This window comes from Vidua chalybeata, chromosome 4, assembly GCF_026979565.1.
Source record: "Vidua chalybeata isolate OUT-0048 chromosome 4, bVidCha1 merged haplotype, whole genome shotgun sequence".
NCBI lineage: Eukaryota > Metazoa > Chordata > Aves > Passeriformes > Viduidae > Vidua > Vidua chalybeata.
The window spans coordinates 4,885,681-5,029,859 of record NC_071533.1 but is presented as its reverse complement, the minus strand read 5'-3'; the positions used below and the strand labels follow the sequence as shown (position 1 = coordinate 5,029,859).

The 144,179-nt window shown below is 39.6% G+C and overlaps 3 protein-coding genes across 7 annotated transcripts; 1 reads left to right on the top strand and 2 right to left on the bottom strand.

Moving 5' to 3' along the window:
• Positions 1 to 10,426: 10,426 nt before the first annotated feature.
• Positions 10,427 to 32,349, bottom strand: SMARCA5 (SWI/SNF related, matrix associated, actin dependent regulator of chromatin, subfamily a, member 5). Of its 2 annotated transcripts, XM_053940635.1 has the most exons (24): positions 32,043 to 32,349; positions 29,644 to 29,718; positions 27,240 to 27,406; positions 26,206 to 26,306; positions 25,455 to 25,555; positions 24,497 to 24,676; positions 23,986 to 24,141; positions 23,752 to 23,883; positions 23,412 to 23,480; positions 22,950 to 23,059; positions 21,895 to 22,121; positions 20,291 to 20,412; positions 20,050 to 20,202; positions 18,715 to 18,851; positions 18,117 to 18,261; positions 17,613 to 17,732; positions 17,272 to 17,382; positions 16,615 to 16,728; positions 15,912 to 16,034; positions 14,534 to 14,666; positions 13,454 to 13,572; positions 12,164 to 12,376; positions 11,628 to 11,738; positions 10,427 to 10,721 (listed from the first exon to the last, which is right to left on the bottom strand). In XM_053940635.1, the coding sequence occupies exons 1-24, from the start codon at positions 32,175 to 32,177 to the stop codon at positions 10,656 to 10,658; spliced, it is 3,120 nt and encodes a 1,039-aa protein (XP_053796610.1). In that variant the 5' UTR covers positions 32,178 to 32,349; the 3' UTR covers positions 10,427 to 10,655. The 2 variants fall into 2 exon arrangements, with proteins under 2 accessions (XP_053796610.1, XP_053796609.1); XM_053940634.1 differs by lacking the exon at positions 12,164 to 12,376 and having other exon boundaries at positions 32,043 to 32,271.
• Positions 32,350 to 41,942: 9,593 nt separating this feature from the next.
• On the bottom strand, positions 41,943 to 138,821 carry GAB1 (GRB2 associated binding protein 1). 4 transcript variants are annotated; one of them, XM_053941291.1, is made up of 11 exons: positions 138,211 to 138,821; positions 82,107 to 82,401; positions 71,441 to 71,654; positions 63,911 to 64,512; positions 61,942 to 62,027; positions 61,432 to 61,735; positions 49,448 to 49,537; positions 47,619 to 47,712; positions 47,157 to 47,280; positions 44,074 to 44,196; positions 41,943 to 43,865 (listed from the first exon to the last, which is right to left on the bottom strand). In XM_053941291.1, exons 1-11 carry the CDS (start codon positions 138,280 to 138,282, stop codon positions 43,707 to 43,709), a joined length of 2,163 nt encoding a protein of 720 aa, XP_053797266.1. In that variant the 5' UTR covers positions 138,283 to 138,821; the 3' UTR covers positions 41,943 to 43,706. The 4 variants fall into 4 exon arrangements, with proteins under 4 accessions (XP_053797266.1, XP_053797265.1, XP_053797267.1 ...); XM_053941290.1 differs by having other exon boundaries at positions 41,943 to 43,862; positions 138,211 to 138,382; XM_053941292.1 differs by having other exon boundaries at positions 61,432 to 61,642; positions 138,211 to 138,382.
• LOC128786831 (translation initiation factor IF-2-like) lies at positions 138,281 to 139,708 on the top strand. Its single transcript, XM_053940493.1, has 2 exons — positions 138,281 to 139,176; positions 139,594 to 139,708. The coding sequence occupies exons 1-2, from the start codon at positions 138,281 to 138,283 to the stop codon at positions 139,706 to 139,708; spliced, it is 1,011 nt and encodes a 336-aa protein (XP_053796468.1).
• Positions 139,709 to 144,179: the final 4,471 nt, after the last annotated feature.

Genomic DNA, 144,179 nt, shown 5'->3' with positions numbered 1-144,179 from the left:
CCACAGACCCAAGATGGAAAAAATTGCTTTTTGAATGGATCCAGGGGTCAGCTGCTGCTGCTGGCTGAGAGCTGCTCAGCCTGGTGCCACAGAGCAAGATGCTGAGGCTGTGGGAAGTTAAAAAGAGTAATCAAAAGGCAGTGTCTTGCCACACTGACATAAAATTCTTTTATATCTAGTTTGCTCTCCCTCATCTCTTGGTTATTGTTGCAAGCAAGTTATCAAAACACTGAATCTTCCTGTCTTCATTTCAAAGTATTAAGCTTCTTAAAAGCAGCTATTCCATTTCTTTCCTAGAAAAATATTTCTGGGTTTTATTCTAGTTACTTTTCAGCCTGAGAATTTTTTTTTCAAGCTACAGCTGACTCACTACCTATAAAACTGCCACTGTACTGGCATAAGGCTGCAAATCCAGGGAGTACCTCTTGCTATCTACAGGAAAGAAAAATACAAAGGTAAAAGCATCCCATTCTATCTCCCTATGAGAATGCACAGAAAAATATTACCTAAGCACTTCTTGAACCTGACATTCTCAGCTCAAGAAGTGGATGCTTGACATGACATTGCTACAGTGAGAATGTCTGCTCAACACCCTTTGCAAGCAAAGCAATTGCAAGAAGTAAAACTTAGAACAAAGTAATGAGGAAAATTCAAAGAACTGAAACTTGCATTGAGACCTGTTTGCTGCTATTGTCTGTAAATAATCCAGACAGGCCTCTGGTCTCAAGTGAGAAAAAACAATCTGTGACCAGGATTTCAGTGCTGCTTTCTGAGAGACTGGCAGAGGAGGAGAGAAAGCAACAGATGGAGCCAGTGACTTGGGGAGATTTAAGCCTCTTATTTGCAAGCAGGATTACAGATTGAGAGGGGCCACACTTCTCTCCTTCCCTCCTAGAGAGTCTAGCATACAAACAGTATTTCAAAGCATTAAAAGCCCTGTGGTTTTTCTGAAGGATACACATGCAGGGATTATTACAGGGAAATATTGCACAGCTGAAAAGTAGTTGCATTTTACACTTCACACTGAGAAACGATTAAACCTCTCCATCTGCAAACAATGCCCCAGAGGTAGCAATTCTCTATTGAATTCAGTGTTGTGAACAGGCTGACTGCTAATACTTTTTCACTGACCTGACATTTGGAATTTTAGGTACCCACCCAAATCAGGTTCATTTCTGGATAGCAGCTGCTTTATTTGTTGGGCACATAGGATTCCCTCATGGACACACTCTGGCCAAGATGGAGCCCTGTTCTTCTCCAAAGAGGGCAAACAATGAGAACTAAGACTAATAAATGTCCTGCTACTTGACTGCAACACTGAACCAAAACCTCCTCTCCTCTTTTGATGAAGTAATTTCCTTCTTAATGTCTCTTAAACTTCCATGCTCCCTTCAAAACTTGGAGAGTCAAGAAGCCTCTGAACAGTAAGTTTAAGGTGGGACGGGCACCATGTGCTTGCTTGTTTACACAGATCCCTGAAAAGCCAACAGACCACCAGGTGTTCATTAGTAGGAGACTAAAACCTGTTTTTCCAGAGCAGGATGGAACAGTGGTGCATCACAGTACAATGCTAATAACATGTTTAGGCTTTCACTTGGATCCTCAAACTCGCTGTGTAAGAAATAAGCAATGCAAACCCTGCAGACTGTGAAGTAATGGATGGATATATTTTACAGCCATGAGGGTGGGAAGAGAAAAAGGCACTGTTCAATTAGACTGACCTAATTTCATTTCTGAAAGTGCCATCCTTTTCAGACTGTCTTCCTTCAGAGAATGATCCTGCATTGCCAAGGCCATGCTCTCTAGTTGAATCTCTCAATTGAATTAGCACTTTCAAAGCCAATTTCAGTACAGCCAGTGCCAGACCTGTGTGTGAAATTTTTCAAATTAATTTAAAACAGCCACCTCTCATCAGTCAAGAAACCAGTTAAACCAATGAGACTGTGAGGATCATCAAGACTAATTTAAAAAGTTAATTTTTGAGTTCTGAGCAACTTTCCATCTTCTCTGTTACTGTTTGAAAGTTACAGGTTGCAACTAGAAACTTGGCCTAAATCATCCTTGCAAAATAAACAAAGAATATCCCATCAGCTTTCTTTTATCCACAGGAGAGAGCAGCCACACAGTGCTGAGAGATAATTCACTGCATAAGTAAAAAGTGGTGATGGTAATTGAATCTTCCAACTCTCACTTCCACGTTGCCACCACAAAACCAACCTCAAACCACAGCGTGTGATGACAAATAACCTGCTGCAGTTCATTTCCCTGCTTCCAGAGCTTCCTCATTACTATTCCAAAAAGCTAAAATAGGCCTGGACCCATAATTAGCAGTTTCCTCTCTTCCCCTGCATATACACAAGATATAATTGATTACTTGCAAGCCATCAAGAGCTATTCCAGTGCCTACATGCCCACAACCCAAAGGTACCTTCATCTTCATCTCTTGTGGCTGTTGTGTTTCCTTTCTCGTGTGTGTATCGCTCGATTCCATTCTCCTAAGCCTGACTTTTCTTCTAGCCATCTCAGCACTTTCCCCTTAAGTTCAGACCTATGTAGAGGACTGGTCTGTTCTTTCTGCCTTCTGACAGGCCTTTTGTCCCCTTTTATAAAGGTACTGCTTCCCACTTTTTTACTGTGCCCTCCTTTCTTCAATAGCTCTTCCTACTCCAGGGAGGTGTGTGAGTTGGCATTACAAGGTGTTTGACCAACTTAGAATGCAAAACATGTTCTGTGATGCTGTAAGACTGGGATTCAGGTTCCAGGCTACCTTGGCTCCATTCATATTCTTATGAATAAACTCAGTTTTCTTCTATAGATCTGCACTCCATGACCCATAAACAGAGCCAAGATGCTTGGCCGTAGCTTACATGCCTGTACATGGACACCTAAGTTTACTTGCCTTAAAATACAACCTGAGTGTCTTAGGCAATCTCTAAGAGAGATTTCTCATGACACAAGTGGGAAATAATCCCTAAATGCATTTAATTACATAGAAGGGGCTTCACAGAGATCAGCTCTTGGCCTACAGTTTTCAAACACCAAAAAATCCCAAGGAGCACAGAACTAAATAGCTATAAACTTGAAAATAGGTTAAAAAAAAATGAACTCTCACCTCTGGCAAAAGATTGGGCAATTAGGTGGCTTTCTAAACTAAAAATTATACTGTAAAAACAAATTAATTTCAAGATATTCCATGGCCCATACACCACACAGACTAGATTGCCTTTTTTCCAACGCTACAGTGCATGAAGAACTCATTTCACCCCTGAAACACTTTTCCTTGTATTCCCCTCTTCAAAACCCTTCAGTGCAGCAACAATTGCCTTCACCTGCTTCTGTAATGCCCTTTTAAACAGAGTCTCTTTCTAGCCCTATTCCCTCCCTGTCTTGAAATATGCCCTGCCTGCTCTGGGAAAGGCTTTGCTGAACCAAGCTTTCTCTTGGTTCTTGCTGCAGCACAACTGTCTGTGCAAACTTCTCTTCTTCCTATTCCCCATTAGGAAGCTTCATAAGTTCTCTCATCTGATCTTCATGGCCACACAGCAGGTTGAAGAGAAGAACACTTTGCATGCTGGCAAATTATCTATAAACACCCAGCTTTCTAGCATGCTTGCTTGCAGCATGACTCAAACCCCAGAACTCTTACACAGCAAGAAAACAGCCTTAAGAACAGGATTTATATCTGACAGACATTTTCTTAGGCTTTAATTTCTTCAGAACTTCTTTTTTTTGAACACAGCAAGTAAAATAAGCCTCAACATAGCAAGTAAAATAAGCCTCAACATCAAAAAGAGTTTAGCACACAGGACTAATTTGGTTTGTGTTCGCTGCAGCATTAGCAGCGATAATGCCAGTTAACAGCCACACCGCTCTTCTAAGTCTCTTTGATAAACTAATCCTTTACCTCTTTACCTCCTTTATTTTCTTAATGCTTCTTCTGTTCTTAAAACTTCTTAGGAAAGGAGGATGCATGAATCAGGAGATGCTAGAAGAGTGTTAAGTGTTTGATGATAACAGGCAAACTAAAGAATGTTTCTACTTTTCCATGTCAGACAGGGTAACCAAATTGTTTTTTCACCATAAACATTGAGTATGGACCTTCAAGAAATACCTTAATTCTAGGGATACATTTGTGCTACTTATAGAAGTATTAAACTTAAGTATTAACATTTCTGCAAAGACAAACCAAAAAAACAAAACTGGACAAGACAAACTGGAAAGCCTTCTGAGTGTACCTTGTCACAGTCAGCCCAGAGGAACTTAGATATTAATTCAGTTACCTGCAACACCAAATGCACTGCAATTACAAAAAACTGACATTCACTATAGGGTCAACAAAAGCTAAAAAAATGAACTATTCTCACTATCATACTCTCCAAGGGGAGCCCAGTGACCAGGAGTGTTCCTCAGCAGTCAGGGGATGTTAAATACCCAGGACATGGACAGTGGGATTGAAGGCACCCTTAGCAAGTTTGCTGATGACACCAAGTGCAATGGGCCCTCTCAAGGGAAGGGATGCCATCCAGAGGAACCCTAACAGCCTTCAGAGGTGGGGCTGTACAAACATCATGAAGTTCAACAAGGCTGAGTGCAAGGTCCTGCATGTGTGTTAGGGCATTCCCTGTAATTTTGTGACCTTTCTGTTCATAGATCCAGTATGTTTTCCCATACAAAATATTCCTGCTTCCTCTGTTATCTCCCCATCTCCATTTTTGCACATGCAGGGCTATGCCATGCTACAAGCTCACTTCTGTGAGTCTTCTCTTTTGCTCTAGGCTAAACACCCTGCTGAATGGACAAAGCTCATTTCATCCTTCCTCTACCTGAGCAATACAAAAGTTAATAGAGTAGCAAAAAAAAAAAAAAACCCAAAACCCCAAAACCTGCTGGTGATTTCTAACACGTGGATACCCATCAATTGCCTGTCTGATTTGATAAAACCTTTTCAGCAAATGCCATCACTGAATGCAACTCTAAATCATCAATGCTTACTGCAAAAAATTCTACACTATTCTCTCTCTTGACAGATATTATTATCCATCTGCCTTGGGGCTAAAATTTCCATCTAACAGTATCTGTAGCCTGAAAGGATTATTTTTGGTCTCTGCCTTCCCCTTCACTTGCCTGAAGGGAAGAAGCTAAAGTCCTGTATGCACATAATTAGATGTATTTCTACTCTTTAAACATTGCAGGGGCACTTTCTGTCAGATTTTAATGAGATTTGTTCAAAGAAAGGCAGCAACATCAGAATTGTTTAGTCTGACATGCAAAGTATGGGTCCTAAGTACCGAGTTGGGTCATCATTTCTCTCAATTACGCTCTGGTAGTTTGCTTTAGATAGACCATTCACATTTATGTCACAGAAGCTCAGTTGGGTAGCCTTACTCCTCTACCCTTCCTAAAAATTACCCTGCAGTCTCAAGGTTGGATTACCCAGTTGCACCTATTGTAATCTCATGACTTCATGGCAGTTACAGCTGTGAACTTCTACATCCTGATTTACCATTTCAAAACTAAAAATACAAAAGTTACCTTCTGAGACAGAAGAAAACAAACTATGTCAAAGAGGGAACCATATAACCATTTGACATATAACTACTCCTCACTTTCAGCCGACATTTTTACAGAGGATCATGGTTTTCATTATCACTGTTTTGCCTCAAGAGAAATCTAGATGCTAAAAGAAATTATAGCCTTAACCAAAACCATCAGGCATCAACCACTTGTATCTCTGCTAAAATGCTTTTTTCTCTGAAGTGCATCCGGGAAGCTGCCTATAATTGGAAACATTAGAGGAACCACACAGAAGCAAATGCAGCTTGAGTGTCAGACAACCATTTTCATGCAAAATGTACTAAAAGCCTGCAGCTAAGAGCTGAATACTTAGAGGCTTAGCCATTTAGAAAAAAAAAATGCAAGCATATCTGCACCTTTCATCCATCTCTTTACAATGCGGAAATGAATGCCTCTCATCAAGACATGTAAGACATCTTTCAGCAGACTAACTAACATTTTAATAAAATGACCTCTCCCCCTCAACAAAAATTCATGTTCCCCCCAAACATGATAGCAGACCATCACATAACCCAGAATATGTTGGGCTTGGTGTTAACTACTAAGTTCACCGGGAGAAGCAAGCAAAAGGAAGATTTTATCTAACAAGATATTCAAATGTTTTGAAATAAAACCATTTCTCTTCGGTGATCATAGGAAAGCTCACCTACATCCCATGACTGTTTCCAGAAGTTATGTTTCATCATAACTAAAGGCAGTTTACCCCCAGTCACCTTTCTACAGAGGTCTTCTTGCTTCAGCTACAGGAAGCATTGCAGGCTCTCATCCCCATGTGGGACCACCTGGATCTCTGCACAGCTAGCTGTAAGCAGTCCAGGAGTGTATCAAGGACAAACCAACCAGAGGAGAAGCACGTGCCACAATGTTTTCTCATCCCCAATGTTCAAAGGGGACATTGTGAACCACTTGTTCATGCAATTAAACTGATGCAAGCTATCCTCAGGCAATGCCTTCTTGGTCTCCATGAGCTCATCCAGTGTGACACGAAACCATTGGAGCAGGTGTCCTCACTCGTGGTCACTATTTAATGTAACAAATGTACTGACATAATTTTTGGAGCTTGCTTCAGAAAATTGGATACCACCTCCAAATCTGAATATGTCTGGGGATTTCTCTCACAAAAAGGGTGCTGAGACAGACTTTTGCTGGCCTTGCTTTCCCCAGGCAGAACATCATCTGCACCACCAACAGTGGGGTTAGATGATTTTCTTCCCATGGAAAGGTACTCTTACCTACTTTCAGGAGCTCACATCCCAAATTTGGATACCATCTCCAGAATTGAATGCACTAGAGATTGCTCCTGTACTAAATGTGACAGGAAAGAAAGCTGGTGCTGGCTGTGTACCTCCCCTGGGCAGCACATATCTGCACCACCCACACTGGGCCGGGTTCTTTCCTTCTGTCCTGCCACCACTGCCAGGAGCCCTCCTCCAGAATTTGGATACCACCTCAAAAATGATCTCATGAAAGAGCATGACAGCTAATTTTTCTGAATTTTGGGAGTAGGATCCTGAAAATTATGGCAGTCCTTTTGTTTTGTCAAGGCAAACTCCTATCCCCAGTCTTGGTGGTGAAAATGAAAGAGTGCCCAGGGGAGGAAAAGGCCTGCAACAGCTTTCTATCCCAGCACATTTTGTGTGGAAACAATCCTCCAACATATTCCGTTTTGAAGGTGATATCCCAGTTTGGCTCAAGTGGAGCATTCTATGTTGGATCTTGGGCCTGCAAGAGTCAAATAGGTTATGGTGCTTAAACATGAGCAGGAAAGTGCATAGCACCAGTTTTGGTGATGCAGTTCGAGTGGCGTGACTTAAATGGGGAGCCTTCAACAACTTTCTCACCAGGCACATGAGTGAGGTGCAAATTAAGGGCTGTAAATAGAAGGTCAAAGTCAGCAAAAGCCTTTTGTCCTGGCCCATTTTGTTTGTCAGTAATATCTAGACATTTTCAACCTTGGATCTGCACTTAGTCTTGGTTAGAGAGAAATTGGTACATTTAATTCTTTTGCAAGTACACAGCGTCATCTGGTGGAGCTGAACGGGGACAGTGAGAAGGTTAACTACATCAGGTTCTTTTTTTTTTTTTTTTTAGTCTAAAACTCAGCTGTCCTGTCAAGAACTTTATTTTACTTGCTGTAATGTTATCGGGCTGGTAGTTGCTTAGATGTGGTTATGGGGTGCCCTCTAGTGAAGAGAAGATAGAACTTGCTTGAAAAGAACTGCATTGTAAGAGCCATTTTAAGGATGAATTGTAACAGAATTGTAACAGAAAATAAGACTAAAACCCACGATAAACCAGTAGTGGTAGTCATGGAACACACTGTATTCACATACAAAAATAAATACACTTAAAGTCAGGCAATTCCTCTCCTGAGAGTTTTTGATAACAGCTTGGTTACAACTTGATTTAATAATTTTAGATTGACTGGCATAATGTGAAAGGTATTAATCTGCATTACCAGGATCTGAAGTCTATGGGTGGATCCAGTTCAGAATCTCTGTGACTCCTTCAGCTGCAACACTGAGGTGTTCCTCTGCCCTTGGCAGTGCCCAAGTACAGCCAGACCACCAGAAATAGGGATGGATGTCTGGTATGGGTGCCTGGCTGACTCACCTGGAGTCAAGATCCTGGTACACAAAGCACACATGGAATGGTAGCAGGTGTTTTTAGATCCTGAGGGCTTTTTTTCATAGGAAAAAAACTAAGGAATTAGACTTGATTTTCTTGCAACTTAAAAAACAGTGATTGGTGTCTATATGAAACGAAAAGAACCATGCCTCCTGCTTTAAATCAGATTAATTCAATTTCCCCTAGTCTCTTTCGGGTCTCCTGGAGTGGAGTTTTTGCCTAAATTAGACGTGTGTTTTGTTAGATAAATGCAATACCCTCTCTACATTCACACTAAGGAGAAATAAGTTGTCCTAGAACATATTTTATCTGTTCCACTTTAGCAGTCTGCCTTAAGGAAAGATTAATCCTTTCTCCAAGTGCCTCTTGGAGGCACTGTTGACTTAAGATGTATTTCACAGCAGACTTTGGACCTCTGTCCAGATGAATCTGATACTTGGTGTTCTCTAGTCTATAGTAACTGTGCATGAGAGGAGTTCTGGTTTGTTGGGGCTTTCTATGTGTTAGGGGCTATTTTTTAAGTTGGCAGACAGTGTTTTCTCAAATTTTAATGAGGACTCCAGCCAGAGGGACAGGAGGCTCTCACAGGTAAGGCTGTAATTGCAGTTGGGTGCAAGGAGAGTACGGCATATGGTCCGTGTGAATTAAAACTGCATTGTAAAGACACACTGGAAGAAGAATATGGCAATGCTCCAAGTCCTTTCAAACATTCTTAAACAGATTCCAGCCCTTCAGAATAGTAATGATGACTGCTTTCCCATATTGTACAATAATAGCCTATTTGTTTGCTTGACAATAACATCAAAATACAGGCAAATACTTATGAAAAGGCAGCTTTTTTTTCCCAGATGACAATCAGAAAACACTTAAATAATCTACAAGCACAATATTTTGCTTGTTTTACTTACATATTGAAAGCAAACTGATTTTCTCTAACTTGTAGGACACCACTTGGGAGAACAAGGTTTAGTTCCTTTCAGTTACTGCATGTGGACACTTGACAATCATTACAAATGGAATTCTGCTTCATCTGTTTTATCCCATGTTTTTCCCACTATGTAATAAATCTTTCCCTTCTGTTTGCTCTTAAAGTTTTTATTTAGACTAATTTAAAACAAGTGCTCATGGTTTCTTTTGGGGTTTTTTGATAATATTTGGTTTGGGGGGTTTGGTGAAAATGGATGCTTTTAAAGGAAAGCTTCAGCATTAAAGCATTTTTCTTTAGGGTATGCTACGTTTAAGCAGTTAAACTGATTTCTTCAAGGGCTGCCAGGACAATTCAACGTGTGACATGCTGTGGCCTGGCTGTTAACACTGCTACACATTATCATGTTGGACTTGTTCAAGAGCAAGTGTGGTTACTCACCCTGTTCTCAGCAGGTTTGCAAACCAGTCACAGACAAACAAGAAACTGTGCTGCATCTGGGACTCCCCAGCAAAACTGACTTTTCATAATTTCTGTTTACACAAAGCTGCTGCCTTTTAGATTTGTGCTCTTACCAGGCCAAAACTGAGCAGAGCTTATGAGCATTTGTCCGTTTTGGTTTGTTTGTTTTCTTCATAGATTCCAAAATTATGCTACATTAGATGATGGCATCTCAGTCAGCAGATGCCAGGTACAGCACCAGGAAGGGACAATGTAGGGATCACTCACGCATGGCACTGTTTGACTGGCTCAGGGCAGAGTGAGAGTTGTGAACTACAGCTGTGCACAGCTGGAGTCGGGACCAGTTCCTTTCACTCCAGTCACAACCATCTCTGCATTTACCACACCTGAGTGTGTGAGAGAAGGGGTTGTTTCCCAAACTGTCACTTTTCCTTGTTCTGACTTCGTGGTTGTTTGCCAACAGACCCAATTCTGCCATGCTTAGGTCATTCTAATGAAGTGCAGACTTCAGCATGACTCGCCAAGCTTTCTTCTGGCACAGATTTTAAGCAAAAAGTGTTAACGGTTTTGTTCCAATCATTATTCTAAAAGTAAATAGCCTTCCCACAAATTTCAAGGAATTGAATATATTGGTACAGAAAGTTCAGTAAAGGTAAAGTTAGAGGCACAAAACTTCCAGAAATAGAGTTTGAGTGGTGGCTTGTCCCAAGAAAACACTGCTAAACAGTTCTGTTTATCATAATATTCACAACAACCTAAGATGAAACAAACTGGGGGATGACTAAACAAATATGTATTGAAGTGGAAACATTAATGAAAAAGAGGTAACAAGAAGCCTTATTAATAAATGAAGACAATTTATTACTTCAAGTGTTAATGGTAAAAAAAATTCAGCACAGCTGTTGCATTTAAAAAAGTGAAACTACAATTAAGTACTATGTTCTAGTTCAATAAACAGATGAACCCAATGTTCTTTAAAACAGTTAAGCATTATACAGTACATCTTATGAAGACCCGTAAATTAAAGAACTACTTCTTAAATTTAGAGATTAAAAAAATTCTGCATTCACAGCTTTAGCTTCTTTTTTCTCCCACGCCCATCAGGAGTGCCATCCATTTTGCGCTTCTGTGCCTGCAAGGTAAGATTTTATAGTAAGTTGTTGTCATACAGAAAGGTTGTAAGCAAGCAATGTGTTTCAAAACAAAGTAGATGGACAACACTGACACCCTGGCAGCTTTAAAACGTGATAAATTGCAAATGTGGCATATTGTAAATATGCACATCTTTGCTGTTGTTTTTCATTCTCCAAATCTGGAAAAGCACGATTTCACAGAGGTAAAAAGTGTATAAAAACAAGTAAGGATATTATAAAGCTTCCTATTATGAAAAGGTATTTCTAAATACCCATTTAAATATTCTGTGAACACGTCTAGGAAACTTAATAATCCATCACTTACTGATCACTTACATCACCTTATTGATTTCTGTACATCTGCCAAGTAAGTTGTGCTTCTAAGTTTTTGCTACAACAGCTCTAGGCAACAACCTGAAGAACTGGAGTTAAGAAAATGCGTAAAGGTGGTATTTTATTTACAAAATAGGCCTGCATATTAGCAATACTTTGAATTTAGTCAGCAAAGAGCGCTGTCAAGCATATGTGCTGTTTTCCCAAATCTAGCTCTAGAGGCCCATTTGTAAATAGATCCGTGGATGATTTAGCAGATTATATAAATCAAAATGCCAAATACAACCCTGATGTACTTACCAGGGTAAATCTATACAGTGTACCAACCCAGTGATCCAAAACGTAACAAGATTATCTGCTCCAAAGCATGTGAACTACACTTAAGAACCTTTTTTCCTTTATTTGACATCCTTAACTGGACTAGCTGAACACTGACATGAACTTCAGGCAGCTTTTAACATTGCTCTCTAAGTTGTTGGTTTCAAATAACTTTAGATATTACTTGTCCTAGACACTTGGAAAAATGCTGTTTTCAAGTGAGGTTTTTCACAGAAATGCCTTTTAAATCTTACCGAAGATGGTTTTGGTCCACGTTTCTTCTTTTCTGCCTTTTCCTTTTCTTCCAGTTCCATGTTTTCTCTTTCAATGAGAGTGATTAAAGTATTACACCTCCTTTGCAGCTCCTGCATTACACAACATTCAATCAGTACCTTACGCAGCCACTTAATGTAAAAATCCTCTTAGAATATTAAAAATGCTGGTGAATAGGTGTTTCACTGGATCTTTTCAGAGCAACAAAGAATTAAATGTTTCATGATACTTACTGGTTGGCTTCACAGGGATGGATTTGATTGCAGATGTTTGCTTTGTAAAACACATTTATATTTAACTCAAATTGGAAAAGGGTACCTTAGAATTTTGAACTACTCCTCCCATTTGCCATGGCTGCATTTGACACCCATACAGTTGTCAGAAAGTTACGAAGAGGTAAAGCCTTGCTCCCATGCACCTACCTCAGTATTTCAGCAGCAATCAAATTAACTTAATATTGTGACAGGTATTCATGAACAAAAAAGAGATATAGATATATATACATATATATGTATACCATTGCAGTTCTGGACTTGAGAAACCAGTCAAATCTGAATTGCGGCGAGTTTCGGATACATTGTCTTAATTCATCATAGACATTTTCTTTATCAAATCCTAGTTTGTGAAGCATACAGATTAGGAAGCGATCCTCCTCTTCAGTGTAATTCTTCCCTTTATTAGTACCATAGGATATTCTTAGTTGGTGGAAAGGGGCTTTATATCTCCCAATCTGAACAAAACAAATAAGACCACAAAAATCTAAGAAATAGGTCAGAATTAGCATGGAAGTCTTTTGTATAAAAGCAATAAATCATATGAGGACAGAAACCTAGATCCTTAAGGATCTCCCATGCTAAGTCTTCACAAGAAAGTGATTGTAGGTTCAGGACAGTGCATTTATTAAAGCTATCTAAACTGGCAAATTCTGGTTTAGACAATAGAGAGCTTTGTAATCTTTTGACTAATGGCAGATTTTCACTACACTTAGAAACAGGCAAGACTGATCAGGATTCAAATGGCAATGATCCTTTTTAACACAAATCCTCAGGAACTGGTAAAGGCAGAGTAAGAGTAAAAAGGTACATGAGAGTTAGCACATGGTTTGGCTGCCTTCTGGTTTATTGAGTCTGACACTTCTTCCCTAGAAGACAACTAACTCAGCAAACCTGAACTGGGGAGAAAATTCTGATAAAGTGTCTTAATTAACTCTTCACTACCAAATACTACTTGGTGAAACACAGACAAGAACAAAAGCCTCCTCTGTTGGATTAGTTTTTTTTAAGTGCTCTCTCATCTCATGTTTCTAGCTCCCTCTCTCTTCCACTATCTCTACCTATCGCCTGCTACCTCTCTCCATTTCTCTCCACCTGTCTTCCTCTGTTTCTCTCTCCCCATCTACCTCTCTCCCCCCACTTCTCTCTCTGATTCCATCCCTCTCTCTCCATTTTTCTCTCTCGCTGACTCCCTCCCTCTCTCTCCATTTCTCTCTCTATCCCTCTCTCTCCTTATTTCAGCTACATGTGTCCAAAAGGAACTGTGCTCCTCCCCAGAGCCTGTACTATGTGGAGTTTGTTACACAGCACTCTGAACTGCGTGCTGTAATACAGAAGGACTGTTACAAACACGAGGGTAGACCATAGCTAAGGCTGTCATCACAGCACTTCCATGAGATGGAAAAGCCATAGGAAGAAATTGCTGAAATTTATGCAAAGATGTCATCATACATCAGCAGCACTGTCCAGACAGGAGTTCTGCATCTCCTCCAGAAGGCACCAGGAAAAAAAAGCAAGAAACTGAGCAAACTCACCTTTGTATCGAGAGCCTTTTTTATGCTGATTCGTCTCTGAATTCTGGCTTCTCCTCTTTCAATCTGAGCCATGATCTTCTCTATGTCTTGGAGTTCATTGCATCTTTCCCAGAACACAGCTAAGAAAAGAACAATTGGTTAGTTTCTTACCAGGCATTGTAAAAGTCAGAGAGTTAACCTTAAAAAAGGATTTTAGCTGTTCCTTCCCTTTACCAGAGCTTACTGCTGTGTAACAATAGACATGCCTTTAGCTGGTAAGAAACCTTTCCTTCTGGCTACCATGTGCTGCAGTATTACAAATGCTATTTTGAAGAGGGTAGATATAGGAATCTTCAGTTTAAGTGAGGTACTATACAAGCCAGAAAGATTTTCTGTCAGTCTCCTCAAAGGAAAAAAAGCTTCTTCAAATGGAAACAGATGTAACAGAATACAGTTTTATCAAGAGAAGCAAGAGGGCAACTGAGTGCCCGAAGACAAGCAAGTGCCTAAAAGACAATTAGGTGTTTAAATAAGGGTTTTTTTAAGAAGAATTTTTCACATTTTCAACCTGCTCTATACCTTTAGAAATGTAGTGCCAGGACTTTGTAGCTACAGTGGAGAAAAGTTCTAAGACATGAGAGGTAAGTAGCCAAGTGGACTCAGGTTACAAAAACCAGCGGTCACTGATGTTCAGCCATGATGTATTTACTGTGTTCTGCTCTCAAGGAGGAAGTAAAGGTTAACTTCTTGTTAATGAATACAAGGAAAAGGGAAATCTCCCCAGCTAAGCAGTGTTTCTCAGCATTTCCTTTAACAAAAATTAACAAGAACTGAAGACAGTGCTACCCAGTTAGGTTCAGGATATAGTGAAGTGGCTCAGCAGGAGTTTATGTGTGCCTTTTAGTACAGCCTTAGGCAGGCAGTAATGATGGTAAAAGACAGATCAGGCTGATCTAAAATCCATCAGTATAATTCTACTCCACAAATCTTAAACAGCAGTGTAAGAAATTCTCAGCAGTAAGATGTTACCATGTTCTCAGGCAGCTCAAATGAGCCAAGCAGAGTTAGATACTCTCAGAGCTGAGTAAAGAATTAAGTTACCTGAATACTCAATGACTTCCTCTGGGGTTTTTCCTTCGACTTCTCGTGCTATATTTTCAATGTCATCACGGCCCCACTTCTCATTGGCTTTGATGAACTGGTTGAAATCTCTCTTATTCCAGTTAGTGAAGCCCTGTACAGCAATCAAGAGGAAACATTGCACAGAGGTACAGGATTTGTCCATCTCCAAATTTGATTAAACAGGTTTCTTGAAATTGCCTGTAACACTTCCATCATTCCACAGCGTTAAACCTTCTCTTTCTCTGCAGTTTAATTTGGTAAAACTGTTTTTATACTGCAGTCACTGTAGTCTCTCCATTTAAATACTGAAAAATGACTAGTACTAGTTCTTTAGTTACCTAGTAATTTCTGATAAGTTTTCAGCTGAAAAATAAATCCCTCCTCCTAATAGTCTCTCTGTGGGGTTGCTTTCTAAGAAAAAAAAATGCTTAAGTGAAGCAAGCAGTGCAATGGCTTTTGTTTTGTCAAAAAGGCCCCCCGGGTGCTTCACAGACACCCTCAGCCATTGCACCTGGTCACTAAAAAGGACTAAAGAAGGACTCAGAAGGACTAAAGCCATCTTGTGATGGTGATGCTCAGCAGGGACACAAGTAGCACTGCTGAAGTCATGAGCCAAAAGAGGTTCATTTCATATTACCAGTGACTTTTACAAGTAGTGGGAAGTAGCAAGTTCTGCCAGCCATGTTGTGATTTAGCCACAGCTTACTGGACTGTACTGATTCCTGACCTCTGTGATTCTGGTGTCTCCACAGTGAGCTGTTCCAGCTCATTACTACGCAAGCAAGAAATCCTGTCCTGTAATTCCGATTCCCTGCCAAAATACAACGTGTAAATACAATATCCAAATAAGGCATATCAGGCATTCACCTGTTTGAAATTATTTAAATATACACGCTTCCTAATTATATACCTGTTCAGCTCACACCCTCTTTTAGTGAGGGGAACTAACTACCCATTACCAGATGTAGTTTAGGAAAACTGACCATTCAGACTCCAAGATTCACTTCCATATGGGTGTGAGGCAGAAGATGTGCATTAAATAATGTGGAATGCAGCACACCCAGCTCTGCAGCCATTCTGCAAGGTCCCATGGAAAGACATCACAGTCTATAGTCAATGCCAGACTAGGATTCAGGAGAATCCAAGTGCTCTAACTTGGTGCAAGTTCCTCAAAGATATCCTATGACATAGGCTTATGACAAACCTAATGCTAGAAACTCTTTTCAGTCAGAACCAAAATTTGGAGATGTGTTAACTATGGCACATGCCAACCAGTGACCAAGAAATGTTCCCGTAACGCTGTGAAACACAAAACAAGCTTTGGCTGATTTCAGTCTCACTGAAGACCCAACAATACCTGGGTTAGAAGTTTCTCTTTTTCTTCTAGTTCTTCATCATTAAGAGGTTCAGCCTCATCAATCTTAAGTTGCTCTTCCTTTTGTGCTTGGGCTGCATTTGGGAGATCAGGATTACGAGGTACCTGAAAGGTTTTGCACTTTGTAAAACTGAACTAATTTTTCACAGATAACCTTTCTGTTAATATAACCTAATAATTTCTACAGCTGAACATGATTTTATTCCATTTAAATTACTGTGAAAGGCTGGAAAAGTACATATTCTCCTACTGTTGCATTAAACTGTTCCATTGTGGGAATTTAGAGGCTCACACAGAAGGGACTGGGCCTTAAAGATCACCTCTTTTCCAACCCCCTGCCATGGGCAGGGACACCTTCTACTTAGACAAGGCTGCTCAAAGCCTTGTCCAGCCTGGCCCTGAACACTTCCAAGGATGGGTCCTCCACAGCTTCTCTGGGCAAATTGTGCCAGTGCCTCACCACACTCACAGTGAAGAATTCCTTTCCAATATCCAACCTTAACCTGCCCTCTGTCAGTTCAAAGCCATTCCCTTGTAAAAAGTTCCTTTTCAGCTTTCCTGTAAGCCCCCTTTAGGTACTGAAAGGCTGCAATCAGGTTGCTCCAGAGCCTTTTCTTCTCCAGACCAAACAACTCCAACTCTCAGAGATGCTCCATCCCTCTGGTCAAGGAAATTCTTCACTTACCTTGTAACCAATTGTTTTCCTATAGTAGAGAATCTCCTTTTCCAATAGTTCAAACAGGCGAGGAGGAAAGAACTGGAAGTCCTGTACATTTGGCTGTTTTGGAGGCCGTGGAGCCTGAAACACAAAGTTTGCATTTGCTCCCTTTCACATCCAGAAGCTGCTTTCTTGTAAGAAGTGATTTAAGTTTATGAGCAAACAAAAACCATTACTGTTACAAAAATGACTGTCTTAACTTGGGGAAAAAAGTCACACCATGCAAGACACACCAACCACCACAAAGAATTCTAAAAGTAAAAGAGCAGTGAGAGAAGGGAAAGAGAGGTCTTTTGGGAGGAGGAGGAGGTGGCTGGTGAAAAAATCACATGTGTTTAAAGCATCAATCTTCCACAGGAAAATTTACAGCTGCTTAAATAAGAACCAGAAAAAACTTGATCTTACCCTCCCTAACATCTTACAAGTGTCATACTGTTCTTATTTTTTCCTCACAGAAGTTTGTCTCAAGTCCTTTGGAAATTTTTTTCTAAATTTAAATAATCTCTCCACTTTATAAAAGTGAACAGAGCAGTTTTTATGACTAAAGACCTACTTGTTGCTTACAGCTTTAGCCATTTACCATGCATATTTAAAAAATTTATTTCTTTTGATTAATCAACTCACCTTGGGTGCTTTTGGTTCACTGACTCGAAGAGCCTCTCTGAAGTAAGCATCCACAGCATAATTGGCTTTTCTTTCTCTTTTAGGTGGTTCAATCCACTCTGTAAATGCCAACTATAAAAACAAAACCCACCACCCCCAAAAACAAAAATTAAGTCTTGCAAGATCATCAGACCAGCTACATGTTTTAAATAAAATTAGATCTACTTCATTATAAGTGTTATAAGTGTTTTTATTTAAACTATTTTCATAGATGACACTGTATTTTACCCAGTATCTCCTAAATAAGTATGATTAAAACATGCAATTCAGTGCATTCCTCCAAAAGAAACTTAAAACATTACCTTCTGTTTTTCTCTGTAGTCTTCCCCTTCAAAATTATACACGCTAGATTCAGTATCCATAGTAAAATTCCTAAGGGAGCTTTCACCCATCTTTGAAAGCTTTTCGTTCATTTCCGCAGTCTTGGACAGGGGATACAAAAAAGAACAGTAGCCATTTGGATGGTACTTCATTATTTAACATCTCATTCCCAGATAGAACGGGAGCCATTTTGGAAGACATGTCATTATTAAACATCTCATTCCAGAAAGGAGCCACTCTGAAAGGTACTTCATTTTAAAACATCCCGTTGCCAGAAAGAAGAGGAGCCATTCTAGAAGGTACTTGACTATAAAACATCTTATTGACAACATCAGAAAAAACAAACATGATTGAGTAACACAAAAACCCTCTACAGCAAAACCCCTTTTCTCTCCAGCTTGGAACCAAGTTACCATCCAGAGACTCACTATCTTGCCATCACATTTAAATGTACAGGTGGGCTTCCCCTTTTCAAACCTTCTCACCTTCTTTGCCCCTCTTTCCAAAATGTGATCAATATCTTCATCTGTAATCTCACTATCCTTTGAGGCAAACACGTGTGTCGCTCCATGCCTGATCATTTGCAGCATTTCATCCTTTCCAAGTTTGTTCAGGTTTTGATCCACCAATCTTCCTAAAGATAAAAACGCTTGAGGATAGCAACTCACTAAGGAGTTTGTTTATCTAATGGAAGGAGCAATACAGGATTTTTCTCCCCCTTATATTTCCACATACAAGCTATATATTACTGATTCCAAGCAAGTCAACTAAGGTTACCTTACTTTTCTCCATCTATTAGAAAAAGGAAAGGCATTCATTTCCCCAGTTTAAATAAGAAACTGAATGCTTTAAAAAACCAAATCTGACTATAACCCACTAGGGCGGTAAGCAAAAAGTTAGTGAGTAAATGCCTACTCCTACAGTAAAACAACTTTTCAAGTGGATGAGGCCTTTGCACACTCTCTTCAGCATTCAGATGAGGCAAAAGCAACATTCCTACTGGCTCTTACTGGCTGATTCCACCATGGTTTACAATGGGAGAAGAAGGGAATTTCATCCTAGATACGAAGTGCCTTCATATACTTGCCTTGCTGGATGACTATGGAATCCAGGCGGAGTTTCATTTCTGCACGTTCCACTATCCTTTCCTCCACGGTATTGTCTGTAATAAACCTGAACACCCGGACAGTCTTGGTCTGGCCAATTCTGTGTGCTCGATCCTGCCCAAAACAGTAACAAAAAATTCAGCACTTGCCTTCCAGTATGACTATATACTTAAGATTTTCATTATTTCCAGCACATGAATTTACAAAACAGAACAGCACAGGTTACTTAAATGTTTAAGTAACTATCCATGGCTACCCAAGATATTACATTTTTATCTACATTGCAAGTTTGGGGTTTTTTTTTCAGTAACATTGACAGTGAGTCTGTCTCTATGTGTCATAGCTAAAAAACAGCAGGTTTTTGGGTTTTCCGTTAAATCACACAGGGGAGAAGACTTGGATGCTTCTGACCTTAAGCAACCTTCTGCAGAATCAAAGCATGAAGAAATCATCTCTGTGCTGACCAAAAGCTGCCTTTCTCCAAACCCTTCAGTAGTGCCATGAATAGTTCAAGAAAAATACAATACCCTGCCCTCTCCTGACTAGTGAAACATGAACCATTGTGAAAATCAGTGTTCTCAACATACAACCTGTAGTGATAGCTGGTTCTGCCTCACTTGAGCTATTAGACACCAGTTCCATCATTCTTTTGAAATAATTTTTGCTAGAGTACTTGAGACCCCACAGGTTAACTGAAATAATTAAAGACATTTCCTCTGAAAGGCCTCATTTGTCAAAAAAAAAAAAAAAAACACTGGCAGTTTTTAAGTAGCTTTGCTTTCTTAGGTAGTCACTAATGTCCTTGACATGTATCCAGGATGGAGACTCATCCAAATCTTCTTTAAAAAAACCCCTAAAGACAGTTGCTAAAATGAGATCCTTCCATTACCATCACCACAAAAGCAGTTTTTGAAAAGTTTAAATCAACTTTATCATATTTTCAAGATCACAGGAAAAACAGTGCAAACACATTCACCTCCACTTCCCACAACAGTAAAGCTTTAAAGCTTTATAGTTTCGGGATTAACAACGTAGATTTAGTTCATTTTTACTTACTCAAGTAGGCTATTTGCATTAAGAGGTGTAGCATACACCCAGCATTTCCCACTGCATAAAACACTGTATAACCCAAATGTGACCAAGGACTAACGGCTCCACAAAGTGGAAGCTGCACTTGAACAGAAAATTGATCTTACAAATCCTACTCCTGTGCTAAAATGGGAAAATACCAATTTATTTTGGAAGTACACATTTCTAGCAAAGTTCAGTGAGAAAAAGAAAAGAAAAACAAAATTTCCATCTGGAATCTTACCATAGCCTGGAGGTCTACTTGTGGATTCCAGTCTGAATCATAGAGAATTACAACATCAGCAGTAGCCAGATTGATTCCAAGACCTCCTGCTCGTGTACTCAACATGAACACAAATTTTGAGCTGTCAGGATCATTGAATGCATTAATGGAAGCCTAAATAAATGAAAAGAAAGTGTCAGTTAAATAAAATGTTTTACAAGTAGTATTTTTACATAAATACAATCCTTAAAATTGTAAATACCTGCCGCTCATTGTGAGGAGTTTGTCCATCCAGTCTGCAATATTCATAATTCCTCCACATACAGTAATCTTCCAAGATATCTAGAACTCTTGTCATCTGACTGAAGATTAGAACCCTTGAGCCTGTTTGGGTAAAAAGATTTCTTATGCTTTCACCAAAATTTTAGATTAAACAAACTCTCCAGTCTGCACTACCAGAAAAGGAAGGAGGGCAATTCCACATACTAAGAAGAAAAGTAGTTCGAATTTCAGACCCCAAACTACAATGCAGGGCTGCAGCTGCTGCTGGCACAGCAGCATCCATGCCATGGGACACATTTGTCTTACTCTGATATGTCACTGTGTAATTAATGGCTGGCTTTTCCCTTTCATTTTGTGTTGTACTCCTTAAGAAAAAGTTCCCAGACACAGCAGAGTAAGATGGTAACACAAATATAAAAACATCATCAAGTATAAAAATAAAATTTTGAAGTATTTGTTTGGTTTGGATTTGAGATCTCCAGAAATAAAGTGAATTCTTTTTAAGTACTTGTCAGTTTACTTACCTGCCAAGAACAACTTAAAAAAAAAAAAAAAAAAGTAAATATTCAGTACTTTATGCATACACACTCAACCAATTCCAGCCTATTGGAGAAATTTAAGTAAAACACAGGATGTAACAAAGTTTCTACTTCCCTTTTGTCCTTTGGACTCAAGGGTTAATACTGAACTCTCTTGTTTAAGATGATAATTTGATTTGAGACCAGGCCAGTATTAATTACAACACCTCATAAATAAACCTCCTAACAGGAAGAAATCAAGATCAAAAAAGCACAGTAACCACTGAATTGTTTGGTTTTTAGTCTTGAGTTATACAGCCACAGCTGCTTGGATGCTAGCTATATACAAAGTACAGCTTATTTTTATACTACAGAAGGCTGAGGTTTGGACGTGGTTTTGTTTTTCTTCAAAGTGTCCCCACTCACAAACTTAAGTCCAACTTCTTTAGCAAAGTTACTACTGTAAGCATACTCAAAAAATAGTGAGTTAAAAATTTATTCCAGTGTCAAAAACTCTGTGGCAAGTGAGTTTTACGGTAATCCAATTCAAAGCTTTGCCCCTACTATCAAAGAACTTTAAAACAACTCAAGAGTTCCTCCATGTCTGAGTGTTTATATAATACAAAGAAAATCCTCAGGTGCTGTTCAAAATCACATCTAGCAAGAAAGACCAAATTTCACACAGGATTTGACTTGACCTCTGTATGAGGACTCTGAATCTGAAATGGTCCTTCATGGCAAATCAAAGGTGTGGCTAAAATACTACATAACTTTATTTAAAATAGCTAATAAGACTAAGAAAGAAAACTTAAAGCCCCAGTCAAATGATGTTTTTATGGTCTCAACTCTCAACTTAGGATGAAAAAATTTTGGGATGAAAAAATGGGGGGGAAAAAAAAATCAAACCACTTCAGCACAAAAAGCCATAATGGGACTATTGATCCAAGCTGGTATCATACTAGAAACCAACAATAATCCTGGCTAAAGTCTGCTGGTTTTTGCTCAGAATACACAAAAACATCACTGAACCAAAAAACTCTCAAAAGCCCAGAAAGGAGATGCATACCTTGCTCTTTCAACTTAGGTAGCAATTTGTCCAGAACTACCATTTTGCCACTGTTAGTGACCAAATGCATGTCTGTTGTGTAAGGTGGGCCAGGCTCTGCTCCATCAAAGAGGTATGGGTGATTGCAGCATTTTCGCAGCTGCATCAGGATGTTCAGCAGTCTCATCTTGTCCAGCTTCCCAGCTGAGTTCAGGATATCTATATCCTTCATCAGGATTCGGGTATACCTACAGCAAGGAAAGAAAAAAAACCCCTTCTGTTCACTCTAAAATGAAGTCTAAAATGAAGCTGAGAGATGATTCACAAGCTGCATCTTTTGCTGGTGCAGAGAGAGGAGGAGGAAAGGTTTGAATGGGTGTAAACCAGGAAAAGACTGTGGAAGACAGAACCTGTCCTCAGCATCATGGCAGCCATGGGACATGGTTTGGGTGTCATTCTTTTGCCTCTGGGCAAGTCAGAAATGTAGCACAGAGTCACGGAATCGACTGGGTTGGAAGAGAACTCTGAAATCATCAGTTCCAACCTTAAGCTAAATACCACCAAGCACTGGGTGCCACGTCCAGCTTTTTCTTAAATAACTCCAGAGATGGTGAATCCACCACCTGTCTGAGCAGTCTATTCCAATGCTTGACAACCCTTTCCATTAAGAGATTCCTCCTGACGTCTGACCTGAACCTCTCCTGGTGTAGTTTGAGGTCATTTCCTCTTGTCCTGTTGCCTGGAAGAAGAGGCCAACCCCACTTGGCTGCACCCTCCCATCCAGGAATTGTGCAGAGCCAAAAGGTTCCTCCTGAGCCTCCTTTTCTTTAAGCAAGAAGTTAACCAAGTCTTCTTAAGTCTTTAAGCAACAGTAATCGTCAAAAGCTCACCCTACCCTTCATTTAATCAGGTAAATCTCCCTGAAATGCATGGTTCTGTCATAGCAGTGTCACAAAGAAATAGGTATAAATTGGGAGTACACCACAGAAATCAAGTTCCACATAACCTTCAAGTCAGAGACAGCACATTCCTTCTGAGCCTTAACCACAGCCCAGTTGAGCACATGCATTAATTACCATTCTCGCTGCATTTTGCTGAGGCCCACATAAATTTTAACTTCCTTCTTTGGAGGCAAGCTTTTCTCCACATCAGCCTTGATGCGACGGAGAAGGAACGGTCGTAGCACCTGAAAGAAGTTCATCATTAAATGCATTTTGGAAACTGAAACACTGATCAGGTCAATGGACAAGTCAAAGAACAGATATTCTCTATAACAGATACAAGACCTATTATTAGACAATCTGAGAAAAAAAAAGCAACCTATATGGAGAAATTATTTGCTTTATTTGAAAGACTCGAAGATTAGGTCAAAATCATCTTTCACATCATTCTATGTCCTTTGACTTAATTTTGCTTGACTGAAAATTTGTGGAATAATCTCTCTCATCCGAATAGTCTATCATAAGAAGCATTAGAAGAACTGTTTGGGATTTAACTTAGGTAAACATAACACTTGTACAAAAGGCAAAAGGACTCACCATATGAAGGCGCTCCACCAGTTTTTGATCCCCTAGACAGTTGTTGGTATCAAACCACGAATCAAAATCCTGTATCAACAAAATCATCGGTTTATAAGAGGCTTCCTTTCAAGGTGCAATAGCATCACAATGGTGAACAAATAGAACTCTCATATAGCCAGGAAGTAAAAGAACAAATTACCCTATTTGGCCTATTTTACAAAAAGTGTTAAAACACAAATATTTCTAACTCAATCTATCACTTATAAGTAACTGACACCACTACCTAAACATATCCAGGTCTATTTTCAAATCAGGAAAACCAGCAAAATGAATTTGATTAGCAGAAATGAATACTTACTTCAGCTGAGTTAAAGACATCTGGCAAAAGGAAGTTGAGAAGTGCCCAGAGTTCATGTAAATTGTTCTGAAGTGGAGTTCCAGTTAATAGCAGCCGGTTGGTAGTCTTGAATTCCCTCACAATTTCTGATAACTGAAGGACATTGAGACATGACCAAATAGAAAACATTACTAGTCCCCACACCACCACCTAAATAACCCACACAGATCTCTTTTTCAGTGTAAAATAAATTACCTTTGATTTTTCATTTTTAATCCTGTGGGCCTCATCTATAACAAGGTATCTCCAGTTGAACTTTTTGAAAACTGACTTCTCTTTGATAAGCATTTCATATGATGTTACACAGACATCCCATTCTCCAGGCAGCAACACATCTCTCACAAAGGCAGCCTAGATAACAAGGTGACAGCTGGTTACTGAAGCTTTGTCAAACTTAAAGCAAAAAGAACACAGCAGCACTGTTATAATTTTCCTATTTTAAGTCTCATGAAGGCCGTGTCCTGCCTTCATACAGGAGACTAAATCTTTGAAAAAGAAATTATGAACATAAAGTGATGAAGCACTATCTGGGCAACACACACATGAATTCTAAGCTGGTTATACTCCAAGTAGGCAGCATTGTAAGTCTTAAACCACTACAAATCCAAGTAACATCCCTCCCCAGGAAGGAAAGGGAAAGGACAGCAAGATCACATGCTGGATTTACACAGGAACACACAGGAAAAACTACCATAGCCCAACTTACTCGCTGGTCTTTGTCACCAATCAAACAAACTGCTCGAAGTGTTGGCACCCATCTCTTGAATTCATTCATCCAGTTCTGCAGAGTGGACTTAGGAACTAACACCATGTGAGGTCCAGGAATGTTTCTGTAGTGTTTCATATAGCCAAGAAGAGAAATTGTTTGCAGTGTCTTCCCAAGACCCTGTAAGACACAGTAATGCGTTAGAAAAAAGAAAACCTCTCAGAAAACCTTTAAGAAAACCCAAGAGTGAGCTCTGAGCACAGCGTGGAAGGCACAGAAGCCCGAATGAATGAGGGAGATACAAAAAGGGCATCAAAGTTGTTGTTTAGAAAAGCTTGCAGGGCTTCCCATGTTTCATTATAACAAAGTAGCAAGAGTATAATTTTGGAACCTTGGATTATGAAGTGAGAATTTTGCCTTACCTTTCAAGTAAGACAAGTTGTTAAAAGTACAAGGAAACATTATTTCCTGAAACTTTATTTTGTAGACTATGGTGTACTCAGGTTATTTAGAGGTCAAACTTTAAAAACTGGACTTAGGTATTCTCTTAAACTTGACATAAAGTGAATAAATTAAGATCCCTTAGGAATATAACACTCTCCTCACAAGGGCAGCTGAAGAATACCATAACAAAACACCTGCAATTTAGAGAGAATGAAAACAGAGGACATTCATTCTGTGGAACAACTCCCCTCCACCAACTTCATGTTCCTAAAGGCTGACAGATTCCCTTTCCATATGTCTATTTTCGAAACCTGGCTGCACTATTTATTTAAATTAAAATACCTTTGATACTTTTAAAATTAATGACTTTAAACACAGTAGGAAAATAAGACTGGCAAACTATATATTGCATTTTGTGTTATTAAAACTCCCATATATATACACACTGCTGGACTAAAATGGCATTGTATTGCATGTGTTCTTAAGTGATCCTGAACACAGGTTCTGTGCATACCATTTCATCTGCCAGGATGCCGTTGATGCCATTTTCATACAGAGAAATAAGCCAGTTCAGTCCTCGGATCTGGTAATCACGCAGCTTTCCCCATTTCACATCTAAAAGACATCAAAGAATAGACTAAAAGATACACAAAAACTTCAGAAAGAATTTCACCACCTGTTGACTGCTAACTGACAGTGATTACCAAAGCTACAGAACAAAAAAATCAAGTAATAAATTCATGTAATAAATTCAAGGACAATGCAGAGTGGAGACAGCAACATATTAATTTTGTTTCTGCAAGTTGCTGCAACAGCTTTGTTTTCTGCAAGAACCCAAAGCACACAGAAATTCTAAATCCATCGTCACTGTCAAAATCAGAACACAGTCAAACATTAAAACAACAGAATACTGAATACCATTAAATGAATTGGAAGCTGTTAGGTGTTTTATATCAGAATATAGGTTACGTATGTAAAAATGATAAGATGACAGACTTAAAAACTCTATCCTATTAACTGAAACATAGCAACTGGATTTCTAAGGGACAAGACTCACTGGACCATCCTTCTAGCCAGACTGAAAATAAGCAGTTCCTCAATAATACATATTGTACCATTAGCTCAGTGCTGGATTTTTTCCTCCTTCTCCTGTCCCACGACATTATTTCACTATCCTTAGGGAGTATGTAAATCAAGTTTATTTTAAACATTTTGAAGAAAAAGAACAGGGGTGAAAAAAAAGAAAAAAAAGGAAGGAAACATACATGATGGAGATTCTTCAAATCGAGTGCAGACATTTGTTGTCTTGGAGCTTTCTGTTAACAGCTCCTCATCCTCTTCCTGCTCTGTTCTACGGTGCCGATAGCTGGAAAAGTCCAAGAAAGTAGTAAGTTTGTGGACAAACTGAAAAGACATCAAGTTGCTGCAAAATTAAATTTATTGTATTGTTGCCCTGTTCTTTAAAAAGTTTTAAAGTTCTTTTAAAGGTTTTCTATGCCTTCTGATGTTTACACATTTCTACTGGAGTTTCTCATGCACTGTTCATGTAAATAATGATTGTTTTGCATTCTTCTTTGTAGGAGAAGAGAATTGATGGACTGTTGGTTGGACCAGTGTGGTTGGAGAGGTGGCAATTTCATCCTCCAATCCACTGTCACTTTTAGAATTCTATATAGTGCAAGGTCAGAAATAAAACTTCCTTTTTCTTCTTTTGGATCTTAAGAGTGAGTGCAGGAGTTATTTCCGTGTCGTAGTGCAACAATGTATTTTAATGTATATATTGCAATACAGAACGCCAACACAAAAAGAAATTTCTAGCAACATTCTTCTCTAGAATTCATGTTCAGCAGGCTCAAATATCAGCCCAAAGCGACTGGAAAGGGATTAATGTGTGCATCAGTACTGGCCTTTTAACTACAAGACAGGGAACAACACCACATTTAAGTTCTGCTGCACCTGCCAAACACTGCAGCCACATCAGCTGCAATGAAGGCAATCCAAATTTCTAGACTTACAATTTTCAAGCTGCCTGCAAGGTGTTGCATAGCAATGTTCTCCATTAGCTCTTACAATTTAGAGCCATGACTGCCTTACTTTTCTGCCCCTTCTTTTCTTCATGCTGGAAAGCATCAACACAAATCTCCTGTAACTCCTTGAATTCTTAAGCAATCCTCAACTTACAGGTGGGCAGTTGAAAAAAAAGGCGTACACACACAGACACAGGACAAAAGCGTAGCAAGTTCAACTTCCACTTTTAAAGTACAATAAAATCTTATTTATAGTATGTCTCATCACTCACTCGCCAGCTGACAGTAAATTCTGTTTCTCATCCTTCTTTATTCGTGGACGTCCAGGTTTCATTTTTAAAGGTGAAGTTGGAGTTTTCTGAGCAGCCGGCTGAATGAAATGAGCAAAGAGCTCAGTCTGCTTCAATAGATACTCAAATCTGTTTGCTCTGTCTGTTTGCTGGTGACAAAGGAAAATTAAATGGAACAAGTGTGAGACATTCGAGTATGTATTAATTCAAAAGAAAAAGCAAACAAATATTTTTTCAATATAGATTCACATTACTTTACACGCATCACTACAACACCAAAGAAGAGATGAGTAACATCAATATACTTGCTGCTGACAGATTCAACACTCTTTTGTGGGGCCAAGGCTCATCTTTGCTATGCAGCAAGATCAAAGCTGTGAGACAGACCTGTGGCCAAGACTAAAATCTGACTTTGGCACAAAGATTGCACAAGCCTCATTAGATGAGGCCAGACTCCCTTTAACAACTTTCTCCAATCAAAAGTAATAGTCCCACTCCTAGAAATTTTCCCCTATGCATCACACACAGGATTCTTCATTCTACTAATTCATTTTAACAAAACTGGCAACAATTGCTCCCTACTGCACTGGTGACCTGCCTACTTAGTGAGATACAGCACCTCCCTGTGCTGTCAGATAAGCAATAGTGTTGGCATCAAAGGGGGCAGTGAAGACAGAACAGCTCATAGCCACAAACCAGAACATCTGTTTCAGCAGCAGAGACCTTAGATATGCTCAGCCTAACTCATCAGGCTGCCTCCTTTGATAGGAGTTGCTGGTTCTACTCTGCAAGAAAAATTACAGCAGACAATATTAGTATCTGAAAGGTTCAGCTCCGTTGAGACACATTCCATTTGGAATCAACACACCCTGCCAAGGCCACACCAAAACTTTGAACAGACAAACAAGCCAAAACCAGCTTCAGTAACTACTAAGGCTAACAGTAACCACTCTGACATTCTGCCATCTGGTAGCATAACCTTGTATTTAGCAACTTGCAGCAAAGCTACAGGAACTCCATTTTCTCAGTAAAAAGGAACATATGTTCCAGGCTTCTGCAAGAGCAATGGCAGCTCTGTGTTTTCCTCCTTAGTGTGAGCAGATCCTGCACTATGGAAGAGACAGGAAGACAAAGTATTGGAGAATAAAGAGTCCACAAAAGCGATCTCGATGTACCACAGAGGACTCAGACTCACTCTAAGGGTATTTTAAGCTTGAATGACACAGCTACAATCCACATCCACAAAGTTGAAGTTTTCATGTCTACTCTTCATAGGTTTTGTTTCTTTACTTTGTAGGAGTTTCTGAGGTTTAAACTAGGTAAGATCTCACTACCATCCAAATTGCTGACCCTTATTTATAAGTTTTTTTTTAACTGGCTGTACAAAAGAGAAGTCAAGTGATGCAGACTACATTATAGAAGGTTCCTCATTCTAAGATTTAAGTAAGGAATCTTCTGCAAGCTTTGTCCCTGCACACACATCCCCACACTTGCTTTCACTGCACTTGAAGATGTTCTTTTAAGGGACTAAAAAACATTATCTATGTCTTTTAGACAGCACACAGAAAAGAACAGGCTGTACTCTGCAACCCTGAGCTATCCTTATACCAACAGAGACGCTCTTCCCATTTTCTTTTTCAATGCATCTCTAAAACGCAATTGCCCTTGTTATTGTGTCTGTCTAGAGACTAAAGGAGACAATTCCAAGTTCACATCCTTCAGTGTGCCACAAAGTAGCACAAAGAAATATGCAGAAGACGACAGGGTTATTTTCAGTGGAAAGAAGAAATAACAGAGGAAGCAGCAAATTATAAAAATCAGTTTCACTTTCCTATGAAGAAATTTCACATGGAGTCACAGACATCAGAATTACAAACAGGAAGAAAGGCAAACAGGGAGCAACTGAGAAAGAAACTGCAATGAGATGGTGAGGAGTGGACAACTCCAGCTCTTACATTTTATATATAAAAACTATGGGGAAAAAAAAAACAAGGAAAATAACAAATTTTCTCCTTTCTACCCTGTGAAGCACAGAATCAGCATCCATCTTCAAAAACCGGAAGACTCTAATTAAAGCTTCATAAAGAGATTCCTAGAGAATCTTTCCAGTTCTGACTGAGAAGCTAAATGCTCAACTCTTTATAATTCCCCTTGCCTAGAGGATAGACTGCTCTACAGGTAACTTTAAAATGCTGGAAAGGAGAATGGCCCCACAAGTGTTCTTCTGAATGTTTTTTGTTTCAAGTTACTTAAATATTTTTAATACCTAGACAAATGGTTATAAATCCATTTAAGATATTTCAAACAAGCAAACAGAAAACTCAAATCTATTTTAAATAAGTGCTTAAGTACTGAATAGCTGCACACAGTGCCAAATATTACATACCATTTTCTCTTCATATGTAGGATCTGTTTCCTGGATTTCTTTTTGCTTTGCCGGAGATGCATCATCAAAAGACTCCTGAGAATTAAGAAGAAATAATTCTGAAAAAGGGAAGATACCCATCTAAAGGAGAACAAGCTTGTTTCACATTGTATCAAAGCAGCAAAAGTTGGCTGTAGCACCTGATGTGGACAGATAGTAGTCAGCTCTGTATTATTTCCTATACAATTACCTGGAGATGAATCGAAGGTCCCTGCCACGGGGTGAGGGACAGAGCTGGGTCTCTGTAATCTGATTTAGCTCCATCATTAAAGCATCACATCAGTGTGAATGAGGGAGACAGCTGTGGTCCAGGAGATCAGCATGCCACTTCTAGGGTGCTGAGCCAACCCCTCCTGAAGCTGGCTCTGATACGGACTGTGAAAGCACCCGCTCTGAAGTAATTTCAAGGTTTTTGCCAGATTACCCCAATCCCTCATCACTCTGTATTAAAAGAACAAATCTAAACAAGAATCCACACTGCACTTTTGTCCTGAAAGCTGAGGAGGAGTTTAGGAAACTATATTTTTCTCCTACGTAGTTTAATAAATTAAATAATGTTTATCACCCATGGTACTACTAACAACAGAAAAACCAGCTGGCTAGGAGAGGGCAGTCCTCCCTCATGCCCTTCCTGCCAAATCCTTAATATACTACCTTCAATTACTCTTTTGGATCAGGGCTTTTTTATCCTTGTCTTTTCTGCCATTAGGTTAATTCTTTCCACATCATCTCCCCATATGCATTTTCATCTTCTGTTGTTAAAACTAAAAGCAGTGAGGTGATCCTTCCCTGATAAACAACGCTAAGGTAACATATAACAAAATAACTCTTGAAAGGGTGAGAAAATGAAACAAATGCGATGCTTTTGAGTGTTTTTACCATTTATTTAACTGAGTTAAGTAAGTATGGGGCTAAATTCAATTTTACTGGCCAATGCAGAACAAAGGAATAGGAAAAGTAAGAAACAAATGAAACAAAGGCTGGCAAGAAACAGGATGTTCGTCAGTGGGTACTTCCTCACAAGCCTCTGGCAGGTGAGGCATGTGGAAACAGAAAAATCCTAACACAAATCTTTAATTCACTAGTCGGAATATAAAGAATTGAGCATAAGAAGTTATGGCTAAAGCTCTCCTGAAGTCATAAGCAAATCCTCTTACTCATCCATCACTGGACTGAGCCAACACCCAGTAAGCATAAGCAGAAGACCACTGGAACTTCTGTTCGCAATTCCCCTTCCTCCCACAATGCCTAACCTGGAAAGCACAGCAGCAGAGCGGCACGGCCATCCGAGCTCATCATCTGCTGCACAGATGACAGAACCCTGCAATTTAGCTGGAGACCAGGGAAAACAGTCCTTCAGATGCTCACGGCTGCAAGGCATTCCAACTCAAACTTCACTGTACGCCAGGAAATCCCTTCCCAAGGTAAAAAAGGAACGGAATTGGCAGCACAGGGAGCCCTCGCACACGGGCGCCTCGAGAGCACACGTTTCTCAGCCTGCACACGCTAAACTCCAGCCTGGAATTGCCCTATTTCTGCAGGTTCGAGCAAGATTTATTTCCCACAGTGCTTTGGCTACTTGTTCATCCGAAAAACACGGCATTTGCAAATTTATTTAGAACAAGTAGGTTGAACAGCCCAGCGTGACTCAGAGTACAAAATACCCAGCGCTGAAAGCAGGACCGACCAGTTTCCTGCTATCATTAAAGAAACAATGCTGCGATAGAATTAGCATCTCCAGGCAATCAGTTCCAACCCCTTGGAATTTCTGGGATATGGGCACCTGTTGCCAAAACAACCCCTCTCACAACCCTCACACCGTCTTCCTCCCCCTCAAAAGAAAAAAAAAAAAGAAAAAGAAAAAACAGAAAAAAGTTTTGAAGCACTTCAGCAGACAAACATCGCTCATGCGTTTTAGACGCCGGGCTGGCTCGCCGCTGGAGCAGGAAGCGCAGAGGCTGGGCAGGGTCTCGGGGAAGCGGGAGCAGACCGAAAGCCTGCGGGTGCGCGGGGGGCTCCCGCTGCCCCGCTCAGAAATCAAATGTAAGCGGCCGTGACGCGGCCGCGGCGCCTTCTTCCCCGTGTCCCGGCGGCAGGATGAGCGCGACCACCTGCGCGGCGAGGAGGGGGCGCGGAGGGATGGGACACCCCATCCCTCCATGGGAGCCCCACCGCGCCGGGCCGCGCTCACGGCGGCAGGGAGCGTAGAAGGGAAGGCGGCGGGAGCGGAGCGCGGCCCGGCCTTGCCAGGTGCGGCCCTGCGGCCGCTCCTCCATTGTCTCCCGCGGCCCCACGCGGCCCGGGGTGTCCCACCTGCCGCCGGGGGAGCGGGGGGACCCCGCCGGGCCAAACCGACTCACCTCCATCTTCATGTCGCCCCCGGCCAGGCCGGCGGCGCAGGGTGGCCCCGTCCCCGCGGCCTCGCCGGCGTTGGCGCCCGGTGGCAGCGGCGGCGCGGGCGGCTCGTCCGGCTGCGGCGGCTGCCCGGCGGACATGATCCCCGCCGTGCGGAAGCGGCGCTCCGCCGAGGCTCGGGCTGGCGTCCGGCGGGCTGCGCTCTGCGGACAGGCGAGGCCGGCAGCCGGGATCCCGGCGGAGGAGGAGGAGGAGGAGGAGGAGGAGGAGGAGGTAGAGGCGGCGGCCTGCGGTTCTCGGTTCTCGGAGCGCGGCCGGCGGAGGGAGGGAGGGAGCGAGCGAGGCCCGGCCCGGCCCGTCCCGGCGGGAGCCGCCAAGCAGCGCGCGAGCCGCCCCGCGAGCCCGCGCTCGCGAGACTTCCTCCCCCCCCCCCCCCCCCCCCCTCCCCGCGCGGCGGCGAAGCGGGCGCGGGGGCGAGCAGCGCGCGCCGCCGCCGGCGGGGGCGCTGCGGGGCCCGCCCGGGCCTGCGGTTTAGAGCCGTGCGGGCAACATAAGGTCAAATCTGGGCAGGCAACCGGGTTTCGTACCCTTGTGTAAGGTCACAGCATACCCCGAGAGTTGGAAGGGACCCACGAGGATCGTCGAGTCCGACTTCTGGCCGTGCACAGGGCGTGCCCAAGAGTCGTACCCTGTGCCTGTCGGCGTGGTCCAAATGCTTCTTGAGCTCGGTGACCACTTTCCTGGGGAGCCCGTTCCAGTGCAGGCTCAGCCTCCCTCTTTTTTTCCCGACATCCAACCTAAACTTCCCCAACACAAGTTCAGGCCGTTCCCAGGGGGTCCTGTCGCTGCCACCACAGAGAAGAGCTCAGTGCCTACCCCTCCTCTTCCCCTCAATCTGTAACTGCAATGGGGTCTCCCCTTAGTCTCCTACAGGCTGAAGTGACCTCAATTGCTCCTTACACGGCTTCGCCCTCAAGGCCCTTCAGCATCTTCACAGCCCTCCAGGAAAGGCTCAGGAATCACCTGAGGAGGTGAAGCCACGCTCTGGCCGGAGCCCAGCAGCAGCCGTCCCCTCCCCGTGAGGTGACAGCAGTGTGATACACAGTAAATTACTGAAGAGGCAGCTTCAGGTTGCTGCATGGGCTCCTCATCTCTCACCAGCTCTGGGTAGAGGGACTAGAACATTCACGGGAAGGGTGTCACACAGAGCCACCCTCTCAAGTCCCCCGCTCTCACTTGCTCAGGCTGATGGAACCAGACCAAGTTTGTTGGTACAGAAGTAGTTTTGTAACCACCTGAATACAACAACAACTGTCTGCTCCCAGCTTGAGGCATCGTGGGCTGCAGCACCCTGCTTTAGGATGTGATTGAGCACATCTACACCTGCAATGCCTTTTGCTCATGGGAGGAGGGCACCTCTTCACTGATAACCTGCCAGGTGCCACCTACCAGAGCGTGCATCCCAGAACCCTGGAGTGCATGGAACAGGATGAAACTGAACAGGAAAATCTGCTTAAGAGCACTGCTATTGCACTCCAGGTGTTAACAGAGGCTGTCCAAAGGGGCAGACCTGAGCTAGTCAGAAGCAAAAGTCCCCTGACTGGTTCACAGCGTGGACAGTCATGTTCTCCACATCATCTGAATTGCTCTACACATCTTCTCCTGCAGATTTGTCACACCTGTAGGTATTCCAGCACTATTCACAAGTGTTGTCAGTGTAGATGCAGCCACTGAGTACACTCCATAGGTTTGTGAAGTTGCATCTTCCACATCCTGAGAAGCCATTGTAACCCGGAATGTAGCAGCAAAACAGACCATCTTCATGATGATTATTACAACCTTCATTCCATTGTCTTTTATTACAGACATCCTTTAATGTTTTTTAAGTTAAAAATATTAGCTTTGACATTTCCAAAAGATGGTGTCACTTTTTTTCTGCCAGAACTACTCAGAAGAATAAATTCCCAGAAAATATCAATTTTCCTAGAATAGGATTTCTCAGCTAATCACAAATTTACTGACATATTTTTCCCACGCCATGTTGTCATCTCTTATCAGAGATGAAAACTCTGTCCCTGAGCTTTGCTAAATGCTTTTCTCTTCATTCAGGGACACAGCTTGAACTTTTAAAATACATGTGGCAGCAAATTACAAATGAAAATCACTGTGTTATTTTAGCCAGCTCTACTCTTCCAGCATAGTCTTGTGTCCACCTGCTGTGCCTCAGCTCCTGCCCCCTCTCCCAGAGCTGCTCCAGATAATGCAGTGCTCTCTGTGTGGTGAGGAGTGTAGGTCATGGTGGGAAGGGAGCTACACTCCCCCTTTCCCATTTTTCATCTTTTGCCTCCCCTGCAAAGCACACAAACAAAACCACATGTGGAGAATCACTGGTGAAGGAAAATGGGCCCTTTGGAGGAAGTCAGGTGTTTGGGAACAGTGGTGAGGATATTTCAGCATCTTTGACACCATCTCTTAGACTAAAACTGACAGGTAGGATCTGGTTTGATGGGAAAAGGAGAAAAGCACAACCTCCACCCAAATCTCATTGATCCTTGGCCATCTAGCAAAATAAAACAGCACCATGCCAGGGTGTGGGGGTGTTGAGATATTTGTGTGCTTGGTATCAGAAAAGGTGAACGTTCACCTCTATTTCAACAGGCAAAATAATTGAAAAAAAAAAAAATCTTGCCAAAAGTTAAAAGACAAAAGGCTCTAAATTTCTTTTTGAATTTTGTGAAGTCCTGAAAGCAGAGCAGAAGAATATGCAAAAAAAACCCAGAAAACCAAAATTGAAACAAAACCCCACCCAACAACAACAACCAAACCAGCCCCCTCCAAAGAAACACCCCAACCAAAGCAGGAAAGAGGACTTTCCAAGTTAACATGAAAATGTTCATGAACACACAAAACCATAACAGTCCATACAGAGTCCAGATATGAAGACCTTAAATTGAAAGCAACCAATGGCATAAAGAATTTCATAACAGAGGTTACTGAACCTACTGAACCAGAGGGTGCTGAACACCTACATAATAGTCAAAAACACAATAAAGCAAGAAATCCCCTCTCAGCCAGTACCCAACAGTAGAGACAACTAATTATTAACATGCTTATGAAGTTAGTAAAGAACAGTTTAATTACAGATTTTTGTCAAATCTCTCGGGTGACACATCTTTCAATTTTGTTGCTTAGTTGTGCAATCATAACTTTAATTAATATTCTTTAGATAGCTCCTTGTTAAACAAAAAATTGAAACACCACAAGTAAAAGCAACTTTGATACTATTAGCTGTGCAGCAATTATGCTAATAGGCATTGCTGAACATGTATCAAAACTGTAAAACTTCCCAAAATCTGGGAAACAAGAGGAGTGAAATAGAGTTTGTTGTTGCTCCATGAGACATTCATTTGGTTTCAAGAAGGTAAGAGAGGGATGAGAACTTGGTTTGTGTTCAGATCTCAGGGGGGGGGGATTGTAATTTTTTTAGTTTACAATGCCAAAGCAAGATACTACCCACGTGAGATGAGATACTGCCAGTTTTTCTACTTCCTCACAAGGCTCATGTTGAGCTGGACTATCCCATCAAGAGTAAATACAATTAGACTTATTTCAAAGCCATCACTTTTCTTCTAGCCTCAGATTAACAGTGCTGCAGGCAAGAGGTGGTGTACACACACACAGTCAAAGAAGCCATCAAAATCATGCTACATCTGTTAAAAAAAACAAAAAAAACCAAAAAAAACCCCCCAAAACAAAACAAAAACCCCAAAACACTCTGCCCATCAGCAAAGGTTGCTGTCATCAGCTTCGTCATAACTGTCAACACATTGATTTCCAGTATTAAAAAAATCCATCCCCCACCAAAATAAACCAAACACATGCAAACAATACCATATATTAATTTCAGTAGATTCCTTAATGCAATGGAAACTTTTTAGAGTTTAACATATGTAGCTGTATAAATGTCATCCTTGTGCTCTTTACATTTTGAGTACTGTGAAAATGACGTTGAGATTGTTCAAATTACAGTGTAGCCATCCTGGTAAAATTAAACTTTTCACAAAAAATAAACAGCCCAGACTTCATCTGCTGTGCTTAAACAAACTATAAGCCTGCTGTGTGTCTACCTTCAAAAAGTAAACTACAAAAATAATGACATGTGAAGACCAAAAGTTCTTCCAATTGTGCCCAACCACAAACCACTGAATATTTGGTAACAGCAACATGGCATGCAGATAGCATATCAGACTCTGCTTGTGTCCAGTTTAAAACAATCCCTTTGATCAATAAAATTTACCCATGCAAAAAAAGATGACCCCATATGGAGTCAAATGCTGATACTCATTACAGAAATCCTCGAAGAATGGAGATTCGGTAACAAGCAGCACTCTCACAGAAAAAAAAAACCAGAATTAATAAAATGCTTTTAGATTTTATTTCTTTGCTGCTATGACTGAAAAGCTCAACCAAAAGGCACACATATATATTTTTTCAATATGTAAAATACATTTTTGCATAAAAAATAATGCATACACAGATCATTCCCTTTTCAAAACTCCAGTTTCTCCTCCCTCTCAGCAACCAGGTTCTGCCCTGGCCCTGTTTCCTTTCATGAAGTTCACTCCTCACCTTACAGTACTGCAACCAGAGCAAGACAGGGCAAGAAAATACTTTTTTGGAAAACTTACCTCCACATACTGGCACAGCAGTTAAGCCACCTGACTTACAGAATCACAGAATTAACTAGGTTGGAAAAGACCTTTGAGAACATCGAGATTTCCTCCTGCTGCTGTTATCCTTAGAGCAAAAAGGGACTTTAAGAAGTTGGATATAGACCTTCAGTGAAAGATAGGGATAAATATGAAGAAGAGGTTTTTTTAAGCAAGACACAATACTTTAGTTTTTCTGTTTTAAAACTACATGGACAATTTTATTCCTTCAGTAACAGTTCTAGTTGGATTCCACATATACACAAGTATCTATCTGCCTCTACACCCAAATTTCATACATTGATGCCTCTGCCATGGCATCTTAATCTGATTTTCATGATTTTCTTGCCTTTCTCATGCTGCTATGTTTCTCCTCAGTTGTCATGTGGGCCAATTTCCCCCACAGTGTTTAGATACTTGAATACTCATTAAAGAATTCAAAAAACACCTTGACACTTAACATTGATAAATATCTACTTACCTGTGACTATAGGTATCAGAATACATAGGACATACAGGGCCTTCCAACACAGCTTTTATTGCAAAAATGGTGGACCCTCATGTGTGCTGTGCACTGTGGTTGTTTTCTGCCACGTATATTTCCTGAGCTTTTGGTTTTAGACATGAATATGCTTTTTGTTTTAGCCTATACTCACTGCTTTGGAGTTCCTGCTTGCTATACATTGTCTGAATTCCTTTCTGCAGAAGTGATTATTCTGAATCACAACAGAGATTTGCTACATTTAAAAAAAACCCTTCCGCTTGCTTGCAAAAAACAGAGCAGCTTTTATAAAAGTAATTGGTTTTCAACCCTCCTTTAATTAAAGAGAATAGTTGGGGGGAAATTCATGTCAGAAAGACACAGGAAATCAAAGACTTCACCAAAGAACTAAGTGTCCTGGAGAAAATGTAACAGCATTTATTCAGATCATTATGCTGCTGGGAGATAAAAACTACTAAGAGGAAAGTCTGACATTGTGTGTGCAGAATGGATAATTGTAAATAATTTAATTAAAAAAAAATTTTTTTTTTTTTTTTTTTTTTTAAAGCAGAATACCATTCCATTTACAGAACAATAACTGCTTGCTTAATTTCAAGTTTCCATCCTTATACACAATGCACCTACTAAAGGAAAAATCTCAAGATCTTAGAACTATCCATTGGAAATTTATCCTTAAACTTAAAATGTTGTTGGGAGCCAACGTTTTCTGATTCTTGATCCCACACTTTAAAGACAGCCCTTCTCCTGGTATACCAAATGCTGTACAAAAAATACAGACCACAGATACCAAAAAACTGGGGTGAACAACAGTATTCATAGTGAGATACAGCACAGCTCCCAAAGGGTGGTACTGAGAATACTAGCATCACTATCCTAAATATTATCCTATTCATTTTACACAGAGGAAACAAATCCACCAACCCTCTCGAAGACTAAATTTTTGCTTCAACTCTTGATATTGTTTTTAAGCAAACCACCTTTTCAGAGCTTGTTGGTGCTTCCCTGGTACTGGCCGCATGATCTGTGTCCCAGCTTCTGAACTGAGCACTGGAACTGGGGGCAGCTGCACCACATGGTGTATGAGGAGATCAGAGGCTAAATCCTGGTTCTAAGTGGCTCCTTTACTTTTTTCCTTCTTTTTATAAAGTTCAAGGGCCAAGTTTATTTTGTGCTTCCTCATATTGGGCTGTCAGTGAGTAGAACTAAAGGCAAAAATGTCTTAAGAATCATCACTTCTTTCATTTATGGAGGAAAAAAACTATAGTTATAACACAAGGTGTGTTTTTCAAATTCAATTCCTGAACATATTTATGTAATTGAGTAGAAATTAAATTTTGAAAAAGTTCTTGGAACTTTCACTTACTTAAAGAGGACAGCGGTGCCTTGAATATTAAATTCTGCTCCTCAAAAGAACCTAAAAGGATTTGTGTACCTGGGGAATTTGAGTACTGTTACCTTTTTAAATGCTGCTCTATGCCTAACTGGAGATTAGGGACCTTAACTCTGAATGCTATTTGTTTCCAACATTTGGGTTTCAATTATGATTAATTAAAAAAAAAATTAAAGATACACACCATGATTTATAGGTATTACTATGAAGATCACCTCAGCAGAGGGTTGAATCACTGTTTTGATGCAATTAACTCCAGACTCTGAGGTACACCAGCAGGCCAGTCTGAGGCATCCCCAAACTCCCAGGCCTGCATCCTTCACCTCTTAACACAAAATAGAAAGAAAAAAACCTTAAACCTTCAGCTAGTCTGCATAGTTTATAATTGTGCAAAAAACAGCACGAGTGCACAGAAGCAAGTAGTGATTCTTTCCTCTAAAGTATATTCCCTAAAAAGCACATAAAAATATGAAAACGTACATATTTTAAAGTCTGGTAGGGAATCAGGGAAAATAAGGCATATTTATATTTTCCTCCTCTTCTGGCCTTCTGATTAAAACAATCAAGCTATCTGGGTACCTTGTGCAAGCCCCACACACACATTAAACCCAGGACCTCAAACAGCATTTATTAAAATCTTATTAGGATTGGCCTTTCTGAAAATGTGATACACATTTTCTTTTTATTTCACTGCAGATACAGTTTTCCAGGAAAAGGCTTGACAATGATGAGAGATCCTGGGAGAATTTTCAAGAGCAAATCATGATCATTACTATAAGTGCTGGCTTTATAATTGCAGGAAAACTTTGAGAGTCTCCATTTTGCCAACTTGGTGCTTTATGTTCTAAACTGTACAGGATTTTATTCTATTTCATTTTAGGATATATTAAAGTTAAACATTTTGTGTGTGTGCACAGCAGATTACACAACTGTCCACTTCAGCTAACCTGCTTCTTATAAAAAAGCTGGAGAAAACAGATCATCCCTTTCAAATGAAACATGGAAATTTTCTACACCATCTAGAAAGAAAATCACTGGCACCAGAACAGTCTAGTTCTGTTTACTTAACAACAAGATGGCAAAAACTTTTCAACTGGTCATGCATCCAGTACCTGTTCTCCTCCCACTTTTGCTACTGAAAATTAGCATTAGGGCTGTGGAACCATAAACATATTCTGGAAAACCTAAAACGACAAAGATATTGTTCATAACCCTCTCAACACCTTTTGTTTGTATCCCACTCTGCACCTTGTCAGGCTGAGAGCTGAACTCAAAATGTTTGTTCACTTAGGGCAAAATCCAGAAACCTCATTGCTTGGGATTTGGTTTCATCTACACCCAATCAACACAATGTTGTTATGGGACACTTATTACACTAATTGCTAGACAAGCACCTTTTTTGTGGTCGTGGCCATATTAGTATCCCCAAGAAATAAAACAAACAACAAGAAATTAACATTTAAGAAGCAGTTCGGTGCAATACACAGAGATCAAGAGCAGATCTAGGAAATATGGAGGATGATCTCGAAATTTAAGTTCACCTGTGGATAGTGCTGAGCTTCTTAAGAACTACAGGAATAAAATATTTCAACAGATGAAGTGGCACTACTGCTGTCCAAATTGCACACTGATATTGTGTGGTAGTATCTTCTCCTTGAGCAAATAAACATCCATTCACTTTTCATGGCACAAACCTCTACAGCTAAGGAGGGAATGGAACTTCTGTCCAGGGCTGCTAAGTTTCCAAAGTACTTTTGCAAGAGTACTACACATATATATACACATACACACACACACATAAAAACTTACTGCTGCAGTAATAGCTAAACTTAAATTTCACTGTGATAAAAATCTTGCTTGGCTTATAGTGCACTGTAAAAGCTACAGAGGTGCCCATCACTCCCTAATTAGCTACAAGAAGCAATAAATTCTAAATTACTTAATCAAAACAGCCATACTGTAATTTGTCTGCACTCCCTAGGTGTGGCACTATGTCACAACTGTCACACACAAATGGGTTATTATTTTTTTAAATAAATACAAATATCAGTAAAGAAAAAAGACTAATGACCACATTTTCACCTTTTTCCATGCCACATGACAAAGTTCTAGTGGAACAGAGCAGCTGTGTTTGCACCTGTACTTCATGAGGTAATAGTGATTATATCACAGTGTGTAAAAGTGTGGCTATTGGTACTGAGCAGATAAAGAAATGTTCAGATCACACCATGGAATGATACCAAATCACCTCTCAAGTCAATCTTAGTGTACAAGGCACCAAGTTTTCTTTTGATTTTCAAGAGCAAGAGATGTTGTGTATTTGTAAAAGACATATTGCACATATATATTTGCAATTTATAATGACACATACAGCAATGAAAACTGTATCTGCAACTGGTAACATCGAGTTTGAGTGAAACAAGAGAAAACTTACCTATTTGAAAAAAGAACACTTGAGAAGCAGCATTGACAAGCTACTTCTGCACCACTATCTACTTGAGTTTCCACCAGCTTGCCTCCAACTACAGTGTCCTCAGTAACTGGAAGTGACACAGGGCTAATATCAGTTCCACTTGCTTTCTATCACCTACAACTTCAGGAGCCACGTTTTCAATTTTATATTCACATCCTTAGACCATCCAAGGGCTCAGACAGATCTGCACCGTGAAGCCCCTGTAGCTTCACTGGTGAATATCAAAAGTTAACATCACACCTGAAGCATCAAATGTTAATATCACACCTCTGATTCTGAACATACCATGGACAGCATGTAAGTATAGAAAATAAGTATGGTAAATGTAATACTGGAATATGGGGGAGAAAACTGCTTAGAAATCTAATTAAAGAGAAACTGTAGACTGCTACTTAGAAAATGTTACACTGTCTGTACAGTGTGGAAACTCCTGTTTTCCTTAACAAAAGAAAGGGGAAAAGCCCAGAAATTAAGAGTGGATTCTCAATCATAATAACAAATAATGTTGTGAATCCTGCCAAATTTTAAATGAAGAAAGAATAAGTGCAATCTGTAAATCAAGGACTTATATCAGCAAACTTAGAGCAAACTCATCTTCTATCACTAGCTCAGCAAGAGAGGACGGCTTAGGAAACGGATTTTTTCCTGGCTCCCAGAAGAGTGGGAATTCACATTATTTGGCTTCTTGTTGCAGGGTTTAAATCAGAGATCTAAATAAAAATTGTTCTAGCTGTACATCTACAATTCTGAAAAAATATGGTTGGTATCCAGGCACCTTCCCAGACACGCTGACATCCATTTGCTGCTTTACAGGACAGAGTTTACACACCGAAACAGAACAACTTGATTTATTTAAAATTCACCTCAAAATGCACTGTGTTTAGTTTCTTTTTTAAAATGAACATTCAAAGCATCAAAACATTACTTATTTAAAAAGAACCTTTGTTAAGAATAAGATAATTTACATACTGTAGATTGTGGCTGTGAGGGGAGAGAAACAACCTATGGTAGATTAGGCACAGTACGAAGGCCAACATGCCAGAAAACAATGCAGCTTTAAGCTCAGCTTTTAAATGATCTGGACAAAAAACAAAACAAAAAAAAAAAAAAAAAACAAAACAACCCAATTGGGCAAGAAAATGAAACCAACCACTTAATTGAGGACATTTGCATAAAACAAAAGTGTTAGTAAGTTTTCTATCTAGACCTAACTCATTCATGTATTTAAAGAATTCTATCTTCTTCCAAATAACAAAAAAATGTTTCTAAACCAAGGCAGATTATTATTTGGAACTGGCATAGTAAAATAAAGGATCACAGTATACAGAGTTTAAAATCCTGTACCAGGAAAGAGCAACAAGTGGTTTACAAGGGGATCATTTAGGTATATTATCTAATTTTTAAAAACAGAGATATAAAATATCAGTTGCATAGGGATTTAAATATAAGGCCAAGCAAGAGATTAAAGTAAAATAGAGCTCATAAGAAGGGCACTATGGTGTTAAAACATAGTATTTCCATTTGAATTAATTTCTAATTTAAAATCACAGTATTTTGCTAGCACTACAAAAAGTGAATGTCAAACTGTCCCATTAATCTTGTACTGAAAACTGACATTAGAACTTCTAAACAGTACAAAACTAAAGCTCATTGTCTAAACCTGATCAGTGTATTAGCACAACAGTGCTTGGTACGTACCTGATTTATATACTCTACCTTCTGTAAATAATATAAAGGTTATTTCTTGTTAATAAGTGTGAGATCACAATATTACTGCATGCTATCAGTGGTTTGCAGGCTTACTTGACATTTAATTATTCAGTCTTTGAAAGTGTAAGATCCCACCCTGCAGAATCTTCACCCATTGAACACAGAACACTGTCATTAATAAAATACAATAGAAGTTCCACCACTAACAACTAACATATAAGCCAGGATTTTAGGTCTAAACCCAGTACAGTTCATTATTATTAACTCACAGCAATTTTTTGTTAGGAAGGTAACCTGTAGACTTCCAATTAATCTTGTATGTATTAAATATAAACAAGTGTGTAACTAATGGTTGTCTCTTGGCATTTCAAGTATATTATTCAATTGTGAAAGTATTTCTGCAAAATCAATTTTGAGTTGTTAAAATGAAGTTCAAATATTAATTTCCATATCTACATGTAGCTTAATTAACCTAAAATTGTGAGGAATAGTAGTGTAAGGAAAAAAGAATTCTCCAGATGAATTAGACATTAAGGTACACTAACTGTGAATACCTGAACCAACATTTTAACTGAAAAAGTGCATAAACACTGTAATAACCACAAATGTGTTAACTACAGAACAAAAGATTTTCTGAAAGCTAAGTGATATTATTTTACAAGTTATTTACAGGCTGGGATTTTTCCAGACACCACAGAGCCAATTCATGATCTTAAAGTTCCTTTGATATACTCCAAGTGTCTTTTGGCTTCCAACCTATTTGGTGAGGAACTGATTCCCACCCCAGGGAATCAGGTACTGTACAGCTGAACAACACTGCCATTGTGGTTCTGTGATTCTTCAAAAATTCACTTCTTTCCATTCTTCAGAGACAAAGCAGTGTTTTCACTTCACACTTTTCGTGGGTGTCTCGGACTCCGTAGACTGTCTGCCATCAGTCCATGCCTCCCGCGTGCTCTTCAGGGCCAGCGTTTTCTGCTGGTCCACCACAACGTAATCAACCCTCTCATCTGCCACGCTGCTGCCTGAGCCACTGTTCTTCTTCTGGGAACAGTAAGAAACGAGTTCAAGTAAATTAACAACAAAAAAGCAAGGAGGCGTCTCAAAGAGACACAGAACAAGCACTGGTTTCTCTGAAAGGTCCAACACTGTCTCTCCACTAATCATCTGAGAAATGACCATTAAGAGATCTTGCTGAAGGCAATTTTTGAACTCCTGATGGCAGAACAGCAAGAGCTGAACATCTGCTTACCTTACGAGGTGGCGTAGACTTTCCCGAATCTAGGTCCAGATCTAAATATTCCACTTGTTTATCTCCTTTAGGTTTTACCATAGGGCTGCTTCCTCCATCGAGGCTATTGCTTCCAAACAAATTCTGAAATAATAATATAAACAACTTCATATACAAATGTACAAGCTAGTGGTCCACATTATCAAGTATGCATACTATAAACTGCCAAAATGTAAAAGGTTAAGGAAATTACTGAGACTCTTGCAATCACTTAAATCATGCAGATTTAATTGACCCTGTATGGCAAGGGACTACATTCTATGTCAAAAATGGGACAGAATCAAAACCCAGTGGGAGGAAAAAACCCGAAAACCACCCTCCCAAATTTAAGGCTGCCACCAAACCCATCTGTGCTTTCCACTTAATGTCCCCTTCATACCATGAAATAAGAACAGATCATGTTTTGTTCTTTTTAAATGTAGTTATTATATCTCAAATTTAGCATTACTTAAGCACAAACTTTTCTATTTCCCTCAATTGTTGTTAAATACCTGCAATAAGTTCTGCTTTACAGTAGTAGGAAAGCTAAAAATGAAACTTTTACATTTCATTCAAAAGTCATCATGATTAAGGTGAAAATCAAAGAGTAATGTTCAATTGACAAGATTAATATATTAATACTTTGGAAAATATGTGTAGGGCTGCCTGAAATGAAGTTGCATTGTATATACCTAAATTTCAATTAGCCCAGACTTTTACAACCTCACCTCCTCTGTCCTCTCCCAGCCTGATCCCTCCCTCTTAACAGGTGTTATAGGAACAGTACAATAGAAGGACTCTTCTCTAAAAGATAAAGAAAAAACAGGAAGACAGAGGGCAGCAGTCAGCAAAAAATGAAGAGGAAGGCAGAAGGAAAGACAGAAGGGTAAGGCTGAGAGCAACTTGAAAGAAAAAGCAGAATATTGCTGATTTTATTAAATAAAACATAAGTATGACACGTTCAAACAAGATACTTCAAAGCTGATGACAGAAAAAGATTAAGAAATATGGACTCCTTGCTAAGATAGAGTTGGAACAAGTAAAAATTTTCAAAAAGTCAAATTTGAAAATGAAGTCTGTGAGATATCTGGAAATGTTCTGGTTCTTTAGGAAATAAAATATTTTATGGGCTAAAGCCAAATGGGCTGGGCTTTTAAAATTGAAGTTATCCATTGTATCTCTACTGTCCAACTCACTTAACATTAAGTGGTAACAAGAACAAACACAAACAAATGATATGAAGTTCATTTTTGTTGCTCAAATTCCCAGAACAAATTTCTGTGTATTAAAGATACAAAAATCAGATTCTGTATCAATGTTTCCAGCATAAATTAAAAAAGCTGTTACTCATTAAACAAAAAAATAATCTCTTATTTCAAACAAACTAGGCAGGCAGAACATATGCATTAGAAAACAGATACTTTAAATACACGCAAATGAAACAGAAAGGAAATTTGTAGAATAACCTCAAAATAGGACCGGTGCAAGCAAACAGAAGATATTAATGAGCTGGAGCATTAATTGTACCATCTTGGTATGGAAGTTAAGCCCCTGGAACAGCCTTAAGAATCAACAGAAACACCTGGGTTGAGCTGTGATTCCATGCAGGGAGAACTTTGGGCACGGGTGGGGCTAATGTCTGGTGTAACATGGGATGCCTCTTGCACCTGTGAAATGGGACATCACCCACTACTTACCCTCATCTCCCTTGCAAGAGAGGAGCTAAGATTTAACATCAGCAGTTCCCCTGTGCTCGGTGCTTTTCCCCTGGGAAGCACAACAGGCACGGCACAAGGCACAGCCTGGGGCACGTGGCAGGCTCTGGAGCCTGCACCCCACCAGCTCCCACAGGGAATGGCACGAGGGGGACCTGGGATGTGGCATCCAGAGGCAGCAGTGGTGAGCTGCGGGGCAGGGACACTGGAGGAGACTGGGAGGGGATCCAGAGCAGCAGGGGACAGGAAAGTGAACAGCGTTGCGAGAGGAGAGTCCAAGGGCAGTGAGATGGGCCAGCACATGCCATATAAGAAGGCAGACACAGAAACAGAACAAAAAAGGTGCTAGACAGACCCTCCCCAAAGAAGGTCGTACATAAATGATTTAAAGATGAAAAATACTGCTGTATTCCCTACTAAGAACCCAAACATATTGAGTGCACTGAACTGACTTGGATGGGGCTTTGAACAACCCAGTCTAGTAGACTGTCCCTGCCCATGGCACGGGAGGTTGGAACAAGATGATCTTTAAGATCCCTTTCAACCCAAACTGTTCCATGATTCTACACTAGATGAAAAGCTGAGCTCAAGATACAGGTTTCCTCCAGTGTTTTATGCATATTCTAAACCACATTTTAGTTTAGGCCTGGGTCTACTGCTTTTGTCTTCCTTAAAACTACTACTATTGGGTCTTTTTCTCTCTCTCCTTCCCCTCACCAAAGAAAAACCACAGTGTGCATCATTAACTTTTCCTAACTGGCTGCACTCCATGCTGAATATTTGAAGCTTCGTTATCTGAGAAAATTCTCCCCCAAAGGGGAAAAAATACACACACTCAATACACAAAGACTCCTTCTACCTTCTTCTTTGAAAGATGCCTAATAAAATACACATGGTTCAGTTTTCATAGAATGTATACAACAAGTATCAATCGTTTTTTTCCCCTGTTCCTTCTACATTTCCTGGAAGATGTCCTTTTAATACAATTTAAGCATGTCTCAGAGGTCCTAGGACAGTTTACTTCCCTTCATGTCATAATACTGAACTGGTGCATAGCCCAAGGACAAGAAATTACAAAGAGGGGACAGATTCTAGGAAAGAGGTGGAAAAAAAGTCATGTTGCATACTGTTTTATATAATAGATATGTATATCAACCATTTTCTTTGTGCTCTTAAGTTCTTCAGTGAAATCCTACCAAAATTACAGCTTTGCTGTGGAGATTTTTTTATGATTCTGTTGATTCTGTAGAAGTATAAAGGGAGTGATGCTGAGTGAAGGATGTGTGTTTGCATGATTTAAAAGTAAGGACTGCACAGGAAGAGAGTAGTTAAGACGTAGATTTTACATACTGGGTCTTCAGTGGACTGATTTGGGTTCATGGATACATAATTCTCTTCACTGTCGTGCGAGTCACTGCTGGAAGTTGTGCTATGAACTGAATCCGGTCTGGGTGACACGGGAAACCTGGAGGAGCTAATTACCAGGAATTATTTTACAAACAATACATCTGCAATATCTTAAACCTCCTGGTAAACAACAAAAAGAAGCATATTAGAGCTGAAATTTTCATTCAAGTTTACTAGTGTCACATTTTTTGGTTATACACAGTCCCTTTTATTTAATATCACGAAACAAAATTTCACACGGACACACTTTATTTCAATGCACAGATACACACACAGACTCACACTCTTTCAAGGGAAACTTCAAGCAACAAACAAGCTAAAAATAAGATACAGATGTACACACATTTATTAACACTCCAGTCACCAAACTGATTAATCTGAATGAGGAAAAGCCAAGGAACTTACTCTCGTGCAAAGCTTCTGGTGATAGGAGATCTAACTGGAGCTTGTAATTCTTCCCATTCAGGCAGAGGTTTTATTTCTAGTGGAGCTGGTTTTGCTATGTAAGAAACAGACAATTGTAAAGCACAGAACTTTCCTAAACAACTTAAATTTAATAGCTTTTCATAGCCTAAATACAGAAAAAAACCTCTATCTTTCAAATAGTAAATACTAGTAAGGAAAGGGAGACACTTCAATTTTCAGAAAGACATGATATATTAACTTACGTTTTTAATCTTTTCAGGTAATGAGAGGAAATATCAATTAAAATATTAAAATATAAAATTAAAAAACCCCACTGCAACTTCATAATTTTGCAGCATATACTTGTAGGTAGCAATTCTGTTTTGAAAAGAGATTTTGAAAGTGGCAACATCACGTTCTGTCCTCATTCTGCCTTGATGACTTGTTGAGCTGGCAAGCCCAGGGAAGGGCTGATGGGCTGTTTCAGCAGAGCCAGCTCTGGGGACTTTTCTTGGCTCAGGGCCAGCTGTTAATATGCAAACTCTGCCCTCGTGGAATACGTGTGCCCTTACTGGTGAGGTTTCATAGCTCCACGAGTGGGCAGAACCTGCAGCTAAGACTAAGTCTGCAAAAGTGAGAAATGAGCCAACAGCAGGAGGAGCCTGGCTCGCTTCAGAGCTCATCCACAGTCGAGCAGAGCAATGTGCCACTCATGACAGATAACGCTGTTCTCAAAAAAAGTGCCATCTTAAAATTCCATTTTCAGAACAGAACCATGAGTAGGCTATTAGCAAGAAACACTTTATTCCTCCCTCCAGCTTATATGTCTCACCTCTCCTAAACATTAGAAAAAAAACCAAAGTATAAAAAGGCTTGTGGGGAAAAAAAAAATCACAGAGTCAAACTGCTGTCAACTTTATCCTCCCTAAAGCTGTTTTTAGAAAACAAAATGCGATATCATCATAAAAACAGCCCTTTCTCTCCTTGTGCCCACTGTCACCATGAGTTTTCTGCCTCTTGGCAGGTTCACTAAGATCAAGTGTCAGGCACGTAATGACAGAACTGAAAGTGACATAGGCAAGATGATACTAAAGCACGACTGACACAAAAATTGATCAGCTTGGCTCAGGTCCTCTGTAAAGGTCTGAGACTACCTGGCAGGAATGAACAGTGGGTGAGGTACTGCTGCAGCAGACAGAGCCAGGACTTCGTCCAAACTCCACCAAGAACAGCAGAAGTACTTCATTCTGTTGCAATGGACTTCAAAACCCAAAGGTAATCGGTGCTATTTCTCTGAGATTTTTAATGTTCATTATTTTCTCTACTTCTTGTGACTGTGTAAGGCACCAACTCAGCATCTTCAATAAAGCCCATCAAATTAATTGCAATCCTTTTTAAGGTGCATAAATAGATGACTGTACTAGTGTATGATCAGAAGATCAATATTTTGCTTCATTTCAAGAGACCTAAGTGAATTGGGATTTCAAGTTATTGCCTAACAAAAGTTTCAAGTAACTTACAAGTTATTATGTACAATTTACAAGTTATTATATACTTGCTAAATAAACAGACAAAATACGAACAGCTACAACTGAAGAGATCAGAACATTCACGTTAATATCAAAGAAAGGTTTCCATGCACTGTTCAAGCCAGAAAATCTTTAATTCCTTATACAGGAAACTAGTTGCTTGGCATGGAAAATGCATCCATGACCTTAGACTATAGCAGAAAAGAATATGCCAGAGTTATTCTAAAATTACAATTTTCTTAATTTTTGCTTCACTTATTTTTATAAAGCTCCATATACATACAGTGCTAAAGTACATACCCTTTCTTCTTGTAGTAAAGTCACCTATGGTTTGTGAATCAGTTCGCTCTAAACCATGTGGTTTAGGTCTTAAAATTTTAGGACTTTGACCTAATTGGCAAAAAGAAGACTCTCTTAATAATATTCTATTTGTAAGTGGAAAACTGGAATTTTATAAATAAACATCACAACCCCCTGCAGAAAGGTTAATGCCACAAGCATAAGCAAGTTGCTGAAGGAGATTTTACAGTCTAGCTGGGGCTCACGCTAAGGGGCTTAAGCACCAAACCAGAAACAAAGAAAACACTGCATGCAAGTAATAAATGTATTGGAGGCAAATGTAAAAGCTGTACAAAAAGGCTAAAAAGTGCATCAACAAATATTGTAACTGATCATTACTACTAATTGGGTTGATTAAAAAAAAGAAAATACATATTTGAGGTATATTTAGTATGAAAGGAAAACAGTCATGTTTCAGATACAAGTTGAAGTACCCTCAGAGAAATTAAATCCTCCTTAGTCACAAAATTTCCTTGACTCTTGGGAGTCTCCATTCCTATGGTGCTCTTGGGAGGTCTTCTACCCAATGTGTATCTCCCATTTGAGAAGCCCCAAGTATCTTTTTTAAGAGTGTATTTGATAAACGTGTTCCCCAGAGGTCTCCATCTGTGCGTACCAAACCCCACCACTCCGACCCTGCAGACACAGTAGGATTTTCTTCCCAAGTTTCCAGCCTTCATACTGCCCCCCCACCAAGGCACAATCCACAGAAATGACCCTAAAATGAAAATATCAATCATCTCCCTACAGCCAGTAACACACATCCCCTTCCAAAACAAGGATGCTCTTTAGCCAACTTGACCAAACTGTGCAAGTGTTCCAGGTCATGCTGTCTATTTTAAATAAACATGGATCAATAATGTGTAATAGCCCTGAGCTTTCATTAAAAGCCTATCTGACAAAGTGTTAATATTAAAAAAGGCAATTCCCTTCAAGTGGTACACCAAGAAGCCATATGAATAAACCAAATGAAAAGTTTAAGTCTGGTTATGTTAGAAAGCTGCCTTACAGCACAAAATGGAAAAGGACTGGTACAGACTCAGGTGTGGTACTCCCAGCAATGGGTGAGAATGCTTTGTAAAGAATAAACTTGGCAACAAACACCAGAAGTTTGCAAATCTCTACCCCAAGGGTTTTGCATATGAAGTGCTCTATTACTGTTATCACTGAAGTATTGGGAATAATCAAGTAACAACAAGTAAGGTAAACACAGAGGTTTTGTACTGTATCTTAACTTCTACACAGTGCTTCTGAGAGACCATGCAGGTAAGCTAAAATTTATTTATTCATTAGTAGTGCTGCATAGCAACTTCCTTAAAAAGAAAAGGACATGAAATTATTTTTACACAGACAGTTCTTTCCCAATTTCAAAATCAGATGCTCCCTTAAATGGCTCAGTGTGCTGATGAAATGGGTGAACAGTTGAGCAATGCTGACCAAAGACACAGACTGTGAAGTAGAACATGAAGTATTTCTGACTAGAGCCAAGTCAAAAGCACAAGCCAGCATGTTGGTGTACTCAATTCTGAGCTGATCCAATATTCTTAAGTCCTTGCCTATAACTCTCTGATAAAAGCCTGCCTATTTAAAAAGACCAGGATCTTCAAACTGATGGAACAAAAGGAGAAGTTCAAATCCAAACACTTTCTGTTAATGACAATTCGATGCTGAATACCATTACCTGATCATAATAATTTTGTATTTCAGAGTTTTATAATCTGATTTAAAAGAAATCTGGCCCAATACAACTCAAGTTAATATGTACTGACATAGAAGAACAGATTGTAAGCACAGACAGAAAACTAGCAGAGGTAACAGAGTTAATTAAATTATTTAAGCAGCATGCACTTAATAACCTCTGCTCTTATAACCAAACAGATTGAAGTGCCTGAAACCCATAATACAGAGCTAAGCTCAAGGAACTCAATGCTGTAATTCATTATTTCTCCTGTTAATGATGCTACATGGTCTAGCACAACCAACTTTCTGAACTGGGATTAGCCCCATTTGTAAAACGTGGATATTATGTAACTGCCTGCTTCACACTTAATTTAGTACTTACCAACCACTCAGATTTCCAGAAGAGTTATATAAATGAGTACAGGTCCCTTTAATACTTCTACATGGGACAAGAACACACAAAACTCACTTGAGTTTTCATCTTTTGCTGCTGGAAGACTGTTCAATTGCAATAAATTTGGTGGCAAACCAGCTTGCTGCTACCAACCAGCCAGGATAATGCAATTCTTCACATTTAATGTGTCACAGAGAATTAAAATATTTGTGCAGAGTGTTTTCTTTTTCCTCCCTACAAAACAAAAAACCCAAAGGCCTAATCTCTGTTGAGCAGCTTATACTGTGCAACAGGAAAGACCTGACACCAGGCAAAGGAAAAGAGGAGGGCGGGATCAAAATCACAAATCTGAGGTTACCTATTTGTGTAACTGCAGAATTCTTTCACCCCGTTTTTGCTCATTTACAAAGATAAAGTGACATGAGCCAGGGCACTGAAAGCCCTTAACAATATCCCTTACTGCTTTCAAAAGACAATTTTCCCCAGGAGCACATCCCTGTATCTCTGAAAAGCAACAAACTGATTAAAATGTGGAGGGGAAAGTGTTTCCCACCTGTACAGCAGGCTGGGCTCCCACACCTATTCTATAAAAAAAAAAAAACTCACTGGAGTGTGACAGGGCTGTTCTTCAAATCAGTATAGTGACAGTAGGGCTCTATGGAGAGCCTGGCTCCATACAGCATTCCAACACCAGCAGTACTGAGGAACACATTTCCTGTGGTTCCCACAGCCCAGATTTACCTCATCTCAGGAAAAATAATACTTTTAACTTACACACCTATTGTGGGAAAGATAAATCTGGTTAAAGGAAAAAAAAAAAGTTTCATTTATGCAATTTCATTTTTTTTCTAACTGAAAAGGAAATAAATGTTGCAACACCACTGGATGCAAACCTACACAGGGAAAAACAAAAACCAAAACCAAATAAATTATGTCAAGTGAAACCAACCAAACAAGAAGTGAAAATTAGATGTTTTTACTGTTCTATCAAGTCACCACCTGTGAAATGCAAAATGCTACAGCCAGGAGACAGAAGCTCAGCTTCTGCAGGTTCTATCAGACTGTACAAGGGCACTCTGAGCTGAAAAATCACTAATGAAGTCTATTTTTCTAACAAATGGCTGCTTGTACAAACTGCCAGGCAGAGCAGGAGATTATGGCTGTGGCACTGGAGCGCACTCAGATGCACGAATTCTGCTCCTGACATTTGAGGCATGTCAATGCTGCCTTTGTCTACCAAGTCACCAGGAGAAGAGCCCGTTTGACACGTTTGAGTTTGTTTCAAACAATGGTTTAAACTGAAAAATCCTTCTTGGTTTTTGCATTGGCTCTTGTTGTTTTCCATAGAACACTTGGTATATAATATTGGGGGAGAGGAAGCTGTCCCACTGCAGTAAATTCCTGCATCAGTGTAGCTGGGTCCTAATATTTTTGGTTTTGAGGACATAATGCTGAAGAGATTTATTTGTTCTCAGACTATTGCCTTGAAACACCAGAACTAAACATGATTTCTATTAAGGACACTTCTTTCCTGACTGGATGCTTGCTCCATGGCTTGCTGGCAAGGGATTTCACATCAGGAAATTGCAAATATCCTCACAAAAGAGGCCAAACTCTTCCATTTAAATATCAGCTATTTAGGGCTTAAAATTTGAAGGTAAATATACTAATGTACCATAAAATTTGAGAAATGCATTATTTATTTCCTGGCCAACAGGACTTATAATCCTTATGAGACAAGGAGATCATTTGTAGGAATGCTAGAGCAGTGCTGTGCTTGGGATAGGAGGGGGAGAGCAAAACGAGAAACCAGCCACATAAGTGCTCTGCATCCACACAAAAGTACTTTCAGAGAGAAATAACTAACCACAGTTCCTTGTTTCTATCAACAAAATACATATTTTGTTTGTATTTTTGTAATTAGACGAAGCTGAAACTTGCAGAGGTCCAAGAATTCCCATACTCAGAATCACTGTAGATTTTTCCTCGAAAAACAAGGCTGAAATTCACTGTCTTGCTCCCAAAGAATTTATTATTTGGTTTTTAATTCTGCAGAGTAAATTCCTGCTTTTTTTCTCTTCCTCTTCCTCACCCAAGTGAACCCTGATTCCCAAGTACATGGTCATCAACATAGAGCTCTACAAATATCCTGATTTTGCTTTTTCATCTCTGTTTTTGTAAGACTGTTTCCTGCCAAGATACTTGTAATTAGAAACATGTATTTAGTTATACAACATTCAAATGGATTTCCGTACTAGTATCCACCAACAAATAGGAATATCAATAATTATCAATTTGTGCTGATTGGGGATAAGATATGGGTGCTGATAACTATGGTCTCTTTAGGACAATAAAAACACATTGAAATCAACTTATTCTTCAATGTTATGAAATACAAAAAGCAGTCACATAAAGAGCTGCTCTCCAGTCTTCTCAGACATCTTTATCCCCTCAAAATAACTTTTTACAGCAAACTGGTACTTTGAATGCTACAGGAATGAAGAATGAATTGGAAAAAAATAAGTCCAACTGGATCAGACAGGTAACGTTCACTGGTATTTCTAAAATATTTGGCAAATGCTATAAAACTAGTCAAGGAATGGCAAATGTCATAAAACTACTCAGTGAATACCAAAATCATCAAAATACTATTTGACTACTCTAATTTGAGTAACTCTACATGTCTGTATTTTAAAAGCCCCCAAAGCATGACGAATTGCAAAAAATTCAATAACAAAGACTGTTTTAAAACCAAAGTACAGTGTTCTGGAGTGTTTATGGATGAGAAGTTTAATGCTGCACTAAGATTCGCAAAGACCAAAAGACTTCAAAAACAAAACACAGAAAAAAACCCAAAATTTAAATTATTCACCAGAAAACTAAAGATTAACATTAAGCCTATTACAAAGTAGTGGAATTGCATGACGATATGTGCATTAAAAACTATGTTTTGAAAAAAGTGATAAGGGCACAGCAAAGAAGAGAAAAAAATTATGAAGAGAATTAAAAATAGGGCATTATTATCCACATTCTCTTGTTCCTGCTCTACCTCATGTCTTTGGAGTTTAAAATTATCTAAAAAAAAAATCCCTAAATTTAATCACCCCCAGCACCAGTATTTGAGTAAGTACTGCAGTTTGTCTTTAGAAAACTGGCATATTTAATTTATTTACAATCATTGTGTCCAGTAAAGCGCAGCTTCCTCTGCAGCTGTGATGCAGCCATCCAAATGAAATCTTTATTGAAATTATTTGTTGTTTCAAAGTTTTAGAAGACAAATCACAGCTGCAAGTTTAGGACTGGTACAACACAGCAAGGAGTTATTCAAATCCATTAAGTGAAAACTAGACTTGTACAAGTAATTTAGTATAGGCATGGAGGAAGTCTAATTTTCAGCTAAATGGGAGCTTGTGGAAGATCAAAGAAGAAAAAAAAATCAATAAATTTGTACACAACTTGCTTTACAAACTCTGAGGAAGCACCAAAACATCCCCCAAAAGCCTAGTTTTTTTTAAATTCCTAAATGGAATGAACAAGGGGTGTATTCTCTCTCCAAGAGAGAATAGAAGATAAAATGCATGGATTTCTTAAAGGCACAATGAACAATACTTCTGTTCAGAAAAGTCATCACAAAAGTAACAGTTTCCTTTTCAACAGATTTTTAGTTCAGTTCTTGCTGCAGAGAGAAATCACCATTCTCATATTTTCAATGCCTACTTGTCCTAAAGCCTCAGAACATAACTGAACCTTCATTAAAGAACATGCAAGACAGTGATGATAGTGTAGAATAATTGATCAACAGTAGAATCAACACTGAAATGTTGCCAGTTCTTAATTATTATTATTTTTAAAGAATTGCCAGTTCCCATCATCACAAATGCTGTTAGTGTTTCTCTGAAGTTTTATTTAAGGATGGCGTGGTGCTCCTGCTGTATCAGGACATGTTCACAGTGTCCAACTTAAATATTTATATGTTTGAGTGCCTAACAAGGAAAACTGTTCATCAGGCTTTTTATAGCTACCTTCATGATTAATGAGGGTTCTTAATTTACTTAACAACTACCTACTTTGCCTGGGATTTGTAGAGCACCATGCTACACTGCAACAATGGAAGATTATTCCAGTCATCACAGTGGGTCCTATGGGAACCAGAATGTGGCAGGTGCTTCCTGCTACAGGAATGCTCTGTACCCAATTACCTTTTGCAAATGGGCCTGGGCTCTTTTATAAAGAAAACTGGAATTTTCTGTGAAGTTTATCCATTTGGGAGATGCTTATGAGGAGTGGTGGCAAAGATACAGCCACATGTTTAGGAACAATCCATGTATTTGTGGTTTAACCACACAGATTATGTCTTTTAACATCTTAAATGAGAAAAAAAAAAAACTATGACAAAAGCAACCAGATAAATTTTTAAACATTTAAAAAAATGATTAAAGAATTAAACATTTTAAATCACAATTTCCACCTCCACGAGAATTTTCTTGCTCTCTCTTGGTTTCTTTTGTTTGTTTTCTTGTTTTCAAGCTGCAACTGGGTATTTTCTTGGCATCAAAATAAATGTGTACATCACGCACTGTCTCTAAATCCAAGTTTACCACATGCTGGGCTGAAAATTACCAGGGCCAAGCAGCAGTCTCTTTTAAAGGCCAACATGTGGACTTAAGTTGTAGGAAGCCTCTCAGATTAAATGCTGATATATTTATGTTGAAATATAAGCCACCAAAACAAACAAACAAACAAACAAACCCCCACCAAGAAGCAAAAAAAAAAAAAAAAGACCTCAAGCACCACACTAACTATTGGTTATTTTTGTTACCAGCAAAACAATCTGTACTTCCCAATCCAAAACTAGGACTTAAAATATTGTTCAAAATAATCTTGAATGCAAATATTAACAATATTTGGACAAATAGAGTTTCTATTCAAGACAAATGAAGCAAAGTCCAGTACCATGTTGTAAGCTGAGAATTCTAAATTCTCTATTGTCTCTATCAGCAATTTGCTGACTGATCCTGAGGGCATTGTTCCATCTCAGCTCCCCATGACCTGGAACTAGGATCTGAGCTAAATGGAACTCTCTCAGAAAATGCTTTTAAGTATTATTGATCAAAAACTTTACAAAAATGACATTTATATTCATTCATTCATATACTATAGTCAAATGAATAAGATTTAACTTTTGACTTTCATTTTATCATGGCCATTGTTACTTCAGCCATATGCCTACTGTTCATATATTTCTTTTCAGAATCTCAAAAAGCCCACTTTGGTAGAAATGTGCTATAACACAGAAAAAAGAAGCTACCAAATGTATGCTGGGCATCAAGCTGAGATTTTGAGGAAGTAAATTCCACCATCACCAACTCCATTGCTGACTTTACACTTTGATTCAGATATTGAAAACTGCATTTTAATCAGTCAAGATGACAAGCACATCTTTCTTAAGAGATTTCAGCCTTACAGATGGGATGATGTTACACAGCTATAAGGACTTGTTCTGGACAGCTCCTAAACTGTTAATTAAGAAAAAAAAAGTCTGTTTTTGTAGTTGTTTGGTCTTAAAGTCTTGTTTTAAGATGAGATACCCTCCTGCCCTAGCCATGGAAACAAATCCCGGGTCAGGAGGGGGTCGCTGTCATGCCCAGAGGTTCACAGAGACCCCCATCTCTCAAATGCTGCACCACTGAAATGCTTCCTCCTGACCCATAAAAAACAATTCACATCTTTTTAATTTTAGTTTTGACCACAAACTTTTTCCTTGAAAAGAGAACCTGGTTGTTCTTTGCTGCCTAATCTGTCTAGGAGTCCTCCTTCACCTCACAGCATTTGGGCCTCTTTAATTCTACTGCTCCTTCTTGGACAAACAGTATTTTGAAGAAGGCGTGTCACCATCGCAACAAATGTCACTTTTGCTCTGTGGCAGAACCAGTCACTGTCTTTCAATAATTCAGAGAGCAAGATCCATCTCCATGGGTGGATGCAATATTTTTTCTGCTATTTTTCCAGCAAACATACCTCCAGTTTAGCATCAGGACTACATGCAATTGTGGCAAGCTAAAGCAGCCAAAAAGCAGAAATACAAAAATCAATATAGCCAACGGTCCTACATAACTAAAGAAACAGCATTCTGAAAAAAAAAAAAAAAAAAACAAATTAAAAAAGAGATTATGTTTGTCATTCAGTTACAGGTGAATGCAGAAAAGCACCTGCCAAACACTCTCCATTTTGTCCCAAGCAATACATCACTTACCTTTTGGTATTCTTCTCTAAAGAACAAGTAAAGTGTTTTGATTCAAGTTATTGGGGAAGAGAGCCAACACCATGTTTTGAAATTCCTCTCAAGACTTCCAGAAAGTACTGGAAGCTCCCCGTATTTACAGAAGCAGCTGTGAGCTAGAGAAATGAAACTACACAAATCTGTACTGTAATCTCAAGGCCATAGATACTTTTATTCATTATTATTTTTTAACCCACTTTCTGAAGCAAAGGTCTAGAGATCAGTGGATAAAGAAACAGACTGGGGAGATCAAAGAGTCTAAGGGCACAAGCAGCAAGCCCTTAAAATAAAGGAAAAGAGATGCTAAACACAGATATTTAACAACAAAAAACAGTGTATCCTTCCTTTATGTGCTGGTTTCACTGCATTATCCCTCTGTCAAATGCATTTTTAGCACTGGCTATAACAAACCTCCCTGGCCCACAAAAATGTGACTGACCTAAAGCTCATGTGAAAGGTGTGGTGGTATTTCTAATAGCTTCCAAAAAGCTTGGAGGCAATGCAAACACTGTTTTTGCAGCAATCTGTAACCAATAAAAAAAAAAAAAAAAGACAAGAGCAGCTTCTTCTGACGGAACATTAAATGTGCCCTCATAACACCTTACCACCAACACACCTGATCTCTGCAGCATTTTAGAGACCATCTTTTGGAGAAGCACCAGTGGTCTTAAACAGAAGTTCTTGAACCAATGGCATATTAAATCCCCTCAACATTTATAGGAGCAATAGCCCAAAGGTAAGTATTTTATGTTCCATTTCCTCCCCTTCTGTGTCTGCCAAAGATTTATTGCTCACACAGGCCTACTTGACACTTCCTATGCACTAATTTGCAGCAGAAGAGCATTGCAGTACATTTACATAAACAGAAACAACTTGATAATAGAAGCTGCTACAAGAACTTGAAAGCTGAAAAAGCAACACAGAAGAATATAAAGCACACCATTGTTTTAGTTAGGTAAATGTCCACTTAAACAAGGATTTACACAGTTTAATTCAAAGAAACCTGCAGTTTTATTTTCCCAAAGGTGTATCTTGAAGGAGTGTAGAGATCTCAGTTACTGAAATGGGAATATATCACCATTCCAATGTGCCATCAGATCTGTTCTTCACAACAATGGAAAACTCGCAGTGGTGCATTTGATAAAATTAGAGTGAGGCAGGCTGTGTGTGTGTGCTACTAAGATAAAACCCTCAGTGGTAAATCAGAATCATTACCATGCTGAGCACCTCAAGATACTAATAAAACTTTTTCCAGCCCCTAATTACTGTACCATATTTACTTTTAAGGGTAGTTTTACTTCAAAATCACTTTAGTTTGTAAATTACATTAAAAAATCTGTCTTAGGTTGGAAATGGGGGGGGGTATATTCTATTCTTATCTGATGGGGCAGTTATCTTCTGTTAATTGGGCAGTTTTCTGTATCTCTTCCACAACCCATCCTCCCTCTGGGAAATATCTTCTGTTACTGGGCCAGTGAGTGTCACTGCATGGCTGATACAATTACATCATCCCACTGGGAGATGCTCTGCCCAGGGGGAGGAGCCAAGCATTCCCAACTGGATATCATCAGAGCTCTGGAAGACCACAGATCAGCCTGTTCCGCTGGAATCCCAGAGGAGCAGCTTTCTTTTCCACTGGATTCCCAGAGGAAGACCAGGCCCATCTACACCACCGCTAGATCTTCAGAGTAAGGCTATGCCCTTCTACAGGATCCCTGCTCCAACAGAACCACATCTGTCACTGCAGGAGGGCTGCAGCCACCATTTCAATTGGACTGCCACCAACACCCTGACCCACAGCGTGTCAGGTTGTATTCTGACTCTGTCAGTGTCATTTTGCATTACTGCATTGTTTATTTTATTTTTATTTTCTTCCCTAATAAAGAACTGTTATTCCTACTCTCATATCTTTGCCTGAGAGCCCCTTAATTTCAAAATTATAACTATTTGGAGAGAGGGGGTTTACATTTTCCATTTCATGGGAGGCTCCTGCCTTCCTTAGCAGACACATGTCTTTTCAAACCAAGACACAATCCTATTATTTTACAGTGACAATGTCTTCCAAAAGTCTACAGGCAAAAATTTCATCCAGTAACTCTACATTCATTAAAAGATATGTTAACACATCCTAAAGTCTTTCCCCTGGTCTGAGCTACATCTTTCTAGCTATAAGGCATTTGAGGATGGGAGCAATGCAGGCTCTTGCCTGCCACTTTCTAAATGTGAAACACTAATTCTGTTCCAAAAAGAGAGATCCAAGAGCAATGATGCTGCCCCAGCAAACATCTGTGTGGCAGTTTTGTGCTGCCAACTGCAAAAGTGAGATGCTTTTCAACACATGCATTTATTACTTTTGAAGGTCAAACATTTTATCTGTAAAATACACAAACTGGCCAGTCTGGGAAAATATTTTAAATTGGTTCAGTTCAGTTCAGTTTATTCTGAACTGGATTCAGAATGTTTTCCAGTATCAACTTTCCCCAATCTCTTCCTGTCCAGTATTTCTTAAGAACCAAACAAAACTGCTGTCTGATAACACAGAAACAATTAGACACGAGCAGAGGGCCAAAAGTCTTAAAAAAGGCAATGCCTCAATTTTTGCAGATGGGCAGGCGGAATGTGACATGGTGCTTTTCATTGCATCACAGCTCATCTATCACAGATGCTCTCTACTTCCCTTTTAATTACAGGCAGTTTTCACTCAGTGGTAAAAATACTCATTTAAAGGTTTAGTTAGTGATTATTTTGGATCATCTGAATATTAGCCATTACACATTCCTACAATGAAGGCAGCCATTCTCAATGTAAATACTAATATTTTCAATTACATAAGATTTAAAAGAGGACTTACTCAAATGCAAAATAGGGCAGACATTTGACCTGATGTTGTTTAGTTCCGTCTTCTACAAGAAAGTTAGTTATCTTGTCTCAAAAACTTAGTAGGGCAACAAGTTGTTTAAGCATTTGCCTGTATTTCTAGTAAGATGGCTGATAAAACATTTTAGATAAACTGGAAAATCCAAGCTATTTATTAGGGATTATCTATACAAGTATCTCTTATAGACACATTGCAACCCAATCGTCTTGGTTCCTTAAGAACTCTGCTCACCCAAATAACGCTTATTTTAACGAAAAATAAACACATTATGTGCCAGATTTAAGAGATTAATTTTTTAGGATAGATTCAAAGGGGCCCCTCTAAAATGAGTTTGTGTGCTGATCACGTACCAAGCATTGTTATGGCTTTAAATGTGTGTTCTACCCAATGCCTTGTGTTCTCTTCCTGCATCACAAGTGTCTTCAATATACAAGGACACACTTCTGAATCTTAGGAATTCGGGGTCATTTTTTCATTAGTAAGTACGGCAATAAAATCTAAACCTATGCTTTTATTTGGCATTGTTATTGTGATGTTTTAATAATGTTAAAAATAATCCTATGGCTCCTCTGTGATTTGGTTATCTCATAGGACAAAAATTATTTCTAAAATAATTTCTAAAAACATGATATTTTTCCTCTAAGCAGAAGTTGAGAGAGCTATGTTATTTTCCTAGATGATAAAAATTAGGTTTTCTTGGAGGTTTTCCTCACCTTTTCTGTCTGGTTTGAGGTTCCGGTCCACTGGCGGTGGCTCACATTCTGCAGCAGGTACCGACCGTCTGGGAGGGGTCTTTGGGCTGGACCTGAAACCCATGTGAGCAGGAGGAGGGACTTGCTTTCCAAACAATGGAAAATCAAACGTGCCAGGTATCATTGGTACATAGTTTGTTTCCTGGATGGGTTCAGTGAAGCTGCTGGAATGCTGTCGTGGAGGAGAGTTGGGATTCATTGGGACATAATTTTCATCTAGTTCTTCACTTGAAACACTTCCCACTGTCAACATGCTTCTGTTTTTCTAGAATTAACATATATTTCCTTTAACAAAATAAGTTATGCAATCAGCTGTGAATCATATGAGCCTTTTAACCTAATCTACTCAGATTAATGTATTCTATTGAAAGTGAAAAATCACAAACACTGCACAGCTTGCTTTCTTACACAGGAACAAAGAGCACTCAGGCACTGTCACTGTTGCCTCTCATCAGATCAAGTTATACTTACGAAGTGGTTATGGAAGCCTTCCAATGAATTAGATCTGTCATTCGGAAACGTTCGTGGAATATCATAACAGTCTTGAGAACTAATTTCTAAAGAAACAAGAAGAGAAAGTGGCTATTTATCACCCTTGTTCCTGTCACTTGGCACAGGCATCCCGAGTCTATTGTTATTTACTGTCTGCTTCTGAGAGTACACAAACACACCTCTTGAAGCTGTGGCCCCTAGATTTATCTATCTTTGAAAGGACTGCATTCACAAACAACCTTAGCACTCATCACTTACAACTTGAAGCACTCACAGTGGCATTTTTTCATGGCAAGAAAAGAGAAATCAATTTTTGCTTTTAAAGAAGCAGCAGAGTCTATCTTTCAATTGAGCATGTGTAAGAACTTAGTGCAATGAGTGAGAATCCAGGCTCTCATGAAAAACCTATTCTAAAACAAACAAGCAACAGATGTAGCTTAATGTCTGGAGAAAGGTTTTCTGACTGATGCCCTTTGCTTGGAAAGTGCTGATCCAACAGGATCCCATCTGTTGCAGGAACAGGTGAACCCCTTCTCTCGGCTTCCCAGTGTGGTCTCCAGGGGCTTTCCCTGCAGAACCAAAGATCTCTCCCTTTTCAGAGTCCTGGCTCTTGGCAGTCCCCACTAAGCAGGTCCTCAGCTCTGTGGCTGGTTCTTTGCTGGACAGGGATCTTCTGTGAGACTCCTGGCTCCCAGGTGCTGCTCACCCATGTATGCAGCAGGTTGCCTTACCCTGTGGCAGGGATGCCCCTCCTCATGATGCCAGCACAGAAACTGGGCAAACTCTGGGGTTTATCCCCACCTTGCCCTGAAAAAAACCTTTGAAGTTTTTTTTAAGATTTTCACCACAGAGGAAAGATAAACAATTCTGCTCTTAAGTACCAAATTTAAACAATGTTTTCAGAAAGACTAATTTTCTTGAGGCAGACAATCTCAAATTCAGTATAGGAATAGTCACCTATAAACTTAGCAAAATGAGTGGTGGTTTTGCATGGGAGAAAATACTACAAATGTTCATTTGTAATTTTAAAACACTAACAACCACCAATATTTTATGCTCAGTCTACAAAATGACAATAGTATCTGAGCACCTGTATGATCCCATCCATTCTGTATACTGCCTCCTCTAAAAGCCTTGTATTCATCCCTCATTTCAAACAATTCTTCAAAATAATCTGTTAACATAAATATTGACTTAAACCAAATAAAAATTTCACTTTCAAAACAACACTGTAATACCCACCTGCTTCAGAAATCTGAAAGGAAGTGAAACCCTTAACCCAAGAGTGGTTAACAAGACAATACACATGACAGCACATCTGGAGTACCAACATGTAGGTGCCCACAAGTGTAGCAAGCACATTTCTCTCTCTCTCAAGATTTTTTTGTTGAGGTGCACAGAGAGAAATGTGCTTGCTACACACAAGGAACAACTTTAACTTTACTAAAAGACTGCAGTGAGCATATCTATCACATGGACAGAAAGAAAGGCTGGTGGCTATGATCATCAAATCAGGGTTGATCTCAAAGCTCTGGGTATACACCATATCCCACTTATCTTCATGAAACAACTTCAGCTTCTGTAGATTGCACTACACTTCACTAAGCTCACTTTGGTAATTCTGAAAGACTGATAATGGTAGCGTTGCATTCAGTTATATGAGCTTATTACCAAATAAATATGTCTAGATCTTCAAATATTTTTAGCCAAGGCTGAATGCCACGCTGCAATATACATCCCTTATCGATGGTCTGTGCTTTGCTGTTTTGATGGTTTCCTTTAAAAATCTCTGTTGCTCTTTCTAATATATTTTAAACACTTTGTAAGGGGCTAAACACCCTTGCTCCTACGGGCTAGAAATGCCCCTCATGTCATTCAGCCCATTCGTATCATTCAGATCACGTAGCTCAAGACAACAAACCCGCAGGACAACACACGGAATGCCGACCTTTGCGGAAGACGTTCAGATCTCCCGTTGAAATGGTGTTACTGCGCGAGGGCGGCGCTCCCGCAGTGGGAATACAGTAACTGCTGTCAGTGTCTGAAGCACTGCGACTGACGCTACAGGTTTCCACAGGAGATCGATCCGCTGCCTGGTGAGGTTTGGGCGGCCGAGGTGGAGGGATGTCTGGAATAGTCTCCAGTTTTGAAGTCTGAGGCAACGTTCCCTCTGGGAAAGTTCGTGGGATCTGATAAGTACCTCCAGGTGTGGGGGGAATGTCATAGCTAATGGAGATGTGCCTCATCTGTGCGTCTAATGACGTTGCTGACGGGGTATTGAAAACATGTTGCTCTCCTTCGGCATCGGTTCCAGATGGAGACGCTGCCTTGGGCAAAACATCCTGGGAGTAACTCCTAGGCAGGTTGTAGAGGCTGGAGTCTGCCAGTGTCAGCACGGAGCGGGAAGGTGGGGAATCGTAGACGCCCTGCTGCGGGAAGAAGCCGTTCACAGCGTGCTTGCTCCCTGATGCAGCAGGGTTTTTGTGGGAGGGCAGGTTATCGTTGCAGTCTGTTTCAGAAGAGCTGGATTTTGCAGAGTCAGCATGAGATCTACATGTGAGATTGTGAGATTAAAACGTTGATGAGCACACAGAGAAAAACAAACATTGCAAACCATAAACACAATGCTTATCATGTAACCAACTGAAAAGTCTACCAGTGTCTTCCAATTTTTTTTTTAATTTTCATTTTTTAAAGATGAGATGCAGGAACTCAATTATTAAACAAACAGGAGTACCTAGGCATCTTAAGTAACTACATTCATACAAATTCATGCATGTGAAATATATAGCACAACTGTGGAGCTTTACCAATAGCTTCACAACAGGTTGATGTTTCATAAAGCAAGTGATTTTCAGGATGCCAGTTTGAAGCCAAGTTTGGGGGCTGGAGGTTTTTTAATCATTTTTTTTTAACCCATGCTGCAGACTAGCAACACTTTATTGGCACTGTTAAAGGTAAAAATAAGATGCTCAATTCTTGGACTTAAGAGGACTTGCTCATTCTAATCATTATGGAAAAAATGTTAAGAGAAAAAATGTGACTTCTTGTAACCTCCCTAATGCGTGCCTGAAGTTATACAGATCATATAAAACCCATTTGAAATATGTAAGGAAAAGAGAAATAAGAGATATAATCATAAAGAGGAGGAAAATAGTATGTTTTTTGAGGGAAAAAAATCCATAGGTTACATGTGCAACAGAGAGCTCTTGTCTTGAATGCAAATGAAGGTGGTGCTGTTAGATAAAGCTGCGAAGCAGTTTACTTTTGATTTCTTAAGAAATTCTTCTTTGAGAACAGAACTCATTAGTACTAGTACTAACCACTACCAGTAAACTTACGTGGAAAGTAACCACATTACAATAAATTGATTTCCTTTCTAAACCTCTCACAGGTTTACTGTGCTCCAGGCAGAGAAATGCTGTTATCAGTCTGGCTCCTTGCTTAAGTGAAAGTCAAAACAGTGGCAAAATACTAACACTGGAGATGTTAGTGGTGTTGTTAAGGAAGTCCATACACTTTGTGATCAAACATACCATATTTCCTGTTTTCATTACCTCAATATCATACCATTGTGTTAATTTATACATGCACATACAAAATATTTCAGCATGCATGTGTATCAATGAATACCTGCAATATAACTCTTAGTAAGCTCCATTAAGCAATTGGACCACACAGCTCCAAAAGTTTTGAGGAATAAAATACATAAAGTATACCCACTATCACAAGAAGCATTTTCCTCCTTATTTAACAGGCTCCGCACCTCAAAGTGATCACAACCAATATTTATTATTCACATTTCATTTGTCAATAAGTTTGTAAAAATTTTCTTAAGGGTCAGCTGGATTTACCTCCCAGGGTTCTGGCAACCTGAGGAAAAAGGAATCCAGTTAAGTTGTTAATTTAGGTTCCCTCTCCAGTCATCAGAGGAATGGAGACTGTGTGAAACACAATCTGTTCTTCTTAGATATCCATCTAAACCTGATGAATCATCCCCAAAGTGCCTCTCTGCCAGCTATCAGGGGAACCAACATGATCAGCTTGGAATGGATATCTGCACTCAAGAGAAATGTCATTCACCTCACCAACTGGTTTTTGTTCTGTTTAACAGCAAAGATACAATCTTCCATCAGGACATGAGGCTTATGACAGTTCTCATTTCAATTTCATCACCTTTTCCTATCAGCTTATTCTTATTGTTTTAGCATTTTTACCATTAGAAAAAGTATAGTAATTTTGCTCTGGTTACTATCTTAAACATAGATTTCAGTTCTGTCACTGGTCAGAACTGGTTTCTAGGTAACTCTGAACTTTAATCTGCATTTGGTTTAAAGCCCCCCAAAAAGAAGATAGTTTTCTCATTATTTTTTCTTCACATAACCAAGGACATAAAACTTCCTACATTCTTTATGATGCAGACCATGAATATATATTTCTCTTGTTTCTTAACAGTTGCCTCAGAGCTCTTTGCCTCAGAACTTTAAAATTTCATGCATGAACCACTAGAACTTTAAAACACTTGCAAAATATAGAGCACATAGGACTGAAGGAAGCACGTAAGTTCACAGAGTGCATAATAGATTGTGAACACTGAGCTCAGCCCCTGCTGCAACCCTTCCTCTTTATTCAAAGGATTTATTCAGGAGTCCCTCACTTTCTAGATGTACTCTCCTAGTTCTATGATATCCATTTAGATCAAAATCCCAGAAAAAGTCAAGCATTTTTCAAATATGGCAAGAATTGGAATCTCTAATTTTTATACTAGAAAAATAAAGTGGGCAGTCTACAGAAGTTGGACACTGGAAATCAATTACAGAACCAAAGTTATGAGTTCCAGTTCAATAGGATATACTTTAAAAGGAAAAAAAATTCTAAAACTACAGGAATAAAACATAAACACTACATTTATCTTACAAAAACACACAGGAATATATAACCAAAGCTCAGAAAGAAACAACAGCATATTTACAATGCCAGAGCCTAAGGATTACCCATGAAATGCAAGAAACAAATGCTATCCTTTTTAAATATAGGAGTTTTTCTGGGTCTAAGTGACTGGTGCTTCTTCTTTCTTGACTACAAGCACTTGTGCAAACAGAAGGCTTTCAAAAACCATGATACATGAGGCAGCCAGGTCTGTCATTTGCTTAGCTGATGGCAACAGCTTACATTTCTTATTACAAGAGGGCATTTCTGATTTAATTCACAATTTTGAAAGTAATCTTTTGGAATCAACATCTTAGTCTACTGAAATAGTTTTCAAAATATGAATGGGTTGTAAGCAATCTGATTTTGCACAACTGAAAGTCTGAAGACACTCTGAAACAAAGAAAGGAGAGAAAACAAATGAAGCCAGAGAATTCAGCCTCAGAATTTTAACTATTTTTAAAAGTCAGCATTAACCACTAATCACAATAAGAACACCATATATAATTCTGAAAATGTACAGTGCATAGTTGACAGGATCAGACTCTACTCCTGGTTTGTGTTTTTTTTTTTTTTTTTTAATGATTTCTGTACTTCAGGAATTATATTTTTCCCTTTAGTACAGCTCAATAAAAAATGAATTGGCTTAAATATTCCATTAGCAAATGGTTATTACGATAATGGTTATTACCTCCATTTAAAATAATGGCAAAGCTGGATGTAACACAATGATAACTCCTCACTTTATTAGCAGAGGATGACTATGATATGAATTCAGTGTTATCACATGTGTGCATCACATATGTGCAAATTATGGTAAGTGGCCAACCTACCCCTTACTCAGTGCTAGGACTGGCCATTTCCTTCCACATATCAAGAAAAGAAAACTGTCCAGCCTGTTAATCTACAAGGACTGGGCATTAAGATGCACAGAGAGAGGTGGGGCAGTGAAGCAAGGGAAGCCCAGTAAAAAGCCAGCCTCCACATACTAAAAACCACTTGTTGACAGAGGCCCAGGAAAAAGGTTTATCAAGTGTTTTAGTCTGAGGGGTAATCACCTCATTTTTGCAAATAAAGTATTTGGGTTGGCTTGACCACTCATTTTTTTCTTTTCCCATCTACAGGAATCAATATGATTGATTAAACAGAATATTATAACCAAAATGGCATCAAAATTGGTCTTGTATGCCAGCAAGCTGGGACAGCAACAGCAAGCATAGAAAAAACAGGATAGACATAAAAATAAATAACATCCAGACTTCTTTTCAGAAAATGGAAGCAAAAGTTATATACTTTTTCTGTTAAAACTCACAAAACACCATGCAAGATGAGTCTCAAACAAACAATATTTTCAGGCAAGTTAATGGTTCTGTGATTAATTTCTCACACATGTTCCAGGAATGGCTACTGTTCACTCACTGCAGTGGAATCTTTTTACTTTCAAAGTCTTCTAATAGCAGGTATTCCTGCCCTTCTTCTGAGAGAAAAGGTGATCCTTGGCTGGTTCATACACAATAGGAAAGATGAGGAAGACAGCATTTAGTATTTCGGTACACCTATCGAATGAGCCAAAACAATAAGGGATTTGGAAGCAATGTTTGGCTGCATTTTCTTATCTAGGATCCAAATACAACCTTAAAATCTCCCTAAATGCTGTAGTGAAACAATGCTCTTTCTTAAGTCAGCAGTGATCAGAGTATGAAACTATTTTAGAAAACATATTGCATGTGATAGTTACAGCTGCAATTGCTGCACACAAGTCATTCTCACCAACAGCATGTGGTGCAGTCTATGACACTGTAATGGAACATTTAATAATTCTTTTCTAGGTCTGAAACACTAGAATTCTCAAAAATCCCAAAGAGGTGACTCAGATACATCTATGTTTCACAGTGACCCATCTCATCCAGAGAAGAACCTCAGAGCCTTGAAATAAAATTCAGTGGTTCCCAGATTACCTGTAAAGTAACATGCAGAATCAGAATAGAAAATGAGCCCTCTGCATATTGTTAATTTTTAAGTCTAAAGGGAAAACATTTAACTAACAGTACCTGCCTGTTTAATTACAGCTATTAAGCCTTGCACTTTACACTAAGTCTGTATGAAATACACAGATAAATTGTTCCAAGCCTGGAAAATAGGAAAATGATGCAGCCATTTAATTTTCTTTCTTTGCCTGTAAGGACACGGATTGGGGTAGAGTGCACTCTTTACTAATCACAGCAATGTGCTACTGAGATACACAAAGCTCTCATTCCATAGGAAAATGTCAATATGCTCTATACTCTGTCTCTCATTCAGCAGTTTAACTACTTTACCAGACATAAAACACAGGCAGTCCTTTTAGGTGGAACTAAAAGTCCAGCACAACTGTTATTCTGAATTTTCATGATCACAGCCTTTTTAATGAAAGGACACAGCTATTTAGTTACAGAAAATAAGCTAAGCCCATATAATATCCAAGTGATCATAATGTCGATGTCTTCAGATATTCCTACAAAGCCATCATTTATTTAAACAATCTCTGTACTCCCAAAGATTTTGTAGTTCACTAGGCATTTTATTGCCACTGGACCTTTTGCCTTCCCCAGTACCTTCTCCCCTGTGTCACCAGTGACATCCTTGAGAAACTTTGCAGACTAATCTTGGACTCTCTACTTTGCCACATTTTGTGGCCCTTTCTATGGTCTCCTCAGCCTTTACTTAACCCACACATCACATTAACTGTGGAAGTCAGGTCAGAAAGTCAATTACACATCCCAACCTTCATAATTCCTAAAAACACCTTCACGTTGTGGTGGTAAAACTCTGCTTTGAGCCTGTCCCTTGCAGAAGCAAATAGGCACTCAGACACATTCCTGATAGGCCAGGGTTGCTGAAATCCAAGTCAATTCCTCTGCCAAGCTGTTCTGGAAGTGATACCAAACTTAAAAGCTTTTGGCAGGAACACTGTCATTCCCCTTCAGCACTATCAGCTTCTAAACATCACTAAACACTGAAACCTTCAACACTGGGTTTCCCCTTCCCCTGCAGGAGGTTCTGGGACATTCCATGCTGCCTGTAACTGCACATTCCATACTCTGGGGGAACTGTAGGCACATTCCCTTGTTTTGTAAGGAAGAGTGTAAAGGGTAGATACTTTTCTACCACATAATCATCAGTCAGGCACAACAGAGCAAGATAAAAATGCCAAAGCAGCACAGAGCACATGGCACAGGTAAAACTGGCAGAGAATCAAGGTGTTGATGCAGAAGGCACTGCCACTAGAACCTATGGCCCTAAGGATGCATCTGAAATAGTCATGAAAACACTCTCAAAGGAAGCTTTCCTCAATCTTCCATGTACTTGTCTGTAATCACAAAAATAATATGATGTTTTGTTAATTTTTCTGCAAATATCCCAGCAAATTTTATTTGAAATTACTGCAGAAAAGAAGCTTACCAGAGGGTAAGTAGGTTCTCCTACAGAATGTTCAAGGTCGGAAGGGACCTCTGGACATTATCTGCTCAGCTTTTCCAATACCTCTAAGCAAACCCTTGAAAATCAGGTCAGGCTCCTCAGGACCTTGTCCAGTCAAGTTCATTTTTGGTTCTCTTAAATAGGTTTTTTTTAAAGGGACAGAAACTCCAGTATGTCCCTGGGCAGCCTGCTCTAGGAAAGGCCACCATGATCCATTCAGGCAAAAAACAGTGATATTTCCCAGGTAGCTACTATGAATATAATATCCTCCTATACAGGAGGTGCTGTGGATTTATTTAAGTTAGAAGTAGCAGCTGAAGAAATAAATAGAGATTTAATTCTGTAGAAGTTCTAAAATTTTCCTTCAAATTTCCTATTGCACACTTCTCTAGAGAACTGAGTGTGTAGGCACTCTTCATTCAGTAAAAAATAAAGCTTATTTGAGTTTCCTTTTAAGTATCTGTTATTTGGGAAAAGCTGAAATTCAGGATATGGAAACTGAGTGGTTTCAGCCTCTGCATTCTTACTTATCATAAAATAATTGGGTTTTCTTCTTGTTTGAGAGTCTGAACCACGCTAGTAATAGTAAACAAACGCCACTTGAAGATCACTGTACTCAGTGATGTGGTAACCTGGCAGGCCATCATAAAATCAGCATGTTTTCTGAACCCCTTCCATGAAAGCTTTAACTGGCAAAACTGGGGAACCAAATGCCAGGAGGGAGAAAGGCTAAATTCCTCCAGCTTTTTCTAGTACTAAACTGGACTAAGCACAGCAGACTGTGGCTAAAGAAAGGGTACTTTGTGCCATGCAATGGAATGTTTGGATTGCTGCATCACTGTGATACTTCATGTTGGCAATTGCTGTCGACGCTTTTGAAGAATGCAATGTAACACTGATCAAATAACTTACTATTGCAGCAAAAGGTTTAATGCATGGAAAGAAAAGAAGGAAAAGTTACAGGCAGCTTTCCCGTGTAGATACGTGCATCCAAATACTCAGTGTCTCGGCAATAAAAAAATGCATTCAAGCACAAACATTCCTGGCCTGTAATACAAAGAAGTGTTATTAAGAAACAAAAGTCACTTACCTCATAGGTTCAGGTTTTTTACTTTGACAGTTTATTAGCAGTAAGTAGTCTTGAGGATCTTCTTGACCAGAGGAAGACTCCAGAGGGGGGACGTTAATAAGCCGATAAGGAGAAGGAAGGGAGGATTCTGCTTGCATGGAAGGCAGTGAAGTGTTGATGGGCAAGGGTAACTCAGCAGATGGTTGTAAAGAACTAACTGGTGGCTTCACAGCATCTGCAAACACAGAAGCAAAGATTTCTTTACACATTGAAGAAATAGTTCTTCAACAATAAGAAAATTCTTAACAGAAGATGGAAAAAATCTCAGGTTTTAGTTCAAATTTGTGAAATTGGACGTAGGAACATCTGGATGTTAATGTTTGTTTCAGTGTATTTACATTTATGTATCAGTCTTTATCTTTTCAAACTGCAATCAATTTCTTAAGTAAGCCTTCGAAACAGAGGTTCTGCCTTATTTAAAGACTTATTTAACCTGCTTTCTGGCCACAGAAAGAACAAAGATGTTGACAGCTGTGGTAATACATCTAAAAACACAAATCTGTTGTTTTAATCAAGAGCAGGCAAAAGTCTGTAAGTTATTACTTGAACATGGCAACCTGAGACAGCACTTGCAAGTATGCATTCCTTTTTGACCACGGTCACTTCAACGTTTGAGATTAGTCACCAGGCAAGACCTGGCCACTCTCAATATCTGAACATCAACAAGAAAACTGCTGCTTTGGCAATGGAAGATTCTTTTCAACTACAAAAATAATGCAAAGGTACAACAAGTAACATGTCCCATTAAGCCCCCTGATTACATACCCTAATTTTCTATTGTTGTGCAATAAATGAAGGAGTTGTGGTTCGATTTGGTTTTGGTTTCCTTCCCTTGTTTTGTTTTGGCTCAGTTTGGATTTCTTTTGGGGTGGGGGGAGAAGAGGTGTTGCAGTGTGGTTTTCTTCTTCTTTTAAATAACCTTATCTTTATAATACTTATCCACTTCCTATCCATGTATATTCTAAAGTAACTTCTTTTTTCCTTCCAAAATACAAATATCCAGACTATTCAATTATCTGGGAGACTAGAAAATATCGACATCACCAAACATTAAACAATCATTTGGCTTTTTCACTGTTTTAATGACACATTGACTAAGAACAGCATAATTAAGCAAACTATTTCCCAATTATCATAGCTCACTTGCAACTCATTGTACATTCCAATTTGCACATGCCAAGAATAGATGCTGATTATTAGCACTGTTTAAATGAACATATTATTATCCAATGCTCCTGCTCCTGTCAGCCTTACAGGCCAGCTATGTACTACAAAGTAGCTTCATTCAGCTTCTGCTTCTCAGCACTATCCTAGGAAAAAACAGATGAGCAGCCCAGAACACAGCCCTCCTGCTTCCAGTTCTGTGTACACCAGGTTCAAGTGATTTAGACATGGAAATAGAAATAGCAGCACTTGCTTTGAACTCCCATGGCACCTAAACAGGCTCAGAAATTAAATCCCACCACACCCATGTGGTTGAAAGAAGTCTAGGTGTATGAAAATTCCTCAGCTCAACCTACCTGAAAAGGCAGGATAGCCTAAAAAAAGTTATTATGAAGGGTTGTGGCTGACCTATTCATCAAACTAGTTAGCAGAAGAAAGGAAAGAAACAGACTGTATTGAGGGATCACACACATAAAAATAAATTGATGCCGCCAGATCAGATAAATAATAGTATAGAGATGTTTATAATTCCTAAAATCTTTATACATTACATTTCTTGAAGCACATATTCCTAAACCACGTCATGTGGCTTAGAAAAATGGGGGAAAAAAGGTAAAATTCATTACATTAATTGTTACCTAAAAACTGTTATTTAAAATAACCAATGTTCACTTAAATACCCTCGTCTTTATAATTCCTATGCACTTCCTATTTATTTGTATACTAGAGTAACTTCTTTTTTCCTTTCAAATACAACAGTACTTGGATGCAAAAGCTACTAAAAAAGTAGTTTATTTTCTACATGCTTAAATATGAAACATGAACAATTTTCTACCATTTAGGAAATTCAAGAGCTTGAAGGAGCCTCTTTGAGGCACCTACTAATGCTTCTTGATTCCCCTAATGCAGGGGTTCAACAGCAAGAACAGAGAAGTGCCTGAATGGACCTACCAGGAATGTACTTTTTGTACTTTCTGGAAAAGTGGCAGTGGGAGAAAGGACAAGCAGCTCTCTGTCCTGTCCCCTGCAGAACTGAAGAATACAAGTAGATGTAAGCCTCAGTAAGAGTGGGGAAGAAAAGTTTCCTGCCAAATACATCATGTTTTGACCACACTTAGAGATGAGATCCTCAAGAGCTTCCCCGTGCCACAGTGCCCACCCCATTCCTGTGCCTGGAGATGCAAAACCTTCATGTCATTGGAACTACCCGGTGCCAAGTTCACAGGAGGGGATAAAAAAAGAAATCAAACAGGATATCCTTGGGGCTTCCAGGCAAGATGGGTGTGTCAGTCAGCCCTCATGCAGTCAGGAGAGCCCAACATGTACACAGCAAGGTGTCTACGTGACCTGACGCGATGAAAGAGACCACGCGCTAGCGTTCCCAGGAAGAGTAGCAAAACCCAAGGGTAACTTTCCAGGGGAAAATAAAATCAAGAATTTTGAAAGAGGGCCAATGTATCCACAAAGTCTGATGTACTGCTCCAGCTTCTGGGGTATCCCAAGACAGAGGCTGCTTCCACAGCCTCTGCTGACCTACCCTCTGACACACTATTCTCTGAATTTCTCCTATTTTTTTGAGTGCCTTTATATTTTTGACCTTTACTACCATCCTGTGGCAGCGGGGTCCACACCTTATTACACGTGAATTGAAAACCCACTTCCTTTTAAACCTGCTGCTTGATAGCTTCACTTGATATATTTCAGCTCCCATCTTCAAAGAAACTGTGAATAATTGCCTCCTGTTCACAATTCCCATTCCCAACTTTACACAACTTTTTACTGAGTTGGTACTGCTTAGTTTTTCCTGGTGCAGAAGCCATTTCATTGCACATCTGATTTCCCTTTACCCTCACTTTTCCTAGCTCTGATACTTTTTCTTTCCTGAGAAGAGAAACTAACTATTGCACACAATGCATCAAAAAAAAAAAAAGTCTGGGACACACTGATTTACAAAGACATAACAGTGATTCATTCTGCTCCTTTCCTAACCTTTCCCCTTCAATTGTGACTGAATATTCAAGGTGATGCTGTCCAGCTGTCTGGAAGCTGTATGATCTGTTCTCTGACCAAGGATTTGGAGCCCATTAATGTTAATGGATTGTTAGGGACACTTTCCTTCTGATGAGTTGTCTCATTTATTTTGACACAGATAATACTTGATAAAATCCCTGATCCTCCCACAGATCTGTGTGGGGTTTGTTTAAGATTGGTGTTCGTGTGGTTTGGTTGAGGTTTGTTTGGTTTGGTTTTTTTCAGCATATAGAGCATTAACTATTAAAATGCCAACTTTCTGATCTGAAATCCATCCTCATACAGGCATTTGGTATGTGTTAAATAATGTGGGCTAATGCCAGATTGAAAGATCTACTGAATTTGGTCTAAAGCACTTCAGATCTGCTTTATGCATTGATGCCATTTCAAATTTGACTACAGGGGAAGAAGTAATGTTAAAACTTTCATCACTGAGCAAATGAAGGCTCTTTGCCTATCTGCACCCTCTCAAATATTCTCTTCAGCCAAGTACTCCTGAATCTGATATGAAGGAAAGTTGCTCTCCCAGGAGCCATTTATGATTTCAAAGAGTACAATCATCAACTTGCTCCACTTTGGACTAGCAGATTTTTAGGGAAGGGGTCATCTGCACACCAAAGAGCATTGTAAGTAATTTGGTTTGTTCCCAGAGCTCAGACACTCAGACTGCTTTGAAATAACTGGGAGCTGGAAAAACAGCCAGAAAATTTAACATGCAAATGAGTCTAACAAGAATCCTATTTTGTTTTAATAATTCCTGCATTCAGTACAGCTAGAACAATCAGCTTTCTCAAAACAGGGCAAGAGTTCTGTCTTTTCTCAGTTGGCTTGTTATGAGTAGTTATAGGCTTCATTTTCACTAGAATTTATACTTTTTTCTTCATAACTATTTTAGTATCTTGTAAAATTTATGAGGTAAAAACAGCATTCTCTGAACAAGAATAACAAAAGGCTTCACTTTCTTCCTTCTTAAATATATAAAGCTACCTTATCTGTACTTTGTGTACAACCTAGGAAATCTGAGTGTGGGAGTTTCTATTTAGGATTGGGTTTATATTTTTGTGTTTGTTTGGTTTTTAATGAAAGCAAAAATTAGATTGTTTTCTACACTATGATGTACAGTCCCTTAATATTCTAATTATGCAAAAACTTGAAATGTTCTCATAGCGAACAAAACACAGAGGCCTCATTACAGCATGCATTTCTTTAAATGTCAAAATTGCAATCAAAGTAAGAAAATGCATTCTTTGCACATTGTAGGTAGAAATATGAAAACAGAAATGGGATTTTTCCATTGCAACAGTGAATCAGCAACAGATGTGCAATGGCACGAGTCTTCTATTCTTCTGAGATGTTTCGTTCCATCCACTTACTACAATGCACGTGTTATTAAAATAACCAGTGGCCAACAAAGCAATAACCTTGCCCAAAAATTCAGACACAATAGTAAGAGCCATAATTAAAAAAAAACCCTACCAAATAAACACTTCATAATTACACCTGAAGCCTTAAAAGAACTTTGTTTGAGAGATCCTGGAATCAAAGGGCCACATGTGCAAGCACAGAGCACAAGCACATGTATGCTGGTGGGCACTTGCACTGTTCACACATTAACTCAATAGATGAGAGCCAGATCTAGCCCAGAAGGGACACAGACACATGAGCATGGATTTGGGATTTGGCATTAAGTGATCAGCTTGGCATCAATATGAAATCTATGCAGTAAAGCTCCATACTGAACCTTTCTGCTACAGCAAGAGAAAGTCCTTTAAAATGCACTAATAAAAACTTCCTATGCATTTCATAGGTTTCTTTTCTTAGTTTAATATAATCTCACAGTATCTCTCTCCTCCTGAAGATAAACATGATACCCTATTTAAGGAATGAAGAATTCAGCTTCACACATTATGTCCAGGACAACCCTGCCTCCTGCATCCGAACCAGAAACACAACCAACTGTTCCAGGTTCCATCACATGCTGAAGTTTTCATCTTTCAGAGCTAAGATCTAAAATTTAGTTCTTGCTGTCTGCAATTCATGTGTAATTTTAAGGTGCAGTTTTCATTACCCATTTAAAATTTAAAAATACCAAAAGCATTTGCACTTGGAATTGACACCTCCTCTCCAACTGCAATTTTGTTTTGAAGACTATTCATTTAAAAGGAGAAACAAGGAAACATCTGTAGCCTGTTCTCCCCATCTTCAGATGGCACACAGGCTGGGTGACACAGGAAAAATGATCAAGGAGTCGTGTTATAGACTAACTTCTGTAGGTACTCATGAAGAAAAATAGTGCAGCCCACCACACTAAAAAGCTTGGGAATTTTTCTTCACCAAAAATGCCCAGAGCTTTCCTTGGCAGAGCATGCTGCTTTGAGCACAGGGGGCCTCCAGCTCGGTGCCTGGACTGTAGGAATCTCTGTGTTCCAGAGAGGCTTCCATCATTCCACGTGCTGCCTCTCAGCACCTCGCGACTCACGGGATAGCAACCTGCCAAACACTTTTCCAACCCTTCTCCCAGCGACTCAACAGTAATGTTAACAGCACAAGAAGTGTCCAGCAGGAACAAGAGAAAGTTAACTTAATTACCTAGGCATAATAGATTCCATTTCTTTTTCCTCAAGGAGAAACAGAATCACCTTCCATGTGAACTTCTGTTACATGCAGCTGTCAGCTTAAGATAATGACCTCTGACACTCAAGATTAAGATTCTGATCATACCCTGATAGTAAATGATTTTTTAAATATATGTATTTTTGCCTCACATCTTGAAAGGGAATACCTACTGCTGCAGATTTTGTGCTCTATTCTTTATCATCATCATCTCACTTAACAACCTGTTCTTTTACTACAGTAGAAGACATCTTAGTCCTGTCTGCTGTCTTCCCTTTTTCCTTTGGATAACAGGCAGTGATCATCTCAAATCAAGCCACCAGCCACCAGTTCTATCAAACCCTTGATTATTCCTATGCAATTTTGCTAGAAAGCTCTAACGTCATTCTCCACAGTCTACCATCACCTTCCTCTCAGTAATTCCACACTTAAAAAAAATCATATTTATTTGTCTCAGTGGCCATTATCCCCCCAACTTTACTTACTCAAAGTAAGCAACAAAAGAAATCTTCAAAAAAACAGATGCCTTTGTGCCACTATTCCTTCTAAACCTACTGCCTCACTTCTGTGACAACAGACCCATGACCCTTCTCTGGAGGGTTTCTCTCCTAACGCTTAACTCGGCTCTTCTGTTATTTTTTACTGCACTCCAGGTCATCAGTCACTCATCCTTCTGGCACGTCACCTTTGAGCCAACAAATCTTTCTAGCTAATCGTATCTGAGAGATACAAAAATGCCTCAACTCTTCATTAAGTACATCATCTCCATAGTGCAAATTTGTTGCAATTTTTTTTTAAGCTTATTACTTTGTGCTTGCACTTCCCTTTAAGCTCTTTCAGAGCCTCCCTTCCTTCATCTAGAAGCTCAGCTATTTCTCCTCACTTTTGAGCCCTTTAATGACCAAGATCTTGAATATTCAACATATGCTATTGGGATGGCAATTTTGCTTTGCCATGTGTGCTAGGTCCTGTCATGAACTTGTTAAAACTGTCAAAGAAGAGCACTTTTTATTTCTTACAGGCAGATCCTTCATGCAGGAAGGGCACCCTAAATACCTCCAATACCCACTATTTATTTATCAAAGACAAGGAGTCAGGATGGGAAGGTGAAGTTATGTTCATCCTGTCACTCTCTGATATTGCACTGAAGCCGTGATCAACCTGCAGTGCACAGATTATCAGAACATCATTTTAAAAAAGCAAATATAAAATTTTATTGTTCCAAAGGCAAGAAGGTATGAAGGCATACACCAGCTAGCAGCAGCCTGAAAAGAAACTTTGAAAGCATTATGTGTAAAGCAAGCTGCAGCTCCTTCAATGCATGTTCCTTTAGATGACAGAAACTTTTTTCACCACATTTTAATTATTTATGTAAATGTAATTGTAGATTTCAATGTCTTGTTCTTCCCTTTTTACCTCTTCTTCTCTACCTTGTTATTTCTTCTGGTTTATTTTGCTACTGCTATCTTTATTCAAATGAATGCATGCAAGTGCCATGTTTGCATTTAGTTAAGATCATTTCCTCCTTTCCCTGCTCTGCCAAGAACACAGTTCACTAAATTACAGAAACATGGAGCTGGATCACATATAAAACATTCATCACAGATGCCTACTGAATTCTAGGGAAGGACTTTTGCAGCCTGTGCTTAGATATCCTTCAAAGGGTTTTCTTTATTGTTACCTCACTCATTAGAGAAAAACAAGTTCTCTCTCCAGGTAACAACGGATCCATGTCCTGCTTATTTTTGAAAGTCAGTTCTTCCCTCAGTATTTTCTTCTCAGGGGAACAAAATCCTTCAACCTTTCTTCCTATCAATCACTTTAAAAAAAAAACATTTCCTCTATTTTTACCTTTCTTTAAACATTTATCCTCATCCTGCTGAAAATATTTCAGAGGACGTCTCTACAGCAGAAGGCACAAAATAGCCATTACCCATCAGGTCCATTCAGTTTCTCCATTCCAGATTGTCTCTCAGTACAGTTCAAAGTGAAACACTAGTGACACATTTTTGCCTTACAGTTCCATTTTAATCTCTAGATGATCTATTATATCATGATCTTACAGAGAAAACATGAATGCTAAAAGCACAGTAGGAAACTCTGTGGCAAACCCAAACCCAATGCTCATGCATGGTGTCCCCCAACTTTGCACATGTGTTTTAAACAGAAAGAAATGTTTTACAGCTTCCATTTGAAAACAAGAAGCATTAGCTGAAGAAAACATAAAAATTACCCAGAATTTTATTTTGAAAAGTAAAAGAATTATTTACCTTATTTAAAATAAAAATTCCTCCCTGTTTCTGTCTTGTTTAATTTTAAAATACCTAAATTGCTGAGAAACCTTTCTTAAAAGAAAGTCCCTATAAAAAGCCAAATATTGCATATATTGTAATTGTCATGCAATCATTACAGATTACACTAGACTATGATGCAACCAGAAATGTGAACACTCAATGCTTGTAAATATGATTGAAGAACATAAATTATCTACTTTGTCCAAATACAAATGTAACACTGCAGATATCCACAATGTAGAGATTTCACATGCATAAATCAGTTCCTAGTTGGAAGGTCAAAACAAAGCATTAGGTAAAAATGAGTACTCAAAATAATTTCTAATGAAATAAAACAAAGACCAAAGTTTACATTACAGGAATCGCTGAGTCTTTGCTATGTGTGAAAGGAGCAGCTCAGAGTTACTCTGAGCATTATTTTTCTGGTCTCTCTACAGTTACAAGCAACTCTTTCTCCCTCATTCATCTCAACACCAAAACAACAACTCCCTAATTGTTTTCTAATAGCACTAGCCACTGCTGTCTTGCAAATTTTTTCTTTATAAATCCAAGGAGGCAATGTTCCTGGATTTCCAAATGAACCCCAGAAGGAGCAACAGGGCAGTGGTGTTCCTAGTTCTTGATTGAGCAATGGATGCCAAAGGGGACACTCACAACACAGCCCTTAATTAGTCTGGCAAGAAACATTTTTTCCAGCTTCAAAGAAAACTATCTTCTGCTTCAACAGCTAATAGAAAGATCGGTTATGCCACATACTCCTTTTGTTTAGCTCCAGATTAAAATAATAGTGTGTTTTTACTATCTGAATTTCACCTGTCCTTTAACTTCCCAAAATAAGCTGCAGGTGAACACAGATTTTTTTTTTTAAGTACATTTACGACCTGCTCTTCCATTGGCAGGAAGATTCATCTTGGAAAAAGAAGAACTTGGCAATACACACTCAGCAACTGATTTTCCCATTTTCCTTTTTTTAATTCTTCCTCAATGCATTGCAAGGCATCACTAAACTGATAAAACAGACAGTACTGTCAACTCTCAGGCGTGTGAAGTAAAGGCGTTGGAATAATTCAGCCAAAGCTAAAATGCCAAAGATGAAACACGCAGTGAGAGTACAATGGGGAGAAATTATTGATCCAATTGTCTGAGGCAAAAACTCAGTTTGTGAGGGCATAGTTACATCTCTCCACATCCATAGGAGGTTTCATCTTCAGTTCAATGACAGAAAACTAAGGGCTAACAATACACCAGCTCTCAGAGGAAAGGTCTGATGGTTTTGAGGGGACCCCACCTCTCTGTTCCGTGCAATGGACACGTGCTCCTTTGTGCTCTGCCAAAGAGCTGCCAGGTGAACACATTTCCTCCTTAGATCCCAGATTTCTAGTTTATCCCCAGAACCAAGGACTTCTGCCTGCAGCTGCACTGGTGCATTGCCCCCTGCCCACGCCTCTCTGGCACGCAGGGACGCCTGGCAGGCTGAGCACTGAATCCCATGGCAGCTGCTCTCTGAGACGTGCTGCGGGTCCTGGGCGAGCTCAGGATGCCACAAAAACATGCTGGAACTGTCAAAAGAAGCAACCTTCCCTGAATTTGCTATTAGAGTGGCAATTCATAGATGAAGTTTTCATAACAAAGTTGTAGTTCAAAACTGCAATAAGGAGAAAGAAAAGGGCTCCTTCTTCATAACACAGCAGTATTTTCCAGTCACTTTTGAGGATTTGGCTGGAGCAAAGTGATGCAAGCCCCTTTTTCTCCTTCACCTCCCTCAATCCACAATCCTACAAAAAGCAGGGATTTCATTCTAGCCCCTTCAGTCAGGCATGCCTTATGTACAACCTTCTTACCACTCCTATTTAATCTTTTCTTGGAACTGTGCACCCAGCTACAGCAAGTCATGTAACCCACTAATCTCCAAAAGGAATGCAGGAATATAAGTAAATAAAAAAGAATGGATTCGGGACAAGCAATGGCCACGAGGTATTTGCAAGGAATTAAACACACCATCATGTTCCCTACAAGCTGCCTTCATAGAGTATCTATTTTGGTACGATTTGAGTCGGATAGTGCAAAGCTACAGGTTATTTTTTGTTTGTTTTAGCTGATGGGGGTGGATTTCTTTTCCCCCGAGTCTCAAAGCAGAGGGAGAAATGGTAATATTAGAAACCTGACATTTTGCACTCATTCCTGCTTGTATAACCGTTTGTTTTTATACCAAATGGGACTCCTTTGATGATTATGAAGATCTACTGCTGCACATGATTGTACTTCCAAGGTTTTTCTTGCACTCCCAAGATCTAACATCACACAGAACAGAAGAGCGTCATCCAAGTTCTACGGCACACTTAATTTGTACCAAATTCTAAATATCTCCCTCTGTTCTGCTTAGTTTTTTTGAGGATAACAAGGAAGTTTCAACGCCAAGGCACACAAGTTTTAAAACATATGGCAGCTAAAGATAGTCATCTGATCTTTGAAACGTTCTTCACACATAGGCACTGCACTTTCTCAGAAAAAGTAACAGAACTTACCCTCATCTGTAGGGTTGAACCCACAGATATCACAGATACATCGAACCCACTTATTCATCTCCTCCTCGCTGTCTGCTACCAAATAGAAAACTCGGTCTATAGTGTTGATATCAAAAATATAGCTGTTTTCAAACTCCTTTTTGTTGAACGTTAATCCAGCATCCACTTGTTGACACAAGTTTAAGTCAATAATACGGATAGGCTTCTTGGCATGGTCATTTTTGTAGTATTCCAATACATCTGGATCCCCCGTTAAGCGGCCGCTCCGAAGCACGAACCACCTTCTCTTCCATGCCTGGAAATTGGGGAGAGAGAAAAGGAAGAAAAATTAGAAGGAAGAAATCACACTTTAAGACCTTTTATGTGTGATTCCAGCCTGGGTTGAACTAAGTGCTACTAAGTAGTTCAATTATTATACTAAGAGGTTACACTCCAAATATCCACATTTAACACTATTTAGGTACTGTTACAGCAGTGGACTTGAGGATTAGTGAATTTGTATTTTAAATTTTATATCTTGGCTTTGTTTGTAACAAGTGGATATATAAATTAAATCACTGTTTACAAAACGAGAAAGCATGAATACGCTAAAGAAAAAAGTGGGGTGGGGATCAGGAAAGGGGCAAAAAAGCACACAGAAAGGGCTTCTGAAGGAAGCTGTCACAGGCACGAGAAAGACAAAATAAAATACATCTTTTAAGTGTTCCATGGTGTTTTGTTTCCAATATCTGTTGTTTCAGGCTGATGCATTTTAACTGAATTTTTCACTGATACTCAACAATAGTGACCTGCATTTAAGGAACAGACACTGTACATGCACCTCGATGCCAGGGGAACTCTGCACTCAGAACCTCATCATATTTCTACATTAGTACTTCCTACAAAAAAAGAGCAACATTATTATTATTTTTTGAAACTGTTAGAGAGATGACCAAATGTTGTAGTTTTACCACATAAGCCCAGTCTTTGGGGAAGATACAGAACAAATCAATATGATAGTCTGACACTGTGCCTATTATAACAGCCCTCCTGATGCTGCAGAAAGAAGCTGGTCTAAGAGAAAAGCAAATGCAAAATGTTGTATTCTCTAACGAATCCTTAGCTGCCTTTCATCCCATGGGCCTCCATCACCTGCCATAATTCTCATCAAAGACCTTAAATGAAACCACACAACCAAGCTCAGCATACAGCTGTCCTGCTGCTTCCAGCAGCATCTTTATTGCCCCACTTGGCTGCACTTCTGCTCCTCAGCTCTACCAGCAATACTATGCTAGCACCTTCTTTTTATACCCCAGTGCCAGGATAATGGGCACAGCAGAAGAAACCAGACACATTGCCATTGCTCACTAGGAGAGCTGCACAGCTTTCACACTGAGAAATCTGAAAGCAGAGCCCAGACACAGTGGGGAGCCACCCCTGTGTCATCCATTTGTTCTTATACTTTTCAGCAAAGTTGGAGAAGGTAAATCAGTGCAGTAGCCAAGACACTGTGCACTACACCACAGACTCACACCATTGCCCCAAGTCACCCCACTTTAAACTTCTTTAGGATATTCAAACAAGGTTGTCAGCAAGTCCTTTGAAAGATTTAAAAAAAAACCCCAAAAAAACAGCAGAAGAAATGCATAAATAAGACAGGTGAGGGCATTTTCCTTTCGGCCAGCCCTGGCTGTGTGCTAACCAAGGAAAGGAACGGAATCAGAAAGGATGGTCCCAGAAGGCATCAAGGTGTGTGATGGCCTTTAAACACTGGGACAGCAGCTCTGAAAACAAGAGTTTTTTACTGTGTATTAGGGAAAGATTCAGAGCCATTTTTGTGAGGCACAAGAGTCCATTCATTTCATTTTTTGTAGGTGCTACCTTCGAACAAACTAGTGGAAGGGGGACATAAGGGACAAGACTGCACTGCCATCTCTCCACTCTGAACAAGTGCTGTGGGCTTTGCCCCAAAGACTCGTAAAACCCCCACTGTGCATGCCTGTTTGGGGTATCAAGCTTAGAAAATGACTATGAAAAGATAATACAGAAAACAGGAGAAAAAGGACAGACAGCTTAATTAAGGCTTGTGATCCATTCTCCAACTAGCAAACCTCTAAAAGTTTTTTGATTTAAAGATAATGTCTATACTTTACGAAAACAATTGTATTTATTGCAGTTCTGAATAACAGCATCTGTTTTTAAATGCTGAACTGTAAGCAAACTGTGAATCAAGTCAAAGTCTCAAGCAACTATTTCCATGGTAGCAGTAAGGTTAACTGGTGAACAGTTAAAATGTAGAAGATATAATAGATTAAACCCCTTAAATTTAGATTTCAAATGTGAGTATATGCTAGCAGCACAGCTGGATAAGCAGCATTTAACAGCAACTCAAAAGCATTAACAGAGTTTTTTTTCCTGCTTCCAAATCAAGAGACAGCTTAGATGCTGGGATAACACTAAACTTCAGTAGATGAGCCTCTCTCCAGGCAAGGCTGATCACAGATAACTGCTACAAACTGCTTCAGAAACTGCTTTATCTTTAACCTCAGCCTTCAGTCACTCAGATGAAATTTTCAAGGCAGAAATCAGGAGGAAAGAGATTAGAGATAGGAGAGGAACAAGAGCAATTGAGAAGTACGATGCATTTTGTCTCACAGTTTGTGCAACAAAAAAACGCCATGCAAAAAAAAACTCCATCAACTCTGTATCAACCAGGCATGCCTCTACTAAAAATTTATTTTTAGTACTGTGTTAGGGAATGAAAGGTTCTTAGCAATCCTGACAATTCCTATTGAGTATTAATGAGTAAATAGGACCCTAAAACTGAGAAAAAACATTAAGCTAAAAAGAATTTCCTTTCAGTCCTTCAGGCTACAAAACAGCACGTCTTAAATATTTAAAACATTGCATTTAGCCTGCTAACACCTGCTACTATTTTTGAAGAGTTTTCACATAGTGCATATGCGAACATTTATTTCAGTCCAATAGTGAGTCACACTCTGAAACTGGCACAGATTATATTCAAAAACAAAAGCAATTCCATAAACTACACACTAATAAGGCAGATACAAAGGTTCTCTGGACTCCAGTACAAAGCACAATTTAGCAGCAGAATGAAGCTTAAAGCTAGACAAGCAAACTGACATCAGCACCCTTGCTAATCATAGTACAAAAGCGCCTCTGTACTTCGTCAAAGTGCAAAATGAGCTCACATAAATCATCTTTTGTTATTTGAAAATATCTGGGATTCTTAAAGCTTGATCTATTTTTAACATTTCAGTATTTGTCACTGCAAAGAAAGCTGTGCACTGCCCCACTGAAGTACAGAATATTGTGCTATTTGTGTTATACGTAGAAGGAAGAGCTTTTTCAGCAACAGCTTTCCAAAGAGCAATCTCTAAAAGAGAAAGTGTACATGTGCAAATATGTACTTATGCAAGTTTTATCTTTTTTTTTTTTTTTTTTTTAACCCATTTGGGTGTTTTTGTTTGAAAATTTTGTGTTTTCTTTTACGGAAAGTGCATGCTACAAACTATTTCTCAAAATCACTCAAACTATTTCTCATAATCACTCACAACCAATTTACGTCACAGGAAAATTAAAGGTAGCAATTATTTATCTGTCACATAACTGATGTTATTATCAGCCACACATTATCAAACACTGGTTTTCTGTGCTAGAAGTCAACTGCTTTTAGTTTGAGAGGTCGAAAAAATAGCCAGAATACGATTTAAATATTTTGTAGTTATTTAAATCTGGGAAGAAATTTGAGCAAATATTTTTTTTAATGAAAGATTCACTCAAATATATGTTATCAATAGAAATATGATTTAATAATACATTTTATAAATATACTAGCACTTAGCACTAAACACTGCTTGCAGAGCAAATACCTAATTCAGAAGAAAAATGGCTCCTTTTATAAGTGTTGTAAGGCAAAAATCATGGTTCTCAAGTTCACCAAAAGCCTGTGTAAGCTTTTAAATTATTACAAAGCACAGTTTAACAAGGTTTGCTTCAATCTAAGAAAGGCCTTGTGTGCCTCTCAGCTTGTTTTCTCCTCTGGGCTGCACAGAACATCAGCTGGCCTAACACAGGACACCACCACACCTGCCAAACATTGTCCTGCTTCTGTCATGAGACCATCACTTCATGGGACCATCAGAACTATAGAAACGAGCTTGTGTACTTGCTTTTGAGAGAGGCTGAAATGTGACAAACTGCTCACCCACAGAGCATCAAATGTGCAAAGGAATTCTGTATTTTTTACACAGCATTTTGTGTAGGTTACAAAGTAAAACCAAGACATTTCTATGATTAAGGGTTTGTTTTTTTTTTTAATTAAAGTATATGCAAACTGCTGATTTCAATGTGAATGAAGGAGCTAAGAAATTGACAGAAAGCATCATGCAGCAGTGTTAGGGTTTAGTCAGTTTTTGGCTTTTTTTTTTTTAACTACTGCATACTACTGTATGCAGTACACAGAATTTATAATATATTCTACTTACAAGAGGTGTACCGGTTGAAGAAGTTGTGGCTATCCCTTAATCTTTACATTTATGGATTATTTTCCCCTCCTCTCTCCTCATATACACTCGAGATGTACTTCATCTAGCTGCTGCCTGTTGTTCAATGATGTAGGAAATATGGGTGCATATGTAAATGGAAAGGGAAAGGAAGGAAGAAGGGGCAGGAAAGAGCAGATAATTTATATTTTTCAAAGGATTTAACCTTCCATTTAGATGCCCTTAAGTGGTTTCTCAAGAGGCCAAAATGAATATATGACATGTTAAAATTAAAGCTTAGAGATGTTAAATGAAAGACAGCTTTTTGTGGTCCAGTTTTTACAGATTTAGCTCTCACATGGCCAAGTGACTGCTTACTGATAAACGGATCAATTATCCTTCTGTAGTTTCCTACTGTTATTACCCACCATTCTAAGGCTGCTTAAAGCTGATTTTCCTCTTCTAGCACATTTGCTGCCATTTTTCTTCTGGGTAGCATCCAGTCAAAAAAATCTTTCAAAACTCCTGAGAACTGGCTATGGCGAAGAGAGTTCCTTACAGCCCACCCCAGTTAACACTGCTAATAAATCTTTCTCCACATATGGTCAGTAAATCCAAGAATAAAATTGCAAATCTTAGACCTTCCTTCCCATCTCTCAAGTGTGTGGATGTTTGTGCTTAGGTTGTCATCTCTGTACTCACAAAGTACTTTAAAAGGGCACTATTTGGCATCCTTCTTCCTCAGAGCCATCAACGAAGACCTGGCAGAATGAAATTACTTGCCCAGGGGCTCAAAGACTGCTCCAAAAAAAATACCTGGTGCTTCATAAATGCACAACAAGACATTTCCTTACTCCAAAAGAACTTATGAAGTAAACAGAAGACAGAACATGAACCAGAGAGAAGGAACAGCAAAAGACACAGCCTGAGGTGACTTTGTAAGGCTTTTGTGGACATTTAATTCCTGTAGCTACTCTTGAGCATTTTTCAGTTGTCTGCTGGGATCAAGATTTAATTTTCTTTATGCTTTTTTGCTCCCACCTATTTAATCTATTCCTCTCTTTCTACTTACTTCTCAGTGCAAAGGTTAAATAACAGTGAAATTGGTACATGTCTCTTTGACAAACAACCAGAAAAAGGATCCCAAACAGCAGCTGAGTATTTCTGCTCCTTTTTGCCTCTACATTTCCAGTGTCCAGGTATTCCAGCCATCGCAGAAGACAAACACATCTCTGGCACAGCTTCACTGACTTGTGCATTAGACCTGTGCTCTGCATGCCAGTAGAAGCTCAAATGAAGCAAAAATAAAAGTGCTCCTTCACACTGTGCTTCTTTTTAAATCCTGTTTGTGGTCAGCCTAGACCAGTGACAACTATAACCCATGAGCTGCATCCCACAAGGCACATACTTGGAAGGACTGCTGGGAAGTAGCAGAAAGAGGTCACGTTAGGTAACAATACTTCAAGTACAGGACTTTACTTTTTCCACTTGCTGCTCTTCCAACTTGCAGGACTAACTCCAGCATGGTGAAATTGCAAAATTTCAAATGTTTTCCCTAAGAAATTAACACTTGCAGATTTCCATATGGATTACTATATAGATTTCTTATTTTGGGGTGTTTTAAGGAAAGCATTTTCTGTAAATCTTTTAAAACCTTTTAGGTTGGTCGGTTTTGTGGGTTTTTTTAATCTGGTTTCTTTTTTAAAGGCCATATCATGAGCACCAGGAACTGAAGAATATGTAATTACTAGTTATTTCTGAAACCCTTGTCATAACACCAACTGGCAACAGACATCCTCTTATCCTCTTCCCTAAAAATGATGCCCTTTATTTTTTGAAACCTAAGACAGAACAATTAAACCAAGAACAGAAAAAAACAAAAAAAAAAAAAAAAAAAAAACCCAAAAAACCAAGCATATTTAGTGTCTTAATTCTATACAGCAGAATCTACAATTCCATGATTTGACAATAGTCCAAATATTCTACTCTTAGTAGTACTAGATACTAAGAAGTGTAAACAGATTGCTGGGAAACAAACAAATGTGGTATGAGGAAAATACTGAATATGTTATGACTTTCTTTAAATACTTTAAGACTTGTTTTCCAGGAAGCACCATCTTTTCTCACTGAGCAAAATAAGGAAAAAACAGTCTCAGTGGAAGTTTCCACTCTCCTGGCCATCATCCTGATCATCTGTTCCGAATACACACAAGGCCAAAATTTCCTGTTTTCAAACTATTGTCACTATTTTCTAGTCTTGTGCTGTCGATTCTAACTTTAGCTTGTTAAATAAACAAAACACTGAAAATACAGCAGAACAATACCTCCACACACATATACTGTGAGCTCTGTACCATAACTGATGTTTCAGCACATGAATTAGTCTCCCAGCATTAATTAAAGTGCCAAAAAGGGTACAAAATAAAATGCAGACAGTGTAGCACAAACTGCTGCTTTATTTTGTGAATCTGAAACTAACTGAATATCTTCATTTTTCTCTCAATTTTGCATGGGAATTCTTAATATTTTCTTGCCTTTTACATATTTTTTTCCTACATCCTTATCCCTATTCCAAATGTGCAATAGTGCAGCCAGGTCTGTATCATCTAATTCCTATTAAACTGATCTTCATTACAACTGGTTTCAGTACATGCTTTTCTGCAACATGCCAGAAATTTCCTAATGGCAAGCACAAACTTACTCCTGCACACCTGGGAATTATTACCAAAGGAGATTATCATCTCTTCACCAAAGCAGAACTTATTCATAGCTAAACAGAGCTATAAAGCAGGAGCCCTGCAGCAGCACCAGAACCTGAGCCCCCATTTCACTGTCTCCAAGCCAGGACCAGTGACCAGATGGTCTCTCTCTACGTAGGAATTCTCTATAATTCCTACATTCTCTAATCCAATTGAAATGCCTATAAAAGTTCCAGTGGTTCTGATCACTTGCAAACTGCAGGTCCCTTACTCACACACCTACATGGTCTTTGGTTTGCTGCCCTGTTTCCCAGAATATTTCTAAAATTTGGTTATTTCCTCTCTGATCATGAGCATGGTCTGATCATCCCCCTCTCTAGTCTTTCCCATATCCATCCTATTTGAAATAATGCTGCCAGGAGAATCTCCCTTCTTTCATTCTGATTACATCATCTTCTATTTTAAAGTTCTCCGTTTATTGACTTGCTTTATTGTACGTTGGGGCCTCTTTTCCCATTTTGAGGCTTTTTCTATTTGGAGAGATTTGTGTTCTTACTTGACTCTCTCCCTCTCGCAAATCTCCCCCTATTGCTTTTTGCTTTGCCACTGATACCAGATTTGGATCATTTTTCCTTCTCTCCAGCATCTCTCATCTTTCTTTTGAAGGCTTCCTGAACAAATAAGCAAGGGCAAGACATCTCCTTCCTCCTGATTCCTCCTAAAGATCAGCCTCTTTGACAGTGCTTGTGATCACCCAACCAAATTACAATCTGGTTTTGCATCACATGGATTTATTTAAGAAATGATGTTTTTGTGTATTCATCAGACAAAGGCTTGTTTGTCAAGGTTTTTATTTTTTTAAAGTTGCTTCGGTCTTTTCATCAGCTTTTAATTAGAATTCACTTCTCCCCACAACTCTTAATTTAAGAAAGGAAATAATTTGGGGTAGGCTCTGCCCTGTTTTTAGAAGTCTCTGTACATTGCTTATCACAAGGATTATCACCATGCTCACAGGACCCCCTAAACAAGACAAGGCAGAGAAGACAGCAGCCATGCTGTTTGACTTGGATTCCAACTGAGCTCATGGGTGTAAGTTGCATGAAGGAACATCCAAAAACAAATAATATTTATAAAGATGAGAAAAATTCTAAGCTGAAAAGTCAAGTCTACACTCTACTGATATCAACAGCTGCTTGCCTTTTAACAGCTGGGGATTAACTATTTCACCATATGTTTTTATCCATTCATTCCTCATTTCCTAGGAGGACAGGAGTTTTGAAGCAGTGCTTCAAACCCAATGCTTCCTGTAATATTTTGTACAAACTGAGTTTTATCTTTTTTCCTTCTTGCTCTCCCGTGTATCCAAATCTATCTTCATCATCTGTGAAAGACATACACAAGGAAAAGAAAGACTAGACACTAGAATTTTGTAAAAACATGCCATTCCTAACTGCAGATCCTGGGACACTGCAGTTGCAATGACCATACAATACATGCTTGCACCACTGCTTCATGTTTGGATCACTCAAGCATGCTCGTTTGCAAATAACACAAGAGTTTTCTACAGATGACAGGAGGCCAAGCATTCTGTACATCATTTCTTTAACAAAATATTTATAGGCTTAAATCCTATGCTTTGTACACCCTACAAAATAAAGGGGATTTGAACTACAGAAGCACCAGTTTCTCAAGCTTCAATAGGGAATGATGAATTAAGAGGGATTTAGCAATGGATTAAGGATGATGGTACAAAGACATCCCATAATTTTTACAATTTGTCTCCCAAGTAACTAACCTGGTTTAACCTACCAGTTGTATTAAAGAAGCTCCTAACCATCCATTAACACACAGTCTCCAATGGAAATTCAGTCTCCAATGGAAATTCAGACTATGTTTTAAATAGTCCCTACAAATTAAACTTAGGACATGTTGACACTCCATCCTTACCCATTCCTCATAAGAGCAAGGATGTACAGTCACTGACATCTTTGCAAATCAAGTATATGCAGGCCAAAGCACCTCTTGCAAATGAGTCAGCCACTGCTCCAGCAATGAAAGGACTGACACTTACTCGAGCCCTTTTCCTCAGGCACAGTGAAGGGAAAGCTAAAGGAAACCTATTGTTCTGCCAAAGCTTCACAGCTTTGGCACAGTAGTTTTTATATACTGTGAGGCATTGCAAGGAATTCCCTGTCTGTATAAAAGGAACATGTAATTTTCCCCCTGTATATAAGAAAGGGGAAGAATTAGGAATGGCGATTTACATTTTAACAGTAAAACTATAAACTTTCCCATTACAAATCACCAGATCTGAAATGTGCATATGCAGAGATGGCAGAGAGAGTTGCTAAGAAAAGTAAAATCTAAGATAAAATAAGAATCAGTATTCTGTCTGATAAATACATTCTCACTTTACACAGCTGAAACTATTTACCACTTAGGCTCTGGCAGTTTTTTTTCTGAGCAGAACTGAAGAACTCCAGAGAAAAATTAATTTCAAAATAAACAAGCATAAAATCCAAATTCTTTCCAAGACATTATGATATATAGAATCCTTTCACTATGCTCCTTAACCCTGAGTTCCTACTGTAGCAAAAATATTGTTTTTCCAACAATGCAAACAATACATTTAGATTCAAATAACTCATTGGCAGTAACAAAATGGTTAAGAAATTCAGGAACCAGCAACCCCACATACCAATAGCAAATTCAACTACATACCAGGATACTTGAATATTAAGATGCTTCAATATAATTACTTGGATTAGCTTATAAAACACTCCTCTAGCTCTCATCAGCTCACATAAAATGTTTTCTGCTCCTTCCTGGACTGTAACAGTACCCTCACGCCACACATTATTAGGATGAACAACTTTGTAGAACGTAACCACCACAACCAATTCACAGATGTGTGAACAGACAAGGAATCGCAGACAGCTCTTCAGTAACAGCACAAATATTAAGATAAACTGTATTTTTAGAGGGCTGTATTAACACACCTAACACACACTCACAATGTACTACAGCAATACATCAGAGCTTCTGTTTGTGCTCCGTGGCACAAAACCTCTCTCTTGTTTTTCTTTTTTAGAGCTAGTAGATACGAGTAAACAAACAGGTGGAGAGGTTTAGGCTCTTGCTTCGGCAACAGCATTCACTGAGTTAACTTGTAAATCAAAACAAAAGTTCTTTTTGAACAAAAAAAAAAATTCAAGCACACAAAGATAACATTCTTTAAGGAAGCCCCTGTTTACTCACTCCAATTCATTCTCCCCATACCTAAGTTACAAAGCAGAAAAGTAAACAACATCAAGAACACAGTTTTTGACTAGTTTACCTCTTCAAGTCTTCAGAAAATTTAAGCAATGTAGTGGCCATTTCTGTAGTTTTGTCTACCCCAAAATAAGCTTTCTTTTTCCTGCCGGCTTCCCACCTCACTCTACACCACCCTATCCTCATAACCTTTGACCAACAGGAAGCAGACACAATGGACTGAAAATAACAGCAATTGTAAGATTTCAAATGATTTAATACATGAGGGGTGGGCTTAAGATTTGAAAAACTTCCCTTACTTTGGTTTTTCAACAGCTATTTAAAACACGTTATTGACATAGACTTAAAACATTAGCTCAAAATCCTAGGTTGAATGGGGCTAAAAACTGTGAAACTTTTACCTAGGCACTAACTATTAAGAGCACAGAGGTACAAATGCTTGCATATGTTGAGATTTTGTGTTTATGTCATAGTCATTAGACTGTTATATACAATGAAATTAGTTTACCAGAAGGGTAAGCAAGAGCAGTAGAAGTTTCTTAGAACATTTTGTCTTTCTTTAAAAAAACTTTTATTTATCTGAGCTTTTAGATAAGAAATAGGTATATGTCCCATAAAATTAGAAGACATTCTTGTAAGAAATGCAAGCGTCCACTTAAACACTGCAGTTAATCCACAGTGATGGAAAGTCACAGATCAGTTTGCAAACGGACTTTTGCTAACTCTAAGTAGCTGAGATGCACTTTGCAGTGTAGAAGGAAAGATCTTTACTCCTCACATAAAAGCCCAAGCAATGATCCCATATATATCTTCATTAACAGTAAAAGATTCGTGTACTTTTAATTGTACCAATAGCTTGGCACAAACACTGGACAGATACGGATTCCAAAGTCCAAACAGGCAATTACAGCATTTCTTTTTATTAGTTTTAATGTTTTTTGCTTTGCACCCCAAGTACCTGCTGATTATTATTTTGCAAAGCCACAATCACGTCCCAGGTTCCTTCTCTGCTATTACACCACAAGACACAGAGGTCACAGTCAGAAAAACAGAAGCACCAACGCAGAGAGGGACTCACCTCTTGTACCAGAGCTACGCTGTTTTTTCTGTACAAAGGAAGGGGCAGGGGTGGGATAAAGAGTCAGTGTCATTTTTACACAGACTCCTGGTCCTGAGCACAGGAACCAAACCCAAGGTTCTCCCACAATCAGAGAGGTTGGTAACGTCCTCTGCCTTGCAAACACCAAGGAAAATCTCAAGCTATGAGTATTACATGGAATAGCTACAAGCATGCTGAAATGCAAGGTCATAATAATTCTCCAACATTATTAATGTCCCAGCATAGTTCTGAGTATGTTTGCTACCCCATGCACACACTTCATCAAGCATTCACTGCACCTCTATTGCACATTAGACACTGCTCCATTTCAGAGGCATTTTAATAATGGAATTACAACAGAAACATTCTTTTCTTGGCAGGGTAAGCTCAGGCACTGCATTTCTGCAGGATAAGACTGGATGTACCTTGTCAATGCAGCATTTCATTAAGGTCTGCTAGAGCTCAAAATAACTACAGAGAAGCCCCTCACAGACCTCGGTATCCAACAACAACTTCCAAACACAAAACATTCAAATAGCACACAAGCAAGCTTCTGGGCACAGCAGCACAAGCCACCACTGGCATGCTAGAGGAGTAGCTTGAAGCACAAATAGTCCAACAAGGAAAATAAATACGAGGTCCACAGCCAGCCTGCAGTTTACGAGTCCCTTGATACCACTCTGCTAATAGGATCCTCCTCTTCCCTTCCCCCATTTTAAGACACAACCTGATGCCATCACACCAAGGAATAACAGAGAAAGGATATCCTGCCTAGATTTTCCATTATATAGATCAAATCGTCAATCCAGAGAAGTCTTTGCTTACACATGGGATAAAAAGAAGATGCTTCCAACTGATTAACCCTGAGAGGAAGCAAGGTTGACTCCATGACTATTTTTAAGTAGTTAGCATTCACACAATGGCCTAAAATTAATGGGCAACCCCCAGGGTTCATGAAACCTTCATTAAAAATAAAATGAAAATTAAAAAATAGGGAGTTAGCATGTGTGAGAGAGGAAAAGCAAAAACAAAAGAACTGGAAGGTGACAGATATAATTATGCTTCTTCCCAGACTCACCTTGAATTCAGTTTGGACACTAAGTTTAAGTAAGTGAAAAGATAGGAAGCTTTATGTCATTTTCTCTAAAAACGAAGCATTTCCTTCAACAATTGCTGGGAAAAATCTTTCTTCAACAGCTCTTGCCATTTTGATTAATACTCTTTTGCTGCAAATATCATATGACAAAAAGGAAGTAAAGAGAGAAAAATATCTCTATGTAGCTGTGTTATGAAAGGAGGGACTTGTTTCATAGCCCTCATTTTCAAAGCCAGATACCACAGCTGTGCTGCAGCTCCAGCTGAACAGCTCCCTGCATCTCACCACCTACCAGACAAAGGGCATTTAGTTTACCAAGTGTCCAGTGTTTCACTTTTAGACCAGTTAAAAGCATCTCACATCTAAGGCTTCATCTAAGCATAAGAGAAGTCATGCTTTGTGCATCTGGACAGATGATGAATACAAACATCTTTGGTATAATCTAAGGATAAATAATTTAAGTGGCATCATTTCAACATTAAATTCACTAAAAATGCATTCTTCTGCTAGGCATTTCCCCGGATAAAGTACAAGATGAGGCAAAAGGCCCTGTAAGATCATTCTTGTAATCTAGGAAACGCCCACAAACTCAAGACATTTTAAATATCACCATTTATCTCCACCTTTCAAGCATTTATCTTCTTTTAAGCATTTAGCCTTGTGGAGGTTGTTCTTGTTCTTTTTAATAATAGCATCCTTCTGATGAGTAACTAAGAGATTCATGGAAAACAAAAATTTCTGATCTCACCACAAACTACTCCCCTCCTCCTCTGTGCACTCAATAAAAAGTGAACAATTAGCCTGCTGTTTGCTCAGTACAGTGAGATTGTTCATTTCTTCATTTGTATCACATCACGGAATAGAGAAGAGCATTAAAAATACTTTAAAGAAAAAAAAACCTACCATTAAATTACCAACGCTGCTCTGAGAATTTAAACCCCATGAGATTATTATTATTTCTTTTCTGGTTTTGAGCAGATTCAAGTGTTACCCTTTACCTTATCTGGTCTGCAAAGTACTTCACATTTTTACATTTTGCTCTTTGACATGAAAAGCAAGCTCTGCATTATCCAACTGTTTTCTCATACTTTTTTGTTGTTGTTGTTGTTGTTGTTATTTCATAACTGGTTTCATTTGCTATAAAAATGTTTAACTTTTAACTTTCAGGCAGGAAAGAAACTCTAAAACTGGACTCCTTGTTACTTTATTTGTTGTCTTTCTTATACACGTAAACAGCATCTACTTTGTTTACTGACTGGAAACTCTTACCACTGCCAGCAATTCAGGAACAATGTGACTGTGGAAAGGGAAAAACATGTTTTTTTACATTTTGCTTGTCATCCAACAGAATTATAAGCTACACAAGTAGAAGTTTCAAAATATTTTTAATGGTGGATAACCTCAAATGGACAAAACAACTTAATTCAGCAGGTACTTTATCTCAACTCTTAACTTAACCCTTTTCATTCTGTAGCCACTTATGAGTAATAACTCATAGTAATGTAATAAGTAATAATGATTTGCTATAGCACTGGTCATTTTCATCATCTGTATCATGACATTGAAAAAGTGTAGTCTATTTCCAACAACGACCATTTTTAACTCTTGAAATGGAAAGAGCTTTGAGACAAGAGCAAGAGGCATAAAATCAAGATTTAATTTTGTACAGTATCTTGTACAAAATTTTCCACCTCTTAAACCTATCTATAACATTATTATTATAAATCCAGTTAGACACACAACTGATTTGATGATTGAAATTTGAGTAAGTTGTTTTGCCTCTGATGGAAGCCTCTTCCTCCCAGAAAGCCGCAGAGCTGAAGCTGCTTATTCACAACTTGAATCATGAGAGATGAACTAAGACCAATAATAACAATGTCAACCCAGAATTTTGGAAATCACTGATGCACTGTGTCTTCACTGTCACTGACTGTGCAGGCAAGACACTACTAATGTCACTTTATTTTGTACTGCTGCTGTCAGCTCCAGCCAGGCAGGTCCCACTTCACTGGAGCCACTACATGATTTGAGAGCACTTTGAGGCCAAAGGCTGAGTGACATGGAAACAAAGGAATTCTCACTTTTGGTAACAAGCTGATGTGTCAGAGTGGCCAGAACATCCATTCTTACACTCCCATTTAAAATTTTTTCACAGAAAATAGGGCACATTCCAGCAGATTGGGCAAGTCAAGTCAGATTTTACTAAAGCAAAATTACACCACCACTCAGTAAAGACCAGAAGATTTTGAGGATGGGACAATGGGATGATATAGCCAGCATGTTTAGGTTCAAAAACATAAACTTTAAAACATAAGGCCCTATGGCATGTGAATAGTATAAATACTGCTAGAACTGCTCACATCAGCTACAGATGGACACAGTCCAAATTGTTTCAATCCAGAGGAAAATTGTTTTGGTGATGAAAGTCGTTGAATCAAAGTAACAATAAAAAAGCACTTATTTTAATATCTTGGCACCTTAACCAAAATATGCTGATCAATTTTGCTAGATACTTCATGACTAATAAATAAGCATAACCAGCATTTATTGTACGCTTTCTACCTCTTACAACTCTGCTTAAACACTATAATAAAAGCACAGTTTAATGCTTCACAGTTTAATGGTTTGCTATACTATGAATTCCTCCCCATGGTGGTAGGCAAAGATGATTTTCTACAATACCATCTGCCTGAACTAGACATACAAGTTAATCACCTTCTGCCTGGCAGCATCAGATGCAGCTTGGGGGAGAAGCTACAGCTGAACTTGTCTTAGCATTTAAAAGAGGTATCACATCATACTGACAGAACTGACAAAATTCCCACAGAACATAAGAAAAGTTTCAGTGACTTTATCACGCTCAAGAGAAATGAGCTGACAGGGTAGAGAGGCATATACAAGTGACTGCTTTCTCTTTGATTCACAATATTTAGATTGTTATTTCCAGCCCAGGTAAAACAAATTGGTGTTATGATACTATTGTTAGGCTGCATGTATAAACACACTTATGCACTTTTGGAGGCAGGCCAGCTAGCTCAGCAAACACATTACAAAAAAAACAGCAAAGAGGAAGAGCATGAGGTGCTGCTCAGGTTCACCCACCAGGCTGTTATGGGAGGTGGGAAGGAAGAAAACAGCACAAAACAGTGGAGCAAATATGTTGTGAACACACTATTTTAAGAAATGTCGAAAGTTTCTTGGAAAAAAAAAAAAAAGAGATGGCTCAAGAGCTGGTTCATGCTTAGCAAAATAACATTTCATACAGACAGACAATCAAGTAGTTTAAATCATCTGACTTAACCCAAGGCAAAAGAAACAAAGAAACAGTAGATATAGATCTCTTATGGTGAAAGGAAATTGGTGGGCAAAGCACAAATTACCATCATCAAAATTTTAGCCAGTGGAAAAAACCTATTTGTTTTCTTTAAGAACAAAGAATAAGGAGAAAACACACATTCTGGATAACCTAGATCTTCCACTGCATTTTCTAAGGAGAAGGGCTCAGTCTTACCCCCTCTCTTCAGCAACTGCTCAGACACTTGACTCCAGGTCTCCACTCTACCCAACATTTATCTAAGAAATTACATTAACAATATTTTTTTCCCTTCACTTCAGTCAGTAGAGGTGTTTGGAGACAGGTCACTTACAGTTGTTTTCCAGGGGACTCAGTCTACAGATACAGAGTTGAAACAAGTATATTTGACCCAAGAGAGATTATGGATTTTTCAGCCCTTTTACAAGCCTATATAAGCAGAAAAGGAGTTACAAGTTTTAAATAAGAAAGACAGAGTAACAAATAGAATCACGGTTTAATCTCCTTAGTTTACATTCTGTCTTGGTGATCTCGAAGTCACTTATCTGTTCCAAAATCCAACAGGGCTGAGATATCACCCCTGGAGTTCACTTTCTAAGCACATCCAGCATGCAGAAAGAAGAAAGCTGCATGAAGAAGTAAAGCCAGTAACTCATTCCCTTTGGAAAGGGTCTTGTGAGGTCCCTCATTTGTGATTTTCTCTCCTTCGTTCACAGGAGAAGCTCTGGGAAGTGTAAGTTGGGTGCACTCATACCAACAAAGGAGTTTTTCTATTCTCATAATCAAAACACTTGCCTTGTTTCATGGAAACACTTCATAATTTTATATTCTGTTCAGAGGAACAGGTCCTCCACTGGCAAAATACAGCTGCATAACATTTGCTCTTACAGTAAAAAGTACCTGCAAAGTAGTGCCATTAACAGAGTAGCCCCAATCATTTCAGGAAGCATCAGGACTTGACCAAGGTCTCTGAAAAGGAGATTTTGAGGTAATTCATACTTGAGAGCAAGCTAAAGTTGAAATGGAAAATATTTGCCTAAATATACATACCAGATATTGTAAGAGTCAATTCACTTCAGTCTACAACACAGAAAGATAACTACAGTAAAATAACACTTTGTGAACGGTTCAAAAGTTTTTTTCAAAATGCAAAATATTAGAACACTTTTCAATTCATTTATTTTCTTAAGTATTTGGTATTTGAGGAAACTTTATTTGATTTTGCATATAAATTGTTGGCCTGTCTCTAATTTGTCTATCACTGATAGCCAGTATAACGCTGGATTTTAAAATCAATCACAAGATGATGTCTCCTATCATCAAACTATGCCATTTTTAGTAAGCTGGTAAAATTAAACCTAAAAACTTGATGTGCATTTGTTCTGCAGATCACAATCCACACAATACTGGTGTCAGTAACCTGTTACTAACTTGTACACGTTTGTGATTTTATTTTTTGTCAAATACACATGAAAGAATATTTTCTTCACAGTGTGTATATTGCCCCACTTCTTCACATACTGGAACAGTCTGTTATGGTAGATTTTTTTTTTTTTCTTTTTTTTTTTCCTTGACACCAGATCCAAAATAGCTCCTAGACAAAGGTCACTTCCTCGCAGAATTGCTAAATAAATAAACCACATTTGACAACAGAATTCAGAAGATAACACATTGCTGCAGTTCCTTTGCCAAAAAACAGAATACGTGTGCTTTTGTCTCACTGGATGTGCTTATAAGTGTCATACGGTACTTTCTGTAAGCAAAAGAAATGGACAAACTGCTCAGGACACAAAATGGAAGCTACAAATCTTTCTTCTGTTTGTACCCAAGCTCCCAACAAATTAACTGGGCTATTTTTTAAATACAGAAAAATCTGTTTATACAGCAGCAGTGGTCAGTACTAGTCTCACAATAGCAGTCCCGACTTTCCAAAATTCTGTTCTAGTAACCCTTGCAATACAAATATTATAACACTGGAGATCCAGAATTAGAAATTTTGTAGCTTGCTAGCAAAAGCAAAGCTCAAGTATAGGACTAATCAAGCATACTACTTTTAATCTGAAATTCAGTGTTTTTAATGGGCTCCTTAAAACAAGTAGCATGTGAAGAAGTTAGGTAGGGTTTCTGCACACCATCAGCTCTGGTATGAACATGAAGTGCCTGCCACACTGCTTGTAAACAGGACAGGCAAGGGATAAGGAGTGACACACTAAACCTCATCACAAGGGCAAAGCCAACCTGCAGGAAAAACACAGACACTACAAAAACAGAACAGTGATACATACACTGCATTATTCCATAGGAAGTTACACAAAGCATATCCTCCCAACATTAATAGTACAGAATTTCACAACAAACAGCAAAGCATGATAAGGCTGACAATGATTTTAAGAGAAAACTATATCATCATGCAGAATCTTACTTTTAAACACAGAAAGACAGAAAACTCTTCACCAGTCTCCAGCTGCTGCAACTATTATCCTGGAGAAAAACCCATCAAGATCTCCATTTCAGCATCACTCCAAGGAGAGCACTTCACTTATTTAGCATCAGTTCCCAACAGCAATACAACTGAAAGCTCTGCAATCTGGTAGACTCAATGAAGGTTTTAATCATCTAATGAGATTACCTCATCCATGTGTGGTTTCACTATGCAGTCTCAATGGTAGCCCATTATGCCAGACCCCTGACACGCAGTATCAATCATGCTAATCGGCTTACTCTGCTACCGCTCCGACAGAGACACACTGCCATGCAAAGAAACAAAAACCGGGCACAGCTTCTACCCCACAGGTTAAAAGGAATTGTGGAGAGAAAACACTGCTAGGTCCAAGCCTAAAATTAACATCACTTCTACCCAGCAGGTTATGAGCCACGTTCCCTTGTTAAATTTTGGATAAATATGCTATGCATTCTGTACGACAGCTCTCATGGAGAACATGAAGTTTACATATAACAATTTACATGTTTACAGTTAATAAATATCACATTGGAAAATTCTTCTACCTTCACAGAACATCAGTAACTGCCTTTTCTGAAGCACAATCCTCTTCCCCAGGTACCATCAAGTGGAGCTCACAAAGCACAGCTCCCTGCCTGTTTTACTGTTACCAACATAAAAATGCTACAGTAATTAATGCCCTTCATTGACCAAAGCCAGGAGCATCCAACCTCGAAGACACATAAGGCATGTACAAATAAACCTTGTTCTATTTGACAGATGAGGGTAATGAGAAAATCTAAATATTAAACTATAATAAATAAATAAATAAATAAATAAAATTAAAATCTAAATATTAAACACACACACAACTAACATGAAGCAGCTTTACACATTTACAACCCTGATTATCAGTCCATTTTGCTGGGCCAAGCATCCAAAACTCCTCTGAATGCATCTCACTCCACTGCCGGAATACTCACTTAAAATGGAAATGCAAAATGGGAAAACCAGCATGGCAGTGTCAGGGCAAGAAGGCTTTGGACCTTGTTATCCCAAAGTAGTAAGCTACTGACTCAGTTGGCCCAACAGAAGCCAGGATCTGACTTAGGACTCTTGCTTTGCTGAGCAATATTTTTTTTTTTAGACATTAAGATACCAAAAAGTGATTCTGTGGAATTTGACATTCAAGACAAGACACATATCTTTAAAAATATCTAGATTTTCTGCCCTACTTTTCCACAAGCATACTCAGTTCAAGCAGTTGTATTTTTAGGATATCATCTTTGCACATCCCAAAGTGAAAGCAGACAGCTCTAGTTTAAATAATTAAAGACTTACAAATAATTAACCCTTGCTACCCAAATACATACTAGCCCTTCAGAATAGAATATAAAATTGTAACATAATTTTAAAAATGCACAAAATCAAAACTCTAGATACAAATCAACAATGCTTCTTCCACTATTTCAACAAAATAGCTGATAAAAAGGAGACAAGACAGAGGAGGGAAAATGCATGTGACTTGGCTACAAAAAGAAGGAAAAAATATAACTCTCTAATAATGTTTTATTTCATCTAAAGTATCAAATATGGATATTAAAGGTGCGTTATTATTCTGCCACTATCATAACACTGAAATCTACCAAGAACAGGCAACTGCTAGCTGGTCTCTGTAAGCATGGAACACTGACAGTGCAAAAGTGTCTGTCTTCACACTGCTGAGCTGTTAATAGACTTAAATATTTAATTCTGTCCCATCCAGGAACTTTCTATTGTTTTTGACTTTGAACAATATTCCAAAAGTGTCTTCCTTCCGAGACCAAGATTTTCCTTCCCATCCCCCCCCACCCAAAAGCTCTTGTTGAAAAACACTGAAATGTTTTATTTATGTTCCAAGGTCTCTCAGCCTTGCTACTGAAACAAGTTAAGAGGGGTAGAGGACAAAGGAGGACATCTTGCTTAAACAAACCAGTAATTATCTCACTTTTACTCCTTTTTCTCACACAGAGCTTACAACAGATATCCAGGACCAAAAGTCATTAGCATAACCAGTTAAAACATGAGTTACCTAAGACAATACTATAATGGGAGATGTTAGGCAACCTAAAACTTTGAAATTCATTCGATGATCTACCTGTAATAAGATTCCTGATGCTATTGAGTTAGTTTTCATAGGGATTCAAAATGTTAATTAAAGGAAAAGTCAAAAAATGTGCATGTTGCACTCTCAAAAAAAAAAAAACCCAAACAAAACAACAAGAGATTATATGAAGTTTGTTTTACCATGCATCCCAAGTTTGCTTAATGCCTCTGTGTGATGCTCTATAAAAATGTCATTTAAATTAAAGTAACTCTAAACTCAGGTAGGAGAGTCACATAAAACCATGGGGAGCTGCATTAGGATGAGAGAACTCATTTCTAATCTAATTTTTCTAATATCATTTCTAATAGCAGACCACAGAATTTATTGGCTTTCTGTCACTCATTTATCAGAGGGACCATTTTTCTCCCACAATCATTTTTATTATTCACAACAGAAAGGCACAACATGGCCAGAAATAAGCACACTGTGCTGCTGACTAGACCCAGTCTGCATATCACAGAGATACCCAGGTACTAGCTCATTATGGTGAAAGACCAGTGAATCACCAAGAGTACTCAGAGGAATAAAAAGGAGGAAAAGAAGTTGCCCTGAAAAAAAAATAAAATCAAACATATCAAATCACTTTCTGTTAATTTTTCTGGAGGGATAGGAGAGAGGAAAAGGTATGAACTGAAGGTATGCATACAGGTGACCTATCATTCAGAATAGACTAAGACTAAATGAAGAAATTGCCTTCTTTTTGATAGAAACCAAGCGAAAGATTCATGCAATTCCTGCATTTGCTTATTCTTGTTCATCTCCAAGATCTAAAATACTTCTCCTAGTGCAAGATAAGCGTCTTAAAATTGCACCAACATGCAAGCAAACAGTGAATAGAAAAGAATGAAAGACAGGAAGAAATGGATTTTCAGTGCAGGACAAGTAGAAAATAGGGATTTGTTTTGGAATAGGAACAGCAATGATAAAAATAATTTTTAAAAAATTCCAATTATTATCACATATCAGGAAATTATTATCTCAAGCTTGGTATGCAAGACCACAATAATGCTTGATGCCAGACAAGTCATTTTGGTTTATAAAAACACGCTATTTCTGGCACATTTCTCATTGGTCAGAACATACAGATTGCTCCACACTTCTAACCAGGGCATTGCAATAGGTGGAAATGTTGAAAGAAATATCTTCCAACCTGACAGTAATTTCTGTCTGACTTCATTATGATGAAGCAGAGTGTGAAGCTGCACTGGAACTTACACCCACAGAAAACTTTAAAGATGAGAAAATGCTTTTGGAGGTGGACATTTGACCACATTACATATAGGATTGGGATTGTTTGGGCGTTTTTGTAATTTTGAATATTTAAAAGAGTCTGTCCTGGGAAAGTGCAGGTGCTCCTCAGGCCAGCATGCTTTCAAACTTTGCCTACGGGATTTGCAATGGATGCAGTTCAGAACCACAAACCTCAACATATTTGCTGCATGGCACCGCCAAGACCACGTCTGTAGCGAGGCGTATCTCAGCCTGCCCAGCACACCGAACACCCTCCCTGAACAGCACCAGGCGAGGGACACACACACATTTATACACAGGCTGACAAAATCAATGCATCCCAACTGCTCACAGCAGGGAACCCTGACCACTTCTACTGATCTTATCCCCTGGCCAGCTCTCTCACACAGGGTACAACCATTACCAGAGGACAGATCAGCTGAAGAGTAAGAAGCTCCAGGGCGTTGTCTTACTAATAGGCAAAATAAAAGGCTGGCCTAGACAAGTCTTCAGAGGCAGCAGAGATCTAGCAGAGTGAGCTCTAGATCCCAGATTTTGCTAATGACCAACCTGTGATATCTTTTAATCTCTGTAGTGCAGATTCAGAGCTGAAAATAAAGGATAACATCTTTTTTTTGGAATCTGCCTCCTGCCCCTAATTTCCGTTGTACATTATTACACGCAGAGATATGGTATGCATACACCAGAAACAACATGATTTTACAATTATAAATTACTAACATGTGGTAAGAGTGTGATTTCAACCATTGTTCCAAGAGTACCAAGTAGTCATTCACTAACATATGAATTGAAACTACATGAGATTTTACGGTATAAATTTATAAGCAAAAAGAAAAACAGAACAGTCTCATTAATTTCACTCACTAAAAGCACGCTTGTAATGTTTCACAAAGCACAGTGAGTTTTATGGAAGAGGGGGAAGCACTGAAGTACACACATGAAACCAGAGACAAGACATATGTATAGGTAAGCTGTTCCAGGTGCAAAATATCATGGAAGAAACACACCTGCAAGAAGAGAAAAAACTGATTAATGAGCCCCAAGACCTGACGAGTTAAAGTAGCATTAGCTAGCAGTAATACACTGTGTGTATTTCAGCAAAGCCCTGCCCACACAGGGCCAGCTCCGTGCCCTGTCCTGCTCTGGAGGGATGTGTGGGGTGGCACACAGCTCACCACCCACTGAACCTCCTCCTAGGGCCACAGTTATCCAAGGCCATCTGCAGGAAGGATGTCTGTACAGACTGCATGTGGCTGCATCTCTGATGCTTTGGCTTCAAGATTCCAACTTAAAAGGGAAAGCTGGTTGTATTTATTTATACTTGATCAGAGGTGCCTCTTAAGATCATAAAGAAAACAACCCTTGCTCATCCTCCAAGAACCTCCCTGCAGCTGTGCATCGGTGCACACACACTTTTCCACCTGCATCTTGGGAGGACAGGGAGAAGAACAATTGATTTCCTGCAAATGTAACATCCTGTTGTATTTCCACGGTAATCTAGAAAATTATCACAATCCCAGATGTTTACAGAGGGAAAGAGAAACTGCAGTAACTCTGCACAGGATGAGACAGGCTAGACACATCATTCTAAATGCAAATTCAGAGTTTCACTGCTTTTTCTATAGAGGCTCTCTGTTCCAAACCCTGGAACTACAAGTTGTGGGATATTAACAAGCATGCATTAGAGTTTCAAGTCACTTCAAGTGTGTCTGAGGCAATGAACTTATACAAAGTATTTTTAGACTTCCTGCAATCAACTGTCCTCCCGGCATTGCTCAATATGACACACAGTTGTCTGAGGGATGCAGTTGTGCTATATACAGTTTAATTTTAAAGTTTCATTTCTGTGTTTTCCATAAAATAAGTACTGGCAAATTTGCTCATCCAACAAGTTGAATCACAAGTGATTAAGGGTCATCCAAGCCATGCCATATTGTGTAAATTCTTGTTAAATTATACTTATAAAAAGTAACTCATTTTTTCTACATAAGATAACTGTGTAAACTAAACAAAACACTAGTAATGACTGGGCATGTGTAGCAAAAAGAGATGGCTAAATTCCACACAGTAGAGTTTTGCCACTACAGCATCTCAAAAGCCTAAGGTTAGTCTTGCTTGGAGATAACCTACATCATCTGTGAAGGAAAACTAAGAAGAAAATGTTGTCTCTACTTTATGCATCCTGCCAGATAGAACAATTGATCTCTAAGAGCTGTCTTATTTCCTGGTGAGGGGCAGAAAATAATAAACAGTTGAATCATGCTGAGGAGGAGTTAGGAAAGAGGGTGACAGCTCATATCATCTGGGAATCTTACGTGTTCAAGAAAGGATCAAGATATATCAGTGCAACCATGGCAAGCCAGTCCGAATATTCCAATACAAGATGTTCTTGCAAGAAAATAACCATGGACAGGGTAATTACTGGAACAACCTAATTATTCAGCAGCATTGAGTAACAGATCACTATTTGATGCAGCTCCAGACTATCCACTATTATAATAAATACTGTCATTAACCATGATTAAGCATTATCTTTAATGAAGATGCTTCAAATGAAGGAGCTTGCTAATTAGCTGTGTCCTACATCTCAGAGCCAACAAAGGAATCTTAGAAGTCTTCTGCTACCAATTTGTAAAAATTGGTGACTAGAACTGGCCTAATAACACGTTGATGACACTTCTTCCATTAAGAAAACAAAAGATGCCATCAAGATGTGATGCTATGATTTTAAACTGCTACTGATGTGCTTCTTTTGGACTGTGACTGCTCTTGTGTACTTTAGCACTGTGACTGTCATTTAGAGAAGAAACTGACTGCTACTTTTGGCAACTGCCTCAATTCATCATCTCCTCACTGCTGCCATTACTATTTGAATACTAAGTCACAGAAATATTGATCACACTGCCAGCTATTCAGAAAAAAATTATAATAAGTTTCACAGACTAAAGCTGATGTAGAGACTTAAATGAATTGCCTTTGATTAAAGGCACAGCTGAAATGACAGTGCAAATAAAGAAGTTCATTTTAAAGAGTCAGTTTTCACAGCAGCGTCCTGTTACGAAGAAATTTAAATTCTTTCTGAAGAATGACATCAAAATGACCTCAGTTTCATGTTAATAAGAATGACTGTTTTCCTCAGACTAAATGATAACAGACAAAGAATTTAAATGAAGGAAATAGTCTTGAGGCAGGGGGAATCCTCTAAAAATGGTGAAGAACTGAACAAAACAATCAGAATTATACTGGATGATTCAATGCTGCTGAGACTTACTACAGCATGTACAAGTGACAGTAGAGCATTGTATTCCTTTTTTCCAGTTCTCATCTTGGTCTTGATAAAACCAAGAATAGTTCAAGGAGTAAAAAATTAAGCCACATACTAAGCAAGGATCCTTTTTAGTAAACATAGAAAACATTTCTTATTATGAAAAAAATGGGTTGGATTAACTGTGTTAGCAAAAAGAAAAAAAACAGCTCTTTTGCCACTTGAGTTTCCTCTCCCCTTCTGTGCAGCACAACCAGCAGCTCTACAAAAGCATTATCAAAAAAGAAGGTTTATTAATTTGAACAAATCTCATACATTTGGTAAACTGTAGAGGGTCTTTCACTGGCCAACACATATGCAAAAGCATTCAAGCATCTGTTTTACACAACTGTTAGTTCTCTTTCGCGTCACATGCAAGAATTTTTCTGAAACACCATCTGAATGCAAGACTATTTTTGCTATCACCCGCAGGCTCAAAAGTAGCACAGCAATCTCAAAGAGACCTTGCCCACACCTGCAAATTACAAAAATTTTGGTTATAGGCTACTGTTTTCGCCACACCTTCAGTCCATGTTTAGACATTTAGCAGCCAGCACAAACAGCAGTAGCTCCAAAGGCAAACCAAGTCTCAGCTTTTCAGAAGTTGAAAAGAAGAAAAAATTAAAAAAAATACCAGGTGAAACTCCAGTTACCACACTGACTTCGGGTTTACATGCGCAAAATATCAAGTGACAACAAAAGGCAATGCATGGAGTCCAAACTAACAACTCTTGTATTTGACATCTCTTGGCTATCATGGACTCACGTCAATCACTAGGAAATACAAATCGATCTTATTTACTAGGGATATATTAGGAAAGACATAACCCATGTTGTCACTGTAATCCTGTTCATGTGGAATAAAACCAAATTTGTAGAGTAAACAACTGAAAGGAAAGAGAAAGCACCAACTCCCGTCAGTCAACATATTTCTTTTGTCTTATATTATGAAAGGCTAATAAATACTTCAACAGGAATTATGTAAATGTTTTAACCGTAAATTTTAATCTGAGAGCTACAAATAATTACTTCAATAGCTATGGATTAGAGCAGAGTCTTTGTTCATACTGAGGTGAAGCAAAGAGGTTGGTATTTGTGCCATGAGTACACAATTTGTAATAAAGCACAAGTGATATTCTTGATACTCCTAAGAAGTATTAAAAAAAAAAATACATACAGCAGGAGAAGCGTGCACACAGAAAAAAAATTAAAACCACAAGAGAGCTCAAACTCAGTTTTATGCCTACGTCAGCTAGTCTGACATACTGGAAAGGTGGAAAACCTTGCCATCTCCCTAGTCCTCTCTGGGACATTTAATATTCTGGTTTTTTTTTTTTTTTTTTTTTATTAAGCATACAGAAAGTCATACTGAAATAAGTGACTGGAAACTATTTCACTTCTCTCTGCAGATATTCTCATTTTGTATTACTATCAGATCCTGACACCTAAGGAAGAAATCCTGGATGTATTTTATATGGGCTGTTACAGAGATCTGCCATTCAGAACATACTTTGCCAATTATTCTCCAATGCTTTTAACTGGATAGTTAAATGCAGGCTGAGGAAAGTGCTTGAACAAGCCTTATAAAACAAAAGGCAGTTACAGCTAAAACTGCATGTATAAGACACAAGAATTTACAAAAATCAAGACATATGTCAGATCCCAGTCTTATAACCACCTTTTCCAATGTCTACAGTAAAAAAAAAAAACAAAAAAAAAAAAAAACCAACCCAGAAAACCAAACCAAAAACACAGAATAAAGATCTTCACATGAGGTTTACTACTGTTGGGTGAACTTGAAAGCACAGTCAGAGTTCCTCCCTTAAAATGAAATCAGTACAAAAATTCCTAAAAGATAGTGCAAGAGTTAAGTTTCTTTTCAGTATGAGAACATCAGTATCTGGAATATGACAGCAGCCAAGGTTAGTTTTACATTTTCTGACTTGAGGTGTCCAGTTATCTCTGGACAATACATTATCTCATGGAAGTTTCTTTAACATAGGTGATGCATGAGGGGGGAAAAATCTGTTCTTCACATGGAAAGAGACAAAGTGTGCAGGGCATCTCCAAAACACAATTTCTCTTTACCTTTCACAGTTTTTCTTAAAAGCATGAGGCACTTGCCAGATCTACTGCACTAAGAAGAAACAAAATGTTTTGCAACAGCCTTGGTAAACTAGAAGTCACAGTTTTAAACATAAACAGCAATCATTTCAGTCACACAGAAGTTTGAAAAAGCTACTTTGCAATAGCAAAGACTGAATTTCAATAGTTTATTAGGTTTTTTCAGGCAGTTATGAGAATCTAGATAGTTAGCAAAGTCCCACCAGGATTTCTTTTTCTCCTTCAAGCTATATGTTCTAAGGAAGCAAAATTCATTTGAGCTTTCTTGCTAGCTTACTGTGGTATGTTTTCAAACATCCGCCCTTTTATTTATTATTGCAGTTCTTGAGGAGAACTCATAAAAAGATTATGAGGAACTGCTTTCTCTGAAGCTGATGAACATTGTTTCAAGAAAAAGCATATTACCTACTGTAGTAAATCCAGTTATTGTTTCACCACATAGTCTCAAGTAAAATGGCACTGATATTACAAGCAAAGAGAAATACCAGTCCTATGCCTGTGAAATTGGTTTATCAGTTTAGGACACAAAATCCCTGTCAAGATGACTTCAGATTTCATGTATTTTTTTTTTAACCCAAATTTAGTAACCTCTACATTATTTTAGGCAAAATACTTGACTTTTTCCAAAAAAGAAACAGCTAATACAGAAACTTTCAAGACGATAAAGATGATGATAATCTGAGTTGCTCTTTCTATTTATTGTACCAGTAGTTATCATGTGCAAAGAACCCCTGCTATGATTCTTAAAAGCTTGGCTTGTATGACATACTTACAGGTGCATACCTGCCCTTTTGTTACACAGAGATCTACTGACCTTAAAAGCCAAGCCCGTTGAACACAACTTTCACCAATGAAGTGTGCTTGCTAAATGACTTAATGGAGGCAGACCATTAGCTTAAAAACAGCATCACTCACCCAGAGAGAAAGTAGAACTACCCCAGTGGGACAGAGAGTCTAGTAAGGAGAACCCAGGAAATGACAAGGGCAGGATTTGGATATACTGAAGATGGCAGGGCAGAAAGACCAGACACACCTGTGCCCTTGGTGCTGCCCCTCTCCATGGCTAACATCCCTGCCTGTGTGTTTGAGTGGTCTTTACATCCAGCTGCACATCCAGCACAGCCAGCTGAGAGACTTCAACTGCTCCATGTTCATATGGTGACAGAAGCAGCAGGCAGGGGACAGCCAGAGCAAATGGAGGGGGTTGCACCCTCTGCTGAGCAATCCCCCTTTGGCAGCAGGCAGGCAGAGCCATGGGCAAGGGAGCTGCTTGTTCACACGGGACCAGCTCTGGAGTGCTATCCATGCTGGCACCTGCTGTGCCAACTAACACAGGACACAGTTTGGCTCAAGACAAAAAAAAGACAGACAGACCTCCCCCTCCCTGCTGGGTAGCTGTTTCACTGTTCACACACCAAGGCACTTAACAAGGCAACCATCTCCTCAGCCTCACCATCAAGCACCTCATGCAGACACTTGACAAGTAGAACCTCCCCATGGTAAAGGGTAGGATTAGAGAGATGGAATTTTAAAAGGCCTTGGAAGTTTCAAAGAGTGATAAAGTGCACCAAATTCCTGCAATAAATTATCTTGCACATTCTAAGCTATTTCCTGATACATGAGCTGTTCAGTCAAAAACTTAAAGGTCAAATTTGCATCAATAGCCTCACCAAAAAGTTTTCTACAGAGAAAAGAAAGGAGGAGGAAAAGCTAAAGAAGCAGACATGAAAATAAGAAACCAGTATCTGTATTTTATGCAAGATAAAGTTACTCACAGTGCAGAATCAGCCTGAAGGGGTGAGTTATTAGTCTTGTTTTAACCAATATGCTCTTATCTCTAAGTCTTTCTAATTAGCGATATTATTCTCTCCAATGTTCCTTAGAAATCCTTCTTTCTTTAAAAAGAGGCGAGAGGGATTAACGACTGTCTCAGTTTTAATCCTTCCTCACACTCCCACACAGAGGCCTTTTTCTTTCTTAAGGACACTTCACAAGTACTTCATTATGTTCAATTTTTTTTGTGCCCAGTATATATAAAACAGCTACTTGCCATTTTTAACTCATTCAAGCTGCAGCCAAGCATCTTGCCACAGAAAATTAGGCACATTGCTGTTAAAAGAAAGGTCTCTGAATACTTAGAGCTATAATGGTATGCTTAAGCAAGTAAACACATGAAAATGCCAAATGTAATTTTCTACCTATGCCACTTGCAGATTTCTTATGAGTCCAGATGGATTTGATTTGTTTGGGGCTTTGTCATACTTCCTTTAAATGGAGGAGAAATGAAAGCACCCGTATTTTCTACAACCAGCACACCCCAATAAGAAAACTGAGAATCTTAATTACTCAAACCTGTCTAGTTCACAATTAATCAAGAGTGCATAACATGAAAAGGTTCCACATTCAACCAGCTGGTATTTTAGTGAGATCGCATTCATATTAAACGTGATATGCTACAACACTCAGACGGGGAAGAAAAAAAAAAGCACAGCCACATGTATGCCTTATTTTCACACCTCATAGTGTCAATAAAGCCTTTCAAAAGCAGAACACTTAAAAAGAAAAACCCTGTCTCTTAATGGAACCTGGCACTGTGACTTGCCAAGTAAACAGAACACATTTAAAGCTGTTACAATTCAGTAATAGTTTTGCAGTGCTCAAATCATAATAAGCCATGCACAACTAATATCCAAGAAGGAAGACTTCTAAGTAGCACAGTTTCCAGGCTACTGTTGCTGCAGGCTCCTGGCCCGGTAATAATTAGCATTGACTCCATGATTGCAGAAGGCTGATCAATTGCTTTATTATATCATCTTATACTATATTACACTATACTTATTAAGAAACTCAGTAACCCTTACAGCCAGTCTGATACAGCTTTGACCTAATTGGTCAATCCATCCAAACACCATCCAGTGTCCAATTAAGAAATCACCCTTTGGTAAACAAATCTCCATGACACGTTCCACATGTGCACAACAGCAGGTGCAACAAGTGAAGGTAAGAATTGTTTCTCATTCTTTTCTCTGATCTTCTCACAGCCTTCCCCAGGAAAATGCCTGGGACAGTCTGTGCCTGCTCTCTGTGGCCAGAGAGCTGCTGCCACAGGCTGCCACTTCATCCTCGTCAGCTTCTCCTCCAGAGAAAACCTGCAAGGCATGTACCCAGCATCTCTTATGCCTGTCACACACCAGTGCATCTGTGCCACCTGGTACTTGTGCAGAAAGGCTGAACTCTGTTCAGCCCTTCCCTCCCCACTGTAATACCAAGAGCAGAGGAATACCAAGAACCCAGCACATTTTTCACACCTTGCTTCAGCTCTCCCCTCTAAAGTCACCCTGGGGACACAGATTTGCACCTAAGGAAAAAAACCCTGTTACCACCAGGTGCTGTGATCCACCAGAAAGTAATACTGAAATTCCCCAAGGGAACAATTTCAGCCCAGCTGACAGCAACTGTAGGACTGAATGACATATTAAAAAGCAATCAAGCTGATTACATTATGCGTCAAAACATGGTTAAGTGGTACAGTTTTGCTGCAATGTTAAAAGAACATCTGATCTTCCTCTGAAGAAATACAGTTTCACTGTCAAGATACTGGCAGGGAAAAAAAGATGAAAAAACTGCAGTGCAAGAAACGGGGTTTTGTCAACAGTTTCTGGATTATAAGTCTATGGCTTCCCACACCCAGTGAAAGCTTTATGGAAGCAAAGGGTGAATTTAATGACCTTGTTTTAAGAAGATGGAAGAGGCTGTAACATTACAAAGTTCTATTCCTTTTGGCTTTTCTTGTTTGTATTCTTAGATGCAATTGTCTTGGGTTATTCCCACCACTTCTTTCTCAGCAGGCATAGGCTCACTTCTAAAGCTCCCAGTAAACCACCTCTCCTCGGAAGCACAGCCTGGCTGCTGCAGACCAGCTACTCTCCAGTTTTCTATACTCAGAGTTCAAGATAAGAACAAAAGTTTCTGTAGGAAGCAGAAGCATTCATCACATCAAGAGAGGAGGAATCCAGTAGAGATAAGCAACAGCAGAGAAAGGAGTCCACCTGCATATCTTCTTCTACACCCTTTTTCCTGAAAGTGCCAATGTGCTGCTTTTGGCTGGGCTAGAGTTCATTTTTTTCATAGCAGCTGGTATGGGGTAACTTGGATTTGTGCTGGAAGCAGAGATGATAATGGGGATGGTTTTTGTTACTGCTGAGCAGGGCTTACACAGAGCCAAGGCCTTTTCTGCCTCTCACCCCAGACCACCAGTGAGTGGGGTGGGGATGTACAAGCTGGGAGGGGACACAGCTGGGACAGCTGACCCCGACTAACCAAAGGGATGGATGTTCCAGGCCATTATAACACCACGCTCAGCATATAAAGGGGAGGGAAAAAGAAGGAAGGAGCAATGTTTGCTCATCCCATGTAACTGTTACACAGTTGCCAGCTGGGGTTAAACTAGGACAGTCACTCAAGGAGACTGCAGAGCTCCACTGTGGATGTGCTACGTTTCTGCTGCAGACAGAAATTATAATAATAAACACACGCATTCCCCCCCAGCAACTACAAACTGTGGTGCTGCCCCACATGTAGAAGGACCACTTTGACCCAGAAGAGAGGGAAGTAGCTTAGGAGGAAAGGACACTGTCAGAACTTCACTGGCCTTTCCAAATGCAAAGGCTGCCCTTCACCCCAACAACAAATTTTTGATCCCTAGTAAGTTCACCCTAATAGGGAAGCATCTGCTGGACACACAAACCAGACACCAAAAAGATACCCCAGGTTCCTCAGCTAACACTATCACAAGATGCTGTGGATGACCCCAGATAGCTCTTGGTTATCCAAACTGACAATACAGAGTCATGATTTTAAATGGGAGATCTCCTTCTATTTTTAATTGAAAACTTTCCACTTCAAGTTTCCTCCAAATTTTGGAAGCTTGACTAAGAGAGACAGTTCAAGTCAAAACAGCTGCAGAGAGAGATACAAGTTTGTACACACCTCTGCATACCTTTGCATTAGTACTTTTAACATGGTATGGCTTTTTCTTTGAAGGCCTAGAGAAACTTAAAAAGTAATATTGTGAATATTAAACTTATGCTTGGATTCAATGCAGGGTAAAGATTAATTAGCAGTATAAAGGTATGCTTTGTTGGACCACCACCAAGTCTATCTGTGAACCTCACAAAGCTTCAGAACCCTACTTCTGAGGCTCTGCTGTTGTAGCCCAGGGGGCACATGAATTTATTTGCCCTCAGGAGGTTTGCATCCACAGGTTAAAAAATACATCTGTCACTCACACAGCATTTGGACCAGTGAGAACTCACCACCCCACAGTCTGTTTTTAGAACTTTTTTTCCTTTTTTCTTTCCTGTTTTTAACCCAAAAGGGTTTTGCTGATTCCTCCTGTGAAGAACAATGCCACAAAATAGCTCCCAAGTCTACGGCACTCCCTCATTGCAATTCCAAAATGCAGACTTTTGTGGGCAGCCGAGAGGATACAACAAGAATCTAACTATTAAGGCAAGACTTTTCTCCCAACATACTGTTACCAGCCTGTGAGTCCTGTACACAGTCTTGCATCACATCTGTGGAATAAAATGCAAAAAAGTAATTTTACAGGGAAAATAACAAAGATTATGTCCCACAAAGCTCTCTGCAGGCAGCAAGGAAATGGATGTCTTCTTTTCCTACATAGTGAGTAAGAGACTACCAAAAGAGTATTTAAGTCAGCCAACATATAAAGCTTCCCTTTTCAGCACTGAAAAAAACAAAAAAAAAAAAAAAAAAAAACAAAAAAAAAAAAAAAAAAAAAAAAACCAAAAAAACCCACAAAAAAAACCCCAAAAAACCCACACCAAAAAACCCAACCCAAACCCCTAAGAAAAAACCCAGCAAAAACAAACACACACCACAAACCCAGGAAATTCTGCTTCCATGCATCAGGCCTGAGCAGGAATATTCACTAGTGATGGCTTCTGACACCAGTAATAACTTCAACAGAAAAGTTGTTCCAAGTTATTTTTTGAGCTATTCCGTCAAGTCTTTGCATTTTATACCACGATCCAACAAATGAATTTCCTTCCAAAACCCCACCCTTCTCTCCATGCCAAAAGTTCAAAAATCTGAAATTCTAACCCCATCCTGGATTAACAATTCATTGCTCTGTCTCCAAGACATATTTCACAATGTGCCTTCAGTGTATTTGTGGCATGAAAGCAGAGACAAGGAAAGGGCATCTCTGCCAGGAGTCCAGGTATTTTTCTGCTCTGACCACTGAGTTCTCTATCAATTCAAATTGAAAGATTCCCAACATGTCAGTAAATTTGAAATGGAATCAATAAAGCTATTTGTCTCATTTCATTCTTGCCTCGTGAATGAAGGAAAAAGAACAACTACTGATCAGAGATCAGTCCACCAGGTGCTGCAGATTGTGTAAATTTTGGTGTATAAACTGATAAGAATAAATGAGGAAATCCTCCAGAGCACAGCAGTCATTGCTATAAAAAATACACAGTTTCTCTACTCTACAAATATGCTGGTGTCTGTATGTTCTTAAATGCTTCAAATTTTATTCCTATAGATTGTTCTTTCTGAGAAGGTTTGTCAATAGAAACACTGATTTCTGAATATACAGAGTGAAAGCTGTAGACAATCTAAAAATTGAAGACTGAAAAAGAGCATTTGATTTTGGGTTTCCTAATTATTTTTTACACGATAGCAGGAAATTGAAAGATGGAAGATTTTCAATAGCAAAGCTATCTGGAAGTGAAGCTTTTAAGGAACAACCTAACAAAGGAAGTGTATTTATAGGTTTGAAAATGGGGGAGGGGGGAAACACTGAAACAGCTGCATGGTTTTTGCACAGTGGACAAGAAAAAACAATTAAAAAGGAAGAAAAGGCAGACAGAGAAGAAAGTAAAGCAGTTAAAACCAAAGCTGCAGTACTTAACTTATTCCTGTCTCCGGTATCATGAAAGTGTTGCTGCTTTTTGTTTTTACTTTAAAACTATTGCTTTTTTTTCCCCCCACCTGATCCAGTTTTCGTAAGTGCCTTTCCCAGTTTTCATAATTAAACCCATTAAATAAATAATTATTCGGCTATGACGCGTGTTGCTATGGCAAGGACTGCGATAGCAAAGATTCAAGCTTTTATGACTTCACGACAAGGTCACCGAGAAGCCTGCAAGCAGGAAAAATGTGTGGCGAAAAAGGCCACTTCCATTAACATCAACCGAGACGAAAGACACCGAGATGAAGCGCGTGGCTGCACCCTGAAGATTGGTCTAAGGGCAACTGTGTCATCTTTCACTCCAGCCTCTGCACCAAGTCACAGGAGGAAGAGAAATGTGACTGCCGACTGCCTCATCCTTCTGGTTTTGTCTGAAGGCTTCGTTAGCGCCGCGCTCCAGCAGCGCGTGAGGCCCCAGGGCCGCAGCCATTCATCTGCCCGCTAGCCCAGCCGAGCGCTCTTTTGCCTTTCAAAGTCCTCATAAAAATACTGCAAGACTGTGATCTTTAAAGAGTGTGCACTCCTTGCCAGATAACTTTAAAGCGGTGCTCGAGGAAGATAAACACAACAGCCTGACTTCCCATAGGAACACCGCCATCTCCGTTCCCACCAGTGCCCAGCCCAGGTGAGAGAAACCCCACAAGGTGCACAAGCAAAGCAGCAGTGCCAGCCTAAGGCAGAGGGGCAGGAACTTCTGAGGGTTCCCTGGGGACAGTCAGACACACTTGGTGGTCTCCTTGGAACGCTGTGCATGGAGTGAGACAGAGCCCCACAGCAGCGGGGAGAGGTGCAGGGAGCAGCCTCCAGCCCTACATCAGCAAAGGCTGAGGGGGGAGAAGAAAAGCTGCCCTCACATTTCTGACCAAACTTTCTGACCCCAAACAGTTAAAAACCACTTTTGCTGAAGGCTGTGACTTAGAAGAAGTGGCCACTCGCAGCATGGTGCCCTCCAGGTGACAAAGGCCACTGCACAGACAAGCACAAACATCAGTCTCTAACAAGAAGCATAACCAAGCTAAAGCAAGGTGCCTCTAACTTGTTGCTATTTTTATCAGTAAATCTTGTCCTAAAAATATTTGTGTGGGGGAGGAGGGAAGAAAAAAAAAAAAAAGGAGGATTTAGTGGGGTGTCAACTAAAAACTTCTCATCAAATGCATGCATGTATTTGAAAGCAAATAAACTGCTTTGATGCTGCTCCGCGGTGGTGTCTACAACTCAGCAGAGAGGACAGGTAGGCAGACACTCACATTAACAGAAGAGGTGGGAGATTCAAAACTAGAGATGAAGAAAGCACACACTTGTACTGAACTTTCAAAACAAGTTATTCCAGTTTAACATTTTCTTCCTGAACTGACATAGCATAAACAAGAACCAATGAACTAATGAAATGCAAAGCTAATCCCAGTGCATGAAAGTATTATAATTGTGCTGCACTTTGCTAATTTTAGAAGATGAAGAAGAATGACTATACTATAATAAGTCAAATGTAAATATACAAGGCCGTCCAATCACCCACAGTGCATGCAGCCCACATTACTCAATTCTTCTCTGCATGCTCTCAGTTTAAGGTGATAAGAGCAATAAGAGCAGCAAGGAATTGTTCTATCTCCAGTTTGCTAAATAAACCTATTCTACTCCAAAGTAAGTTTAAAATTTACCAGTCACAATTTACTTTACTTCAAGGCTGAGTGTCTGCCTGTAGGTTTCTCAACACACAGGAGTGTCAGACACTGTGATACAGGATTGTGAAGTCTAACACCTTCACAGTGCTCCTTGCCCCTCGCTGGCTCCACCAGCACCACCAGGGAAAGCCAGATTTTCATCTCTATGGTGTGGCAGCAGCTCTCTGGCCACAGAGAGCAACGCACAACTTTCCCAAGCATTGTCCTGGGGAAGGCTGTGAGAAGATCAGAGAAAAGAATGATAAACAATTCTTATCTTCACTTGCTGCACCTGTTGTTGTGAACATGTGGAATGTGTTATGGAGATTTGTTTACCAAAGGGTAGTTTCTTAATTAACCAATGGTGATGGTGTTTGGATTGGAGAACCAATTGAGTCCACCTGAATCGTGGCTGTCGGTAAGGGCGATGGGTTTTCTTAATAAGTGTAGTATAATAAAGTGATTGATCAGCCTTCTGAGAATCATAGAGTCAATGCTAATTATTACCTGGCTGGCGGCCTGTGGCGACACACTCAGGGCTAACATCACTATAGTCTGAAAACAGCAGTTTCTTACATGGCACACAAAATAATTGGAATTAAAATTCAGATAATGAAAAGAAAAAAACCCAACAAAACCACCAAAAAACCAAACTACTGAGAAGTTTCAAATGAGGGAACATCTTCCTTTCTAGCTACTATTTCCAGATAAAAATCACTATTGGTCATGGCCTCTCCAGTTGTAAAACCAGCATTTTGCACAAACCTTCTTCCTGTAACACAGATTATGGAGGTCAGATAACTTGAGATGCAACACACATGGTAATCTATACATAAATATAGGCTCACTATCTCCACTTTAAGTTACCCTAAGAAACTCAGAACAATCCATTCCAAGCAAACTATGATAAGCACGTTAGGAAGGCTCTCAAAACAGGAAAAATCAGGAAAATCAAAGATTATGAAGGGACATATCCTTCCAACCTTTTGGGAGAGTGGGATGAGCAGAAGCAAAAAAATCTGGAAACATATATTGCTTCAATGGAGCTGTATTTTTAGTTTTCTGATTAAATTTTATTATTGCTTTTGTGTAAAACTAAAATACTTTATTTTTTGCTGTAACAGAAATAATAATTAAATATTTCTATTTTATCAAAACATTTTTCTTCAAAGGTCATTAAATCAATGGATTGTAATTAGATACTTCAATTCATCTAGATAACTATTCTGAATAACTCTCTTGAAGGAAACATCAACTCTTTTGAGAAACTTCAAATTCTTGGAGACAAATGAGCATTGCATACTAATGTTCAAAAGGGATTCAAAAAGTAATTCGAGGCATCAAAGCTCCAAATTTTTACAACAGACCTGATTCTATAGCTGAAGCAGTTCTCATGAACAAAACTGGTAAAACATGTATTAACTGCAGAACTTGGTTCACAACCAGACTAATTTCATGTTTTTCTGTTCAGCACAATAGTGATCAACTTACAGTAGCTCTGATTAACTGGCTCACTTGAAAAATTCTTTCCTATATTCTGCTTTGTATTAACTCACGAAGCTTAGTCCAAGAGGAAAAGAAAAATTTCCTTAGCATTAGAAGTGTTATGGACAATGACTGCTACATTCTTATTACCCTAGATTTTCTCAGTGAAAGAAGCTGTTCATAGTAGCTATATTATATGAAATACCAAAAATATTCTTGTGATGAACTCCAAAAGGTCACCAGGAGACCAATAAAGCAGTGAGCTTGGGAAAGGGGTTTAAAAAAAAAGAAAAATAAGTCCCCTCACTTGATACAAACTGTCCATCAACACATGTTCACTATATTTCAGAACAATCCAGAAGACCATCAATAAGAAAAACTGCAACTCCCATTTTCCTCTGTCAGGAACTCATGTCCCTTGATTTATGTTTTTAATTCAAAAGGCTGGTATTATGGTATTTTTTGAGTGTGCCTGATTTCCCACAATCTGCAAAAAATTGGTATTATCATTCTGAGATGTTTCTGAAAAGCACAGAGATTTCATGTGCCATTAGTGTGTCACAGCACAGGGGCGTATTTTGTTAATGCTATGTAAGATATTACAGCACATTCGCATAACTCTGCAGACTTTACCACACTCACCCAACAAGACAGGCTAGTTTGGCTTATACAATACGTAAACAAGCCTTAGAGCAAACATGCAGTAGAACAAGTTGAAACATTGGTTACATTAGTTAAACCTCATTACACCTGAGTAGCCTCCTCATTTCCAGTTATTCCCATTAAGAACACTGCTGGTTAGTAAGATCAGAAAATAACAAGCCATCACCTTCTCCATCCCCCTCCTGGACTCCCCTTTCAGGAATACTTTGCACAGATTGATGCAGCACAACAATTGGAGAGTGCACAAACAGGTCTGGACCAATTCCAGTTTGCCTTTCCATCGAAATGCAAACAGCTCTATCTTTTTTCCCCCCAGTCAGGGTCATTGCAAAACTCAAAACATGCAGCCTGGTCAGTTTTAGCTCAACCAGCAGCAGCCCTCGGTGCCTTGATCTGTGCCACTACGTGCAGGATCTGTGCAGGATCCTGGTGAGGGGGGCTCACTCAACGATTTCCTCTTGGACAGCAACAGGCTTGGATTACATCATCAAATCACAGAATATTCTGAGTTGGAAAGGGTGGCACATACGATATGGGGCTTATCTCCTGTGCATAGTAATTAATTCTGCTTTGTCACACATCATTCTTAGAGAATTTCTCAAGACTTGTGAAAATAGAAAGCAGTAGTCCCCGTGGCCATGTCACCACTTCCAGCCCCAAATCACTTCAGACTTCCCTGACACAGTTTGGGAGGAATGTACCAATTGAGGCACAGTCCACGGAAGACACGTGCTGTCAAAGCACCTGAAGACTCCAAAACTTTCTACCTCATTCAGATGACAGAATGAATGCATGTTGTGAATTCCATTGCCTTCAGGTTTTGTTACACTAAAAATAAAATTTAAAAAAACCTAATTAATTTATTATTAAAGTAGTGAGATCATTAAATGAAAGAAAATTTGGCTTTATAGTTAAAATTGCATTCCTTTAGGGGTCAGCTTTCATATTTGTGTTTGCTTTTATATCGCAGTGGAATTTGAACCATGCACTCTATTTGGGGCTTTACCGAAGGATGACCACAAAGAAACTTTACAGCTGATACAGAGACAGCAGCTTATCTTGGCAGCACTCCCAAAAGAGGAGAGATAATTCCTGTGCTCACCAGTCTCTATTCTGTCAATTCTGTCTACATACAAATTCAATCCATTTTGGCCTTCATGGACTTCCATATGGGCAAAGTCCAAGCTACAAAGGAATCTCTAAACCTGCCCAGATTAGACTAAAAAAGAGCAATTGCATGTAAAGCCTGCTACATTCTTTCAAAGCAGAGAAAGAGATGTTTTCCAGCATGAAGTCTTCTGAAAAATTTGTATATAGCTCCTTCCCTCAGTATAGACATAAGAGCATTTCACAAAAATACACAAGTGAATAGAATAACCTCACAGATCCCTGGTACATATAATAGGAGAAATCCATCCTGATTGAGAATGGAATGCAAAAAAAACCCCTCTAGTTCTAATAGTTCAGAAAATAGTTTTATCACTTAATCCCAAACTCAGTGCAGAGTTTAAAACCAGAGATAAATCTCGAGCATTCAGGAAAAACAATAATATATAAATCTCTATAGAGATGTAGAGCAGTTATGAATGCCTTTAAATACAATTGTCAAGAAGACTGCATTCTATGAATCTATGAAGAAAAAACAGTTTGTGGCATTTAGAGATATATAAGCCAGTCCTGAGTAATATCTTTATCAATGATCTGGATGAGGGTTCAAGAGCACCCTCAGTAAGTTCACAGACAACACCAAACTGGCTGGGAATGTTGATCTGCAGGAGGGCAGGAAGGCTCTGCAGAGGGATCTGGACAGGCTGGATCAGTGGGACGAGGCCAATGGTGTGAGGTTCAACAAGGCCAAGTGCTGGGTCCTGCTCTTGGGCTGCAACAACCCCAGGCAGCAACACAGGGTGGGGCAGAGTGGCTGGAAAACTGCCCAGCAGAAAAGGACCCGGCAGTGCTGGCCAACAGCAGCTGAGCACGAGCCAGCCGTGCCCAGGTGGCCAAGAAGGCCAGTGGCATCGTGGCCTGCATCAGCAGTAGTGTGGCCAGCAGGACCAGGGCAGGGATTGTCCCCCTGTACTCAGCACTGGTGAGGCCACACCACAAATCCTGTGGTTTGGGTCCTTCCATAAAAAAAAAGACATTGAGATTCTGGAGCATGTCCAGAGAAGGACAATGGAGCTGGGGTAGGGTCTGGAGCACAAGTGCTGTGAGGAGCAGCTGAAAGAGCTGGAGATCTGTAGCCTGGAAAAAAAGGAGGCTCAGGGAGGACTGACATCAAAAAATAAAAATAAAAAAAAAAAAAACAAAAAAAAACCAAAAAACCCAAAAAACCAAAAAACACCCCAAAACCAAAAACAAACAAAAAAACCAAACAAAAACCAAAATGAAATCCACCAAAACAAAACCAAAAAAACCAAACCATAACAAAACAAAAACAGCTACAGTGAGCTCTGTCTGGTAAATGCCTACATGCCCAGCCAATGATGAATGTGGGCAAGGCCATCTACAAGTTCCTGGAATGGGCAATTCTAGTGGCAAAGAGACTTAAATGTCAGGAAGATGTTGGGTGTATGTTAAAGGAACAGAGATGTCAGCTTCAAAGACAACTTCCAAGAAAACAGAAAATGCACTAAATTTGGTAGCAAAACATTAGTGGTAGGATACAGAAAACAAGTCTGAGAAAAGGCAGCATTTAGGAGCAGAGAGACTGAGTGTGTGCCATTGATGCAAAGTTTACATACAATGAGCATGAGGAGCCATCCACAGACAGATCAATGGCAAGGCAGAGCAAAGATGAGCAGATACAAGCTGCCACAGAAGCTGCAGATCTTCAAGGGAAAGTGAGACCAAAAGGAAAAGGAAAAAAGGAAAATAAAAGACTACTACCTTTTAGGGAAGATATTAATTAAGTTACAAGAGTAACTGGGTATTATGCCACAAGGCTAAGTGCAAGAGCTCAAGCAAGGAGTTTTTGATTGCTTCTAAAGTGAATAAAGGTGGAAAAGGAAAAAAATAAATAGAATGAATGGGTATCAGCTTGGAAAAGGTCACCTGTAGGCCTCTGCAGGCATTTGCAAAAGTCTCGAGGAAAGACTGAGCCAGGCTAAAGCCAAGGCTTCACCTTCTAGGAAGGCTCTTGGCTCTGAATTTTGCTCCAGCTGACCCCTCACACATCACCTTCTGGGCACTGCAAGACTTATTTCTTTACCCGTGTTTTTACCTAAAACCACTGGAATGGAGGTTTTGTGAAGATTCTCTGATTCTCCTATTTCTTACTAGGAAGGCACAGAGATATATTTTGTTGGCACATCACTAAATCTGAAGCTGTTTCAACTGCTTTAATTCTGCTTTAATTACTATATATATAAAGAGGTTCTGGTAATCACTCAAAAACATGAACTGTGCTTTTGATTACATTTAGAATATATCCTTATTTGGACATTGAGGTAAGTTTTACCACACTCAATTGAATTTCAACTTGCTCTTTCAAATAATTTCATTAAACATACTTAATTTTTAACCAAGACCCATAACAAGCTTGGGAGGACTCTCCCTTTTTTTTTTTTTTAAGTTACAATAACACATGACTAACAGAGTTACAGTTCAAGCAATATGTCCTTGTTATCGCATACAATAATTATCCCAAACAAACCTTCTGAATTATGCCATTGAAATCTTAAAGATTTGCTGGGTTCTAATCTTCACAATACACCCTTGGGTAATTTCACCCTTGTGAAATTGTTCTCATAAATCAAAAGCTCAGTCCTGCAATCCCATCTGCATCTTGGGACCTTTTTCTACAGGTGAATAAGAATGTTTAAATGCTACCAGAGGAAAACTGCAGTTCAGAAAAGTTACGTTTAATAGCCTCAATGAGCTCCCTTCCAATCAGTCTCTTCTTAACTGTGTAGCCTGCAGTTTAGGGATCTGTTATAAAAAAAAGTAGTTAATCAGTGTTGGATGCTGCATTTCTTCATGAAAAGCCAAGATTAACACATTGAGTCAACAAGTTCTATTTTGAAATAGTTTAATTCACTAAGGAGATTACTGCTTTCCCCAGTTGATGCAGACTTGTCTGCTGTTGTCTCAGCCAGTTCAGAGGCTTGTTATTCACTACTTGGTTGATTTCAAAATCAGACTACCCCTTCAGAAAGTTGCAAAGACTATGACATCACATTTATGATAATGTCTTGCACAATTACAGTGGCTAGATCCCTGGATTTTATTTTCATGGGAAAGCATGTTTCTACTATAGCCACAACCATTTTCTTGGCTTACACCTATCCACAGTCACAAGTTTTGGAATAAAGCTTAGCAGGATTTTTTTCATAATACTATATAGGTGTTTAATAGCAACTTAAGGCTGCATAGTTCAATTGCTTAGAGAAATATTTGCACTTTACAATGAGACTTACTGAAATTTCACAAGCAACTCAGAAGCACTGCTTAACAAGTTACTAAAAATCATACAACACTCCATCACATTTCACTTTAATACCACTTATGTCTTCTTAAAGAAATAAAAAGCCCAACATCCTTTGAGTAGTCAAGATTGTCATAGCCTCAGATGAATGACAAGAATGCAATCACTGAAATTCAATACAAGAGTATAATTTAATAACCTCAAATTCTAATGGAAAGATCTGGACACCACTGTGATGTTTATTGACAAGAACTGATAAAATAGTACCATGGAACATTACAAGACGAAGTAACGCAAATTTGGTTTCACTGTACTTTGCAAAATTTGGTTTCATTGTACTTTGTTATCTTCATTTTAACCAAAACACTTTATATTACGAGCTTGAAAGACAATAGGAGACAGGCTATATAATACTATAATTACAGGACCCAGCCCTTACATTTTTGTTCCTGATTCAGCAAAACTTTCACCACATGGCGTAGAAAGGACACGTAAGTATTTTCTACGTTATTTAACATGGCATTTATTTGAATATGTACTGTTAAGTTTCAAGATTTCCAAAATGCATGTAGCAAACAGATAAAAATATTTTCATGTAGTTGTTTCCACATGGTACAATATTATTATGAAAGAGGTTGCCATGATTTTAGACTGGAATATACTATTAAGAGGGTGCTGTCTTCTATCACAATGCTTTCTTTCCAATTCCCTAGTATGTACAATGGTACATTACACAAATTGCAACCCCAAGAAATTACTTTCATACTCCACATACAGAAAAGTCATTTCAACCCCAACCATAGGAAAAAGTAACTCCTGCCACTATTGCAAAATAAAATGTAAATTCTTTCATTACACATGGGCAAACACTGCAAGTAGGCAATGATGGCAAAAAGGGTATCCAACCCAACCACAACTAAAACAAGCTCTCAGGTTCAAAGTCTCTCAAACTTATCTTTCTGAGGAACTTCATTAATGCATTTACTGACTGGATGAGAAAAGATGGCACAAGGGAAAGCCTCACGTCCCTGTGCATATGCAGCCTCAGCCAGAACAAACTGGAACATGAGGCATTCCTATGGCATGTAATAGCAGGGCTTTTTTGCTTCAATTGTCTTTTCTTAAACTGGTACTAAACTAGGCTAGAGTAACATTCTGTTGTTTTGTCTTATTGGCACAACCTGCAAAATGGTTTTGGCAGGTTTTTTAGATCATCTGTATAGAGAATATGCTTCCTATGCTATAAACAACACTGTCAGAAAAGTCAGGGTAAGTTGTAACTTAAGAAAAAGGCAATCTCTTTATCTTTTACAAGAAAGCACAATTAAGTCAACCTAATATTCAGAGTGTTCTTTCCTCATCTAATCCATCCTAAACATATTTAACTTATTCTCACCTTCTTGCATCTTAGTAGTAAGAACCAGAGATCGAAGCGAGGAGGCACAGATGAGCAGGAAGGTGCAAGTGCAAAGCTGCCAAACAAAGGACTGTATCTTTCCCCTGCTGTCTCCATTTACCAAATGAAGTCCATTTAATAGTTCCACATGCAGTGCAGGAGCTGTAGTGTTCAAAACATTGTGAGACTGGTCTAGGATGACCCAAGATGAATTTTCTTCCCAAAGGACAGTAATCAGTAAAAAGAGTGCAAATGCAACAGGAGAGGTGGGAAGCCACCATGGGTGTTAGCTGTGTCTTCTCTGTACCATTCTGGAGTCACAGTCAATTCAAAAATAAAATAAAATAAAATATTTTCAAAGCTAAGAAAGACGAGAAATAACATGAAAAATGAGGATGACACACTTCTATCTTGCAGCTTTTACAAATGTGGTCTAAGATATATAGCAGGCTGACACATGCTCCAAAATATCCTGTGTTATCTTCTTGCCTTGCAGTGAAAGAATCCAAAAAATGAGCAAAGCCTGAGTGTTAGACCAAGCAGTGTTTCTCCCAAGTGACTAGTTAGATGACCCACACCACTGTACCTATATGCAAGGTGTGAGAGAGCCAAGGGGCACCACCAACAGCAGCAAGACTTGAGGCAATCTACTTGCTACTGTCATTAACTGCAGAAGCTCATAGCCCACTGTTTATGCTCTGCTTTTGTCATCTGTTACCATTCACCTGCTTGGCCCTGATAAGCCCAGCAGTTCCATCAGTTTGGAAGATTGGAAAGACAAGGAAATCAGCTGGGCACAGAAGCATGCAGTAAGCAGCTTACCCAACCTGTACACAACTGAATTAGCTTCCCAAGCACACTGCCAGAGGGACCCCCTCCACCTTCATAAACATAATCTCAATGTTTGGAAAGGTGCCAGGAGTAAAATGTTTGTTTACTGCAGGCAGGAAGAACTATCTATGATTCAGACATTAGGAAGTGACAGGAAGGACTAAATTATGCAATTTAAAAGTAGAAAAATAAACATAAAGTAGTTGCAATGAGAGGAAGGAGGAGGAGGAAAAGGATGAAGAGACACGAGTTTTGTATCTTTGATCCCACTTGCGCAGGGCTGAATCCATCATTGCAGCAGGAGTCCCCCATATGATTCCTTCACCTTTTAACCCTCCTTCTAGAGTCCCTAGCCAGGGACTTTCCTCCTCAGTACTGAGTAAGAAACATCTGTCTAGCTCAGTCTCCCAGTTGAAAAGGACAGATCACAGTCTTCCTTATTCCTTATTTCATTTAAGCAGACTGAGATTTCAGGGAGCATTTCATTTGCCCTCCCTTCAAACAAAAACTACCTGAAGCAAAGGATCAAAGAGCTCATTCTCCAGCCAGCTAAGGCAGTTAGGAACACTCTCCAGCTGTCTGATGCTGCTTGCAGAGTCTGACAGGAAAACCTCTTCCCGTAAGCAGAAGGCAGGAGATGCACCCCAATGGGAATAGCATTGCATTCCCAGCAGTTGTTGGAAGCAATCTCAGCAGTGCTGCTTACGACTTTGCACCTCTCATCCACAATTTGTTAGATCCCAGCAGAAGTTTAAAGTTTCTTAAACTGCGGTAATAATCTGCATTATTAACATGCCAGTTTCAAGGCTAAAGCAGCAAACAAGCAGATTTGTATCACAGTGAGTTATGGCTGTACTGTAAGAAAACTCCACCAAAGAATACCCTCAAATTTATGTAATGATAGAGGTGCCTCCATTATATTATCAGTAAAGATCTTCCTGTCATTCTCTTTATAAATCAGACAATAAATTCCTGCTCTTTTTTTTTTTTTCCCTGGAGCTGCAGAGATTCACAGACCAACAGAGCCATCAGATCAAGGAAAAATTCAAAAGACTGTGAATTAACTTAGCACTGAAGTCCACACCATAGCAGAAAACTCTGTAGTTACTTGTCCTTGGACAAAATTACCCTGGGATGAAACCAGGGTTAAGTTTCCCAATTTACACTAATGAGTCACTTGTATGCTACTCTTCAGTTTAGATCTTCTCCCTTCCCCACACCAAAACTCCAGAAAAGAAAAAAGCAGGTTTTATTTTAGTAATGACTGACTCCTAAATGAATACAAGTGTGTCCTCTCTGCTGACAAACCTTTGGTAGTGAAGAGTCATTTTAGTTATTTTTCACAGTGCTGAGAAGCTTATGCAATTTTCCTTCATTTGTGCACACTGACAACTGCATTAGATACGTCATAACTAAGAGTGTGACATGACCTCAGCTTTGAGGGCATTATTTCACACTGAGTAACAAGCCATTAGACTGCAAAACCTGCTCACACAGCATGATGCTAATAATTTCAGCAATAATTGCATACAAGCAGGGAATGGAAATGCACCAGTACATGCAAGATTCAGGAAGATACACTTATTGACATCCCTACTCTTGCACTTATTAACATTATCTCCCTTAGCAACTGGGAAGGATTTTGTAAACAACAATTTTGTCTAATGCCACCATGAGAACATCACCCAGTGTAACAAGTAATTGAAAGAAAACATTTCTTTAATGAAGAGCACCAAAAGAAATCACAGAATTATGTAAGAAGTAATAGATTCAAAAAGAATAAGTTTTTGTCAGTTTGTAGTTTAAATCTCAAATGAAGTTCATATAGATCACTACTTTCTAGGAAAGCAGAACTGCCAGATGGCATCACAATCACAGCCTACCTCTGACTCTTCCTGCCCATCAGCAGAACTAGGAAATGACTGGATCACACAAGTGAACCAAAGGAACCAGTTACAACGTGACATTTTAGAAGTCTCCTCTTATCATAGCCTAGACCTGCAAGTGTTGATGTTTACAGATGGGGGATTCTCTCCAAGCCTCCCCAGAATCTCCTGCATTCCCAGTGTGGATACCACATGGCAGAGCATTCCACCGCCTCATTTGCCCTGGAAAACACCAGCCTCTTCTGTTTCAAACTACACTCCAAACACCCCTCTCTTTCTCCCTGCCCCCTCTTTTTTTTTTTTTTTTTTTTTAATTAAACAATGCAAGGACAAATTGTCAATTCACATCAAGTTCATACATTACTCTGACATCCTCTTTCTTGGTTGTTTATTGATGAAACAAACACATACCAATCCTTATAACAATCATTAGAAGCATCAAATAAATTATCCCCACCATCTCTTTCCTAATAAATTCCTTACTTTTCAGTGTTTGCTGCAAAGGGGCACACTTGCTGTCAGTATTTTACTCCATTTTTAAGGATCAAAGATATGTATATGCATTTTTAAAAATCATAAATGTTTGTTAAATTCTGTATATGGACTTACGACTGGTTTCAAAAAGCTTTCCTTATAAAGCAGCAATTCTCCCTGCACCATCCCAAACCCAGGTGCAGCTTCTCCACTACATCTGATCTTGTTTAAGAATCTACATGGAAACACAAGCATCAGAAAACTGTAACAGAAACATGCATTAAGTGTGAATGGGAACATTTGTCTAACACATTACGTGACTCAGTGCAGTTCTTCTTCATACAAAGGCAAAATGACAAACTGACACACAACATTCAGAATGGATTTTTTTTTTTTTAGAAAAGGGTAGCATTCCATTTTGAAACTCAAAATTCACTTTTCATCTCCTATCATTTGTGTATTAACCCTTTTAATACCCCTCCCAAAAGCACTGTAATTCTTCTGTGTTGACTGCATCAAAGGCCTATTTGAACTGCGTTTGAAAAGCTTCCTGTATTCTTATTCCATACCCCAAATCTAATCCAGTGAACTCCTACTGTCAGAAATAAACACCTCTACAGAGGGTTTATTTTGCTTATAAATCCCAAACCCCAGACAACATAGAAAAATAAACCAAAGTCTAATTTTGTGTTGCTTTTCTTTTTCCCCCCTTTTCCTTTGAGGCAGAAATACTGAAGAGCCTGGTGGTGACTGTAGCCCCAAAGAGAGGAGCCTGCTGGAGTGCTCCACTGAAACCCATTGCATTCTTCCTCCCGGGGTGGAGACAGCTTACCCAGGAGGAAGGAGGGAGCACATCTGCCATCACCCTGCCCCAAGGCTGGCTGTGCTGGGAAGTGGGTGGGGAAGCAGATTTACTTTGCGACAGCCACTATCTCCACTGCTATGAAGGGTTTATCTGGCATTGTTTTCACTTACAAAGCAGCAGAACAACCCACATGTCACCAGTGAGCTGGCTGGAAAACTCGTGTGGGGAACAGGCAAAGGGACAAGGTTGCTTTTCTCCTGCTAGGCAAGGTTATCCCAATGCCTGGCCACCATCCTCAGCCACCAGGTACCCCCAAGGCACCTGCCACCAGGCAGCCCCACCAAGGTTTCTCATCCGAGCTAGCCAGCCTGTGGCAGAAGGCAAAAATTACCTCCTTTTAAAAAACACAGAGAGGGAAAAGCTTTTTTCTGGCTTCCTAGAAATTCTCAGACAAAAGAACAAGCACAGCTCCTGAAGAAGCGTAATTCTTCTTAAATCAGTCTGCCAAGAAATTGCTGTACAAAATAAAAAGGAGCAAAAGCTTTTCATTTAATTCACTTCTTGATGTGGGGCCTAAACTTGGCTGTCTGAAGGGAGAGGCTGGATCTTGGCACAGCTTCCTAGCTGAAGTAGCACCTCTTTCTCCAGGTATGTTTTTAAACAGAATTATTTGCATTATGCAGAGATATTATATTTAATAATACACAAGCCTTATAAAGCTATGGACATAGCTGCCTGACCTTTTTAATTACATGCTGCTGTGCCACCAGTTCCAAGAGAGACAACTCCAAATACCCCATTTGCCATTTACCCCAAATAACTGCCATTTACCAAGAAAAAAAAAAAAAAAAAAAAAAAGGAAGAAAAATGTGTCACCATAACCCCAGGGAGTTTAATCATAGAGTTGTAATTTTGGGCATAAAAAGCAATTAGATATATTCCTTCTCAGCTGAAAAACAAAAACATACCAAGAAAAAGATGGTTAGAGAGTTCAACAGCTAATTCTGTCTCTTTCATCCCACAGAAAGTTACCTTGTAAACATTTCCTCGCTGGATACTACTAAGGAGACAATCAGATACTACGTAACATAAGAGTACTTTTTACAACTAAAAGCACTGTGGCAAGTTTGAAAGAGCTTCAAAAGTTCATCATGAGAAACAAAACCTTTGTCAACAGCCAGGGGTGCTTTTCTTTAAAAAAAAAAAAAAGTTCACAAATACAACTAGCATTTTGCATTGAACAATACTTACAAAGTTAACATTATTTGTGCAATGATGAACGCTATTCCTAAAGCAAACAAACAAGAGAATTCATAAAAGAACCAATGTAAAAGCCTAATCAAGAATTGATAAAGAGAGAATTGAAAATAAACAGTATATTATTGCAGCTGGGAGATGGCAGAATCCTCCCTCCAGCCTTCCAAAAAACTAAAATATAAAGGAAAAAAGAAAGAAATACATAGTACTCCTTTAAAGCTAGTTGTTTGTACATATAAGGAGCTGAATTCACATTAGAGTCCCTAAAATAGCAGCAAATTACACTGTAGTACAATATTCACCTGTACACAACACTCACCTGCCTTGACAAGATTACCCCTTTCTGTGTGATCTTTCTGCCTGCCTTGCTCAAGTAATTTGCAAGACATAAGGTCTGTCCCTCCTAATGAAATACTGCAATGAAATTGCAACAGTTGAACTTGCTTCTATTGGCAATAAAATGATTACTCACCGAAGCACAGAAAACATTAAGGTAATTTTGAAAAGGTCACTGCAACACTGCAAAAGTGAGAATAAAAAAATAAGGAGGTGAATCTTAGCTCTATGTCAAAACAAAACTTGCACCTCATCAGTTGTACTCCCCTTCTTGATTTAGGAAAATATTTCACCCAATATAGTTCAGTGGCATCTACTTTTAGACTAGGAAAATATGAAAGAAGGACTAAAAAAGTATCATACCCAAGCCAGAGTCACCTACAACCCACAGGTTTATCCTCTTCCTTAAATTTACTACGTTTCGAATAACTGATGTTCCTTTCACTGTTTTGCCAACAGTTCTATCAAAGTCACCAGGAAAATTTAATGGGGAGTAAATGTTTTCTAAATGTCTGTAGAAGAGTGCATTTGATTCTAATAATGTGATCCAAAAGTTATGTCAAAAAAGACAAAAATAAAACATGCTTCAGAAGTGACCGTTATTCCAGCATTTTTAAAACTTAAAGAGGGAGAGAAAAGGACACTAGAAACAGTTCTGTGTGTCACTTTCTTCTCCCTCTAAATAAGGGACTGTTGAATACCAAGAATTACCTCTCAGCTGAAAGAGTTACCTGCTCTACCAAAGGTTTCCAGAATTGATGCTCATTTTTGACAGTCAAGGTCTATACTTTTTTAAGCTAAACTGCCCAATAAAACATTCTTTTCTCAATTTATCCAGTTGACATTTCACACAGCTGCTCTGGGCTGATGATTGACTAAAAGGCATGCAAATCAAGCTCATCTGTGTATAATTGGAAATTAAAATCATGTTATTTCATTATTTCCTCTGCTTAGTACATATGTTACTTATACTTGATTTCAATGCTGCAAGACTCTGTGCACACATGGAGGAGCAGCCACTATGCAGCATCAAGAAAGTAGCAGACACTGATTTATTTTCCCGCTTCTTCTCCCTGCTCCCTGTTAGTTTCTCATTGAACTGTAATCCCCTGTGATTAGCTGCACCAAATCTCATTAACAGACTTATCAAAACACAGAAGCAATACTGAAAAAGGTATCCATAAGTTGCTATACATCCAATTGAGAACCACCTTCAATATCATGAAAAGTCAGAATTTGATTGTTCCTTCATTTCTCGGCTACTGTGTTCTCAAATTAGGAGTAATTATTTCACAGGTGTTAGGAAATTTTTTTCACATCATTTAACATATTTAGAATATCTGGCTTATTTCATGTATCCAGCAGTTCACCTGAACTTCAAGAGGAACAGGACAATTTCTGTTAATTAGGTCTCCAATATTCCTATCTACACCAAGGAAAAAAAAACATTCAAGTGGTTCAAGCACCATCTGACCCCCCAAGCTCAGAAATGCTTAAATTAATAGTATGGTAAACTACATAAAAATTAAAATAACTAGCAGAAGATAATCTTACTATGCACACATTAGACTTCTTAATCTGTTTTATATGCTGGTGCCTGCTCTTACTCTCTGCAACCATCCTCTGGGAGTTAATTCAGAGCATGCACCCACAGGTCAGTCACTAAGAGTGCTGCAGCTCTGTCAGTAAAGCTGCTGATGTGCTATCAAAGATGACAAATACTTGTATGATGAGTTCCATGCTCCTCAAGTGAGGCTTACACCCCAATAGCTCGCTCAGGATGTAGCTACAGCCCTAAAGTCATACTCAAGATCCTATCAGCATCTTCAGTTGGCACACAAAACAATGCAACTTCCTCCTATAATCCACAAAAACACTGTGTTTAGTCATGCCTGAACTTCATCGTTTAGGGTTTACTAACCCGTGTTTGAAAGGATCAAAAGTGAAACTCCTGACCAGTGCACAGCAGATGGGGAGGGCCAGACTTCCTTCCAGAAGGAAGGTTTCCTGCCTGAACACCAATCTCTGTGAGTTCTTCGGCAACTTCTTGAGTAGCACAAGCACAGTCAAGTTCAGAATACAAAAGATGTCACATAACGTTTCTTGATAATACTCATCTGTCTTGAGTTAACTTAACTTGACCCTGTTCCATGGGGACAGCACTGAATGATGTCAGACAAGCTCATCTTAGTTTGGCTTGGTTTTACCCTGTAAAACAACCAGCTTCTTAAATTCGCTCACTATGCTGATGAAAGATCACAAAAAAAAAAAAAAAAAAAAGCTTAACACAAACAGGTGTCTTCCAGAAGAAAGGGCTTTGGCCAGGTACTGCAGCTTTTACCAAATTGCAATTAATCTGATGAATATAACATTTCTTAAAATCCTTACATATCCTAGCATGTTTAAGTATTACTGAAAACAGAAGATGCACCTATGTGACTAGTGCCAAAAAGTAACTACCAAACAAAAAAAACCAGCAAAATATTCCACTTCTGTACCTATGCTGTCTGAGCCTTTAGTTTAAACATCAATAACAATTAAGCAGCTTAATAATCTGGCACCTCTTTAGTCACTGTCTACAACTGAAAAGATCAGAAAGCAAGAGGATGCTATCTGTAGCTTTGTCTGAATCATATCAGTGCCCCTTACATCCTAGGGAGATCAAGCCCATTTCTCATTTTTAAACTCATTTCTTTAAAATAACTATATTAACTGTCACTAGGAATGGTCAAATAACCACAGGATTTTTAGCCATACTTACATCAAAATTAAGGTTTCTTAATTTACTTTCAAAAATCATCTTCTGAACTGTAAGAAGAATGGGGAAGTCTATTAGATACAGAAAAATCTGAACCAATTTGTCCCAAAGTGCTTAGTCTACACAGTACGTTTGATGGAGTTTTACCTTTTATCCAATAAAATCTATTTCTAAGTAGGACATATTAGAATGACAGAACAGTTAGGATTGGGAGGGACCTCTGGAAATCATCCATTCCAAACCCGTGCCTAGGCAGTGTCACCTGCAGCAGGTGACACAGGAACACGTCCAGGTGGCTCTGGAATGTCTCCAGAGAGGGAGAGTCCACAGCTTCCATGGGCAGCCTGTTCCAGTGCTCTGCCACCCTCAATGCAAAGAAGTTCTTCCTCCTGTTAAGGTGAAACTTCTTGTGTTTTTAGTTTATGGCCGTTGCTCCTCATCCTGTCACTGAGCAGCACTGAAAAGAGTCTGGCATCACCCTCTTGGCACCAGACTTTGAGATATTTATATGCACTGGTGAGATTCCCTCAGAATACTGGGAATTATTATACTACATCAGTAGACTTTCAACCATCAATGCTAAGATTCTAATTTAAAGCACACAGGTGTCCTACTGAGTACTAGCCTACCCCAGACAAAAGCATAGTCATTCTAGGAGAGAATTTAAGACTTATTCCTACTTCTTCAAGTTTTTCTTTCTTGCTTTACCACGGACAGCTGTGTTTAAATATCTGGTGGTTTCCTAGCATAATGGCAGTAAAAAACCTCTGTGCTGCCACCACAAAGCATGAGCTATTTTAACTGGCACATACACAGCAGAACTGCAATGCAGCAGAAAACCACAAAGCTAAGGTTTACTATCATGTTTTAAAGGACAGATGGGGAGAAAGGGGCTTTCCAACAACATTTTTTAAAAATAAGAGAACAGAAAAATCACAGCAAGTTAAAATGAGCACATAAACATTTGCAAATTTTAAGGCAATGGAACAAGGGAAGAAAAAATACATACAATAAAATAGCAGAAGCTGTGAAATTTAGCAGTACTCCATGTCTCTGCACAAACAAGTTCTTTCATGTACTCGTGCAACCAGAGCACAGGCTGTGGAGAGCTGTGCAGGATTTAGCCCCAACTCCCTTTTCCTTCTCCTCTGCTAAATCCACATCTTGACCACCCAACAGCACCAAAAGTTACTTGTACTTTCCTCAGAGACGTGCTGCTGGAAACAACCAGTCTATTACCTCAAACTGTTCTGAACAGCAGCTCCAGGGAGCCGACAGCAGGTGCCAATGGCTGTCAGAACATTAATTCCATACCAAAACCACATGAACAAGGCATGAGAACTCCTAAGAGGGGAAACATACATTCATGGCATTAAGGCATGCACTCAAGGAAATCTGATTATTCCACCTGCAGAACAGAGTTGGTTGGAGGGTTTTTACTTTTTTTAGCCTCAAAATGAGTATAAGTTAGCTTTAATACCTCATCCAACAGTTTCAAACTAAAAACTGAAGTCCCTGTGAAACCAATGTCTGTGTACTAGCTTCAAAGTGCTCCTTTTCACACTTTCTAGGAACTAAACCATATTTGACAGCAATATCAGACTTTTTATCTCCATTCCCAGATGGTAACCTGGGTTTGCCCCAACATTTGCATGCAAAACTTAATAGAGCGCGAAGTTACAATTTTCCATATATACCTGTGAAAAGTATGCGTTGCAGAAAAGCAGTTTCCTATTGAAATCACTTTCCCATCTTTTCATCTGGTGCAGCCCCTTGAAATATTACAACCATAAAACATGGCTTTGGAAAAGGCAGCTCTGTGCCTGTGCCTTCGCTTAAGCATAGGATTACAGGGAGCACAAGCCAACTCTCCAGCCAGTGAACTCAGCTAGAGTTCATTGTCTTAAGTACATCAACTTTTTGTTTGCTCCAAGACGGCTACCATAATGCCAAGGTCACTTTTAGGTCTTTGAAGGGAGTGTCAGCCTTCAGCCTGCAACAGATCAGGCACTACAGACAAACAGGAGGAATTTTACTTTAAGCCCTTCTTTAAGTGGTGTCTTTCTTCTACAAGAGCAGAAAAGAGTCAAAAATAACGTGTAGGATTTAAACTCATGACCTTACGGCCTACAGTGCATGGTGATGTTAAAACAAATCACACTAATGTAAGCTTGCCATATTATCATCCTGATACTCTGCCTACTCAAAAAGCAGATTCCCCCTTTCAAATGAAAATTAAGGCATTACGTCTTTAGGACAGGGAACCACTTGACCAGTGCTCTAGTCAGGGGTTCTTGTGTAATTCCAGTATAGAAATGGAACTATAAATACACTGAAGGGGCAGCTACATGGAAAAAAGTTGGCATATTTAGAGACTGATTAATGAGATTGATTTAGTAGGGCAAACTCTGTCCATTTACACGCAGCACCCTTCGCAGGATATAGCGTTCAAGTGGAAAATTTATTAAAAGTCTTTAAAAACATGAATACTGCTCTTAATTCACCCACACTGGTAAAGAGGTATCCTGTTACACACACAGACGTGGAGAATTGGCCAAAAAAACAGTCCATGTCCCATTCAGCAGGGAAGCAGACCCCTGCCACGACCCATCAGGATGTTCTCTTTCCTTTGCACAAAGAGGATTTTTGACATTGGGAACCAGAGAACGGGCTACCCCAAATATTGTTTTTTAATTTAAATAGAGACTCATTTCACAAATCTCCTGGCATTTAAAAAAACCCACCCAAAACAGTTCTTCAAGAAGAGACTGCTAATCGCTAACAGACAAAAATAACACGGTCACGTTAGGATCTGTATTCACAGATTCTCAAATAAATCTGAAGCTTTAGCTGCTTAAAAAAGGAAAACACTGGGGGGAAAAAAATGAAGGAGATGAAAGAAAAGAGAGGGAAAAAAAAAAGGCCCAACATTTTGTCCCAATTACACAGATGCCGCGAAACAAGCCGGGTGCCAATGGGAAAGGGCTCAGCCAGCAGCGATGACTCCTGGCATCACCCATCCTTCCTACGTGACCTGACAGCCTCCCCGGCGGCCCCGCAGCTCCGCTGTGCCCTGTCATGGAATCTGCCCGCTCAGCAAACGCGCTCCATTTTCTTGCCAGCAGCGCGGTGTCCGCTCCGCCGGAGCGCCTGCGAGCGCAGCCACTACCGAGCAACAGCGGGAACAACTTCGGGAAAGACACAGGCGCTTCTCTCACAACTCCCTCCTCCTTTTTTTTTTTTTTTTTTTTTTTCCCGGTGCTGAGAGCAAGAGCAGAGCAGAGCTCCCCCCCGCCCCAGCGAGAGCGCTCCCGAGGCATCCCCGGCTCCTGCCGTCTCCGGGCTATCAGCCCTGGGTGCAATCCCGCCGGGAGCGGCGCGGAACCGGGGCAGCCCCCGCCCTCCCTGGAATCGGCCACCAGCCCCGGGATGGCAAGTGTTTACGTTTAAAAATGCATATATACCGAGGCCGGACCCAGAGGGAAGAGGGGAAAACTCCGCCCTCTCCCTCTCCTCTCGGAAAGGCGATAAAAGCTGGGCTGAAACATCTGACCGCTCAGCTCCCCCTTTTTAAGGGGAAAAAGAAAAGAAAAGAAAAAAAGAAAAGAAAAGAAAAAAAGAAAAGAAAAGAAAAGAAAAGAAAAGAAAAGAAAAGAAAAGAAAAGCTGAGGAAGCGGCAGGGACGTGGCGTGCAGAAGTCCCGGCTGGAACGGGGAGGCGGAGGGGAGGGCGGCTCGCCCGGGCCCGGCCGGGAGGGACCGCGCGGGGAGGCCGGGCCGGGCCGGGCCGGCGGGAGCGGGAGGCGAGCGCGGAGCTCCGGCGGGGGAGAAGCGGGGCAGGGAGGAAAGGAGAGAGTAAGGGGGAGCGCGGGCCGCGAATGGGAGAGAGGGCACTCACGTAGCGTTTCAACTTCTTCTCCGGCGGGGACTTTCGGAGCCAGCCCGAGCAGACCACCTCCCCGCCGCTCATGGCTGCGCCGCTGCCCGCCGGGGCGCTCCCTCCGCCTCCTGCTCCTTCTCTTCCTCGGGCAGCGGACACAGGGAGCCCCGATCGGCGGCGGCAGCACCGCGCCCGGCCCGGCCTCCCGGGGCGGGACGGGGCGCAGGGTCTGTGTGTCTGTCTGTCTCGCACAACAGCCCGCCGGAGGGGAGCGGGGCGGCGAGCGGGGCTGAGGCGGGAGGGTCCCCCCTGCCTTCTCCTCCTCGCCGCCGCCGAGTTACACGGACATCGAGAGAGACGACAAGGGGCGGCCGCCGCCCCGCCGCAACTTCGGCGTCCCGGGGCAGGATCCAGGACCCAGCCACCGCCCCGCGCCGGTGGCGCCTCCCCCGCGCCGCCGGGACCCTCCCGCTGGGCAGGGCCGCGGGGGGCTTCGCTCCCTCCCGCCCGCCCCTCCGAGCTCAGCGCCGGCCGCCGCGGCTCCGCGGTCGCTCCTTCTCCTTCTTCCTCCTCCCCCTGCGCCGGGAGGAGGGGATCGGCAGCACGCCTGCCTTCCCTTCCTCGCCTTCCCTTCCGCGGGGAGTGGCGGGGCGGGGGTCTGGCCCCGAGGCCGGGGCCGTGGCCCGGGGCTGCGTCCGTTTCCCTGCCGGCCAGTGAGGGAAGGCTTTGCCCTGGAATTCACGGCGCCGCGTCCCCCCCCTCCGCCTCCCCGAGCCCCCTTTCCCCCCGGCGCCGAGCGGCGGTGCCGCCCCAGCCGGCCCCGCCTGCCCCCGCCCGGCGCCGCCCCGAGGGCCGCGGCTCCCCCCGAAACTCCGCCGGAGCCTTTTCAAACAACAAGGGCTTGGAAGCAGGGCGGCGGGGAGGCAGGCAGGGACGGCCGGCCGGCGCTTCCAGAGGGATCCTGGGAGCTGTAGGCGGCGGCCGGTGAGAAGTGCGGCGGCGCGGCCGGGAGCGGAGGGGACGGGGGCGAGGGACGAGCTGGGTCCCTGCGGGGAAAACAAATAAACAAAAACCCCAAGCAAGCAAACAAACAAAACCCAACCTAAAGATCCCTATTAAAGCTGCATTAAAAATAGCGCGGCCTAAGTAAATTCCTCTTAGCAAGTCTGAAACTGCCGTAGCAAAAAAAGGAAAAAAAAAAAAAAAATTAATTGTCCAGGTCGTTCACCACCTCTGCTGTGGGTGCTCTCTGTCTTTTCCACTCCGTCAGAAAAGGGTTAAATAAGTCATAACAAATAAATTAATAAATAGAATCAATAAATAATATATTATTAAATAAAGAAAAATAATAGTACACTTTTAACAAAAATAATTATAATTTTTAAACGATTTTTTTTTCAGATTACTAAATGGCAGGTTCTGGAATGGGATCGCTGCTGTGTTGTCTAGCCCCAGTGATCTTCCACTGCAGAGAAATAGTCCCCCTAGTGTGCCTTGGCTGAAGGGAGCCCGATGATGCTACAATTCATCTAGGTATAAGTGTATTAAAAAGTTACAAAGCAGTGGTTGTAGCATATAGGAGCATTCAAAGAAATAACAGGAAAAAATAAAGGAGAAAGGCTGAGGTGTTAAAATCTGTGCATCAATTTCAACATAAATCTTTTCACGATAGTTATGACATTATGCAGCATTTTTAAGCACTACAAGAAAGATCATCAAAGAAGATATTTTGCCAAAAGCATTTGAAATAAGAAAAGAGGTGAATGTCAGCCTTTAGCAATTTTCAAAGCACCCCAATCAGAGCATTCAAACCATCCTTGCATGAATTTCTGCGTACCCTCATTTCAGCTTCCTCAGCGGGGCTGGTGGAAACAATAAAAAAGTGATTTGGTTGGTAAACACGGACTCAAATTGTACTCTTAGGTTTGGATTTCACGCTGGATTTCAGTGCAACTCTTTTGTTTAAACCACTAATGCCATTGTTTAATAATTTCAACATTTGACATTATCCAAGTGCCACAAAATTTTCCAGTGTCCTTTAGAGCACTGGAGACGATTTAGTATTTAGAACATGTGGAGTCAGTGTGAACTAACTAAAAATGCCACTGGCACTGGGGCATTGTGACGTGATCCAATGGTTCGTTTGAATCCCATTAATTAACCCATGCCTTGAGGGCCAATCAAAGAAAGCTTGTTTTGGCTTAAGCAGTCTCCATGGAGGCACCAACCAAACAAGTTATCTGGTCCGGGGACACAAGATTGTCCCTGAGGTCAAATTTCAAAACATTGCATTTGTGTTCTAAAACACGCTGAAACCAGTGTCAGCCTGGACTCCAGCTTAAGTTTTCATGTATTTGTTTATCAGTTTTGTGAGGGGGCTTAATCCCTGTCGTGTAACGATAAAACATACACTAGGGGAAAAGAGTTAATGTCATAGTGATGAATAGTAAACAATAAAGCTTGCCTTTTAGACTGTACTTAGTTGCTGAGCCTAGTCACAAGCCCCATGACCGGACATAAAATGTCTTTATTGCATTGTGGAGTTGAAGAAAACATAATACAGCAAAGCACAATTTCTGAATGTTAAGATGTTGTCTCATGGACTGCTCCTTTCCTAGTGGATTTCCTTTTCTGCTCTCAGCCATTTGAGCTACCCATCCACAGTCCCACCGATGCCTTCACTTGCCAGCTCAGGAGAGGGCTGCACAGAGCTGTACCTCTCTTTCCAACTTAGTGCACAGCTAGAAAATCCAAGAATATTAATTTTGTGGATTTCTGTGCATATCCAGCAGTGTTCCGCAGTTCATAATTTAGATACCCTGTATTAAGGCTAATGAAATGCATAAAGAGCACAATATTTATGTCTGGCTCTTAACACCTGCATATTTATAACTGTAAAACTGTCTATGAAGAGAGTGGTGAAATAATTACACTAGTCAGTTCCTCCATGTACAAAAATTTTTACAATCAGCCAGCTTAGGCTAGGGCATAATTTCCTGAACTTAAGGATAAAAGTCACAAAGACTTCTGTCGAGATCAACTGTTTGAGCTATACTTCTGTCCTGAAAGTTTAAACAATATTAAGCATGCCCCATTTTGAAATTCTTCTGCAATACAGCTTGTACTTGGAAGAACCAAACTCCCTTCAGGGCTTGAAGGACTGTAACCCCACGTCAGCACATGACCACCCTCTCCCCTCACTTTGTTCCCTCTGGTTATTTCTGTGCTGTTCCTTGGGAAGCCTGGAAGATAAAGATGTTTCAAGCTCAATTACTTGCATTACAGAGATCTTTGGTATCTGAGTACAGGGCCTTTGAGGAAGAAGAGAGAAGGAAAGAGGATTTTTTTTCTTGGAAGAAAGGTCATTTTGCCTGTTTTTAACAAGGATGTTGCAATGACAGCAGTTGGTTTTGAAGAAGAGGATGTGGCCAGCAGAGCAGCTCGAGAAGGGAGCTCTGAAGGTATCCATCCTCTCTGCCTACAGTGCCAAATCCTGCTGCAGGATTGGGAATGTTGGGAATGTTGCCATTCCTGGATCCCACATAGCCATTGCCATCTGAAACAGTCCCTGTGCTGTGACTGGACATTGTGACCAACCTGCAGCACACACAGCGCTCAGTAAAGTGCACTTTAACCAGCGAGGTGATGCCACGGTCACATGGGATGTGACAACTACACACACGTGGTCACGGTGCTGGTGCTGCCTCCCAGCTCAGGAAGCATGTGCAAGATGCCTTGATTCCTCCACTGACCTTGTGTTCTTCCACAAGTGCATTCCAAAGTGTTTAAATGGGTTCTCCAAAATTCTGGAGTAGACTATTTATATATCTTGCCAGATAAAGTAGGTCATGTGGAAATCCATTTGTCTCTGGTTTGCTTGCCAAGTTGCCTTGACGAAGGAAGCAGGAGCTGATAGAAGAGGAGATTAAATACATATGGGCTTGCTTTCAAAAATATAAATGATGTTAATTTCTCATGCAAATAGCTTAAGAATTCTGGACCAGCATAATAAGATGGTGCTCACTACAGCACCATCTTTGTGTTATACTTCTAGTATGAAAATCTATACTTCTAGTAGGAAAACCTATGCATTCCTCTGTGGTTTCACCTTGCAGTCACAAACAGCTGTGGCTCCTGATAGTGATCCCTAAACTCCTCTGTGCCCCTTGCTTACATTTGAACACAAAATTTGTTCTTTGACAAAAAAAAGAACCAAAGGTCTAATTAAAAAATATTAATTAGTTTAACAAAAAAAATTTTGATGTCAGTCTATATTCCAAAACATCTTTGGGTGTTTGTGTAAAAATGAATCAGTGAAAAAAAAAGAAAGATTCTTTTGAGTTTGCAAAAATCTGCATTTATATATTTCTTTTCATCTCAAATACTTCCATTTTGAGTTCAAAATTATTCCTAGGTAAATTTAATCTTTGTAGTTATTTTGGTCTGTTTGTGGATGACATTATTTACTGTTTCTTTCAGACTGTAGTTATTTAGATTATTTGGCAAACAGATTGAGGAAAGTAATAAAAACAGACATAATTAAAAGAGATGACTGTATGTCCACACACTTCAGAGTTGTTTACTGGTTATTAAGCTACCTCATCTCTTTTCTGTGATTGCTTTTAAAATTGATGCAGGCAAATAAAGGCAAGAGTATACTGCAGAACTCATACAAAAAAAGGAGCAGTTTTCAGTTCTGCATAGGTGTAATACATTGAGATTTCCTTTGTGTATTCTGTGGAAAATGCTCATTCCTGATTCTGGAGTGGAAATTCACTGGTAAATGTTTGTCCTCTGTTTTTTTTGCCAGAGGACCAGTTGACTGCCTTACTTCATGCAAGGGAATTTCCCTTTTTTTCCTAGGCTAGTCAAGGAAGAAGGAGCAGGCTGGCTGGTTGGCCAGCCATGCAGAAACTTCCTCAGGTCTATGCTGTTAAAAAATTAATCGGAAGCTTTTCCCTCCACAAGGATAATACCTTTGCACCTATGTACTGAAAATGTCTGGACTTTTTCTATCATAGGAAGCATTTTACAAGTTCAGCACAATGGAAACTTCACCTTAGGCCACCTTAGGCTCGGTCTTGTAACAGAAATAAGAATTATTGTAGACATGATCATGTTTCCAGGAAAGAAAGTAATGTATGGTCACATGAGAGACCAGTACTCCAAAGCTGTACATAGTCAGAGGAGGCATCAGCCAGGCTCTTTGGTTGAGCATGGTTTGTCCTCAAAAAGCACAAGGTGGAATTTGTACCGAACACCTCCCAAAAAAAAAATGTATTGCAATGCAGAATCCTGGGGAACAAGTTAAGTCTAAGAGTCAGCAAATATGGTAACACTGCAGGCTGGTGGTTTCTGTTACTGCTTTAAAAATAGTAGGCTCATATCAGAGAATATTTTGGTTAGAGAGCTGTTTAATACAATGCAACAATTTAATAATTCTCCTAACAATGCAAATGTAATAGTAAGTTATGTCAACTTTTTCTTATTTTTCTTTGTCTGAATCTCCATGCTTAAACAGTTCATTACAACTGGCATTTTGAAAGTAAAGTAGGGAAACCAAAAGATTACCTAGAATTATCTGAAGGGAGAAGGAAAATTGTCTGAATGCCAGACAGGGTTAAGGGGTGTTTAGCCAGAGCTCCTCTATTCCCCTAAGAGATGAATCCAAGAACAATGTGCAGTGCTCCCAAATTTCAATTATTAAAATAATTTAAACCAAATTTGAGTCAGATGTCTTGGAATACTTTGATACCCAGTGGGAACATATATTCAGAACCAAGGGAATTAGGCAGTAAAGAAAAAAAAAAGGTTTCGCTGGAGGCCCACCTAACAAAAAGACAAATGGCTCTGAACACTGCAAAGAAAGGACCTACCATCACAAGATGGGGACAATGGCAAGGAGGTGCCTTTCTGACATGTTTTCAGGCTACACAGGGACACATTAGGGCCAAAACTCACACTTTGGTATCTGGTACTTCACAGAG

Bases quoted from the DNA above. Each gene is read 5' to 3' on its own strand.
- LOC128786831 (XM_053940493.1), top strand. From the start codon at position 138,281: ATGGCTGCGCCGCTGCCCGCCGGGGCGCTCCCTCCGCCTCCTGCTCCT. The intron at 139,177-139,593 runs GTGAGAAGTGCG...TTTTTTTTTCAG, and splicing joins GGAGCTGTAGGCGGCGGCCG to ATTACTAAATGGCAGGTTCT.
- GAB1 (XM_053941291.1), bottom strand. From the start codon at position 138,282: ATGAGCGGCGGGGAGGTGGTCTGCTCGGGCTGGCTCCGAAAGTCCCCG. The intron at 71,655-82,106 runs GTAAGTTCTGTT...CTGTGTTTGCAG, and splicing joins GTTCAACCCTACAGATGAGG to ATGCTGTGAAGCCACCAGTT. The intron at 44,197-47,156 runs GTATGTAAAATC...TTATTATTTCAG, and splicing joins ATCAGTCCACTGAAGACCCA to AATTTGTTTGGAAGCAATAG.
- SMARCA5 (XM_053940635.1), bottom strand. From the start codon at position 32,177: ATGTCCGCCGGGCAGCCGCCGCAGCCGGACGAGCCGCCCGCGCCGCCG. The intron at 20,413-21,894 runs GTATGCATCTCC...TTACCCAAACAG, and splicing joins ACCTAAGTTGAAAGAGCAAG to GCTCAAGGGTTCTAATCTTC. The intron at 14,667-15,911 runs GTATTGTTGGGT...ATTGCTGTACAG, and splicing joins AAGAGAAACTTCTAACCCAG to GGCTTCACTAACTGGAATAA.